The sequence below is a fragment of the Scyliorhinus canicula genome, chromosome 7, assembly GCF_902713615.1.
Source record: "Scyliorhinus canicula chromosome 7, sScyCan1.1, whole genome shotgun sequence".
In the NCBI taxonomy this organism is placed as follows: domain Eukaryota; kingdom Metazoa; phylum Chordata; class Chondrichthyes; order Carcharhiniformes; family Scyliorhinidae; genus Scyliorhinus; species Scyliorhinus canicula.
In genome coordinates, this window is record NC_052152.1 from 186775846 (window position 1) to 186904582 (window position 128737).

At 45.2% G+C, this 128737-nt stretch overlaps 1 protein-coding gene across 2 annotated transcripts; it reads left to right on the plus strand.

The window, feature by feature from the left end:
• Positions 1 to 25661: 25661 nt before the first annotated feature.
• Positions 25662 to 96706, plus strand: rpn2 (ribophorin II). 2 transcript variants are annotated; one of them, XM_038803488.1, is made up of 18 exons: positions 25662 to 25754; positions 30047 to 30234; positions 31940 to 32035; positions 32775 to 32950; positions 38641 to 38716; positions 42333 to 42467; positions 47761 to 47937; positions 50614 to 50732; positions 57322 to 57427; positions 64027 to 64118; positions 64212 to 64326; positions 67489 to 67683; positions 69433 to 69519; positions 71680 to 71775; positions 77793 to 77868; positions 83717 to 83846; positions 92463 to 92540; positions 96391 to 96706. In XM_038803488.1, exons 1-17 carry the CDS (start codon positions 25742 to 25744, stop codon positions 92512 to 92514), a joined length of 1929 nt encoding a protein of 642 aa, XP_038659416.1. In that variant the 5' UTR covers positions 25662 to 25741; the 3' UTR covers positions 92515 to 92540; positions 96391 to 96706. The 2 variants fall into 2 exon arrangements, with proteins under 2 accessions (XP_038659416.1, XP_038659417.1); XM_038803489.1 differs by lacking the exon at positions 92463 to 92540.
• Positions 96707 to 128737: the final 32031 nt, after the last annotated feature.

Here is a 128737-nt window from a genome sequence, read left to right on the forward strand (position 1 = left end):
ACCTGTCCTTGCTCACTCAGGTCAGTTCTTAGCAGCTTTTGATTGCATCACTGGAGCTACTTGCCAATGTGATTTAAGAATTAACTCTGTAAAAGGAGACAGGGTAGCACGATAGGTTTTAGCAGCATTCCTTCACTGGGATCTTGGCTTGAATTCAGCCCAGACTGGTGCCATCAATGTCTTTCCCATCTGTCAACCATAAAAGGCTCAAGAGTGGATGGATGAATATTGTGGATTTTGGCTCGTTAGATTTAGGATCTAATTTGGGAGAATTATGTGAAACTTTGCCTGAGGTAATTACATGAGTGAAGTGGACTTTGATAGAGTATCTTGAACATGATTTGTTGATGGGTTAATTGGCCTTCGTCTTAGTGGTGTTTCCTTGTTCTGTACTTTCTGCTGTTCCTTAATGAAATGGGATTGGACAACCTCAGTCCAGTTCCTTGGGCATAAATCCACAAAGCCAAATTGACCATAATTCCACATTAATTGGCCAGTTTCATTCAGAGGAGCCACAATGATTGCAAGTGTAGCAGGAATGGATATTTTATGCTAATCCTCTCCTGAGTTTGAGATCAAAGAATGGCTGCAGATGTGAAAATAGCCTTTACCCCATTGCTTTATCTCGTCTGGCAGTGCTCGATATTTAATGCCATGTTTAAATGTAGAGGAGGCGACCATTCTTCTTCATGCTCACGCATACAAACATTCCAAGCTGTGGTAGTGTGGACACTCTAAGGGGAAATCCTTTTTGAGCCGCGTGACAGACCCTGAGCTTATGTAGATAGAGCGCGTGAATATTAGCCTATCAGATATACGGGTGCGGACCTGGCGGTTGGGGTTTGGTCAGAGCTAGCTTGAGGGAACAAGACCTGTGTAGTAGTTGTACTGTTCTACATGTAAAATGTTTCTTAGTTAAATAAATCGCTGTTGTGATTTAACACTGTCCCATCACTTGCCTCGCAATGCAACACAAATTCTCAATTTTTTAGTCTAGGGGCAGCACGGTGGCACAGTGGTTAGCATTGCTGCCTACGGCGCTGAGGACCCGTGTTCGAATCCCGGCCCTGGGTCACTGTCTGTGTGGAGTTTGCACATTCTCCCCGTGTCTGCGTGGGTTTCGCCCCCACAACCCAAAGATGTGCAGGTTAGGTGAATTGGCCACGCTAAATTGCCCCTTAATTGGAAAAAATAATTGGGTACTCTAAATTTATAAAAAAGAAGAAAAAATAAGAAAAAAGATCACTGCCTGTCTGCATCTCGGAGAATTCCGGCCATCGATCATTAAATGTGGTATGTTTAGAATTCAATTCCAATAGCATAGCCTAGTCTTGGTAAATATTCAAAACATAATATAAAAGAAGCAGAAGAGCCCAACCAAAGCTATCGACGTATCCCAGCAAAGTTCTGTGACAATAAGCTCAACCACTAACCCTGCTGGATGGTGGTGGTAAAACACATAAAGAGGCACAGAATTAAGTGAATTGCAAATTGCCTTTTAAATTTTGCACAATATTATGAAATTTAGAAAGAAACTAGATGTTTTTGTTTAACTGTCTGCCCCACAATAGTTCAGGGAAAAGTGAAGGTTAATTAGCATCTCTTGAACTTAACATAACTTAAAATGAGCAGATGGGAGTACTCAAGTTTCGCAAGCAAGTTTTGTGTGCATTAATCTTTGAAGGAGGGCTCCACCCTGGTATTCAAAATTAGTACACCTGGCTTCTTTATGTTTCCATATGATAAATTCCCCAATGCTGGGTTATCTTTCCTCTTCTGCAGAAAGTTCTCAAAGAGGTGCATGAGGAAAGTGAATGCTCCACCTGAGTTGGCAGTCAGTTGTGTAGACCAGGAAAATTCCATTCCTGAGCAGTGCCAAGCTAAATGCTCGCAGCTGAGATTATAGATGCGACAATTGGCCACAGTGTTGTAAGCTAAGGGAAGAATCGTCAGAATACCCATCCTTCATTGGTGACGTTCAGAGATTTCTGGTTTGAATTGTACGCATGATTGCAGAATGATGAGAGAATTAAGTTTGATTTGATGCCCCCACAAAAAGTAGCCGTTTAATAATCGTTGCAATAGAAGTGCTGGATTCCCAAAGATTGGCAGACATGAACTTGTAGCAAACAATACTGTATTCCCTAGCTGATCAGCTTGGATCCATGCTTGTACTCTGCCTGCACTCCAGGTAGAACCCCCGTGACCCTTTATGTAGCCGTGTCATCATGTGACCACTCGGCCTGCAGTTATCAAAGCTCAGGGGCACAATTCTCCCCCCCCCACGCCGGGTGGGAGAATCGCGGGGGCGCCAGGTGAGTCCCGCCACGCGATTCTCCCACCCCCCCCATGCAAAACGGCGCCCCTAGATTTACGGCAGGCCGCTCGGAGAATCGCTGCTCGGCGTTTGGAACGGGCTAGCAGCGATTCTCCGGGCCGAGCGGCCTGCCCAATACGACGTGTTCACGCCGGCGCCAACCACACCTGGTCGGTGCTGGCGTGAACAGCGCGCGAACGCTGCAGGGGCGGCCTGTGGGGGGGGGGGGGTGGGGAGGGAGGATCGAGCACCTGGGGGCGCTCAAAAGGGGTCTGGCCCGCGATCGGTTCCCACCAATCGGCAGGCCGGCGTCTCTGAAGGACGCACTCCTTTCCTCCGCTGCCTCGCAAGATCACTCCTCCATTACTTGCGGGTTGGCGCCGGCCAACCTGCGCATGCGCGGGTGACGTCATTTACGCGGCACTGGCCATGTAATTTATGCGGCGCCGCTTTTACGCGCTGCCAAGGCCCTGCGCGCGTAAATGAATCAGCACAGCTCCTAGCCCCCCCCCCCCCCGGGGGTGGGAGAATAGGGGGCGAGGAGCGGCTTCCGACGCCGGAGTGAAACACTCCGGTTTTCACTCCAGCGTCGGCACTTAGTCTCCCGTTGGGAGAATCCCGCCCCAGATATGAATAATTGTCATGTAGATGGGGCATTAAAGAACGAACAGCATTTGTAAATACATTTGCAATAATATCAAATGTTATTTGATGGAATAATGCCGGCAGCAGGGTAGCATGGTGGTTAGCATAAATGCTTCACAGCTCCAGGGTCCCAGGTTCGATTCCCGGCTGGGTCACTGTCTGTGTGGAGTCTGCATGTCCTCCCCCTGTGTGCGTGGGTTTCCTCCGGGTGCTCCGGTTTCCTCCCACAGTCCAAAGATGTGCGGGTTAGGTGGATTGGCCACGCTAAATTGCCCGAAGTGTCCTAATAAAAGTAAGGTTAAGGGGGGGGGTTGTTGGGTTACGGGTATAGGGTGGATACGTGGGTTTGAGTAGGGTGATCATGGCTCGGCACAACATTGAGGGCCGAAGGGCCTGTTCTGTGCTGTACTGTTCTATGTTCTATGTTATCCAAATACTGAGTGTTGTACCAAATGAATTTTCAGATTAATAAATCTAAAATTTAAGCCAAATGGTTAGTATATTTCTATAAATTAGATAATGCTGTAATTGCTGATATACTCTCTCAGCATATATTTCTTTCCTCTGATGTTTTTTAAAAATTCAGCATTTAAGTTAAGACAATGTCACCATGTGATATTGGTTGCTACCTAACTTTTTCAAACCTATTGGGCGCGATTCTCCCGAGTCACGAAAACTCGGGAAGCTGGGTGTCAAAAATGGGCGCGTTTGACGCCAGCCTCCGCCCCCCCGACCGGGAACCGATTCAGCTCCCCGGTCGGGGCTAGTATCGCGAGGCCGTGAACTCCGGCATCACGGGCTTAACAAATTTCGTTAAGCCCGCTAGCCAGAGTTAGCGACGGCTGACGCGTCAGATGACGTCAGCCGCGCATGTGCGTGAAACCCGCACATGCGCGGGCCGTTATGCCCCGCAGAAGCCATCGGGGATCCATCGGGGCGGCGGAGGGAGAAAGAGTGCGCGGGGTAAGTACCCGCTGCCCACGATCAGTGGACACCGATCGCGGGCCCATGGCACCCTTGGCACGGCCGTGGTACTGCCGTGCCAATCGGAGCCATGGTTCCCCAGATCGGGACTTTACGGCCGTTTTTACGAACGGTCAGACCAGGTGTGTTTTACGTTCATAAAAACGGCCGTAAAGGCCTTGGAAATTGGCGCATCGGCCAGGGGTGAATAGCTGCTCGCCGTAAAAAAATGGCGGGCAGCGATTCGTGTCGGGAGGTGGGGGGGGGGGGGGGGGTAGAACAGCGGGAGGGCGTTGGACCAATGTGTCCGTAAAAATTTACGCCGCCCGCTATTCTCCGAATTTTCGTGAGCGCGGAGAATTGCGCCCATTAGATTTCTCAATCACATGAAAAGATTCATTATGAGAAGTTTTAACTCTTAAAAATGGGCATTTTTTCAAGTAGGTTGGTTTCAATAGCGTTTGCATGTCTGATGCAGCGACCATGGGACAAGAACAGGCAAACCACTTGGCGCATTGCTGATTAATTTGCATGATACATTAAGTAATTATTTCCCCTCTCATAAACCATCCTCCAGTCTGTTTTCCAGCATAGAGTTTTGATTTTACAAAATCTGTGAGGGGAATCGACATAGGAGCATGTAGGAATGAAGGACTTAGGAGCAGGAGTAGGCTATTCGGCTCTCCTAGTATAGCTCCTGCATCTAACCTACTTTGGATGAGCTGGACAGATAAAATAGCAAAGGACTGAAGTAAAGAAAGACCAAATTAGCCACCAGCAAGCCAACATGTCGAGCAAAAGCATCTCATGTGGTGGACGTTTGGCTAAGAGGAGATTTGATCGAGATGTTCAAAATCATGAGGTGGCTGGACAGAGTAGATCGGGAGAAGCTGTTCCCGCTGGTGAAATGATCAAGAATGAGAGGGCACAGATTTAAAGTGATTTGCAAAAGAAGTAAATGTGATGGGAGAAAAAACTTTTTCACACAGCGAGTGTTTCGGTTCTGGAATGCATTGTCTGGAAGGGTGGTGAAGGCAGGTTCAATAGGAGCATTCACGTGGACATTTGATGTTAATTGAATAAAAACAATGTACAGGGACATGGGGAAATTGGCAGGCTAATGGCACTAAGTCCTGATGCTTGTTTGGAGAGCTGGTGCAGACACAATGACCCAAATGGCCTCCTTCTGCACTGTAACAATTCTGTTATTCTGACTTGACTGGAGACTGAAGTGCCAGCTGAAAGTGTATAAGACAAATAACAACTTGGCATTGTGAAGAAGGTCCTCCCAGAAGCTGACACTGTAAGCTCCATAGAGCCTGGAGTGGAAGAAGCTGCTACTGACCCCATGTGGCAGGATTATGATAGGATTTCCCCAGTTCAATGATGATTTTTCTCAACCTCCATGGACGAAGGATTATTATACTGGGGAATGGGCTAAAAGAAAAAGGTCTTCACGACCACGAGATTAGAAATCCAGGAAGTTTACTTCAGAACCACACATGATAAATGTTTAGAGAGAGTTCCTGCATGAGCAGTCTATCTAAATCAGATCTCTCCACCACACAAGAAAGTACAGCAAAGTACAAAAACTGACAACTACTGGACATTTTGTTAAAAGGAGAAGAGGACTACAGTACTTGACAGTCACTGTTTTGAGTAGGACTCTTCTTTTTAAGGATAGAGCAATGTTCAGAATATGAGAGTCAGTGTCCATCTCAAGGGAGTTGGAAGACAGAAGTGAGGAAACAATTTGTACAGGGACTTGGCCAGATCTCGTCTGGTGTACCGCATTCATTCTGGATACTGAACCTCACGAAAGATAAACTGGCCCTCGAGAAAGTAGAGCATCAGAATGATACCAGGGTTTAAAAAGTAAAATTGTGGATTGAATGCATGATCTTGGCCTGTTACTTCATTGAATTGAGACAGCTGAAGGATCATCCAATCGTAGAATTGATTCAGGAATTTGATTAGGCAGACACAGCAAAACTGTTTTCTCTCGTGGGGGAATTCAAAGAAGGGGTAAAATCTTAAAATTAGAGCTGATCCATCTAGGAACGGAATCGAGAAGCACTTTTTCAAACAAAGGGTAGTGGAAATCTGTAGTATTGCAGGCTGGGTTTGTTGAAATTGTCAAGACTAAGATAAATAGGTTTTAATTAAATAAGGGGTATCAAAGATTTCTGGAACAAAGGTGGGGGAATAGAGTTATTGTGCAGATCAGATAAAAGCTAATTGATTGATGGACAGGTTCAAGGATCTGGATGGTCTCCTGTTGTTTCTATGTACATGTGCATAATTTTGGTGAAAGATACTCAATAAGTACAGTAGATGGCTCCATCTGCAGGGGAATTATTGTAGGTACAAATTTATGCAAGGTCTGTACAGTTATTTCAGAAAGGGTATTTAGGGATGATTAAGAAGTCACGTCACTCAGAAACCATATGATTATTCACTGAACACTCCAGGTCATTGCAATATTTTAATGATTAGTTTTGAGATGGTGGGAATTTTACAGTGGTTAGCACTGTTGCATCACAGCCCCAGGGTCCCAGGTTCGATTCCCAGCTTGGATCACAGTCTGTGTGGAGTCTGCACGTTCTGCCCGTGTCTGCGTAGGTTTCCTCTGAGTGCTCCGGTTTCCTCCGGGCGCTCCGATTTCCTCCCACAAGTCCCGAAAGACGTGCTGTTAGGTAATTTGGACATTCTGAATCCTCCCTCAGTGTACCCGAACAGGCACCTGAGCGTGGCGACTAGGGGATTTTCACAATAACTTCATTGCAGCATTAATATAAGCCTACTTATGACAATAATAGAGATTATGCACTCATTATCTCAGCTGCTGCATCTGCAACATTTGTGCCCACGTGCACTTGGACCATATTTCTTCAATTCATTGACCCAGTTGTTCATAGTTTACTTTTCTGTGATTGATATCTTTTTTTTTTTATAAATGTTTTTATTCAGTTTTCATATTTTATATTGAACAAATTACAAATTGTTAGGAGAGAAAAAGAACAAAAAAAAAAAAAAACAAACAAACACGCAAAAATTAACATACATATTTACAGGTAAGCATCTTCGTAGTGGTAACTGCGCCCCCCCCCCCCCCCCCCCCCCCCCCTCAACATGTTTATTTAGTTTGGTTTTGGGCCTTAGCTAGCCATCGAACCCCCGTACCGAACCTGTAGCCCCCCCCCCTTCCCGCCACCTTCCCCCGACTATTCTTCCTCTTGTACATTGGCCACAAATAGGTCCCGGAACAGTTGCATGAATGGCTCCCACGTTCTGTGGAAGCCGTCGTCCGACCCTCGGATGGCAAATTTGATTTTCTCCATTTGGAGAGATTCCGAGAGGTCGGACAGCCAGTCCGCAGCTCTGGGCGGTGCTGCTGACCGCCAGCCAAACAGGATTCTACGGCGGGCGATCAGGGAGGCAAAGGCAAGGGCGTCCGCCCTCCTCCCCAGGAATAGATCTGGCTGTTCTGAAACCCCGAAGACCGCCACTATCGGGCATGGCTCCACCCTCACTCCCACCACTTTGGACATAACCTCGAAGAAGGCTGTCCAGTACTCCACGAGTCTGGGGCAAGACCAGAACATGTGGGCGTGGTTGGCCGGGCCTCTTTGGCACCGTTCACATCTGTCTTCCACCTCCGGGAAGAACCTACTCATACGGGTTCTTGTTAAGTGGGCTCTATGTACCACTTTTAGTTGCGTCAGGCTGAGCCTTGCGCACGTGGAGGTGGAGTTGACCCTATGCAGTGCTTCGCTCCAGAGTCCCCACCCTATCTCCATCCCCAGGTCGTCCTCCCATTTCCTCCTTGTTGCGTCCAGTACGGTGTCGTCCCTATCTACCAGTCGGTCATACATGTCACTACAGTTCCCTTTCTCTAGGATACTTGCGTCCAGTAGGTCTTCCAGTAGTGTCTGTCGTGGCGGTTGTGGGTACGTCCTTGTCTCCTTTCGTAGGAAGTTTTTGAGCTGCAGGTACCGTAGCTCGTTCCCCCCAGCTAGCTGAAATTTCTCTGTCAGTTCGTCCAGTGTTGCGATCCTGTCGTCCGTGTATAGGTCCCTGACTGTCAGTGTCCCCCCGTCCTGCCTCCACCTTTTGAAGGTGGCGTCAGTCAGTGCTGGTGTGAACCTATGGTTGTTGCAGATGGGAGCCCTGTTCGACATTTTGGTCAGGCCAAGTTGCTGCCGCAGTTGGTTCCAGGATTGGAGGGTGGCTGTCACCACTGGGCTGCTGGAGTGTTTTTTGGGTGGGGATGGGAGTGCTGCCGTGGCGAGGGCCCGGAGGGAGGTTCCCATGCAGGAGGCCTCCTCCGCACGCACCCACTCAGCCTCTGGCTCCTGGATCCATCCCCTTACTCGCTCGGCTGTTGCTGCCCAGTGGTAGAATTGTAGATTCGGGAGGGCTAGCCCTCCCCTGGTTTTTGTTTTTTGTAAGACCTTCTTTGGGATCCTAGCATTTTTACCCCCCCCATACGAACGCCATGATGAGTTTGTCCAGCGCTTTGAAAAAGGCCTTGGGGATGTAGATCGGAATGGATCTAAACAGGAAGAGGAACCTGGGCAGTACGTTCATTTTGATCGTCTGAACTCTCCCCGCGAGGGAGAGCGGGAGTGTGTTCCATCTTTGCAGGTCCTTTTTAACTTCCTCCGTCAGGCTGGTGAGGTTCCATTTGTGGATCCCTTTCCAGTCATGGGCTATTTGGATCCCCAGGTAGCGGAATTTATGTCGGGCTTGATTGAACGGCAGCCCCTTTAGTGCTGCCCCCCCCCCCCCCCCCCCCCCCCCCCCCCCCCCTTGCGGGTGTACTGGGAAGATCTCACTTTTGCTCATGTTGAGTTTGTAGCTCGAGAAGGCTCCAAACTCTTTCAGGAGCGCGATGATTCCGTCCATGCTGCTTTGTGGGTCCGAGATATAGAGGAGCAGATCATCCGCATAGAGTGAGACTCTGTGCTCTCTACCTCCCCTTCGGATCCCCCTCCAATTTTTTGCTGCCCTGAGTGTGATTGATATCTTAAAGAGGTAAAAATATGGAGGATAAAATTCAACTCATGGTTCGACTCTTATGTCCCTGATAAATGGATGGACAAGAATTGAAAATCAGGGGGTTGGGCAGTTGGGCTGGCCCATGGTGCCCAAGGCCTACCCGTTACCAGGTAGGGCCTGAAACAGGCACAAGGCTGCCTTGCTTCACAAATTGGAGTCCGATGCTGATTGAAAAGCGACAGAATTCAGGTAAAAAGGTCCAATGTTTGCACCATAGGTTTTACCAGTTCTTCAGCTATACTGGAGTGGTCACTCGCAATATGGCCACAAAACCTGTTCGAAGTGACAATATTCTGGAGCTAGACAAAGCAGGGGTGGTCCTCCAGACTCCATAAAAATACAACAACATTCTGCTAACCCGGGCAAGCCCCTCGCCTCAACACAAACCACCCCCTCCCCACCTTCCATGCCCACCTCCCCTCACATCTCCCACTTTCCCCTGCCATCTTGCCCTCAGTAGCCAGTTGGAATTTATGAGGTCTCAACCAGGGAACTGCACTGGGTTACCCGTTTGGCAGGCACAGATTTTCGCTTCCATTCCAATAAGACCCAATGCCAAATTTAGTGTGGGTCTCGGGCCGACATGGGACAATGTCCACAGCAACCACTCCCTCGACTAGCCATTCATTTTGGACAGATGGTCGACTTCTGTCCTATGGTGTTCAACTCACAGCTGCATTTTAAATACAACTTTGTGTAGTAAACAGCATCTGTTTATTTTAATAGGGCACTGCAACTGGGATTTTGGACTACTTGCACAAAAACATGGAATGAGAACTGAAAAATATATTTTTGCTTGGTTCTTTCACACAGGACGTTTAAATAAGCTGATGTTGAAACCTGACGTAAGTTTTGCACATTCTTCAGATGATTCATATGTAAAATGTAAATTGGCACCATTTTGAGATGAAAACTTTGCTTGGAATGGTTTCCCTCATTCTGCACAGTGGTTTGAAACCTACATGCAAAATATAAATGAATGTTGGAGCTCAGGCCCCTTAAGGTGAACATAGCCTTTTTTGGATCTGACAATTGACAGTTCCAGTGAAACGCATTTGCATTTTTAATATAAATCTAATATCTGCTACATCTGAAACACTCTTAAAATGGTTCTCTTTTAGTTTGGATTTTGCCCTTTGCCCGTGCCCGATTTTAAGTTTTCCAGGGCGTCCAACATCTCTTGCCCATCTCTAAATGGCAAGGCCATTTTCAGAGGTCATTTGATTGTTCTTCCCCGATTCTTTATTGTTTCATGTTCATCATTAGACTTTTAATTCCAAATATTCACCATCTGCCATGGTGAGATTCGGACCCAGGTCCCCAGGAGTATTACCCTTGGTCTCTGGATTACTAGTGCAGTGACAATATCACGAGGCAAATGCCTCCCCATTGGTAACCATGCCTTTAGCTACATAGTAAGAAGTCTTACAACACCAGGTTAAAGTCCAACAGGTTTGTTTCAAACACGAGCTTTCGGAGCACGGCTCCTTCTTCAGGTGAATGGAAAGCCTTTCCATTCACCTGAAGAAGGAGCCGTGCTCCGAAAGCTCGTGTTTGAAACAAACCTGTTGGACTTTAACCTGGTGTTGTAAGACTTCTTACTGTGCTCACCCCAGTCCAACACCGGCATCTCCACATTTTAGCTACATAGGCACTAAACTCTGGAGTTCCCTCCCTGTGGGCAGCAAGGTAGCACAGTGGGTAGCACAGTTGCTTCACAGCTCCAGGGTCCCAGGTTCGATTCCTGGCTTGGGTCACTGTCTGTGCGGAGCCTGCACGTTCTCCCCGTGTCTGCGTGGGTTTCATGAAGTTGGGCCAGCTTTTCGAGGACATGTGTTTTATGGTATCTCTTAGGAGTCACAAACCATAATCTGGATTCAGGATTCAGAACCCTTTTGAAAGGTATGTTTTAAAGGTCTTACACATGCCCTCTCTGTGGCTCCCATGTAACCTCCATTCCCACTCACCCATTATGCATTAAATAATTAATGAACAATTTAATAACAGTGAAAGTCTTGAACTGCACGAAAATAAACATTCAAAAATCTGCTTTGAAAAAAAATCTGCTGCTCTTACCACCCTATAGTGTCGATCAGACAGAGCCATTATAGCATCATTTTTTTATATAGAGTACCCAATTATTTGTTTTTCTAATTATAGGGCAATTTATGGTGGCCAATCCACCTAACCTGCACGTCTTTGGATTGTGGGGGTGAAACCCATGCAGACACGGGGAAAATGGACAAACTCCACACAGACAGTGACCCAGGGCCAGGATCGAACCCGGGTCCTCAGCGCCATAGGCAGCAGGGATAACCACTGCGCCACCGTACCACCCGCCATTATAGTATCAATAACAAATGTTTTACCTCACCTCACAGCTCTTAATCTTGTCCAAATAAACATACATACATTTTATAAAAAAGGGTTCAAAGAAAGATTAATTGATTATAACGTCAAGATGCCAATCAATCAAAGCATAAACTCCATTTTCACCTATGAAATCTGACCACTGTGTGATAATCCATTGGTGAGCCTTAGAGCTCAGTCAAGCATTCATAATAAAGCCATCTAAAAGCCTGGCCCTCTGGTATTGATACTTTCACAGACAGCTCTGTCTAATTGATACATTTTTAGGGTGATAAGAGCAGTAGTTTGTTCACAGCAGATTTTTAATATTTTTTCTTAGTGCATTTCAAGACTTGCCATTGATAATTGTCCCATTAGTTTTGCAGTGCATGGTGAATGGACATGTAGGATGCAGAAGGTGACATGTAAGCATAGAGGATGTAGAGCATGCCATGGAAGAATTATGGGGGCATGGAAGTAGCATGTGGAGCATGAATATGGAATGGAGAGTGGGTAGGGTGGGCAGGGGGTGTAAGGATGTGTGAGGGGTACAGGGGTTAACAGTCTTTAAAACAACTGAGCCAAAGTAGAGGAGAACCAAGGCAGGCCTTCTAACCATCTCGCCTTGGTACTTGCCTGCATCCGTGTCCACATCTGAACTGCTTTCAAGGCCGGCAGGCTTGATTCAATCAATCACCGTCTCCCCAGAGGGTTCTCCTGAGTCAGGAGATTTCCTGATTGGCACTTCCCGCCTCGATGGTGAAAACCCGGCCTCTTGTTGTTGTTGCTGCTGCAGGCCATTTAATGCATTAATTCCCTCTTCATAGTTCCATCTGGATTTTGTCCCCTCCATTTCCTCTCTACTTATTCTTATTAATCTTACTAAGTGTATTTGTCTCTCAGCCTTCCATCTATTTGAAGGATGCACACTGGGGGTGTTTTGACCTGTGGTTTTTCCTTTACAGGTGCTGACTGGCCCGTTAGGGGCAGCAGGGTAGCATGGTGGTTAGCATCAATGCTTCACAGCTCCAGGGTCCCAGGTTCGATTCCCGGCTGGGTCACTGTCTGTGTGGAGTCTGCACGTCCTCCCCATGTGTGCGTGGGTTTCCTCCGGGTGCTCCGGTTTCCTCCCACAGTCCAAAGATGTGCGGGTTAGGTGGATTGGCCATGCTAAATTGCCCGTAGTGTCCTAAAAAGTAAGGTTAAGGGGGGGTTGTTGGGTTACGGGTATAGGGTGGATACGTGGGTTTGAGTAGGGTGATCATGGCTCGGCACAACATCGAGGGCCGAAGGGCCTGTTCTGTGCTGTACTGTTCTATGTTCTATGTTCTATGTTGTGTCTTGAAGGAACTATTTTTAATTCAGATTTCCTGCCGTTTCAGGTGTGCTTTTCATTTCACAAGTGAATGGAATGGACTGTTTCGTACTAACATACACCAAATGTGCACTTATTTGCTAATGAGTCACAGATTGTTCCTCAACAAAACTGCAAAAATGGCATCTCGCACTTTAATCCTTCATGGTGACCATGTCGACAACACTAGTGTTAAAACAGGCTTTTAAACTGACTAAAAACTGAAAAAAGCAATAATGAAAAATGATAACAGGACATCTGGTAAACAACTGGAGATAATATGGAAATAACTTTAAAGCCAGTAATTTAACCTTCTGATCAGACAACCTTATAAATCATTCGCATTTATTCTGCCGTTTGGATCTGGTAATTACATTACTGCTTGGAAATCACTCCCAGATATCCATTATTTTCCATTCAACCCTAAAGGATTGGTATGCTTGAAATGATAATACAATCTTTCAACAGCCAAAAGTGTTAAGTCATGCTTCCTAAGAATGGTTACCATTTTTATTACATATGACTTTGAAAGGGGTATAGCATTCCTTTTTCAATCCCGTCACCTTGCCCTTATCCCAAATGGGTTCAGGCTGCAAGCAATGGAATCATTCGAGTGCAGTTACCTTAGTTCACTCGCAATGGATTAATTCTGTGTCAGTAATGACAGCAAAACTGATAGCATTCCTCGTCGCGACCCTTCTGAATCTGACAGCTCCTTCTGGACTCAACATATGTGAAATTCCTGTGATTCTAAAACATCCTTATGCAGGGGGGGTGCCATTTTAAATGAGGGCAGCGTGCAGCCAGATTGGGATCCGAGAATGGCCAATTGTTGATCATCAGGCCTGGTTCCTGCAACGACTGGGATTTTCAATCATCAATGTGCATGAGCCATGTCAGCCTGGGCCATGTTCAGCTTACATGCTGGGATCAGGATAGGAACTGATTGATGGGCATGTGGGAGGGGGGGGAGTAATGGATCATGTGAGGGACCCTGCACCTGGGCAGTGTGGTAGTCACCACTGTTGTATTATATACTGCATACAAGGGTATTACGGTAAGGCCCCTGTACTACAGGTACGGGGGTAGATCCCTGCCTGCTGGCTCCGCCCAGTAGGCAGAGTATAAATGTATGGGCTCTCCGAGCTGCAGCCATTTCAGCAGCAGCTGCGGGAGGCTCCACATCTCTGCGTAATAAAGCCTCGATTACTCTCTACTCTTGTCTCGTCGTAATTGATAGTGCATCAATTTATTCCCAGCTGGGTCACTGTCTGTGCGGAGTCTGCACGTCCTCCCCGTGTGTGCGTGGGTTTCCTCCGGGTGCTCCGGTTTCCTCCCACAGTCCAAAGATGTGCGGGTTAGGTGGATTGGCTATGCTAAATTGCCCTTAGTGTCCTAAAAAATAAGGTTAATATGGAGGGGGGTTACTGGTATGGGGTGGATACGTTGGCTTGAGTGGGGTGATCATTGCTCGGCACAACATCGAGGGCCGAAGGGCCTGTTCTGTGCTGTACTGTTCTATGTTCTATGTTCTATTACGCAGAGATTTTTAAACGATGGATCTCCGCATCAAGCCTGATCGTCTGCAGCTGCACCCTCAAGCAAACAATGCCAAGTCAGCCTTCGCACATTGGCTAGCCTGCTTCAAGGCATACATCGGATCTGTGACTGACCCACCCTCAGAGGCACAGAAGCTCCAGATCCTCTACACGCGCCTGAGCTCGGACATCTTCCCCGTCATCCGGCATTAAGAATCCACATTATTGTTTCACTAATCCTTATGTGTGGTTGATACATTTACACTGAGGAAAACCATTACGTTACACAGTGGCTGAGTGGCAGCACAGGTTTTTGAAGATTTGATTGAAAAATATATAAGTTTCATTGCTGAACCAGAAGAAAACAGTTGGTGTGAAAGTGAAACAACTATCACGGCTCCCTGTACATAAGGGTTCTGCAGCTTTGTGGGCATTTTACACTCACTGTACTTTTGCTCTTGGGTCATACCTTGCTCCAGGCAGCAGGCACCGAGTCCTGGGAAGATTGTTGAAATCTGAGAAAACTTGCATAGTTTAGGTTTACCTGCTGTGAAGCTTAAGCAGGAATACAAATTCAACAGCGAACTGCAGGTTGTCTCATTTTAAAGTAGAACTCCACAGACAGAAGAATTTAGTACTGCTGAAGCTAAATGTTTGCCACTGGATTGGGAAGTAGAATTTATTCAATAATGGCTCATAACAACTCAAAGAAGCCTGCGGGAAAAAAAGCTATTTTCACTGTTTGCTTTCATTTTTGAAGTCTGCAGCCACTTTCTCACCAAAAGCACTGTTGGAATTTAGAGCTGAAACGAGGAAAAATCAGAAAGAGCTCAATGGTGCCACAATTGCGGTCAAGCAGTAATTTTGACAAAGGAAGACAGCAGCCCCACTAATCCTCAGAGCTAAATTAACTCTAAAAGAGCTGGAGGAATATTGCTTCGCTGTTAAACGGTGCAGATAGCATTAAAAATCCTGATAAAAGGTGAAAAATGACCACAAGATTTCCAAATTTCAATCTGAAGGAAATGGATCTTCTACCTGAATTCTCTTTGTTCCAACAATATGTCGAACTATATTTTCTGGACCTCAATATTTCCGAACCAGGGGCGGCACGGTGGCGCAGTAGGTTAGCACTGCAGCCTCACGGCGCCGAGGTCCCAGGTTCGATCGTGGCTCTGGGTCACTGTTTGTGTGGAGTTTGCACATTCTCCCCGTGTTTGCATGGGTTTCGCCCCCCCACAACCCAAAGATCTGTAGGCTAGGTGGATTGGCCATGTTAAATTGCCCCTTAAATGGAATAAATGAACTGGGTGCTCTAAATTTAAAAATATATATATTTCCGAACCAGATAAACAAATTATTAACGTTGAAATTGTTATTGGTAATGAAGACCTTCACCGTCTGAATACATTGGGCGGAATTCTCTGACCTCGCGGCCAGGTCGGAGAATCGCCGGGCCGGGCGCGATTCACGCGACAATGCCCCGATGCCGGTCCGCCGATTCTCCGCTGATCGGAGAATTGGCATCATTGGCACCGGCACGGTTGGTGCGGTGCCGGTTGGGGGCCACTCTATGCGCCCCCCCCCGGCGATTCTCTGCCGGGATGGGCCGATTGGCCGCCACGAAAGCCCGAGTCCCGCCAGCGCCTTTCACATGTGGTCTTACCCGGCAGGATCTCGGCATCCATCCTGCAGGGGGCGGCCTGGTTGTGGGGAGGGGGGGAGGTGGGATCTGACCCCGGGGATGGCCTCCACCGTGGCCTGGCCCGCGATCGGGGCCTACCAATCGGCGGGCCGGCCTCTCCTGGTGGGGACCTCTTTTACTCCGCGCCAGCCCCTGTAGCTCTCCGCCATGTTGCGTTGGGGCCGGCGCAAAGAAGGAAGCTCGTGCACAAGCGCGAGTTCACGCCGTCTGCAGCACGCATGCGCGGCACCCGTTTGTCACCGGTCTCGGCAGCTGGAGCTGCGTGAGTCACTCCAGTGCCGTGCTGGCCCACATGTAGGGCTCAGGATCCCTGCTCCTGGGGGCCTGTTGATGCCGTCGTAAAACGCGACGCCATTTACGACGGCGTCAACACTTAGCCTCAGGATCAGAGAATCCCGCCCAAGATGTCTGCCCAATGACCATCTTAAAAATTCAGAAAAATTATGATCAACACTCAAAGATCAATTACGAGTGAAACTCAATTTCAGAATACACCGTTTGGAATTCATGTCCTTCTGGCAACAACTGCCATTGATCAATTAATAAGTAGATGTTGAGACAAAGGGTGTGATTGTGACTTCAAAGGTGCAGAGTTGCAACATAATAATCAAGTTCATGAGAGCATCTATCCCAATGGAAGCATTCCAAAAAGACATCTTGGAATAGCCTAAATGTACACTGTGGAAGAGCTGCCACAAAGCAAATGCAAGTACAAAACTATGCTAATAAAGAGAAGCAGAGCGTAACATGCTGGCACTGTGGCTACACAGGTTTTATTGTAGATTTGGCCGGAAAATATACATTCTTAAATGCTTTGCATCAAGCAGAAGAAAAAAGCTGAAGTGAAAGTGAAGTAACCATCAGGACTCACTGTGGGTAAGGATTCTGCTACTTTGTAGGGATTCTACACACACTGTACCTTCATCCTGGGCAGCACGGTGGCCTTGTGGATAGCACAATGGCTTCACAGCTCCAGGGTCCCAGGTTCGATTCCGGCTTGGGTCAGTATCTGTGCGGAGTCTGCACATCCTCCCCGTGTGTGCGTGGGTTTCCTCTGGGTGCTCCGGTTTCCTCCCACAGTCCAAAGATGTGCAGGTTAGGTGGATTGGCTATGATAAATTGCCCTTAGTGTCCAAAATTGCCCTTAGTGTTGGGTGGGGTTACTGGGTTATTGGGATAGGGGGAGGTGTGGACCTTGGGTAGGGTGCTCTTTCCAAGAGCCGGTGCAGACACGATGGGCCGAATGGCCTCCTTCTGCACTGTAAATTCTATGAATTCTGGGATCGCACCTTTCTGCAGGCATCGGGTCCAGGTAAGATTGTTCAAATCTGGGAGGACTTAAAAAAACTGCTCAGAGGGGACCTGATGGGTGGGATTCTCCGGCCTACCAGCCACATGTTCCTTGGCGGCAGGAGGAGGCGCAGATTGTTGGCAGCAGGATTCTCTGTTCCCTCTGAAGCCTCCCCACGCTGCCAGAAAATCCACTGGCGAAGGTCCACTGTCGGCGGGACCAGAGATTCCTACCACCAACGAACGGCCAGAGAATTCTGGCTGATGTATCAACCCCGTGATATATAGGCAATCTGTAATCTGCAGTGTTCGAGGTCAGACATGTCTCCCATTGAACTGTGTCTATATTATCTGTATATGGTCTGATCTTCAAATGAAGAACACATATTTTATTGTTTCACCAATGAGAAGAATGTAACCTTCCACAATCCTTAACTGGTCTGGCAAATTTAAAAATCCTGAACATGCCATGCAGCATCGAAAGCTGAAAATGAATCAGCGCCCAGGTTCCAGACCCACAATTGAAAATCCCAACCAGGCTATTGGAATCCACTCAGACTGCAATCAAGCGGAAACTGAAGTGATGAAAACTTGTCTTTTCACGCTGTTAGTCTCACAGTGCGAATCCTTGAAAAAGTTACACCTTGATGAGTTATGGGTATCTGTGTTTTTCAATCATGTACTCTGCCCATATTTAATGCAAAAAAGCCTCAAAGTGCCTGAAAAATTAATTCTATACTGGTCAAATTTCTTCTTGTTGATAATAAAATTGGCAATTTTCATTGAAAGTGAAATATTCAGTGCTTGATGTTTTCCGTTTTGCTGTCTATGAGAATGCTTAAATTTGATTGGCTTCACCCGGGTTAATGACATCATTGATACTGCACTTGACATCAGGTTCAAACAGACATGAGGAAAGGGGAAATCCACATTACACTAAATCTTTGTGGGTAGCTTTCTTCAAGGTCAGTGAGCTCTGTCACTTGGTCACTGATTGTGTGATCTGGGCTATTGAAACCAATGGCGCCAGTGCAGTAATAGAAGTCAGGCCTTGTACTGAATTCAGTTTAAACACAGATTTTTATTTGCCAGATTTTTAACAATGGGCCTGACCCGGTATTGTCCGTGGCCTCCGCATTGCTCCGCCTCCACCGGGAGGATTTACCGACAGCGTGTTTCACTTGTGGTATTAAAATCAGGAAACAGGCACCATTGCCGATGAGGGAAAGGCGTGGCCACTGGCTGGGTTGGCTAGAGGGCTGCGTTAGCCAGGCCTGGGGGAAGCAGCAGGGCTTGACAGGGGGTGGCCAGTGGATGGGTCGTGAAGTCGGGGTGACCCTCGATGGCACCGGTGCGACCAGACATGGACTGCCATTGCCGCAGTCTGCAAGGCAGATGTTTTGCTGCGCACCCTACTGACCACTCTCTGTGGCCAGTGGTTGTGCAGAGTGACACCGGCGTATGGGTGCACCCACCAACTCTCTCTCCCCCCCCTCCCCCAACCGGCTGCCACCCAACAGCAGGGCAGCACGGTGCCCACCCAAGGGCAACAGTAGCTCCTACAGTAGAGGGCCGGACGTCAACCATAGAACGGTCCGCTGGCATGGGTAGTGCCAACCAATGGTACTAGGGATGGGTGCCAGGGCCAGAGGCCCCCATGGTGCCGGCCACCGATGGGAGAATGGGTGTGGAGGGCAGAATGCCAGGGGGAACGGCAGGGTGTGGGGAATGGGGACATGCAGCGCAGACCGGAAACACAACGTAGCTCGTTGGACCTGGTTGGCATTGGGATATGTACCATTCTAACATGTCTGCCTTTTACCGCCTACAGACAATGGACTTCAGAATTCAACCAGCAATGGTGGCCTTCCTCCTAGTCGCCACAGCCCTGGGGGATGCACTGAGGCTGTACGAGGTGGAACTGCATGGGGAGAACCCTGCAGCAGCAGAGCTTTCCCCAGATGAACAGGAGGCAGCCGGTTTCTGATGGAGAGCCAGCTACTCAACAGGCCGAGGAGGAGGTGGGAAGGAAGCGCTGCATCAGGTCTTGTGAGTACTGACACCGCCTGTCATTCGAGGAGCTGCCGGACTGGGCATGCTGTCCAAGATTCCGGCTGAGCTGGGGGACAGTGCAACCTATCTGCCAGATCATGACGCACTTGGAACCGTGGGGGTATGGGGGGAGGTAACATCTCCTGGTGGCCGTCAAGGTGACAGTTTCCCTGAACCTCTACACCAAGGGGTCCTTCCAGGTGCTGAGTGGGGTCCTGTCTGGAATCTCACAGACCTCGGTGCACAGCTGCATCCACGCCGTCATGGAGGCTCTGAATGCCCAGTCGGCACAATGCATCAGATTCATTGTGGATCAAGCCCACTAGGATGCCCGGGCAGCAGGGTTCGCCACCATCGCTGAAATGCCCTGAGTTCAGGGGGTGATAGATGGGGTGCATGTCGCCCTCCGAGCACCGGCCCATGTAGGGCTGGTCTTCACAAATCGAAAGGGGTTCCGCTTGATGAACATGCAGTTGGTGTGTGACCACGAGATGCACATCATGCATGCCTGCGCGCAATACCCTGGAAGCGTCATGACGCCTTCACCCTCGTACACTTGACAGTCCCTGACTGCTACGAGGCACACCCCCGGCTGAGGGTTTGGCTCTTGGGCGACACGGGTTATCCGCTGTGGTCATTGCTGATGACGCCTATCCTGGGGCCACAGACTGACGCGGCGACCCGCTACAATAATGCCATTCAGCTACCAGGGGCAAGATCGATCAGTGCTTCAGCATCCTGAAGGTGCTGCCATCTTGTTGGCTGTGTAGGGAATGGAGTGCTAATATGTGGCTGCAGCTTGTCAGCCTCTTGAATGTCAATCCCGACTCCGGCGTATCCGACACCATTTTTCATTGGGTCGTCGCCATGCGCAGGCGCAGCCACGGACCTGGCCATTCCCCAGGCGTTTATATCGTGGGAGCTGGGTGTTTTACCCGGCGCTGCTGCCAGCCCCTCACTGATCACAGGATCGGTGAGGGTTCGGCGCCAATTTTGCCATCGTAAAACACCACAGTTCCCATGCCGGCGTTGGCACGTAACCTCCAAAATGGTGACTCCAGCCCTTGGTCTCTGCAATGGAGAATCTCCCCCATAGAGCTTGGTGGGAATACACCTGTGTGTAGTGTACAATTTTGGCCTCTTTATCTGGGGAAATACATACTTACTTTAGAGGTGGCAAAAAATGCTTTACTGAGACTGTTTCCTTTACTACGAGTAGAGTTTGAATAGAATGGCGTATGTCTCTGTCATCCAGAAGAACGATAGGTGATTTAATTGAGATAAATGCTGGGAGGGAGGTTTCCTTGATTGGAATGTCTAGAACTGGGGGTAGTGTCTGGAAAGGGGTTGGCCATGTGTCAGGACATGTATCTTTAAATCAAACCACAGAGAGCATGAGGAATTCAAAACATAGTACGCTGTGCTATCTCTGAGCAACTACACTCAGACTCTGTGGTACCTGAGAGATGGAGTGGGACTCGATTCGATTGGTTGGCTGGTGGCCAATGAATTGGCTAAAAGGCCGTATTCTGCCTGGTAACAGGTGGTGATTGGGTTCTCAAGTGGGATGATTTTCAGAGACCCAAGAAGCTCAGTTTGAACACTGAACACTCAGGGGAAGGATCTCCTCTCTCCCTATCGTGTTTTCTTCAGAGAAACTGCTCTATTTCTGAGACTGCAGAAACCTGAATGAATCTACAGTGGAAGCCATTGCAGATTGGAAAGCAGTATTCTCAACCTGAAGGCTTGGTTTGAAGATCAGTCTGCTAGAAACAACCATCTGAAATAAAGAGTCTTTTTTTCCTTTTACTTGTTATTCACGCCTCTCTTCCCCCCTTTTATTCTGGAGTGTGTGTAGACGGTGGGGGGGGGGGGAGGCAAGTTAAAGTGGGGGATTAGGAATTAGTTGATAGCTAACCAGTTGTATTTGCTGCATATTTCATTATAGTTCTTGTTACAAATAAACAGTAATTGTGTTTAAATTTACGAACCTGGTGGCTGTAATTATTGGGCACCAACGGCCGAAGACTTCAGGTATTTTTCTAAGAATTATCGTTTATGTCATAACCCATCCGGGACTTACGAAGTGGCAATGATTAAAGTCCCCGTGAGCCTCGCTGAATACGAGCTCCCCCCCGTTAAATGGGGTGGGAACCGTAAACCATGTATAGCTACACTTCTGTATGAAGTCGGCCAGTAAATACGGCTTTGCGTTTGGACCGCTACCTGATGCCCTGCTTTGAGGACCTTTGCACTAGATTAGCAGCTGCACTTTCATTTACTAAACTTGATATGAGTCACGTATATTTGCAACTTGAATTGGACTAGGCCTCATGCCGTTATGTCATGATCAACAAAGTACGAGCAGGTTGTTTCGGTGTGTCATCGGCCTGTGCTATATTCCAGCGGGTTATGGAGAACGTTCCGTGAAGGTTACTGTGTGTAGCGGTAATGTAAAAGATGTGGTCACCGGAGCAACTGAACAGGAGCTGTAAATTGACACCGGCGTAAAACTAATTTTTGGCCCTCTTGTCTGCCATTGGACCCCACGGTGGGTTCGGGAGAATTCCGCCCAGTGCCTTTATGAAAATACTTAGGAAATGCATGTTATTTTTTGACAAAAAGATACAATGATGCATATTTCAAAATATGTCGTGGGTAATGAGAAAAAGAAAGCTCTTCCAATCAGCAGCCCACCCCAAAACAAAAATCTGCCAAACGCTTTTTTTGTGAAGACAAAGCTCCTTTAAACTCAGCCTACTCTATAACTTGGCACAGGAGGATAAACTGTAACAGATGCTGCAGTTATACAAAGTGCACCAGATTCCTACTTTTCACCGCTACCAGAGTTCTGAGTTACTAAGTCACTGGAGAATTACTTCGCTGGTGACTACATTTTCAGTGTGAGATGCAGGGTGAAAATAAGCTGTTTTTTCATCCTACATTGTTTAAAAACGATACTCCAAAATAACAGCAGCAAGTTTCTGCTGTGACGTCCAAACATCAATGTGCATGGCGGTCACCATTTTGTTGTTGCTGTGAATTTAAAGCATGAGGTAGTCATGGAAACTGTGACATTGCATTTTTTTTTGTATTCCTTTACGGGATGTGGGTGTCGCTGGCTAGGCCAGCATTTATTGTCCATCCCTAATGTAATAGCCTAAAGGGAAGGGGCTTTGTGGAATGGTGCCAATGTTATTAAAATGATGCAAGAGCGTTCTCATTTGAGAGTAATATTCCCCAGAGAAAAGCTGGTGGAAATTCATAATTCTGTAATACTTTCCATGAAGCTAATGTCTGCTTATGAAACCAAACTAAAATCATCTAGATTTAAACTTGCTGCGAAAAACGTATTTGTGGCTTCAGCTTCAAGCAAGAGGTCTGAGAAATATGGAACTAAATAGATTGGTTTCCCAAATGGTTTTTGAACCCGACTAATCTTGAAATAAAAATGTACCATTCCTTTGTAGCATTCTTTGCAAAATGTAACAGAACTCCACATAGTCTGATCGGTGAGATGATGGACTAAACCAAATTAATATTTGAGCAGCTGAGCTGTACAACCTACAAAGATTCCAGGTTCAGTCCCTGTTTGGGGTGAGATGGCCTTTAAGATTCTATGTATCTTGGCCAAGCTGTAGGCCTGTCCATCCCCATCTCCTCCCATTCCTGTATGCATATATGAGGATTTCTGTGCCATTTTTCTTTCTATATGCACATCTGGTATTGTGTATGTCTCTCACACATTGCAGTTCTCACTCTCATTTTCGACTTTTCTTTCAATCATTTGAATTTGCTTTGCTCCCATTTTTCGCTCTGATCTTACCTTGGTTGACAGTGGTTTCTTTCTTTTGGGGGTGCTTGATAACGGGTGTAGGGCTGCACTGTTGAATCAGCCAACACAAAGGGACAGAGCATGTGCAAAGCCCCACACATCACAAAACGACAACTTGTGCTTTTCTATTTTTAAGTTGGCAACAATTTTATTTTGAATGACAATGGAATGAACTTTTATGAACTTTAAGCAAAAAGCACTGGGCAGCTCGGTAGCATTGCATGGGCAGCACGGTAGCATTATTAGGGCATCACGGTAGCATTGTACGGGCAGCACGGTAGCATTGTATGGGCAGCACAGTAGCATTGTTATGGGCAGCACGGTCACATTGTATGGGCAGCACGGTAGCATTGTATGGGCAGCACAGTAGCATTGTTATGGGCAGCACGGTGGCATTGTGGTTAGCACAATTGCTTCACAGCTCCAGGATCCCAGGTTCGATTCCGGCTTGGGTCACTGTCTGTGCGGAGTCTGCACATTTTCCCCGTGTGTGCGTGGGTTTCCTCCAAGTGCTCTGGTTTCCTCCCACAGTCCAAAGATGTGCAGGTTAGGGGGATTGGTCATGCTAAATTGCCCTTCGTATCCAAAATTGCCCTTAGTGTTGGGTGGGGTTACTGGGTTATGGGTATAGGGTGGAGGTGTGGACCTTGGGTAGGGTGCTCTTTCCAAGAGCCAGTGCAGACTCGATGGGCTGAATGGCCTCCTTTGGCACTGTAAATTCTATGATTCTATGAACACATCGTGCCTTTAACATAACCAATCATCCCAAGGCACTTGTTTTGTGCCTTCAGATATTTTACGTTAAAGGCACTATATGTATATATAAGTTGTTTTGTTATAAGACTATAAGACATAGAAGCAGAGTGAGGCCACTTGACCCATCGAGTCTGCTCCGCCATTCAATCATGGCAGATATTTTCTCATCCCGATTCTCCTGCCTTCTCCCCATAACCCCTGATCCCTTTATTAATCAAGAACCTATATATCTCTGTCTTAAAGACACTCAGTGATTTGGCCTCCACAGCCTACTGCGGCAAAGCGTTCCACAGATTCACCACATTCTGGCTGAAGAAATTCCTCCTCATCTCTGTTTTAAAGGACCGTCCCTTTAGTCTGAGATGGTGTCCTCTGGTTCCAATTGTTGTTGATCTTTTGCACTGATTCAGAATTCAGTTTGGTCAAACTAGAACCTGTCTGAAAAAATGGCCACATTCCCAAGTTGAAATTGCAAGTTTCCACTGCCGATTGTACTGAAAGCTTTTGCATGTCCAGGTGTCTCCCTCTCACTTTTTTCCCAGAGCTTAGATCATTGGAACTAAGCTTTGGCTGCTGATGCCTTCCATGCCTCTATGGATGTACATCCACATTCTAACTGTACACCTGCCTAAGAACTTAGTACAGCTTTCCTTTGCTCCTTACTCAAATGTTCACCATGATTTCAGCGTGCACGTGAAACTATCACAGTGCCATCGGATTGCCAAGGGGTCAGCATGTCAGCTAAGAAATAAGAGGAAATCAAGGATCACAGGATAGACGATTGCAACTGCTTGGGAGCAGACGTCGTCAAAATGTTACACCCACCGTTGTGGCCAATTTTGGCTGGAAGCTGGGCGCGAAACAAGCGGAAACTTTACCCTTGAAACATTCTGCATGAAGTGTAAGTTGTGGGTTGCACTTGGCACAGTGGTTAGCACTGCTACCTTATGGCGCCACAGGCCCGGGTTCGATCCCAGACCCGGGTCACTCTCTGTGTGGAGTTTGCATCTGCCTGGGTTTCACCCCCACATCCCAAAGATGTGCAGGGTAGGTGGATCACTAAATTATTTATTTATTTAATCGCCGATTGTCACAAGTAGGCTTCAATGAAGTTACTGTGAAAAGCCCCTAAGCGCCCCATAATTGTAAGAAGAAATTAAAAATCAAAGTTCAAGTTGTTGCAATTGCAATATAAAAATGTTGCAGCTGTTAGAAAGTAAACTCTGGAGAGTTGTTTCAAAGGTTCCCAAACTGAACTATAAAGAGATGGAAGTACATAAATAATTGGGTTGAATTGTACAAATGCTTGAGGGAACCAGCCAAGTAACCATGTGCGGTAGGTACCACGTGGCTGCGCTGGGTTGGGGGCGGGCTACTGCCTGTCATGTGCTCCCCTCTCCCGCGCTAAATGATTGACAGCTGGCGGCAGCCAATGGGATTCAAACACATCTACCTCGCCTCCCGCCCACCATCGCAACCCCCCTCGAATATATTTTAAAAGTTGTCTCCGACCACCACCAGCCGCCGGACATAGGGACCCGATTGGAATTCCACACATTTAGAAATATGAATTAATTTCATCTGGCATCTACCAACGGTGCGGAGCCGAGAGGGGGGGAATGATTCAGACCCGTCTGCTCATCATTAATATATTTTTGTGACACAGGTTTGAGTGGATTGATAAAAATATATAATATAAAAAGTGATAATCAGCTCAGACTGTTAGTGCTGAAAGGATTGGGATGTTTAATTTCATGTCCTCTCCTGTTACCCCCCTCCCCCGCGCAGTGAGTGACATGGATGGGTCCTCCAACCCGGAAGCGGATGTTGACCTCCCAACGGCTGGGTGACCTCTGCCCCCCGAGAGCCGGTGACAATGGGAGCTGCAGGTAAACGGGGGGCGAGTGTGAGAGGGGCTTGGGGGGGGAAGAGGGGGAGAGCGGAGCGGCTGCCCGGGGCACCGGCACCTTCCCGCCCAGCTGCTGGAGAGGGGCTGAGCGCTCGCTGCGGACGTGGCTGTAATTCCCCTTCCCCACCCCCTTCCAGTCACTACTATGCCTTTCCTGGGCTGGGCTGCCTATGGTGTGTGGGTTGTCTGCCTATGGTGTGTGGGTTGCCAGCCTATGGCGTGTGGGTTGCCAGCCTATGGCGTGTGGGTTGCCAGCCTATGGCGTGTGGGTTGCCAGCCTATGGCGTGTGGGTTGCCTGCCTATGGTGTGTGGGTTGCCTGCCTATGGTGTGTGGGTTGCCTGCCTATGGTGTGTGGGTTGCCTGCCTATGGTGTGTGGGTTGCCTGCCAATGGTGTGTGGGTTGGTTGCCTGCCTATGGTGTGTGGGTTGCATATGGTGTGTTGCTCTTTACTGCTTACATTGCTCCAGGTAAAGTCTAACTGAACTATCTCTTCTGCTCCTGACCAATCTATTCCTCCATATAAAAAGGGTCAGCATTTTGCACCTATTCATGACATTTTAATTTCCTGTCTACTTCTATTCCTGAGCCATAGGCAGGATATATTGGCCATTGAGGGAGTACAGTGCAGCTTTACTAGAATGGTTTCTGGACGCTGAGGCTTAAGCTACAAGGAGAGGCCAAATAAAGGAGGATAGTACTCCACAGAATTTAGAAAGCTAAGGGATGATTTGATTGAAGTTTTCAAGATAAGGAGGAAAGATCTGATGTAGATAGAGAGAAAAAGAGCATAGTCCATAAAATCGGAGCAAGCTCTTTTTAACATTTAGAGGGTGCTCTACTCTATCCACTTTAGTTCAAAATTGGATGACCTCACATTTGCATTTAATTTCCATTTGCAACGATTCTGCCCATTCAGTATACATCATAGAATCTTTGCAGGGCAATATCTTTGTAATGTTATGCCACTATTGAAACTACCTACAATACCACCTGCTGTCATGTTCATGGCAAATTTGGACATATGGTGTTCAATCGTACATTGTGTTCTGCAGCTTAGACAATTTGATCGGTGTCTCAGCTCTGAAATCGAAGGTTGGAAGTGTCACATACCACTTCTGTCATGCATTGCAGCATTGGACTGCTGCACCTCTTGGATGAGATATTCATGTGATCACTTAAGACCACTGACTTCTGCCTCCACCCCTGCCTCAGTTATCTGCTGTCTTTATAATTTCTGCAGTTCACTATTCGAGTGCCTCCCTAGCCAGTCTCCATTGTCCACTTTGCTTAAGCCTGGGTTTACCCAGGGCAGCAAGGTGGTGCAGTGGATTAGCCCTGATGCTTCACGGCGCCGAGGTCCCAGGTTTGATTCTGGGTTGCTGTCCGTGTGGAGTTTGCACATTCTCGCCCTGTTTGCATGGGTTTCGCCCCCACAACCCAAAGATGTGTCGGCTAGGTGGATTGGCCACGCTAAATTGCCCCTTAATTGGAAAAAAAATGAATTGGGTACTCTAAATTTATTTTTTTTAAAAGCCTGGGTTTACCCAAGACTCCGCTGTCCATTTCCTAACTCATGCCCGATATCATTCACCCATTCTGAGTATGCTCACTGACTTACATTGGTTCCCATTAAGCATTCTTTCTTCACCCAGAACGGATTGAATACAAATAATTGACTGAGGAAGTGTCTTTGAACATTCCCATTTCACAATCCTCTGCTGATAAAACTAACATTTTTGTTCTAAGTGCTAGTAGCTACTAGTTTGTCACTTTTGTATTGCCGTTGAAACAACTTCCCAGACTTACTGGCCGCGATCTATCAGTCAAGTTGCGCCCGAACGGGTTGCAATCTGGATCCTGCCCGTTGTTGGTAGGGTCATATTTGGCAAATCTGCATAATTAGAGTGAGTAGCTAGTCTCGTTTGATCTACCTGAGGCATTGGGATCTTACCCCTTCGCCACGGAGACCATAGACGAGCTGTTCAGTACTGGCCCCCAAATCGGAACCAGGCAGAACGGCAGGTGTGGTTGGTTGGGTGGGGGAGGGTGTTATTGCCCAGGGGATCAGAGGCCCCTGGGTGACTGGCTTCCAGGTAGGCTGGCACCTTGGCAGTGCTGTCTGGTCACCGTGGCAATGTCACCAAGCTGCAGGCTAGGCATTTTGCCCGTGCCGGGGATCGGACCCGGGGGTGCGCTGCCCCAGTGAGGTGGGAGTATGGGAGGGCCCCCTTATAGGTGAGCTGGGGCTTTGGGAGGTCTGGGGTTGCGTCAGGGGGGCCAAGAGATTAAGGCGCCATTTAACAATGGTGTCCCAATCGCCTCTTTGTAATGAGGAGTTCTGGCGAGCGGATTCCTCAGTTCAAGAAACGGGACTAAGTTCGGCCTCAGCGGGGAGTTCCCACTGAAGCCCTGGAGTGCAACAAAGTCCCATTCGATAACTTAGTTAGCGCCGGGAAACACCTGGCTAAATGCGCTCGACACAGGACTCTGTTGCAAATCGGTCAGATCACACCCACTGAAACTAATTTCAATTTGTCTTTTTTTTTTTAAAATGCATGCAACATAAGAATTAGGAGTAGGTCATTTGGCCCTTGAGCCTGCTCTGCCATTCAGTACAATCGTGGCTGATTTGCCGACAGCCTCAACGCCACAATCCTGCCTCCACACTACACTTTGAGTCCCTTGTTAGACGAAAATCTATCTACCTCTGCCGTAAACATTTCCAATGACCCTGCCACTCCCTGGGAAGCAAGTTCCACAGACTGATGACCCTCTTGAGAGAAATAAATGTCTCATCTCTGTGTTAAATGGGAGACCACTTATTATTTTAAACCGTCCCCTTCTGCTCTCTCCACAGGGGGAGCATCCTTTCAGAATTACTCTGTCAGACCCTCTCAGGCCCTTGTATGTTTCAATAAGATTGCCAATCATTCTTCTTAATTCCACTGGATACAGGCCCAACCCGTCCAAACCCTCCTCATAAGAGAACCCCCTTATCCCAGGAATCAGTCAAGTGAACTTCTCTGCACTGATTCCAATTAAATTATACCTTTCTTAAATAAGGTGACCAAAACTGTGCACAGTATTCCAGATGTGGTCTCACCAATGCCCTGTGCAGCTGTGGTAAAACTTACTACTTTTATATTCCATTGCCATTGCAATAAACAACAACATTTCATTTGCCTTCCTAATTACGTGTTGCACCTGTACAGTAATGTTTTGTGATTCATGTACCAGGACACCCAGATTCCTCTGTATTTCAGAATCTTGCAATCTTCTGTCCATTTCAATACTGATTCTGTATACTTCCTGCCAGAGTGGACAAGTTCACATTTTTCTACATTATACTCCATCTAAAAGTTTTTCCCACTCACTGAATCTAACTTAGTCCCTTTGCAGAACCATTATGTCTGCTTCACAACTTACTTTCCTCCCATCTTGTGTCATGGGCAAATTGAGCAAGTAAAGATTCAGCCGGGGCAGCACGGCGGCGCAGTGGTTAGCACTGCAGCCTCACGGCGCCGAGGTCCCAGGTCCGATCCCGGCTCTGGGTCACTGTCTGTGTGGAGTTTGCACATTCTCCCCGTGTTTGCGTGGGTCTCGCCCCCACAACCCAAAGATGTGCAGGCTAGGTGAATTGGCCACTCTAAATTGCCCCTTAATTGAAAAAAAATGAATTGGGTTCCAAATTTTTTTTTTTAAGTATTTATTCAGCCCCTTCACCCAGATCATTGACACAGATTGTAAATGGTTGAGGCCCCAGCACTGGTCCCCATGACTCCACCTGTTACATCTCGCCAACCTGGAAATTCCCCATTCATGCATCATGCCTACTTAGTTAGCCAATCCTCTAACCCTGCCAACATGTTTGTGCTACAGGAAATCTCGAATTTAACTTCTGAGGAATTGGCACTTCCATTTCCAAATCTCTTTCTGATCAGTTTCACTATCTTTTATTTTGTTCCTGTTGTCTATTGGGAAGTGATCAGAAGTGTAAGGTCTTCAGTGTCATTGTGGGGAGTGATGGAGTGATACATGTTTGTCTTCAATTTATGATACCTTTGAGGTGTTCACATTAGTCAATTCTGCAGACGCTTGTGATTCAAGCAAGCCCTTGCAATGTGCTGTCCTTATTGAACTCATAAACCCCAGAGTTAATATGTCTCAATTTAATGAACATTATACAAAAAAGACTTTATGAACTTAATACATGCATGTGCAATTTCTCTTTACCTTTTACTTAATCTGTATTTCTCTCTTGTGTTTCAGGTACAGGGACTCTGTTCACCTTGGCCTTGCTGGCCGTTACTCAGGCCATCACCATTAAGCACTATTTGTCAAATTCTGATATTGAAAGATTAACACAAACTTTAAAGCAGCCGTATTCTAATTTGGAGAATGCCTATTACACCATAGTAGGCTTGCAAAAGCTTGGGAGTCAAGTACCAGATGAGCAGGTGAGCAGTTGCAAAAAGAGAATGTATAACAACTAGATTTCACTAATATAACAGGTAATATTTATATAAAACCTTTAACATAATGAAATAAAACACACTGGGCCACACTCGTGTCTAGTGACCAAAGGCTTGATCAAAAAGGTATATTTTGAAAGAAAGAAAGTGAGGTAGAGAGGTATACGGTGGGGATTCCAGAGCCTATGTCATAAAGCAAATGGAAACGCGGTCACCAATGGTGAAATAATTAAAATCAAGAGGAAAGAATTGGATGTAAAAATATTTCCGAGAGTTGTGGGGCCGGAGGAGATTACTGCGGTATGGCGGGGGCAAGGCCATGGACTGACCGCAATGAAAATTTTGAAATCAAGACTTTGCTTGACGGAAGGAGCCAATGTAGGTCCGCAAGCGCAGGAGCAAGTCACGTCTAGAGATAGCAAAGACATGAATGAGGTTTTCAGCAACAGTTGAGCTGTGACGACAAAGTCGGGCAATGTTGCAGAGATAGAAATAGGTGGTCTTAATGATGGTGTGAATGGGAGGTCAGAAGCTCCTCAGATTGTCTTCCTTATCGACTTAGTTTCATCAGGAGACACTGGGTCAGATGTGCGGTTGGATAGGTATTCTGGAGTTAGTCAGAACTCCGCCATTGCCCACTAATTTTAGGTGTTCCTATTCTGCACCATTGCTGCTCCTGAAGTCAAAGGCCAGGAAATAGATTGTCTACCATCTTGTATTGAAAGACATTGAAAAGAAAAAAAAGTCTTTATTTTGGAGCCATGTGTGTCACTAGCAAGGTCAGCATTTATTGACTACTCCAAAGTGACCTTGAGATGTTGGTGGTAAGCCAACCTTTTGGACCATTATAGTCCATGTGGTGAAGATACTCCACAGCGATGCTCAGTGGAGAGCTTTCATGTTTTTACCAAGTGACCCTGAAGGAACAACAATATATGTTCAAGTCGGGGTGGAATGTGTCTTGGAGGTAATGTTTTTTTCCACTTACCTGTTGACATACCTCTTCTAGGCAGTGGCAGTCGCAGGTTTGTCGTCAAGGTGCATAACCAACATGAATTACACAATAGTGTATTTAGTACATTATTTAGTAGTTTACCTGAAATTGTATCGGCATTTTCCTGTGCAATAGGCAGTAGTTATTTCAGAATTTTCAGTAATGTGATGGGCAATTTGTCCAACAGTTGGAAAATGAAATATCTCAAGATTCTTTTGAAATAACCTTCGCGCCAAAGACCTTGCTTGCTTACATATTTCCCCCCACCCCCTAAAACAGAAATGATGGCAGCTTGCTGGGAAAAATAAGAGAGACTCCAAAGGTAAAGAGAGCTTTGAAAGTTTGCATGTTCAATGTTTAAGGGAAAACTGATCCGCTTGAAGAAAATGACACTTTTGGGCTGAGTTCTGTAGCTCTAGCCTCTTTTACATGTGTTGACAATTCTGTTTTAACTGGTTGGTCTATTTTAATTTAATTTGTTTTCTTAGCAATGCAAGGATTAGTGTTGAGAGAATGATATCTGATTCACAGAATCACGCCGCAACAATTTTAGAATCATGTTGCCTGGATTTAGTTTTCGTTGTTTTCTCTAAAAACATATAAGCAATTAATACTATTCTTTGTTGATTCTTAAGTAGAAAGAACTATACCGGTAGTTTAAAAATTGCTTCTGAATCTGTTTTTATTTCCAATCAGGCCGCGTGTAGTTTTTTGAAATCGCAAGTGGACTCCAGAAATGTCGATTCCCTTTTTTACGCTGCTGAAGCAAGTCAAGCCCTCTCTAATTGTGAGGTAAGTTATGCAGAAAATAACTTTTTAAGAATAAATGGTTGACTTTGCTGTGTAAAGCATATGGAAAATAATTTCTGTGTGATATAGTCAGCTTTCCACAGACCAATTCACCCTATAAGTTGCAGGCCCTCAGTAGTAATTCCTGTATTGAAATGAGTCTAAGATTTTGCTAATGGACCCACATGAAAGCACAGAAGTAGTAATACCGGAAAGCTGATGCTCTAAACTGTATTTCTTCCATTGTATCGTTATTCAGGGGCATGTTGTAAGCACTAATACTGATTTGACCAGATGCATGATCGTACCAGCAAGGGACAATAGTTTAGAGTTGGAGATTTCATGGCGCTTACGCTGCCAGCTTAAATTGAGAAGCCTCCATATTGTTTACGTAGCTTTGGAAAGTTAGAACAACAGGGTTCACAGTCCAGAGAGGGCTATTTTCATATTTGTGAGGTTGGAAAAACAAAATGACTATTAGTAGTAGTCTGCATGAGTGGGACAGCACTCCAGTTGAACAATATTATTTTTATGTCTGAGTACAGTCTGTGGACTAATATTGCAGTCCCTTTATTCCATAGATGTATACCTCTATCCCCCAATACTGAGACATGCAGAAATGTTGGCGTCCTCAGCGTCACAACAAGGAAGAGAATGTGACATTGAATGAATGACTGACTGCATGACAAGTAGCAAGGTCAATGAGCAGGCACTTATTTTTTTCTTCAAAATGCATTCGCAGATTACAGTCAGCAATGAAACTCGAGATCTTTTGTTGGCAGCAGTGAGCGATGATACTTCAATCACCCAGATTTATCATGCAGTCGGAGCGTTGACCAATTTTGGCCTTCCTCTGGTATCTCGGGATGTTCTTGGAGCCCTTGCTGCTCACATCTCTAAAGATGATGCCTCCTTGGGGTATGTCATTCCTTGTATTTCTGTTCTTAGTGAACGCTAGAAATTTAAGATGATCTGTTTGTATAGAACCAATATATAAATCAGGATCTTTACAAGTCATTGGTAGATATACGTGCAAATCCTCATTTAACCAGAGTGTAAGTTTTCAACTACGTTGCAAAGAAACAATGAAGTTTTTTTTTGAACAAAAGTACTTTCAGCAATTACATAACCATCCTTTGTAGAATCAGGCCTTGTTCAGCGTGACAATAAAGAATGTGAAATGTAGGAAATAAAGTGTAGACGGGCGGAAGTAACTAACATCTGGCCCTGATCACTGGCAATCTAATTCCTGAAACACTGGTATTTCAGCTGTATTTGTACTTTTATTTCTTATCACTGGTTTGTCCTGCTTGAATTTTGTGTGCCTGGAAGTTTCACAGCTGTTCACAGACTGACCCCCCAATACTGGTCTCAATGGCAGATGGAATTTCACTCTGAAAAGTGTGAGGTGATGCACTTTGGAAGGAGTAACATGACAAGGGGAGTACTCGATGAATGTCAGGACACTAGGAAGCTTAGAGGAACAGAGGGACCTTGGGATGCTTGTCCACAGATCCCTGAAGGCGGCAGGACTGGTTAATTGTATAGTTAAGGCATACGGGACACTTGCCTTTATCAGTCGTGATGTAATGTTCGCATTACATTCACCCCCACCATCTGGCCTGGGCTTGCAAAATCCTACCAACTGTCCTGGCTTGAGACAATTCACACCTCTTTAACCTGTGATTATCCCTCTCTCCAGTTGGTAATTAAAGACTTAATTACCTGCAAAGACTCACATTCAAAGTGCCGTCTTGTATCTTTGACTTTGTCTATATATGTTTCTGGAACCTACCTCTTCATTCACCTGAGGAAGGAACAGTGCTCTGAAAGCTAGTGATTCGAAACACCAGTGGGACTGTTACCTGGTGTTGTAAGATTTCTTACTGTTTATCACTCGTGGCATAGACTATAAGAGCAGGGAGGTTATGTTGGAGCTGTACAAGACTTTAGTTAGGCCACAGCTGGAGTACATTGTCGCACTATAGGAAGGATGAGATTGCACTGGATAGGGTGCAGAGGAGATTCACCAGGATGTTTCCTGGGATGGAGCATTTAGCTATGAAGAGAGGCTGGGTAAGCTCGGGTTGTTTTCTTTGAAGCAGAGAAGGCTGAGAAGGGACCTGATTGAGGTGTATAAGATTGAGGGGCATGGACGTGGTGGATAGAAAGCACCTGTTCCCCTTAGTTGAAGGTCAATAAGAGGGGGCATAATTGTAAGGTGAAAGGCAGGAGGTTTAGAGGGGATTTGAAGAAACAATTTTTCACCCAGAAGAGGGTGGTTGGAATCTGGAGTTCACTGCCTGGGAGAGGAGATGAGGCAGGAAACCCCAATCTTTTAAATGTACTTGGATGAGCACTTGAAATGTCATAACATTCAAGGCTATTGGCCAAGTGTTGAGAAGTGGGATTACATAGTACAGTACAGGCCCTTCAGCCCACGATGTTGTGCCGACCATTTATCCTAATCTAAAATCAACCTAACCTACACCCCTTCAATTTGCTGCTGTCCATGTGCCAGTCTAAGAGTCGCTTAAATGTCCCTAATGACTCTGACTCCACCACCTCTGCTGGCAGTGCATTCCACGCACCCACCACTCTCTGTGTAAAGAACCTACCTCTGACATCTCCCCTATACCTTCCTCCAATCACCTTAAAATTGTGTCCCCTCGTGACAGCCATTTCCACCCTGGGGAAAAGTCTCTGGCTATCCACTCTATCCATGCCTCTCTTCACCTTGTGCACCTCTATCAAGTCACCTCTCTGCCTTCTTCGCTCCAGTGAGAAAAGCCCTAGCTCCCTCAACCTTTCTTCATAAGACATGCCCTCCAGTTCAGGCAGCATCCAGGTAAATCTCCTCTGTACCCTCTCCAAAGCATCCACATCCTTCCTATAATGAGGTGACCAGAACTGGACACAATATTCCAAGTGTGGTCTAACTAGAGTTTTATAAAGCTGCAGCAAAATCTTGCGGATCTTAAACTCAATCCCCCTGTTAATAAAAGCTAACACACCATACGCCTTCTTAACAACCCTATCAACCTGGGTGGCAACTTTGAGGGATCTATGTACGTGGACCCCAAGAACCCTCTGTTCCTCCACACTTCCAAGAATCCTACCTTTAACCCTGTATTCAGCATTCAAATTCGACCTTCCAAAATGAATCACTTCACATTTATCAAGGTTGATCTCCATCTGCCACTTCTCAGCCCAGCTCTGCATCCTGTCAATGTCCTGCTGTAATCTGCAACAACCCTCAACACTATCTACAACACCCCCAACCTTCGTGTCATTGGCAAACTTTCTAACCCACCCTTCCACTTCCTCATCCAAGTCATTTATAAAAACCACGAAGAGTAGAGGTCCCAGAACAGATCCTTGCGAGACACTACTGGTCACCGACCTCCAGGCGGAGTACTTTCCATCCACTACCACTTGCTGTATCCAGGCAGCAAAATTTCCCTGTATCCCATACCCCCTAACTTTCTGAATGAGCCTACCATAGGGAACCTTATCAAATGCCTTACTGAAATCCGTATACACCACATCCACTGCCCGACCTTCATCAATGTGTTTCGTCACATCGTCAAAGAATTCAGAGGCATGACCTGCCTCGCTCAAAGCCATGCTGACTATCTTTAATCATCTATGTTTTTCAAAATAATCATAAATCCTATCTCTCAGAATTCCTTTCAATATTTTGCTCACCACAGACGTAAGACTGATGGGTCTATCATTCCCAGGGATTTCCCTATTCCCTTTCTTGAATAGGGGAACAACATTTGCCTCCCTCCAATCATCCGGTACGACTCCAGTGGAGAGTGAGGATGCAAAGGTCATCGCCAGCGGCTGAGCAATCTCTCCCCTCGCTTCCCGTAGTGACCTTGGGTATATCCCGTCAGGCTCAGGGGACTTATCTATCTTGATGCTTTTCAAAATTTCCAGCACATCCTCCTTAATATCAACCTGTTCGAGTCTATTAACCTGGTTTACAATGTTCTCATGAGCAACAAGGTCCCTCCGGAGTCTGCTGTAATGCCCCAGTGATGGCCAACGCAAACTGGAAGAACAATACCTCATCTGTCGACTAGGCATGTTACAGCCTTCTGGAGTTGTTGAGTTCAACTTTCGGCACTAAACTTCCCCCTGCATCGTAGTTTGCTGTTAGTTGTTTTTCAGCTCCCTGGCCTACCTCAACACAGCCCCACCCCTCCCCAACATGGCCACGTGTCCCTTGATGTTCACTCTCTCTGCGGAACCTGCACGTTCTCCCCATGTCTGCACGGGTTTCCGCCGGGTGCTTCGGTTTCCTCCCAAAAGCCCCGAAAAGACATGTATTTAGCAGAATTGGGCATTCTGAATTCTCCCTCAGTGTACCCAAACAGGTACCGGAGTGTGGCAACTAGGGGATTTTCACGGTAACTTAATTGCAGTGTCAATGTAAGCCTACCTGTGACAATAATAAAGATTAAAGTTTCTCCCATTAACACATTCTGCAATCTCTCCTTTTGCCACTATTAGCATTCTTCACCCTTTAATGGCACCAAGAACATTCCCCTTTGTCTTGTCCATGACAAATTTGTCAATATCTCCTCTGCCCCGACCTATCTCTGTTCTTCTAACCTGTCCCACCTCCCCAACCCCCTTTCCAACTATATAATTCCTTGCATAATATAAATTATATTTTATATATTTTACATTTCTACCTTTCTTTGGTTCTGTCGATGGGTCACTTAGACCCAAAACATTAACTCTGTTTCTCTCCACCGATGCCACAGATCCTGAGGTTCATGGTCCAAAATTAGAACATCTGTCAATAACACTTGATATAAATGAAAACAAATGCATGGATCTACTTTATATATAGTGTACAGGTCCTTCCTGCTGATTTCTATATTTCCCCTTTATCTTTGCCGTGAACATTTTTGATTCATGGATGCTGAATGATCATCTTTAAGTCAAGCAGCAGGGAGAAGGAGGAATTCAATAAGTTGCGACATAGTTCATGGTGCTGCTAGCTTTAGAGTGCAAGAGCCAGACTTCGGCACCCGAGAGATGGGGTGGGACCCACAAAAGGCTGTATTCCGCCCGGTAACAGGTGGTGATTGGGCCCTACTTGAGGGGAATGATTTTCAGAGACCCATGGTCCTCAGTTTGAAGCCTGGACACTCAGGGAAAGGATCTGCTCTCTCTCTCTCTTTCTCTTTCTCTCTCTCTCTCTTTCTCTCTCTTTCTCTCTCTTTCTCTCTTTTTCTTTCTTTCTCTTTCTTTCTCTCTTTCTTTCTTTCTTTCTCTCTTTCTCTCTCTCTCTTTCTCTCTTTCTCTCTTTCTCTCTCTCTCTCTCTCTCTCTCTCTCTCTTTCTCTCTTTCTCTCTTTCTCTCTTTCTCTCTTTCTCTCTTTCTCTCTTTCCAGACAAACTGTGGGTTACTGTATTTCTGAAATCGCAGAGACCTGAATGAGTCTACACGGAAAACCATTACAGGCTGCAAACAGCCTGGATTTGAAAGCTTACTTTCAAGGAAAGCCTGCTTAAAGGCAACCATTTCTTTTTCCTTTGACTTAGATTTTCATCCCTCTTCTCCCTTCTGTGTTTATCTGTCGTGTGTGTAGAGTCTGGCGGCAAGTTAAAGTTGATGATTAGGAATTAGATAGTTTATATTTGCTGCATATTTCATATTTTATTACAGTTCTTAGAAATAAAATAATTGTTTAAATGATCGAACCTGGTGATTTTAATTATTGGGGAGCCAAGGGCCAAAGACTTTGGGTATTTTTCTAACAAATTATTGGTTAATTCAGCTGTGTTGAGATTCCGGGTCAAGTGGGGTTAGAATTGGCCACACACTAGCCCAGGGTGTTGTGACATTAGCTCCTAAGGTTTTATACCAAGTAATCCATGAAGAGAAATTTTAGGACACTGCTGTCCTTGGGAATGCTGTCTCTAAACTGCAGATGTCATTGGGGCAGAAGCAAGGGAGTTGTGCTTTACTCTGCTTTGAAACGAAGAGTACGCACAGAGACTAAATTCAGAAAATAAGAAAGTATTCGAGTCTTAAGTGTTTGGAGGAAGTTATCTAAGAATGATAGGAAAAGTAATTTTGACCAAATAGATAATACAAAAAGTGCAAGAGGTAATTATTTTGAAATCTCAAACTGAGTGTATCAATAAAATGATCCCAGATGTGACAAAATAGTGTAAGATTACAGATACATTACATTAATGTTTTCTTTTATCAGGACATTGCGGTGTGCGATTGCAAGATCTAAGATTACAGGGTCATTAAGTAGAGCTTCTTCTGACCACCTCCACAATGTACAATAAGGGAACGAGATTGCAAATTCGTAAAGGGAAAGTTGCCATGGCAAAAATTGAATAAAAATGATTAAATCTGTACTGTAACTTAAGTTAGCACATCATGTACAGGAGAACGGACCTCTTAAAATTAGATGTCACTAAATGAGGTCATGATGTGGAGATGCCGGCGTTGGACTGGGGTGAGCACATAAGAAGGAGCCGTGCTCCGAAAGCTCGTGTTTGAAACAAACCTGTTGGACTTTAACCTGGTGTTGTAAGACTTCTTACTAAATGAGGTGTTCTTGTTTACAGAATTATCCATGCATTGTTTGCAACTTCCTACCTATCTCAGCAGGCTGATCTAAGAAGTATCGTGGAGGAGATTGAGGTAAAAAACTTTGTTTCTGGGTCGGGGGGAAAAAACTATTGAAGTGAATAAGATAGAAAAGTTAATTACTAAATTGTTAATGTATAGGTAAAACTGTGACACTTGACGTCAGTGTTGAGGTTGCATTTCGGCTTTTGAAAAATTCTTCAGTTTTTTTTAGCACAAAGTAGTCACTCCTGAAGTATAGATGGGATAGGCAATTAAACTACATATGGAAACAATTATGACAAATATTGTTTGTATGTATGTGTGAATTTCAGACCAGCTGGATGAAGGTAATCCAGAACTTTGCATTTTTACAACTTGTGGGTGCTAAGCTTTGCATTTGTTTCAAAAATAATTTTAAGTATTTAACAACTCGTTTTTGTTAACTGCCTTATGCTTAATATTGCAATTATTCCTGCTTTTCCCTTTTTAATACAATTAAATTTGATCAGTGCTATCGGTGTACATATCACCTAAGGCCGACTTTACAGCGTACTGTCAATTATTATACCTTTGAGGCATCCATTGAGTCATTTTCCCTGTCCAGTAATCATCTCCCAGGTGTTTCCAAGTCGGTTTACAATTGCAATTTGCTTGTTAGCTTAGTTTTCTTAAATATGTGTATTAACTCTATTGAGGGTACAACCGGACTAGATGAACTCCCCTAGCACTAGGGAATCAAGCCTCTTATTTCAAGACACAAAACTAATTTGGATGATTCATAGATTGTTTTGTGCTCCTGGAGGCTTTGCTATTCATATCGTACTGAAACTTTGATATTTTTAAAGATAAGGTAATATATAAATGTACTATGAGAGGGAAGAGACAGGGAACAAGAGAGGAGAACCAGGGAGGTGGGAGGGAGGCAGGGAAATGAGCCGGAAGGAAGGCACGGGATACAGTAACGAACATGGCGTCTCCAAGAGCAGGGAACGAGGAGAAGAAAGACTGGAGGAACGGCAGAAGCGGAAGTGAGCGCGAGATCCGTCGGGGAGAAGCAAGCGACAACACCAACACCAAACCCATTCGAGTATTGCCCACTGTAATTGTTCCTCCGGCACCCAAATGTACTTTTACCTCCCCAGTCTCCTCCACCACCACAAACAGTCGCCTACTTATGTGTTGTATATCATTTTGCCATGTGTACAGAGTTGCTGCTGTTGAGCTGGTGCACAATACCCTACCAGTTATTCTATTTTATTTTTTATTGTATTTTTAAAAAAATTATTACTTTCTTTTCTTTGGTATCTTTGGGTTTGCCCTTCTCTTCTATAAATGTATATATTTATGTTTCTTATCCTGTGTACATAACTGTAAATATACTTTGTTCAAAAACCCAATAAAAAACATTTATTTAAGAAAAAACATCCTGAGGGTCACCATTGACCAGAAGCTGAATTGGACCAGCCGTATAAATACTGTGACTTCAAGGGAGCTCAAGAGGCTGGGAATTCTGCAGTGAGTAACCTACCTCCTGATTCCCTAAAGCATGCCCACCATACACAAGGCACAAGTCAGGACTCTGGTGGAATAGTCCGCACTTGCCTGAGTACAGCTTCAACAACATTCAAGATGCTCCACTCCATCCAGGGCAAAGCAGCTCGCTTGATTGACACCTCATCCATCACATTCAACATCCAGTCCCCCCTCCACCGATGCGCAGTAGCAGCAGTGTGCATAATCTTCAAGATGCACTGCAGCAACTAACCAAGACCCCTTCAACAGCACCTTCCAAGAATGCGACCTCTACCATCTAGAAGAGCGAGGCAGCACGTGCATGGGAACACCACCACCTGCAAGTAGACCTCCAAACTACACATCATCCTGACTTGAAACTCAAGTCACTTTTCCTTCATTGTCCTGGGTCAAAATCCTGAAGTTCCCTCCCTAACAACACTGGGAGTACATACACCACATGGACGGCAGCAGTTCAAGAAGGCAGCTCACCTTGGATATAAAATATGAAAACTCAACAAACAAATTTCCAAAAAAAAAGGGAAGGCAGCTTACCACCACCTTATCAAGTAGAATTGAGGATAGACAATAAATGCTGGCCTAGTCAGTGAAGCAAATATCCTGGGAAAAAATAAAAACAAACCTATCCCGATAATTACCTAAAATGAATAGTTGTCTGCGAAACTAGCTGTTAACTAGTTATATACAGTGTCTCCATTGGATCACCATTGTTTTCCAAAGATGGCAAAACAATGCTGCACTAGACTTTGGTAAGTATATTTGGTAAACAGTTACAAAACTAGCGACTAGTACATTTCGCAGCAGTTATTCAAACTAGCTGGTTGGTTACCGTTAAAAGTTAACAAAACAATTCTGAAATTAATTTTCTTGTTGCTCATCAGTCTATGGAAGTTATCTGATCTAACTAGCTTGCTGTGCATGAGTTCCAGGCAGACTGATTTGGGTTGGAAAAGCAGGCAAATTAAACAGCTTTGAAAAGAGTATCAGAATCTTGAGAATTTAAATGACATAGAAGCAACTGCTAATGAAATACAAATTGCATAGCGTGTTTATAAGTTTTTAGAAAATGAAAAAGTAATTGAAATAAAATATAGCAAGAACATTCTTTCATTACGCGCGACAACGCAGAATCGCCGAGCAGAAACTTATAGCAAACATGAGTATGGCCTCAACTGGGACCTTGGATTCATGTTGCATTCCTCCCCCCCCCCCCCCCCCCCCCCCCCCCCAATCTGACTTGGGCTCGCCAAATCCTACCAACTGTCTTGGCTTGAGACAATTCATACCTCTTTAACCTGTGATTATCTGTCACCCCAGTTGCTCTGACTGGACCTGTAGACTTAATTACCTGCGAAGACTCTCATTCAAAGTATCGTATTGCATCTTTGACTTTGTCTATATAACTGTTTCTGGAAACCACCTCTTCATTCACCTCCGGAAAGAACAGTGCTCTGAAAGCTAGTGATTTGAAACAAACCTGTTGAACTTTAACCTGGTGTTGTAAGACTTCTTACTGTGCTCATCCCAGTTCAACGCCAGCATCTCCACATCATTTTTTCATGAGTCAGACTTATTTTTGATCATGAAATACCGGGATAGAACTAAAGCCAATACAATGCTAATTTTTAACAAATTGATACTTTTTTTGTGTCAGTTAACCTTCGTAATTTTTAATAGGGTGTCTCAATGATGGAGAGATATTGAATATGTTGCATTGTTTCCCATTATTTTCTCTGTTCTCTATACTTCTGCATATCTCCTCCTGTGAAATCAATACATGCTTGGTTAGGACAATCAATGCTGTTCTTTGACTAAAAGCTGAAAGTCTTCCCAATTTTGGAGGAACTAGAGTGTTAAATCTGGTACTAATAGCAACCTCACCATCGCTAGTGAGGGCTTTTTCAAAGGCAGATCTCGTGAAAACAGGATGAGACTGTGAGGCTCCATAACCTTTTCTGAAGCAATACAGCTTTTCTTCAAGTTTTATGGTCTGTTTTGTCACTACAATAGTTGACCTCCAACTGAAACTTTAAGTTAACTTTCTTAAATTTAGACTTCAAACAGATATATATCAGACGAAAGCTGCTATTGGGTGTAGACAGTAACATAAAACAGGAATCCTTATCGGTAACTTAATACATGCATTTTGTTTTAGGATCTGGTTGCACGTCTTGATGACCTGGGAGGTATTTATCTTCAGTTTGAAGAAGGATTAGAAACAACAGCTTTATTTGTGAGTGCTGCTTATAAGCTGTCTGACCATGCTGGAATGGAGCCAGCAATCAAAGAGGTAAGCACAGGGAAGTTAAAGAAACCAGGCATATTGTAGAACTGATTCCCTTGAAAAATACCCTGCTTAGATTTTTTTTCTTCTTACGATTATATTTTCAAACGTCCTCGGGTACATTTTGTGACGGTGCTGTATGTTTTGTGCGTGCTAGCAGGAGGAATGCATTTACACATCAAAGCTTTTGGACCATTTTATTTTGTGTACTCGCCACACGGGATCTATATGTGTTGGGGGGAAAAATGAATCCTTGCTTTTTAATATATTCTCACAGCTATGCTGTTTCTTACCACTTCAGCAAATCAACGTCCATGTCCCTATAGGGCAGCACGGTAGTATAGTGGTTAGCTCTGTGGCTTCACTGCGCCAGGGTCCCAGGTTCGATTCCCGGGTTGGGTCACTGTATAGGGCAGCACTATAGCATAGTGGTTAGCACTACGGCTTCACAGTACCAGGGTCCCAGATTCGATTCTCTGCTTGGGTTACTGTCTGCACGGAGTCTGCATGTTCTCCGTGGGTTTCCTCCGGATGCTCCGGTTTCCTCCCACGAGTCCCGAAAGACGTCCTGTTAAGTAATTTGGACATTATGAATTCTCCCTCTGTGTACCCTAGCACCGGAATGTGGCGACTAGAGGCTTTTCACAGTATTGCATTAACATTGCAGTGTTAATGTAAGCCTACTTGTGACAATAAGTATAATATTTTATTGTGAATGTATCATGTGAACAGTTGGGGTCCTAGCGCCTGCAGTTCCCCACTCATCACTGCCTGCCTATTGGAAAAAGCCCCATTTATTCCAACTTTTTGCTACCCAGCTTTCTATCCATCTCAAGACACTACCCATAATCCCATGCACTTTAACTTGACATAGTAATCTATGTGAGATTTTGTCAAAAGCCTTCTCAAAGTCTAAATAAACCACATCCACTAGTTCTCCCTGGGAAACTCTACTAGTTACATCTTCAAAGAATTCCAGTAGAATTGGCAAGCAAGATTTCCTTTTTGTAAATCCATGCTGACTTTGTCTGATTATACCACTGCTTTCCAAATGCTGTGCTATGAAATCCTTGATAATGGACTCTGGCAACTTCCCTAATGTGATGTAGGTATAAAAAATCAGGGAGGGGGACTGTGATGTACTTGAACAAATTGCCATTTAGAAGGAGGAGGTTTTAGTGGGCTTAAAAGTGGATAAATCACCAGGCGCAGATGAGATGCATCCCAGGCTGTTTTGGGAGGTAGGAGAGGAGAGGCTCTGACAGTTTTCAAATCTTCCCTGGCCACAGGAGAGGTGCTAGAGGACTTGAGGACATCTTAATGTGGTACCATTATTCAAGAAGGGTGGTAGGGATCAATTGGGAAATTACAGGTCAGAGAGTCCAACATCAGTGATAGGGAAACTATTGGAAAATGTCTGAGAGACAGAATTTATCTCCACTTGGGGAGGCAACGATTAATCAATGAGTGTCAGCATGACTTTGTCAAAGTGAGATTATATCTTACAAATTTGATTGAATTTTTCGGAGAGGTGACTTGGTGTGTAGATGAGGGTATCGTTGATGTATTCTACAGGGACTTTAGTACGACTTTTGACAAGGTCTCGCACAGGAGACTGGTCAAGAAGGTACGAGCCCATGGGATCCAGGGCAATTTGGTAAATTTGATTCAAAATATGCTTAGCGGCAGGAAATAGAGGGTGATGGTCCAAAGTTGTTTTTGTGAATGGAAACTGACCAGTGATGTCCTGCAGGGATCGATGCTGGGTCCCTTGTAAGCACAGAATATAAGGACAGGGCGGTTATGCTGGAGCTGTAAGAAACGCTGTTTAGGCCCCAGCTTGAGTACTGTGTGCAGTTCTGGTCACAACATTATACGAAGGAAGTGATTACACAAGAGAGGGTGCAGAGGAGATTCACCAGAATGTTGCCTGGGCTGGAGCATTTCAGCTATCAAAGTCTGGATAGGCGGAGGTTGATTTCCTTGGAGCAGAGAAGGCTGTGGGGGGGATCTGTTTGACGTGTATAAAATGATGAGCGGCATTGATCGGTGGATAGGAAATAACCTTTCCCCTTAGAGGGGTTAATAACAAGGGGGCATAGATTTAAGATAAGGGACAGGAGGTCTAGAGGAGATGTGAGGAAAAACATTTTACCCAGAGGGTGGTTGGAATCTGGAACTTACTGGTTGAAAGGGTAGTAGAGGCAGGAACCCCCACAACATTTAAGAAGCATTTAGATGAGCATTTGAAATATTATCGCTGGATAATGGGATTAGAATAGATAGGTGCTTGATGGCGGACACAAACGATGGGCCGAAGGGCCTCTTTCCATGCTGTAAAACCTCTGACTATAGTGAAAATATGCAGGCTGCAGGAAACGTGTGATTCATGACCTTGTGAATGTTAATGGTCATTTTTGTGATATTCTCATCCCTGTTCAATTTGCTTACACACCATGTTATGCTGCCTCCTGGATTATGATGCATTGGTCAAAATTGTAGTAAATTTGTCCTTCCTGCATAATATGATCTTGACACTTTGGTGGTATTCTGGCCTTCGAATCATAAGGCCATAAGTTCGCTAGGATCCCAAAGAAGGTCCTACAAAAAACAATCCAGGGTTGGGCTAGCCCTCCCAAACCTACAATTCTACCACTGGGTGGCAACAGCCGAGCGAGTAAGGGGATGGATCCAGGAGCCAGAGGCCGAGTGGGTGCGCGCGGAGGAGGCCTCCTGCATGGGGACCTCCCTCCAGGCCCTCGCCACGGCAGCACTCCCATCCCCACCCAAAAAACACTCCAGCAGCCCAGTGGTGACAGCCACCCTCCAATCCTGGAACCAACTGCGGCAGCAATTTGGCCTGACCAAAATGTCGGACAAGGCTCCCATCTGCAACAGCCATAGGTTCACACCAGCACTGACTGATGCCACCTTCAAAAGGTGGAGGCAGGACGGAGGGACACTGACAGTCGGGGACCTATACACGGACGGCAGGATCGCAATACTGGATGAACTGACAGAGAAATTTCGGCTAGCCAGGGGGAACGAGCTATGGTATCTGCAGCTCAAAAACTTCTTACGAAAGGAGACAAGGGTGTACCCACAACCGCCACGACAGACACTACTGGAAGACCTACTGGACGCAAGTATCCTAGATAAAGGGAACTGTAGTGATGTGTATGACCGACTGGTAGAAAGGGCCGACACCGTACTGGACGCAACAAGAAAGAAATGGGAGGATAACCTAGGGATTGAGATAGGGCGGGGACTCTGGAGCGAAGCACTGCATAGGGTCAATTCCACCCCCACGCGCGCAAGGCTCAGCCTGACGCAACTAAAAGTGGTACATAGAGCCCACTTAACAAGAAACCATATGAGTAGGTTCTTCCCGGAGGTGGAGGACAGATGTGAACGGCGCCAAAGAGGCCCGGCCAACCACGCCCACATGTTCTGGTCTTGCCCCAGACTTGTGGAGTACTGGACAGCCTTCTTCGAGGTTATGTACCAAGTGGCGGGGGTGAGGGTGGAGCCATGCCCGATAGTGGCGGTCTTCGGGGTTTCAGACCAGCCAGATCTATTCCTGGAGAGGAGGGCGGACGCCCTTGCCTTTGCCTCCCTGATCGTCCGCCGTAGAATCCTGTTTGGCTGGCGGTCAGCAGCACCACCCAGAGCTGCAGACTGGCTGTCCGATCTCTCCAAATGGAGAAAATCAAATTCGCCATCCGAGGGTCAGACGACGGCTTCCACAGAATGTGGGAGCCATTCATGCAACTGTTCCGGGACCTGTTTGTGGCCAATGAACAAGAGGAAGAATAGCCGGGTGGCCAAGAATCAGGGGGAAATGGACGGGAATCGGGGGAAGGTAGCCCAGGGGTGGAGGGCTACGGGTTCGTTATGGGGGTTTGTTCTCATGGTTTTATGCTTATTTCTTTTTCTTGTTAAATTATTGTTTTTGTATTGGAGGGGAGGGGTTACTGTTTTTCTCTGTTGTGATAAAGTTTATTGTTGAAAACTTGAATAAAAATTATTTGAAAAAAATATTTTTTTTAAAAAGTGTTGGGGGGGGGAAGGGAGGGTGAGGGGTGTAGGGGGTGAGTGCTTCATTGGGATGGTGTGGGAAGACTGGGTCGTGTGGGGTAATGTCTATTTAATTGTTATTCTATATTCTCTTTTTACACTACGTTAATATTCACTCTAGTTAGTTTTGTTATTATCCTTATTACTATTTTATGAAAAATTCTGCAAAACCTGAATAAAATTACTTTTAAAAAAAATAAGTACATAAGTTCAAGACCCAGTCTGTACCCCACAACTGTGGAATTTGGTCAGGTTTATGTAGATTCACCATTTCAGCCACACATATATTCAAAGTTCTGCCCATTTAGTGCCTATTTCCCCTTTGTACAGGGGGACGAGAATATACATCAGTACTTGAGCTATAGTACTGAGATTGTTTTACATTTGTTTGGATGAACTCAGATTCTTGATAAACAATGGAGTTCCTAACAAACGACGGGTTGAAAGGTTATCCGGAGTAGGCAGGAGGTTACAGTCAGAAATGCCATGACCTTATTGAGTGGCAGAGCAGGCTGAATGGCCTCCTGCTCCTCCTATACCTGTATCATATACCAGACAAGTATTCACTGAGCCACAAGAATTTCAATAGACTTGTCACTTCATTAATTTTGTGGTTGAACATTATATAAAATGTAACCTTTCCCTTCAAGCTCGAATCACTGTTTAACTATTGATTGTATTAAATATTGCTTTGGGTGATGTACATACTGTATAAGGTATTCAGAAAAGTTAATTGAGTCTGATCTTCAGACTTGCAAAGTAAATAGATTGCTGGGTTCTCTCTTTCGGAGAGATGACGGGTAAGAGGGGATTTGCTAAAGAGTTGCTCAAAATCACAATGGGCTGGACAGTAGATAGGGAGAAACTGTTCCCACTCGAAAAAGGATCAAGAATGAGAAGGGGTAGTTTTAAATTGATTTGCAAAAGCTACAAATGGGAATTGAGAAAATGCCTTTTCATACAATGAGTGGTTCTGGTGGGATGCATTGCCTGGAATTGTGGAGGAGGCAGGTTCAATCGAGGCATTCAAAGGGGCATTAGATGAACGTGTAGAGGTATGGTGCAAGAGAATGGCACCAAGTCATGGTGCCTGTTTGGACCCGACGGGCCAAATGGCCTCCTTTTACGGCGTAACAATTCTGTGATATTGTATTGATCAATCAATTTGTTGCTTTTATGCATGTCAGAAAGTCTGCAAGTCTCTTGTTCTTTTTAATTTCAGGACCAAGTCATTCAGCTTGTTAATGCTGTATTCAGCAAGAAGCATTTTACCACACTGTCCGAGGCTTTCAGCATTGCCTGTGCTGCCGCGGCTTTGTCCCATAATCAGTATCACATTCCAATTATTGTGGTAGCTGAAGGAATTGCCTCTGTTTCCCACAAGAAGCCCAGCCTAAAGGTAACTTCTCTTAGATCTACAAATTTGATTTAGCTTAGTTCAACCTTTTTGTTAAGGTAACTTCATTGTTCAAACTGAGGAGCTTTTTCTCTTACTGAGGTAATAGGAATTTGCAGCTACCTTCGATGCTTTCTCAGGATCAGTGGCTTCACTTGCAGCCTTAAATGATCTGAGCATCTTAAGATTTGAATCTCATTGCCCTATACTGACTTTTACATTCATGTACCTGAAGTGTAAGAATGCCTCAACAGTATCCCCTTGTGACTTTGTGAAATCAGATATTTGTACCTGTTGCAGATACATTTCTTTGAAACTAACATGGCAGGGGATGAGATATAATACATGCTTCATTATAGGAATGTCAGGTGGATAAGTATGTTATTTTATATGAACAGGAATATTATGCAGCGTAATATCAAATGTAGTAGTGTCACTTTAAGATTCTGAATTATTGAAACCGATGTTGGGATCAGTTACCAATTCAAATCCTCTATTTCAGAGCTTGGGGAGCTGTTAAATCAGGAGGAATGGTGGATCTGGGGTGGAGTGCCTGGCACCTCTACTCGCTGTGATTGTCATTCTGCTACCGGTTAGGAGGGGAGCGCAATTCATCATGTGGCCCAGTTAAAGCTGGTGGCCTCCTGGAGGGTTCAAGGTAGTGGGGATTTCTGATCAGGCACCTTGTGGGCCATGGAAGGCCCCGTCAGCAGCAAGATCCAGCTGGCTGAAACACATTTCCCCACCTACGTTCCCAGCAATAAACCCCCACCTCTGGTCTATCTCTCTGGCCTGGGTGAACCCACCCTCGCTTATCTGGGTTCCAGGGCTGCTTCCATATTGCCAGTTCTTGCCAGCTGCAGTACCAATAGTAGCCACTACTCCCAGTGGCTCAGCTGGGACTACAGAGCTGCTGACTCGCAGACCGGCCAGCAGCTCTTAGAAGTGAGATGGCAGACAATTAAGTATCTTGTGGGCATTAGAATCATGTCAAGGCCTCCTGAAACCAAGGCCTCCTGAAACTGTCATGGTTGGGTTGCCTCTGGCTTTCTGGCCTGGCGTCTGAGCCACCACCATAGCAATTGAGTTCAGGCACATGCATGCTAATTGCACAATCACCAATCTGAGCATGAAATATGTCAATCCCAGGCTTTTGGATGAGTTCAAGGCCTTTGGGTGAACACTGTCACAAAGCCATTAAAAGGCCCAAAAGCTACCTCAGTGGATTAGTTTAAAGTAATCTTTAGGAATTTTGTTTTAAAATATATTTTGATCATCAGATTGTGTACAGTCATTAGCAAGTGAAAATTAGCAGCCATTTGTCTGAAAGGATTTGAAGTGACTTGTCGTCTTGTGATACTTGATACTTGGGTTTTTTCATCTGAATGTTGAAATATCACATTGAAAGTATCACCTTAAGCCATGGTAGGGAATCATGCCAGCTAACCTGACATTTTAATATTGGGAACCCTGTAAAAGTGTTTCTGAGGGTTGCATTGTTCCATGTGTAATTTTGACATAATGGGTAGATTCTAGATAACTACATAGAGATAAAATGTTCTATATTCTCAAAGGATTGTTGCTATCAATATTTGATAAATCAAAATAAAACCATAGTGGAAATTATAATTTTAACTTGACAGATGTGCTGAAGAAAATGTGCCTAATCTTGTTGCTCTGTGGAATGGGAGCAATTTTGTGGAATCAATTCTGGCTCATTAAGAAATGTAATTTTGGAGCCACAATGATGATTAGGTGGGAACTGGTATCCAGTTTTGAACAATGAGGCTGGCTTAGCACAGTGGGCTAAACAGCTGGCTTGTAATGCAGAACAATGACAGCAGCGCGTGTTCATTTCCTGTACCAGCCTCCCCGAACAGGCGCCGGAATGTGGCGACTAGAAGCTTTCACAGTAACTTAATTGAAGCCTACTTGTGACAATAAGCGATTGTTATCATATTAATGTTATTACATTCCGGGCAAAGAAGAACATGTGGGATTTGTGGGTACTTGAAGGACAGGAATCACCTTTTACACTTTTAAATAAAAAAAGGACTGAAAATAAATTATCTGAAACAAAAATGACATTTTGTCAAAGTGTTATTATTTCGATCAATTTTAAATAGGATGTGGATCCATCTGACGACTTGACTCAATTTAAATGCGTGGTAATTTCAACACAATAGGTACATTATTTTGTGGCTGTAGGAGAGCACTGCATGTTACTCCTGTTCAGGTCACTGAACAAAATTGATCGCGCTTTTATGGATTGAGTATTATAGAAAACAAAATTGCATGATGTACATCTGGTTTTGGTATTTAAAAATAAAAGATGGGAAATGTAATTGGAACCAAACAAAAAGTGCAGTGGGGTGTCAGGCTGAAAGTGGTGATCATTAAGCTTTCGTTTGGGTTGCAACTTAAAACAATTCTTTTTACACGATTCTGTATACTTTAGTGACAAAGGTTTAACCATAACATCGAACGGTTTGGATTGAGGACAATTCCGAGTTCACTGCACACAATGTACCACAGAGATGCATCCTCTGTCCGTAACAAGTGGCAATTTGTTCACGTGTCGAAGTTATATTTCAAAATCACCTAACGACTTGTCTTCTTTGAAATGGCCTATTTCAAAGTCTTTTACATTTAACTTTTCCGTGTCCAACTTGTTTCCAGTTGCGTGTGACCAATGTTTTGTCCCAGAGTCTGACTTCAGCTGATGTTCAGCTTGAATATGCCAAGTCTGCTTTGACAAAAAGCACAGTTCTTCAGCAATCATCTTTTGCTTTGAAAGGGTAAGAATGACATTTTTGTGGCTAATACCAGTAATATTTTTCTTTGTCGCTGTAGACAGCATGAAATAGTTAATACCAAATTTCATGATGTCGGATGTAAAAACATGTAATGATTTTGTCGATAGCATGCTTCAATCCTGCTTTTGGGGCTGGCACGGTGGCACAGTGGTTAACACTGCTGTAAAGGTGGTAAGCTTTCTTGGCCTGGAGAAAGTCAAGTTCGCCTTGAGAGGTTCGCTATTAGGGTTCGCCCGAAGGTGGCAGCCATTTTTTAACTTCGCAGAGGAGTAAGCGTCAGCAGTGTGGGAGGAGGGGGCGCTAGAGTAGAGTAGGGGGATATTGCGGCAGGTCTGTGCGTGAACAGAGCCGTGGTTTGCACTATGTTTAAGTTGTGTCTTGACTTTTTTTTAAAATAATTTTTATTGGAATTGTTTACAGAAAATATAACAACAAACAATGAAATGCAACAAAATAACCCCACAATAACTGTAACACCCCCCCCCCCCAGACTGTATCAACGCATGTATCACATCCCCCCCACCCCCCAACCCCAACGAACAACAAAAAAAAACTTTAAAAATAAATTTAAATTAAATAATCAAACATAGTCATCGTCTTCCCCCCCCCCCCCCGTTTCCGCTTCTCTCCCCCCCCCCCCCCCCCCCCCCCCCCCCGGGTTGCTGCTGCTGCTGCTGCCCCCGTACCCTATCGTTGAGCCAGAAAGTCGAGGAAAGGTTGCCACCGCCTAAAGAACCCTTGTACCGACCCTCTCATGGCGAATCTGACCCTCTCAGGGCGAATTTGACCCTCTCTAGCTTGATAAAACCCGCCATGTCGTTGATCCAGGTCTCCACGCTTGGGGGCCTCGCATCCTTTCATTGTAGCAAGATCCTTCGCCTGGCTACTAGGGACGCAAAGGCCAGCACACCGGCCTCTTTCGCCTCCTGCACTCACGGCTCCACCCCACCCCCAAAAATCGCGAGTCCCCATCCTGGTTTGATCCTGGATCCCACCACCCTCGACACCGTCCTCGCCACCCACTTCCAGAACTCCTCCAGTGCCGGGCATGCCCAGAACATACGGGCATGGTTCGCTGGACTCCCCGAACACCTGACACACCTGTCTTCTCCCCCAAAGAACCTACTCATCCTAGAACCGGACATGTGGGCCCGGTGCAGCACCTTGAATTGGATGAGGCTAAGCCGAGCACACGAGGAGGAAGAATTAACCCTCTCCAGGGCATCAGTCCATGTCCCGTCTTCGATCTGTTCTCCCAGTTCCTCCTCCCACTTAGCTTTCAGCTCCTCTACTGACGCCTTCTCCACCTCCTGCATAACCTTGTAGATATCCGATATCTTCCCCTCTCCGACCCAGACCCCCGAAAGCACCCTGTCACTCACCCCCCTCGTGGGAAGTGAAGGGAATCCCTCCACCTGCCGTCTAGCAAACGCCTTTACCTGCAGATACCTGAACATGTTCCCCGGGGGAGCCCAAATTTCTCCTCCAACTCCCCCAGGCTCACAAACCTCCCCATCAATAAACAGGTCCCTCAGCTGTCTGATGCCCGCTCTGTGCCATCCCTGGAACCCCCCATCAATGTTCCCCGGGACGAACCGATGGTTCCCCCTTAACGGAGCCTCCATCGAGCCCCCCACTTCTCCCCTATGTCGCCTCCACTGCCCCCAAATCTTGAGGGTAGCCGCCACCACCGGGCTCGTGGTATACCTCGTGGGAGGGAGCGGCCACGGCGCCGTTACCAGGGCCCCCAGGCTTGTATCTCCACAGGACACCCTCTCCATCCGTTTCCATGCTGCCCCCTCCCCCTCCATCACCCACTTGCGCACCATCGACACATTGGCTGTCCAATAATATCCCGAGAGATTGGGTAACGCCAGCCCCCCCCATCTCTACCCCGCTCCAAGAAGACCCTCTTCACCCTCGGGGTCCCATGCGCCCAAACAAAGCTCATGATGCTGCAAGTCACCCTTCTAAAAAAGGCCCTAGGGATAAAGATGGGCAGACACTGGAAGAGGAACAGGAACCTCGGGAGAACCGTCATTTTGACGGACTGCACTCTACCCGCCAACGATAGCGGCACCATGTCCCACTTTTTAAATTCCTCCTCCATCTGCTCCACCAGCCTGGTAAAATTGAGCTTATGGAGAGTCCCCCAACTCCTGGCCACCTGCACCCCCAGGTATCTGAAACTCTTCACTGCCCTCTTAAACGGGAGCCTCCCAATTCCCTCTCCTTGATCACCCGGGTGTACTACAAATACCTCGCTCTTGCCTAAATTTAACTTATAGCCTGAGAAGCCCCCAATTCCGCTAACTACTCCATCACCCCCGGCATTCACCCTTCTGGGTCCGCCACACACAACAGCAGGTCGTCCGCATACAGCGATACCCGATGTTCCTCCCCACCCCGCACCAGACCCCTCCACCTCCCTGACTCCCTCAACGCCATGGCCAGAGGTTCAATCGGCAATGCAAAGAGCAAGGGGGACAGGGGGCACCCCTGCCTGGTCCCACGGTAGAGCCTAAAGTACTCCGATCTCCTTCCATTGGTAACTACACTCGCCATCGGAGCCGCGTAGAGCAGCCTCACCCATTTGATGAATCCCTCCCCGAATCTGAACCGCTCCAGCACCTCCCACAGGTACCCCCACTCAACTCAATCAAACGCTTTCTCTGCATCCAGCGCCACCACTATCTCAGCTTCCCCCTCCACTGCCGGCATCATGATACCATTTAGCAATCTCCGCACATTCGCGTTGAGCTGCCGTCCCTAGACAAATCCTGTCTGATCCTCGTGTAGCACCCCTGGCACACAATCCTCTATCCTGGTGGCCAGGATCTTCACCAGCAACTTAGCGTCAACATTGAGGAGCGAGATAGGCCTGTATGATCCACACTGCAAGGGGTCCTTATCCCGCTTCAGGATCAGAGAGATCAGTGCCCGCGACCGGCAAGCCCCCCCCCCCCCCCCCCCCCCCCCCCCCCCCCCATGCCTCATTGAAGGCTCGCACCAACAGGGGGCCCACCAGATCCGCATAATTTTTATAAAATTCCACCGGGAACCCATCCGGCCCCGGCGCCTTACCTGACTGCATTTGTCCAATCCCCCTAACTAGCTCCTCCAACTCTACCAGCTCCTCTTCAACCTTTGGGAAACATAGCCTGTTCATGAAGCTCTCCATCCCCCCTCTCCCCACCGGAGGTTCCGACCGGTACAGTTCCTCGTAGAAGTCCCTAAAGACCCCATTTACTTCTGCCCCCTTCTGCACTACATTCCCACCCTTATCCGTCACTCCACCAATTTCCCTAGCTGCATCCCGCCTACGGAGCTGATGTGCCAACATCCTGCTCGCCTTCTCCCCATACTCATATACCGCGCCCTGCGCCCTCCTCCACTGTGACTCCGCCTTTTTGGTGGTCAACAAGTCAAATTTGGCCTGCAAACTACACCGTTCCCCCAGCAATCCCTCCTCCGGTGCCTCCGCATATCTCCTGTCCACATCCAGGAGCTCCCCCACCAGTCTCTTCCTCTCCTTTCCCTATGGGCCCGGATGGAGATCAGCTCCCCCCGGATCACTGCTTTCAGAGCCTCCCAGACCATCCCCCCCCCGGACCTCCCCCGTGTCGTTGGTATCAAGATGCCCCTCAATACTTCCCCGGACCCTCCTACACACCTCATCAGCCAGCATCCCCACATCCAGGCGCCAGAGCGGGCGCTGGTCCCGCACCTCCCCCATCTCCAGATCAACCCAGTTGCGGAGCATGGTCTGAAATTGCTATGGCCGAATACTCGGCATCCTGCACCTTCGGGATCAATCCCCTGCTCAGGACGAAAAAATCTATTCAGGAATAAACCCTATGGACATGAGAGAAAAAGGAATACTCCCGCGCTCTCGGCCTCCCAAACCTCCAGGGATCCACCCCTCCCATCTGGTCCAGAAACCCCCTCAGCACTTTGGCCACCGCCGGTCTCCTACCCGTCCTTGAACTGGACCGGTCCAGTGGGGGATCTAGTACTGTGTTAAAGTCTCCCCCCATGATCAGGCGCCCTGCCTCCAGGTCCGGAATATGGCCCAACAAGCGCCTCATGAAGCCAGCATCATCCCAATTCGGGGCATATACATTAACCAGCACCACCGTCTCTCCCTGCAGCCTACCCTTCACCATAATATATCTACCCTCCTTGTCCGACAGCACCTCAGCCGCCTCGAACGCCACCCTCTTCCCCACCAGAATCGCCACCCCCCCCCCCCCCCCCCCGGTTCTTCGCGTCTAATCCTGAGTGAAAAACCTGCCCCACCCACCCCTTCCTCAGACGAACCTGGTCCGCCACCTTCAAGTGGGTCTCCTGGAGCATAGCCGCGTCCGCCTTCAGCCCCTTCAGATGAGAAAATACCCTAGTTCTCTTAACCGGCCCATTCCCCATTCAGCCCCCTCACATTCCAGGTAATCAGCCGGATCAGAGGGCAACCCCCCCCCCCCGCCGGCTAGCCATAGCTTATCGACTGTTCGCCCCAGGCCAGCTCGCCCCGCCCGATCCGTTCCCCATGGCGATAACGCTTCTCCTCTGCCAGGCCCAGGATCCTCAAATTCTTTCGCCTCGTGCGAACGTCCAGCTCCTCCAAGCGGTCTTGCCGCTTTTTGTGGAGTGCCTCGTGCGCTTTCCCCACGAGGACCAGGCCTCCTCCTCCCGCTCAGCGGCCTGCTGCTGCAACTCCCGAATGGACACCTCCTGGGCCGCCTGGGTCTCAAGCAGCCTGTTGGTAGTCGCATTCAGGGAGTCCAGCAACGCAGCCTTCAGCTCCGCAAAACAGCGCAGGAGAGAAGCCTGCTGCTCCTGCGCCCACTTCCACCAGTCCTCGGGTGTTCCGCCGGCCGCCATTTTGTCCTCCTTCCCCCGCTTTTCTTGGGGAGCAGCTGCAGCTTTTTCCTTTGCCCCACTCCGGGTGAGCACTAGACCGGTGCTCCTCTAGACACCTTCCTCCACTGGGATTCGTCGAGACAGCGCCGTTTGGGGCCCTCAAATCGGCCCAAAAGTCCTTAAGTAGCGGGAGCTGCCGAACGTGCGGCTTAGCTCCGCATAGCCGCAACTGGAAGTTCCGTGTCTTGACATTTTTTTGTACTGTTCAATGTCATTTTTTCTCTATGCCTCAATAAATTGTTTGTTTTAAAAAAAAAAAGTTAGATTTGATCAGAAGCTTTATTTAACCTCGTAAATGCATAAATTCTTGAGGGGCATAAAAGGGGTTGTATTAAATTAGTCCATCTCCAAAAAACATATTTAGACAGAGGAATTCAAAATTTGCACGTTTAGCACATTGGTGTCATTAAGTATTGGGGTGCAAGTTTCATATCTATAAATTCCTACCTGAACTGAAACCATGGCACTGTGGACAGCTCCGTGTAGGATTATGCCTCGATGTTTAACTTGACTATGAATTAATATCAGCTGAGAGATTTTTGGTTTTTTTCACTCATGTCATGGGATGCGGGTGTCACTGGCTGGGCCAGCATGTATTGTCCATCCCTAATGGCCTTTGAACAGAATGGCCTGCTAAATCTATTCAGGGAGCATTTAAAAGTCAACCACATTGCTAGAGCAACATGTAAGGATGGCAGATTTCCTTCCCGAAAGGACATTGGTGAACCAGATGATTTTTACAGTAATTGGCAATGGTTTCATGGTCATCGTTAGACTTTTAATTCCAGATGTTTATTGGATTCAAATTTCACCATCTGCTGTGGTGGGAATGGAGCCCAGGCCCCCAGAGCATTACCCTGGATTGTGAGCAGTTTTGGGCCCCGTATCTAAGGACGGTTACGCACGCCTTGGAAAGGGTCCGCAGGAGGTTCACAAGAATGATCCCTTGGTTATTGTATACACCTGGTGTATACAATATACACCCCTGTTTATTGTTTGCACAATGACATTGGTCCCCAAGCAACAACGGACCTGCAGCATCTGACATTTGAACTAATGTTTTTTGTTGTCATATGAGGAACGGTTGAGGACTCTGGGTCTGAATTCATTGGAGTTTAGAAGGATATGGGGAGATCTTATTGAAACTTGCAAGATACTGCAGGGCCTGGATAGAGTGGGCATGGGGAGGATGTTTCGACTAGTAGGAAAAACTAGGACCAGAGAGCACAATTTCAGACTAAAGGAGCAATCCTTTAAAACCGAGATGAGGAGGAATGTCTTCAGCCAGAGGGTGGTGAATCTGTGGAACTCTTTGCCGATTACTAGTCCAGTGACAATGTCGCTATGCAGGAACAGGCTGCCGGAATGGTTCATGCTGTGGTGAAGCTATCTGATTGAATAGGAAGAAAAAATTGTACTTTTTTTAATAGAAGCACGTGCGCATATGTTTCTGTTGATCTATTGGAACTAATTCTTCATTCAGATCATTGCCTGTTACACATAGTGCAAAAAAACATTGAACTTGGCTCACACATCAGTGCTTCTTGAATTAATGCAAGTAATTATTGACATTTTAACCTACAATAAATGGCTTTTAAATATTTGCTGATCACTGACCAGTAAAAGCTATAATTTTCATTTTTTTTATTAGTGATACTTTTGAATTAAATTTTATGGAGGTAAAGCCACCAAGTGGATATTACGACTTCTCTATCAATGTGGAGGGTGATAACCGATTTATAGGAAACCATGTGGAGGTATGTGCATCATTTTAAGTGACATTGAACATTTTTTGAAAGTGAATTCATAAATATGAAAGGACAGTTCTACTAACATTTGGTTGAATAAATCTAGCGTAATTTGTTCCTCTTTTATGATCCTGGGCCCAAACTTTGTTTCCATGGGTGTGAATCTCCGGCCGCGTTCTGCTCTCACTTGAGTGCAACACAGCCGGAGATAGCCAGGAGAGGCTTGCAGCGAGCCTCCCGACAGGCTCCGCACAACCTCCGTAAACCTACTTACAACCTATCTGCACGGGATCCAGCGGCCTCCTCTGATCCACTGGCCTCCCCAGGGAGGCTACAGCCGGGTGCTGATCAGTGCTGGTCCACTCCACACAAACGTGGGCCAGGCGGAATGGCACCCGGCGGATCTCCCAGCCACTGGAGACCCCATGTGGTCAGGCTAAGCGCAGGGTGGTTCCTTGGCTCTCCCTCTGAAACATGGGCACCTTGGCACTGCACAGCTGCCACTCTAGCACTGCCAAGGTAAGATGGCATGCCAAGCCAGCCAGAGCACTGTCAGGGTGGCAGTGCATGAGTGTCAGGATGGCACTGCCAGGGGGCAATGGGGGGAACCATGCCCATAAAATGAGGGTAGGGTGCAGGGGAGGTAAGTAGGGGCCTCCGGGAGGTTAGTTGGGGGTCCTAGAAGTAAGCAGGTGCTGTAAGGGTGTTGGGGTCCTGAAGAGGGGGGATCCCCATGGAGGGGTATCCTCATTTGGGAGGTGTGCAGTAGTGTCTATATGGGGGGGGGGGGGATGTGACATTGCCCGTGGGTGGGATGTGTGGGGGACCCACAAGCTCACTTAAAGATAGGGGCACCCTTTCAAAATGGCGGCCCGATCGGAGTTCAGCTCCCCAGTGCTAAAACAAACTCGTAAGTATGGGCTAAACCGATGGGAAACTCCACAAGGCCTAAAATAGTGACTAAGTGTCATTGAATAGCGGTGGGTAACTCGCCAGCAGAGCCGACTAGAAATTCCTTGAAAAACCCACCACAAATTAACTTAGAAATTTCTTGGGCGAATCGGGCCCCATGTTTCTTGTTCTGGGCTGAGTACCGTCCACAGCTCACAGTCCACTTCCTTCAACAATCCTTTGTGTCTCAGCTTTGCTTCCAGAAATTGTTTCAAGAGAACTCCTGGATATTTAACCTTTTTACCTTGGCTTTGGCTCGTTATGCCTTCTGCCTCCCAGACATTAATCTCATCTCCCCTTGTTTATGCTTTAGTTTTCTTTACTTTACCTGGTTTTCACTTTCTGCTTAGTGTGTTCCAGCAGTTCCTAGACCAGTACTGTACCTACTACAGGACCTCGAGGCATAAATAAGAAAATGTAGCAATTGAGAACATCAATAAATTAGCATTTGGAAGCCATGAGAGTGTTTTGAAAACATTCAGAAGAGTGAAGAGACTTGCACAGCAAATAAGAGACTTTGAAAAAGCTTCAGGCACAGTGGTTAGCACTGATGCCTCACAGCACCAGGGACCCGGATTCAATTCTGACCTTGGGGATTGTCTGTGAAGTCTGTACTTCCAGTGTTCGCGTGAGTTTCCTTGGGTGCTCTGGTTTCCTCCACAGTCCAAAGATGTGCAGGTTTGGTGGATTGCCTCTTCATGTCCAACGATTAGGTGGGGTTACGAGGATAGGGAGGTGGTGTGGGCTTGGGTAGGGCTCTCTTTCACAGGGTCAGTGCAGACACGATGGGCCAAATGGCCTCCTCCTGCACTCTGTATTCTGTGATTCTATGAAATGGGAGAAGGCAAAGTACGTTCCTTGTGGGGGCATGGAGGAGAGAGGTCAGTGAGAAGTTGAAATAGTAAGTTTTGTTTTTAAGATGCTATTAAAAAGACAGCATTTCAGCTCCAGAAAGCTCAGATGTTTCAATTATATGCACAGGCATTTGTGCAAGGACAGCATAATCATTGCCTAGTAGATGTCAGGCTTAAATGGTCTGATCTAAATGTACTGCTCCAGATTGTTTGAGGGCTGTGTGTTTTTGATGTACACCAGCAATTTGGAGCAGATTCTTTCACATCTGTGGACTTGTGTGAATATAAGAAAATGGTTGCTATTGCAACTTAATTTTCAGGAAACAAGCAGGATTTGTCAGGAAAGTAGTTTGAATCCAAATGTTTCAGCATTAATTCCCACTATGGCAATTCCAGGCCGTTAGCATACTAGCTGAAGATAATCTTAGAACAAATTACAAATTTGTTATTCACTATATTTAGGAATAGAAAATATAGTAAATTGAGGCTATAATTTTGATAATGGGTGTTAATTGACGTTGCCACAACAGATATTTTATCAGAAGATTTAATGTATGTTCTGACTGTGCAGCAGTCCAATGCTTCTAAATTCAATACAAATGGCACTGGGTAGAATCAAGTTTGTTAACTTGGGGAGATGGTGAGACTGAGAAGATTGTACTTGATCTTTTTGTAACTGCTGTAGGGATGCAAGAACGTCATTTGTGGGTTTAACTTGGGAATTTTTCAGAGAGCTCGCAATTCAAAGTTCACTGGCATACCTGTCAAATATTTGGAGCCAGGGATATATCTGGAAAGCCAAAGCCAAAGTGTCATACTGCACTTAAATGACAAATTTACCACTATCTCCCATTCCTTTTAAAAATATATATTTTTATTGAAAACCTTTTTATTATAAACAGAATAATATAAAACAGTTGCTTACGGTTACAATGCAAAAAAGAGCACCATCAACAATCAAGAACACCCCCAAAATGACCCCCCCCCCCCACATTAACAACGGGCGGTGACTAATTCTTTGAAAAAGGAAATGAATAGGCAGCACAGTGGTGCAGTGGTTCGCACTGCTGCCTCAGTGCCGAGGACCCGGGTTTGATCCCAGCCCCAGGTCCGTGTGGAGTTTGCACATTCTCCTCGTGTTGACGTGGGTTTCACCCCCACAACCCAAAGATGTGCAGTGTAGGTGGATTGGCCATGCTAAATTGACCCTTAATTGGGGAAAAAAATTGGGTGCTCTAAATTTATTTATTAAAAAAAGAGAAAAGAAATGAATGGCTACCGTCTTAGGTTAAACCCTTCTACAACCCCCCTAATGGTGTACTTGACCATCTCCAAATGTTGGAACAGTGTGAGGTTGGCCAACCAGGCCAAGGCACTGGACGGAGTAGGAGACCTCCACCGAAGCAGTACACGTCTATGGGCTATTAACTGAGGAAAAGGCGAGGACATCGGCCTTCAGCTCCATCTGCAGCACCGGCGAGTCCGACACCTTAAAATTATCCACCAGCGGGCTTGCTCCAGGTCGACATTAAGTATCTTGGACATGGTGTTGAAGAAAGAGATCCAAAAGCTTACTAACTTGGGACAAGACCAGAACATAGGAGTATGATTAGCTTGCCCGCTAGAACAATACTCGCAACTGTCCTCCACCCCAGAAATAAATCCACTCATCCTCCCCAATGGTAGTGGACATGCATTCGCAAAATCTTTTGTCCGCTAACAATACCGTACCAATCTCTATGGTGGATGTTGAGAGGGTCCCGACTCTAGTACAAAATCCAGAAAATTTTGGGGCACGGTCTGAAATTACAATCGCCGAATACCCTGCCCTCTCCACCAAAGGGAGGAGAGACTACCCGCCACAAGAAAGTCAATACCTGAGTATACCTAGTGGACATGGGAGAAAAACAAATCTTTATCCCTCGGGTGGAAAAGACACCATGAATCTCCCCCCATCTGCTCCATGAAAGCCAACAACTTTGCCATCCCTGATGGAGTCAGAGATCTGGGCATGGATCGATTCATCCCGAGATCCATAACAGTTCAGGTTACCCCCAACCATCCCCCCCAAGATTAGCTGATGAGAGTCCAAATCAGTAATGGAGGCTAGCAACTTGTTAATAAATCAATTTGGAGCATAAACATTAACCAGGACCACCGAGGTGTCCGCCAAGGACCCACTAACAATCACATGTCGACCATTAGGATCTGCCAAGATTTTAGCGGCAGAAAGATTGCCACACCCCAGGCTCTACCAATAAAACCAGAATGAAAAGCTTGTCCCATTCACTCCTTCCACAATCCTGTCTGGTACCTGACCTGCAACTGAGCCTCCTTCAGGAACACCACATCAGCATTCAAACGTTTACGGTGAGCAAATACCCTCAACATTTTCACTGGGCCATTCAACATCTGGAGTCAGCCATTTCCACCAAGTGGGATTATCCAACAGTTACCTCGAGTCCAGGCACCATGCCCACCCAAGGTGGCTGCCAAGGCTTGACTTGCAACGGCAAAACAGAAACAAATCTGTAGCACCATCAGCAAACTATCCCTGACCCCCTCCCCCGCCCTCAAACAATTCCACACCCAAAATAGTACGGTGAACAAAAAACACAAAGCTACTTCTTACCCAGGCCCCAAACAGAATGCACAAAGCTCATTATCGTAAACAAAACTAATATAATGAGCTGGAGTCGCCCTCATCATTCTGCTCCTGCTAGCTGACTCTTCGGCTGGCAGGGCGGCTCCCACCAAGAATGAAGAAATATGCAAACAGAAAAAACACAAGTGTAAAAAGCCCCCTTAAAACATTGTACTCCAACAATGAGCTATATGTTTCTCAAAACAGTTATAGCAAGTAGAATTAAACCCCCCACCCAAGTCCAACTTTCAAAACACTCAACCCACACATAAACAAAGAAATGCAACCATGAACAAGGAACCCCAACAACAACTCCTATCCACATTCCCACTCCCAACACCTAAAAACCTCAATCAACCAGCCCATGCTTTTTTACAAAAGAATCCACCTCCTCTGGCACATTGGAAAAACTAGCCTTTCCCTCAAAAGCCACTCTTGAGTTGCACTGGATACACCACCCCAAATCAGACTCAACTTTTACACAGCTTTGGCCTTGTTAAACTCCGCCTGCTTCTCTACCAGCTCCACACCAACATCTTGATGAAACCTGATGGCGTGGCCTTCCCATTTATAGTCGCGATGCTCCTTTGGCCATCTCGCGACCCATGTTTTTCTTGGAAGCTGTGAAACCTCTCAATTACTGCTCATCTTCCCAAACATCTTTGCGAAGTATTCTGTGGGAATGGGCCTTCCATCTCTTCTGGCAGCCTACAACTTGCATATTTTGCCTCTTGGAAAGATTCTCCAAATTATATACATTGGCCTTCAGTGCTTCATTCATGTCAGTCATCAAAGATATCTCTGCTTCCAGAGAGACAATCTGTTCACAAAGGAGAGAGAGTCACCTCCAAGCCTTGTATCGCAGAGCCATGCACTTTTACAGTCTCGTTGGTCTTCTCCAATGCCAACTGAATAGGAGCCAGGGCCTCTTCCATCGACTTGCGGAGGTCGCCCAACACAACACAACATTGCTTCTCCAATTCCGCTGCCACGGTGCTGGTAAGCATCTCAGCCGTGAGCAGAGTGGCCGGGGTCACAGAAGCTGCCTCTGCCATTTTCTCCACCGGTGATCCCCGAGAAGCCTCTGATTCAGTCGATGAACTTCTGCTTTCAAACTTCTTCTCCTGGTACTTCTGGGCATTTTGTTTATGTGGACACCTTATTCCATTATTCAAGTGGGTTTTTAAACAAAAATACCCCCAAAAACTGGGTGAAAGGACTAATAGTACAGTACCCTAGTGGGAGTCATCTCGTGTACAATCCTCCCCCTTGATACTGCCACCGGAAGTCCCACTATCTCCAATTCCTGCCCATTGACTTGGAGGTCACAAAATGGTGGTGTGGCCAAGGGGGAAAATGGGCTACCTGGTAGATCTATGGAATTTATTCATTCTCGGTACCATTAATTTTGCCAACAGAGTATTAGGCCAGTTTGCAGTTATCTACTCCCTAATTTATGGTTCCTTGGCTTCCCTAATTTTGCCTTTACTGATTAGTTTAAACATAATTGTTTGCTGATATGAAATTATGAACTGGGGTGACTTGATAATATACGGAGAAATGATTGGATTCCATTCTGTACAACTATTGGAAGCTTGCCATGCAAGGAAGTAAATAATTAAAATGGTGCCAAACAGGTGTCTTTATGCTGTGTTACCAAGTATGGTAACGTCAGCATCTCTATTTCTGGCAAGATGCACTGTGGCGATCTGGCTGCTCAACAATATTATTTCCGTTTCTATATAACCTTGCTCCTCAGGAGCATTTCTGTCCAATGTTTTATCAATTCAATAAGAGCACGTGCCATATTTTGACCTATTGTAATCTTATGCTTGATAACATACACAATTTTAAAATGCATAAGATTGTCACATGCCATAAAAGTGAGATGGCCTCTAACTTTTTAAGGATTAGTCTTGTTACAAAACTTAAGTCATTCATTTGATGGGTCAAAACCTGAATAGATGGGGAGGGTTTATGACCTCAGTTCATTATCTTAAATAATTGATTTTAATATAACTCCATTTTTAAAAAGTGCTTCTATTGATGTGTCATTTAAACTATATATTTGTGCTGCTTTTTCAATCTATTGAAACCTTTGCTCATCCGACACCAATAGTGTTTTATAAGTATCTAACTCATCTAACTTTCCGATCTAGCTGAAAGTCAAGGTTGCCACTGAAGTCGATATCACTAATGTTGACCTTTCAGTCGTTGACAGGGATCAGAGCATCGCACCAAAGATCACTAGGTAAAGCAAACTATTATATTTTTTTGAAATACTTGTAATGTTATGGCTGTTGTTTCTAGATTTAATATAATTTTTTAATATTAATTCCATTAGGGTGGTTTATCCATCAAAGTCCAAAGTGGTTATTGCTGCTGACAGTCACCAGAGCTTCGCTTTATCTTTCCAGTTGGCTGATGTGAACACTGGAGCCGAGCTTACTCCACACCAAGTATGTACTGTACAGCTTAATGCTAACTGACTTTTTGTGCCTGTTCAAAAAATAATGTATTGTTAGGGAGTAATTTGATTTTGAATGGCAGATTTTTATTCGAGAACAATAGCAAGCAAACGGTCTAGACAAATTTATTTCAAGAAATTACAGTTTTAATATCAAAATGGAAACTTAAAACGTGGGGGGGCCATTCATTAGCCTGTTCCAAGACCTGTTCGAGGCCAATAGCGACGAGGGAGATGGGGATGCGGCAGGGGTGGGGGAGAGAGAGATAAGGGGGAGGGAGGTAAACAAATGAAGGGACACACAATGGAAAGAAGCAGAAGGAGAAGGAGAGAGAGGGGGGAACTTGTGGAAGTCACAGAACGAAGCGAGGGGAAAAGGGAAGAGGGGAAGGGCTAGCAGCAAAAAAAATGACAGGCAAGAGCAGAACACAGTATAAGTCGCCCAGGGAATGGAGCCAGCACCAAGAGGGAAAATTAAACTACCAACGGTGGGATGGGGGGGATGGCAGACGGGGGAGGGGGGCGGACCACGTGTAAAAAATATCTAAATAAGAAATAGCTTTCTATGTAAACACCAGGTACACTAAAGATTGAACTCTTACTCTGTAAAAACTGGGAAATACCAATAAAACTATTTCAAAAAAAGAAAAAAATGACAACCTAAAAAAGGCTAGATTTTTTAGGGGACCTTGAAACCCCACTATAGGCGCTGAAAGCAGGAGCTGACCTTGCATCGCAGGGTAATATATTGCTGGTAGCAGCCAATTAGAGGTCACTGACAGTTGACGATGACTCCCTGCCGTCAAGCAGCCAGCACATTGAGAGGGCCAGCGTCTCAGCAGTGCTGCGAGCAGTGCCCAGTGCTGAGGTTGCAGCTCCAGGTAGGGGGCAACTCATTGGTCGGGCACCCTTGGAGAGAGGGAAGTTTGGTTAGAGGAATAATAATCTTTGTTATTGTCACAAGTAGGCTTACATTAACACTGCAAAGAAGTTACTGTAAACATCCCCTCGTCGCCACACTCCGTCGTCTGTTCGGATACACAGAGGGAGAATTCAGAATGTCCAATTCACCTAACAAGCACATCTTTCGGGACTTGTGGGATTCAGATGGGCCATTGCATTCAGGGGTGGAGGGATCTGCCCACGAGGGCAGAAAGTAACCCTTAATTGACCAAAATTCCACCACTGACCATATGCTGTGGCAGCAGGAAGATGACAGGATCCCCTCCTTTATCTTCCTCACCCTATTACCAATCCTCCCACCTCCCAGCCTGTAGGTAATGGCCCTGAAAAACTCAGCCCAGTATTTCCAAAGGAAAATAACAGTTTTACCAAACAAACTTGCATGTTTAGGGAGCATTGTTGTTTTTTTATAAATTCCGAGTACCCAATTTCTTTTTCCTATTAAGGGGCAATTTTGCGTGGCCAATTCACCTACCCTGCACATCTTTGGGTTGTGGGGGTGAGACCCACACAGAAATGGGGAGAATGTGCAAACTCCACATGGATAGTGACCCGGGGCCGGGATCGAACCCAGGTCCTCGGCACCATGAGGCAGTAGTGCTAACCATTGCTCGGAAGCACTAATTTTGATGGTCTGGTGGAAAGTTTTTTAAAAAATATTATTATTCTCTCTCCCCCCCCCCCCCCCCATGTTTGATGTTATCCAATTCTCAAAAGTGCATAATGAATAACGCCCATGAACTGTAGAACCCCTCCATCCTTCCCCTCAGTTAAAATTTGACCTTTTCAAGCGTCAAGAATTCCAGCAGGTCCCCCCACCATGCCAGGACACAGGGTGGAGAGATTGATCTCCACCTTAACAGGATCTGCCTTTGGGCGATCAGCAAGGCGAAGGCTACAACATCTACCTCCGCCCCCCGGCTGGTCCGACGCCCCGAATATGGCCTCCCAAGGGCCCAAGTCCAGTTTCACGTGCACCACTTTAGAGATTACTGTAAAAACCTCCTTCCAGTAATCCTCCAGCTTTGGACAGGACCAAAACATGTGGTTTGCGCCCCCCCTCACACACATCTTCTACCCCCTCAAAGAGCCCGCTCATGCTCTATACACCACCTTCAGCTGTATCAGCCCCAACCCCGCACACGAGGTGGAGGCGTTCACCCTCCGGAGCACCTCACACCATACCCTCTCCCAACTCTTCCTCCCACTTTGATCTGGTGGGAAGTTATCAACCTGAACCAATAAATCTGTTTTTCTCTCTACAAATGCTGCTGCCCGATCATCTGAATATTTCTACCATTTCCTGTTTTTTGTTTCTGATTTCCATCCAGAGAATGTTGCTGTGGTTATGCTGTTAAACTAGATTCCATGGCTTCCTTTCCTTTCAATTTAAGTGAGTGCAGCTACATATCTTTCCAACTTTATTGAGAATCTTATCATTTCTGAAGCTGTCCATTCGTGAATAACGAATTCAAGATCTTTGCAGACCTGAATTTCTGAACTATCGTTTTTATTTAAAGAAGTACTGAGGCGTGAATTATTGTTTCAGCCGTGACTTATTGCCAGGTTCAAGGTTGAAGCTAGAATTTCACATAAGCTCATGGGGGATGTTCATTCACCTTCTCCCTGCACCAGTGTTTGTGCATCTTGGCTATAAAGATATAAAAGGGAGCAGAAGTAGGTCATATTGCCCCCTCAGCTCTGTCATTTGAGAAGATCATAGTCAAGCATCTACATCAACTGCACTTTCCAGCTCTACCCCACCCACTACCTGAACACCCCAGATATTGTTAGAATGGTCCTCACAATTGTCACTCGACAAATTGTATTTGAACTGTAATTTAAAGGAATAGTCTTGATGAGCAACAAATGCCTCTTTTTTTTGGCATTGAAGAGAAGCTGAATGATGGGAGGGATCAGAGTGAAACAAAGAAAATTTCATATGTTAGAGCGAGCAACACACTGGCGGTACTTAAAAGTTGGCAACCCAAAACTTAGCAGCAACGCCTGAAAGCTGCAGGGCTTTTTAATTCTTAATTTGTGCAATTGGAAGTGCAGTCTGTAATAGTCAGTTGTGCGAAATGCCACATTTTCTATGCTGTGATCGATTACTGTATCTCAAGTAAAACGTTGACCGTCTCAATATCTTACTCGTGCGTGTTAAATGCCAAGGTACATTGTATTTTTTTAGACTTTTGTCCGTCTCTACAATCAGAAGACTGATCAGGAAGTGGTATTTGTGGCTGAACCAGACAGCAAAAAAGTGTACAAATTTGACCTGGATGTGACGGAAAGAAAATCTGAGTTCAATTCAGTCTCTGGAACCTATTTCCTCTTCTTGATAATTGGAGATGCAACACTTGAAAACCCAATTTTGTGGCACCTGGTAAGGCTGCGTTTTCTGATTGAAAATGATTTACTATTTTACCATGCATGTGCAAAGAACAATATAGCACAGGAACAGGCCCTTCGGCCCTCCAAGACTGTACCGGTCATGATACCACCCTTGACCAAAACCCTCAGCACTTCCTAAAAGATCAGAAAAATAGCAATACTAATGGAAATTACTTCTATGCTGTCTTTCTAATGATGAAACTAATTTTCTTGACTTGCTGGACTGATTTGACATGTTTGCAAAGCCTGTGGGAAAGGTCCAGCAATTCCTGTATTTTTTTTATTCCGATACTGCGAAGTTTACACTGAAGTCATTCCAAGTAATGGTTTCATTGTAATGCGGTAAATGTATGTCCTTGAGTCATCTGCTTGATTTACCATGTACTGACTGACATTACCAAACTGTAATGCTACATTATTACAGAAAGCTACCATTATTTTGTCAACCAATACTTATTAATTCATGTGAACGAATTTTAATTTTATTCTCCAATGCAGGTGAAATGAAAGCTAAAATGTGGGAGTTAACATTTTTGTGCATGCCTCTGATCTTGTGCTCCATACCTATTGTACTCAGCAAATCTGATCCAATAGAGCTCACGTAATACTACACTGTCTTTATTACAGTGCCATTTTCTGTATCAATTTGGCACTAAATGACATTCCTATTTTTAACCTTTTTTTTTTGCTGCATGACTCTCTCGAGTTTGCATGTTCTCTACTCTATGCTAATTGGTTATCAGTGAGAGGACTAAAGATCACAGTGCAAGAGAAGAAAATGTTTCATGATTCAGGACAGTCAGAACTCCACCTGATTGAGCTGAAAGTTGTGTTGGAAGAGTAACTGAATATCAATTCCACGTAAAGTTTATGCACCTGTTTTTTTTTAAAAGTAGAAATTCAGATTCAATTTTTCGAATTGGCCCCATATTAAATGGACTATGTTACTGAGTTGGTAGGAATCGTAAGGGTTTGTCCTTGGATGAAATGAACCAAAATGATATATTTTCTTATGTTCTAATCCAAATTAGAAATCTCCATCAGAATGTGTAACACCTTCTATTTTGGCATTAAATGCTATTCTTATGACGGAGATGACAAGTTCAAGGGAATCCCATTGTAATGCATTGGATTATTATTGCTTTTAATTCAATATGTCTTATGGTTTGTTGAACTCTGCACTCCAACATTAAGAAGAAACTAAAAATAAAAGAACAGCGATGGTGTAAAAGCCAATCGATTTTCCAGTACATCTGCTATGCTGCTTGGCTATTGAAATAATGGTTCCATAGAGTTCTGTGAAGAAATGTTTGTAATCATTAAATCCAAGTTGTAGGAGCAATGTATTTATCACGCCTAATGACATCCTGTGGAAAAAAATAATGGATTGGAGACCAGAGTTAAAATAACTAGCTACGGTTGGGAAATCTGTCACCCAAATATTATTGGAGATGCGCAGTTTCTCTCCAAAACTTTGGAAATATTAACCTGCAACAATTGTTACTGTGAAAGTTGTTGTCAGACATCTTTTAGATAGTTCTTCTTTTATTATCAAGCCTTTAAGTGCTGGGTGGTTCTTGTTGTTTTCGCTGCACAAATTCGATTTCTGGCTTGCATCTCTCTGACCCCCGCTTTGGCTACCGAGTCTTTTGGTGTGTGATTTGTGTTTTTTTTGCAGTACAAACAGTGAATCTAGACTTTAAGAAGAATCTGTTTATTTTTTTAAAAATTCTTTTCATAGGCTGATGTTGTAATTAAGTTTCTTGATGAAGAGACTCCAACCCCAGTACAGTCTCAGAATCTCTTTGCCCCCAAGCCTGAAATTCAGGTAAGTGCTTGAATAAAATAGCTAAGAACCAATGTTATTCTAATAAAATGTTGCCTAGCTATTCATAATATTATACTTGCCATTAGAATAGTGAGAAGTTTTATAATTCACACGACTGTTCATGTTCACTGTGTTGCATATCATGCTGTTAAAATTCTTAATGAATGGCATTGATTACATGACTCATACCACACGTAATGTTATCCTAGATTACTTTACACTTTACAGAGATTGTATCATATTTGAGAAGGAGGACAAATTTAGTGATGTCACCAAAACCCATTGCATCAATTTCACAAGCGTTTTAAAATTAATTTGTGTATACCTTTTGATGCATTTAATTACCCAAAGACTGTCACAAGTCAAATACATAAAGAAAACTCCATGTCCCATTTGTTGTGGCCATCCCATTTATCAAATGTAAACTCTATTCTGCATGTTGTTAGCATCTGTGCTTCAGTTTGTGTACCAGTGGATTCTCGGGCTCCAAAATAATTGCACATTAACTCAATATGACTTGCTAACCTAGGTTTAAGAAGAGAGAAAATTCAATTTAAAGTACCTTGTGGAATGTCAGTGTGTGTAAATGTCTGTCTTATTCAAATATGTTGAGGCACATTGAATTGTAGTTCCAATGTATCCAACTCTTTCTTAAAAATTGCAGTGTTCCCTTGCCTTAGCTACTCTCTTTAACAACACATTTTGTACTCTAACATCCATGCGCTTAATGGAGGTTTTAATAACCTCTCTTCACTCTCATTGAGGCAACCTTAAATTAATGATCCCTCAACAGTGACTGTCCAACCTGAAGAAATAGCCTTGCTATAATTATTTTACCAAAACTAATTTTAAAAATCTCCAAATCTCTCCTCATGACTATATTTTCACATTACTGGCATCATTCTCTATTGTTTGCTCTCTGTGGTTTTACTATCTTTTCAACAATTGGTGTACCCAAAACTGCAAGTTTGCCATAACTTTTTATTCTTTGTCCCTATTTACAAAACCCAAAATGCTATTGTCCCCATTAACCACTTTACGTACATACTAAGTGGAAGGGTATGTAGATTAAAATTTCTTGATTGCTCTGTCCATCGAAATCCATCAGTAACTTTCGAGTTTATTTCCGCATTTCTTGTTTTTCCTTCCAAAATGTATTACTTCACATTTCTGCATATTAAATTGAATCTGTCGCTCCAGATAACCCACTATTTTTCTCCGAGGCAATTTGTAGTTCTCTGGCCATACCATTTGAAATTAACAACTTCAGACCTTAGCTACATTGCCATGATTTCTTAGCTAGTGAATGGCAGTAATGTGGGTTGGGTGTGCAGGCACCTTTGGCAGGAGGGGGGAATATTTTTTTGGGGGGAGGGGTGTATCTCGTGTTGGAACTCCACCAGCACATTGACCATCCTTTCTTCTAGCAGACTCTTGCGTGCCTTGGCGGTCTGCTTATGTCTTCTCATTTTCCCTCATTCTTCTTTGTTTTCTGCTGCTAATATTATTATCTTTTAACATCCCTGTTCTCCACAGAAGCGCACTTCACAGGTCTTCTTTTTCTGTGCTCTTTCCTCTGCCATTGCCTCCTCCACCCATTTCTCCCCCGCCTTTTTTCCCAATAGTCCAGAGGACAGTCTTTAAAACTAAACCCTTGACTTCTGTTTTTCAACAGACACTACTTGACTTCTGGAGTATTTCTAATTGTGTTCATTTTTAGTTTTTTTTTATTATGACTCGACAAATTTCCACCATTCCAATTTCCCAACCACCCTTTCATAATGTGTCCCATCCACTGACTGGCTCGTCTCGCAGGACATTACGCATTTTGCAAGATGCTTCAGCCCATCTTTTATATTTGTTAGACAGCTGAAACGTGTACTTTCATGTCCTGTGATTCACCTTAGAAATATGTTTTCAGCCCATTCTTTATTAATCGGATCCGTTCGTACTGGAAATTATCAACCCCCTAACTGTTGATGTAGGCATTTTTTTGAATAGCAGTGCTTTTAACACACATAGGCACACATCATAAGATGTAATACATTGATTCTTTGACTTCAGCCCATCATCTTTTGTAACATTATTTGCAATTAATTATAATTGATTTTTTAACACCGATTCCTTTTTTTAATGCAATAAACATGATTCTCTTTATAGCACCTCTTTCGGGAACCTGAAAAGAAGCCGCCCATTGCAGTCTCCAATACTTTTACCGCCCTTGTTCTAGCACCCCTCTTGCTGCTTGTCATTCTGGTGAGTATTTATCAAAGTTTTTACGATTGTGGTGCTATGAATGACTGGAAGTTGATTACAGTTCTCTGGCTTCAGCCTGACTGAGGGGGAAAAAACATTTCCAAAGTTATTGCTAAAGGTTGCTTACCACACAAGTTAAAGTTGTAGTATGAAGAGATTCCTTTTGATGTGCCATTTGAAATCTCCCAAATCATACAGTAAAAAGCATGCATTGTTTTTAGGAGAATTGGCTTTTAATTTGTTCCAGGTAACCATTGTCATCTTTTTCCAAGTTTTCATCCATTGGCCCAAGAAACCGGTGACATAGTAGGCTGTTATTTTCATTGTTGGCAGCCAGGAGGCCATTGATGAGGTTTGAGCTTGTGTAGTGAAAGGGGTCTTTGATTTTGTGATCATCGAGAGCCGCGCAACTGAACCTGATCCTATTCTCAATAAACATTTAAACATGGATTGAGCAGCGCCCGTCACCTCAGATGATGAACAAATGTGACTGATGTGTATTTTTCCTGGTTATCCACCCCACCCCCAGTAACTGAGATCTGCTAATGTAGTATAAATCAGAATTCAAAACTAACCCTCCGAGCTGACGTTGCTCCATTCACTGAACCACATGGGAGCTCTCCTTTATGTTGAAGCCATTTAATAATTTTTTCTGTGATGGTACATTTTAAAATGCATCCAAAACTCCCTGTATTTGAATGCTTCTTGCTGGTGCATGTACGAGGGATGATATTTCCCATAGATTGTTGTGCTTTTACTGTTGGTTTCTGGATTCAAAGACAGCCAACACTTTGTTTTTACCTGATTGTTTAGCAACATCAGTTTATGTCACTTTTGGTGAATATAAATAGGCCATTGCCAGAAAATTGGTCTCAACCTTAATGCTATGTTAATAACGCATTATTCAAGCCATAAGAATTAACCATGAGTGCTTTTTGCTGGCGTGCTGTAGAATTAGGGATAGGGTTGCATACTTCAACCTTAAAGCGAATGATTCCTAATGTTGTCACTAATTGTAATGCAAAAAATAAATCTGCCTAAAAAAATGCTCCTGTCTTTAAGAGCATGGATAGGTTTTTGATTACTGCAGTTGTGGAGCCCTTTGGGAAGTGCCTTGAAAGAGTGCAAGACCAGCAGGCACTTGATCCTAACCATTTGAGTACCTGGTACTGGATGTTTTAGACTCGGATGTTATTGACTCAATTTCTGCGATCAGAAGAATATTGATCTCTCCACTTCTTGTGGTACTGATATTAATGGGTCTATGAGTCAGATAATGTTGTTGAACTAACTATTTACAAGATAGACACGCACAAGGCTCCACATGTTACTATCTCTCTCTCCATGCTCTGCTATTGTGCGTTCTTGCATGTTGTTTTTCAAGATCCGGTTTTGGGTGTTTCACGACAGCCGCGTTGGCAAGATTGCAGCCCCTATTCAATGGCACCTGGTGCGAAAATTGAGCCCCACGAGATTCTTGATATTACTGGCTCCCTTGCCGTCTGGTTGCCCGACTCGCGCCTCAGAAGCTCTCCGCTAACAATGCTCTCACACCGCTCACTCCAAGTCAACACTAAAGTATGACAGCGCAGGGCAGCACGGTGGCGCAGTGAGTAGCACTGCTGCCTCACGGCGCCGAGGTCCCAGGTTCGATCCCGGCTCTGGGTCACTGTCTGTGTGGAGTTTGCACATTCTCCCCGTGTTTGCGTGGGTTTCGCCCCCACAACCCAAAGATGTGCAGGCTAGGTGGATTGACCACGCTAAATTGCCCCTTAATTGGAAAAAATGAATTGGGTACTCTAAATTTAAAAAAAAAAAAGAAGAAAAAAAAGTATGACAGCGCAGACTAGCTCCTCGCTTTGTGGGTGCCAACCTCACTTGACCTCTTGACACTGTGGATGAGAGGTGGGCACCCTGTTCCCCTGAAGGGATCGGAGCACCAGCAGCAGGGTCAGCAATGCCGCCCGGGAGGCAGTGGCAACAGCTGTTAGTGCAGGCAGCATGACCAGGACGACTGCCGTCCAGTGCAGGAAGACGACAAACTACCTCCGTCAAAATCCTTGGGTAAGTTACCACCTCTCTCCTGGCATCAGTTCTGCCTGCCACTCCTCAAATTCCCAAATCTTCCCCCACAAATCACTGGCTGACTCCTTACACCCCCTCATATCCGATCTTCGTGCCTGTTCCTCAACCCCTTCATGTCCAGGTCTGGTGCTCTCACGTGCCACCTGTTATAGCCCCACACCCCTCCCCTGCGACCCATCAAGCACGCTCTCTCTGGGTTCCAGAGGAGAAGATAGCCCATACTGGACAGGGAAGAGTCGGGGGGGGGGGAAACAGAATCACGGAGGTTGGCCAACATCAGAGAGGTGAGGATCCACTGGCCGTTCACCCAGTTGACCTGTCTCAAGTGAGTTCATATCTCTCATTGACCACATGTCCATTGTCTTGAAGATCACCATCTGATGAAGCTGGGCCATACAGAGTCGTACCACTCTCCCTCTCCCTCTCCCTCTCCCTCGCTCTCTCCCCCCACCCACCTTCTCCCACCTGAGATACCATCTCGGAAGAGGGAAGAGATCTCCAAGGAGACCAGCGGTGAAGCGTCACAACTATCACCCACACTTTCCATCACCGCAGAGTCACACACCTCGGTGGGCAACTTAGGGTGGACAGGCGTCTGGGGCACAATCTGGTGAGCGCCACAATTACTGGTGCACATCAGGTGGAGGTAGGAACATCCAAGGGAGTCAGCAGTCAGAGGTCTGCTGGATCCCAGGACTCCACTGGTCTGAGCCTCTGGACACGGAGCTGATGCAACTGCGAGGTCACAGCCGTGAGATTCAGGAGGGAGTATCAGTGACATTCCAGTGACTGCAAGGTTGCTTGGAGGAATCCCAAAGGCTGCAGGTGCAGGAGATGGTGCCAACAATGCATGGCATCGAGGCTTCTAGGGTGGCATCCGGAGTGGAAAACCTGGAGCACGACATCCGTGCCTTGTGTGGTGTCTGAGGCCTGGCTCAGTCAGTGACAGCCATGGCTGAGGGCCTTGACATCACGTCCCAGTCGCTGACCGGCGTGTTCCAGATGCAGATGGACATTGCCGAGACACGGCAGAGTGTGGCCCAGTCATTGAGGAGCATCGCTGAGGGCGACGCCATATGGTGCAGAGAATAGAGAGCCTCGTGAACTGTCAGCGTCAGATAACTCAGCAGCCTCTGGAGCTCACTCCAGCTGCCCCTCTTTCCCATTGAGTCCCCCAGGGCCCTACGGGCACTGTCAAGGGCAGCGGGCAGAATAGGGTAACACAGCGATGCCAGTAACACCGGTAAGTCGGCTGGGGTCTCCAGGCCCTCTAGAGGACGTCCGCCAAGGACATCAAAGCCCACAGGGCGTGGAAGATCTTCACCTCTGATGTGCATTCTGGGAACATATCTAGTCATAGCAGTAGATCACGAAAGACCAAGAAGAGTGAGGAACACAGAGTGGACACTGATGGGATCACTGTCTGTAGCTGAGTGGAATGTAAATATTTCACAGTGAAATGTTACAACATGTTACATCTCGTACACCTGAAGCCTCTGTCACATCTTCACAGCGTGCAACCCCGGCCCCCAGTTCCCCGGGCACAGTGGTCCAAGATCAAAAGCTTCTGATGCAGACCCCGTTCACAGGATGGGTGTGAATAGCTGTCAGTAGAAAGATTAAAGTCATACTTTAGCAGAAACTGAAGAACACCTGAGCTAACCTCACCATGAGTTATCCTCACTCCTGCCTTCCGTGGTGATCTGCTGGCAGTGCCGAAGCAGTATCCATCGCCCTGGAGTGATGTTGCATAGACTCTTGGAATGGGGAACAGGGTGGTCGGGGAGAGACGTTGTGATTGAGGTGGGGTGAGGGGGAGGCTGGGGAGAATAGGTGGGAGGGGCAATGGGGCGTAGAGGAATTGGGGTGTGGAAGGGGAAAAGGGGGAGGGAGAGCGGTCAAGGCATCGGAACCACATTTTCAGCAGCCCAGTGCACCGCTCAACATGGGCCTCATTGTATCGCTCCTCCGTCTCGGTGTCAGGCCTCCTGTCAGTGGAGTTTTGTCTGCTGAGGGCTGGTTTAGCTCAGTGGGCTAGACAGCTGGTTTGTGATGCAGAACAAGGCCAGCAGCACGGGTTCGATTCCTGTACCGGCTTACCCAAACAGGCGCCGGAACGTGGCAACTAGGGGCTTTTCACAGTAACTTCATACTTGTGACAATAAAAGAAAAAAAACTGTGGCTGGTTGTTTATTATTCGCTTTTAACTCCGTGTCTGTAAAGTAACAGTACAAAGTCTTACAGCACCAGATTAATGTCCAACAGGTTTATTTCGAATCGCTAGATTTCGGAAGCTTACTCCGCCCAGCCCAGTCTAACGCTGGCATCTCCACATCATGGCTACTGTAGAGTAACATACATGCAGTTTTTAATATCTTGATGTATACTAAATTCCACAGTGATAAAGTAATGACTTCATTTGGATTATCCACATCTTTATGAATTAAGAGATTCAGCAGGTTGAATAGAATACTAAAATAATTATTTTAGATTTTGGTTTTAATCTTGTGACTGATGGTATGAATGAGCCTTTGACTTATTGTCTCCAAGTTGTCCATGAGATGACATGCTACTAATACAGCACTAGAAAAATTATATGCATTGAGTTGCACAACAATAGCACTAACGGAATCAAAATTTGTGATGATACCTAAAGGCGACAATATTTATGATAGTGTCTTCAGGGTTTTACTTTAGATTCATTGGTCTTCTAGTTCTTAGTCCTGTTGCCTTCTAAAGTGGATTGGGACACATGAATAGGAAGGTCAGTTTAGATTTATCCAGTGACATGCTGGTAGCCAACCATAGTCTGCCTATTCCTGATGGAGTCGGGAAGAAATCTCCCACAGGATTTTCCCTTTGTCAAAGGTGGTCCTCAAAGTTGCATCATCTAAAGAATGACTCTGATGGACTTTCTTGACCTTTCATTTCATTTGTTCATATTGAAAGCTTAACACGCTAGACACATGTGATAACATCTTTTAAAGAAGGCATAATGGAGTTTCTTTTGAAAATATTTTTATTAGGTTTTTAACTTTATACAAAATATAAATCAAACCAACAAACCAAATATCAATACCCTCAACAAACCCCAACTGACCAAAAGCAGAAACCGCCCCCGCCACTAACTGCTAACAGTGACCAGATCCTTAAAATGCAATATTACGGATGCCATCTCCGATGGAACTCGTCAATTGCTTCCCTCACCGTGAAATTGGACTGGACCTGTCTCCAACTCGGCTGGATTCGCTGCCGAGCCAGCATTAAAGTAAAATCAAGGCGCTTGCCATCACCCCCATCCTCAGTTCCAACTGGTCACCCCAAATATCACCACCAGTGAGCAGGGCTACAAATCCACAATTAAAATTGCCAATATGGTGTTTAAAAAAAAAAAAAAGGCCCCCACTTCGGGCAGGACCAGATCGTGTGCATATGGTTCGCAAGGTCCCCTCGAGCTCCGCTCATACATTCTGGCCTTGATGAGATGCGCTCTGAACACCATCTATAGTTGTATCAACCTAAACTCACGCAGGATGATGTACCATTCACCCAACAGAGAGCCTCACGCCGCACCCCCTCCTCCAAAATTAGGCCCAAATCCTCCTCCCACCGAACCTTCACCTACCTCCTCCACCATTTCCTCCATGATCCGTCCATTTATCCCGGATGTGCTGCCCTCCTCTGACCCCGCACGTGAAACGATTCTCTCCAGCAAAGTAGACAACGGCGCCACCGGGAATGTCAGGAACCAATCACGTACCTGAACATATCTATCCCACCAAGGCCTACCTGCTCCCTTGGCTCATCCCAACCAGAGAAGGCATAATGGTCAATTCTAAACTGAGATATATTTTGAGATATACATGTGTTTTTGAAAGTTGTGCATTACCGTTGAATTTTACTTAAAGAAAATGTTTTGGGTTTTTTTGCAGTGGATCAAACTTGGTGTCAACATTTCCAATTTCACTTTCTCTCCGAGCACCATCATCTTCCATTTGGGCCATGCTGGTGAGTTTGTTTTCCTCTTAGGAAAGTAAAAGATTGCTCAAATTAACAATCAAATTCATTACATGGGCACATATTTAATTGAAAATTCTACCCTACCTGTTACTCTTTGCACTACCTGTTCGGATGCATGATCCCATCATCAGTGTTTTCAATGTTGAAGGTGTCACGCATGCCTGTCAAAGAGCCACGGGTGTCAGTAGGACCCAAAGGCGGCCATTCAACCCATCAGGCCCATTCCAGCTCTCTATAGAGCAATCCAGTCATTCCCATTTTCTTGCTCGATCCCTGTGTATCTGCAGTTTTATTTTCCTCCAGTGCCTCAATGAAATTTCTTGTTGAAATCATTGATTGTCTCTGCTTCCACCACCCCTGTAAACAGCAATTTCTAAATCCTTACCACTTGGTACGTAATATAAAATTCTTCCGCAGATCCCCTACTGCATCCTTTTCCCAAAATCGTAACTATTTTCTATTCATTCATGGGAAGTGGGCATCGCTGGCTGGGCCAGCTTTATTATCCATCTCTAATTGCCTGTGAACTGAGTGGCTTTTCAGAGGGTATTTAAGAGTCAACCACATTGCTGTAGGTCTGCAGTCGCATGTAGGCCAGACTAAGTAAGGATGGAAGATTTCCTTCTATTAATGTGCCAGATATGTTTTTACGACAATGGTTTCATGGTCATCATTGGGCATTTAATTTATTGAATTCACATTTCATTATCTAGTGTAGTGGGATTCGAATCCAGGTTCCAAGAGCATACTGTAGTCCAGTGACCATACCGCTATGCCACTGCATCCTCTTATGTTTACGAGTCATTGTATGACGGGTTTTTCCCCATCTAAACCTGACAATCTTGTACACCTCTATCAAATCTCTCCTCAATACCCTTTTGCTCCAAGGAGAACTAATCCATCTTCTCTAAACTAACCTTGTTGTGAAAATCACACATGCTTGGTAGAATTCTAGTAGATCTCCTCTACAACCTCTCTAGGACCCTCACACTCTAAATCTGGTGATCATAAATGGTTGCATTACTCTGGTTGTCACATAACCAGAGCTTAATAACGATTGAGCTTAATTTCCCACATTTGGACTCAGTTCCTCTATTTATGATCCCATATGCTTTGCTAACTCGTCTCTCAATATGTTCTGCACCTTCAAAGAACAATGCACGTGAACCCCATATCCCCTAAGTGTCTGTTAATGCACATGCTTTAGAACTTGCCAGTAAATGTGTAAAGTCGTTCCACATCCCTTCCGCCAGAATGCATCACCTCGCACTTCTCTATATTAAATTCTATCTGCCTCGTGTTTGACCATTCTGCTAAGTTACCCATCCTGTTGTAGTTAATTGGTATCATTCTTGCTGTTTGTCACTGTTCCAAATTTGAGATGCTCGGCAAATTTTGAAATTTTGCGCTGAATCCCAACATCCAGCTCATTGATCTATATACACTTGTGTAAAAGTCATTCTCCTGTAACGTCATTTATCATGTAGTCATGTATGTCAACTGCTCAAAAACATTACCTGTGTCAAAGTGACTTTTGGCCTCAAATATTGGTCTCAAACATTCAACTTTTACTCGAGTGTACATGGTATATACAGAGAAACGGTAGCTGTCCTAGCACTTATCCCTTGGGGAACATCACTATCCGCCATCGACCAACCTGAAAAATAACTTTTTACCACAACTCACTTATATATTCCATCCTCAAACCATTTTTTCACCCAAGCTGACATTGACTCTCCTATTCAATTTTGCGAACCAACCTATTCTGTGGTACTGTTAAAATAAAGATAACATCCGTTAATTTTCCTTAATCAAACATCTGTTATTTTGTCAAAACAGTCAATAAAATTATTCTTAGCATGATTTACCTTTCACAAATCCTTTCCGACTGCCCTTAATGAAGTTATAATCTCTCTCGGGTGCCTGTTGATTTTCTCTTTTTCTCTCTCTCTCTCTTCCCCCCCCCCCCCCCCCCCCTTAATTATACTTCTAAAAATTTATTCACGACTGACATTGAAATGGCCAGCAATAGTTACTGGGAGTGACCTTACACTATTTCTTGAAAAAAGTGTCACGTTTGCCACACTACAATCTTCTTTTTTTTTTTAAATAATTTTTATTGAATTTTTCAAAATACAAACATTTTAACCCCCCCTACATTTACATTTAAATTATAACAAAACAAAGTCAAACCCCCCTACTTAACAAGAAAAAGAAAAAAAAATCCCCCCCCCCCCCCCTACCCGCGCGTTCCCCCCCCCCCCCCCCCCCCCCCCCCGCCGGCGAACCGACAGTCAGACCAACTTATCATTTCTAGCAGCGTCCTCGGGCAGGCCTTGCCCGTGCCACCGCCGCTACCGTACTTCCTTCGTCGTTGTCCCCCCCTCCCCCCCCCCCCCCCCCCCCCTCCCCCCCTCCTCCCCTCCCCTCCCGGGTTGCTGCTGTCATGGCCTCAGTTTCTATCTCTGACACACTACAATCTTCTGACACTTCTCATGTACCTCAAGGAAGATTGGAAGGTTATGGCAAGATGTTTCACTCAGTGCCTGTTTTCCTTTCTTGCCTGTGATTTTTTTTTACCTGGTGGTTGGATTCTTGTAAGCTACTCCAAATGCTTTCTGAAAACTTCCAGCTGCCATTTTATTTTCTCAAACTGAAACTTCCAGGATTCAGACAAAAGGGATAAAAATAAATGTTGCATGTGTCGCAATAGTGCAATTAAATTCATGTACCAAATTGTCTTTTGCATCTCGCAATTCTTTCATGAAAGTTTTTTTTCTTGAACTGGTCTTGTGCCAGAACTTAAAACCTGATATTATGCCTGAAGCTGTGAATCTGAACTGAAACTCTGTGGCATGTGCAGTGTGTCCAATTTCCTATCAGTAATTGTACTGATGGAATATGCTATAAATTTCTGCTCAATGGGTTTTTGAAAATCATTTGAAGAAAAGCTGGCGAAAAATTTCAAGGTCTTTTATTCAGATAAAATATGTATAGTGTTTTATTCCCTAATGGGAAGTGAATTGTGTAGTCCAAAAGATGTGACGGTTAGGTGGATTGGCCTTACTAAATTGCCCCTTAGTATCCAATAGGTGGGGTTACTGGGCTACGGGAATAGGGTCGGGGCTTGGACCTAGATGGGGTGTCTTTCCAAGGATCGATGCAGGCTCCTTCTGCACTGTCGAGAGTTTATCTGTGTGTACAAGGGAAAACATTATGGATTATTTTGTAGGTTTAGTTTAGTGCTCTACAAACCCACAAAAGAGCTTTAAGCTCGAAGAAAGCGTTTTCCTATTGTAATTGGGTTCAATTTTCAAAGAATGGTGAATTTTGAGTTTCTAACTATCTCATCTGATTATCGCACGTTACATTGGCAAATCCATTTGCAACATTCAGGTGCCCCTTGACCCCCCCTTCCCCATCCAAACAGTTAGTTATAAGACACAGAACGAATGCCACAGGGTGTCGTTCCCCATTGAATTCATGGGTATATGGTTACTGGACTCGCAAATCAGAACCCTGGAATGAGTTCACATTTCACCGTGGCCATTTAAAATTTTCAATTCAGTTTAAAAACGATCAAAAAATAAAATGCTGGTAACAGTATAAAAATAGTGACCATGAAAATAAAAGAGAACCTGATGTACCTGACTGCATATATGGTTGATATCTGACTCCAGCCTGAGGTGGTTTATCAAGCTACTTTGTTGTATTAAACCACTGCTTCAGGGTTCAATAAGGTAGCCCAACACTCCACTTAGGGGCCATTAGGAATGGGTTTCAAATGTCAGCGTTACCATCTTGAGACTTTTTAAAGCAATTTTCAAAAAAGGCAGCAATCCTGTGTTCAGTTTTAAAAGTGTTACTTGGAGGTTAAAATACTTGAACTTAATGTACATAGTAAAGCATCTCCAAGAACCAATCACAAATGACAAATTCAGTGTTACAAAGATTCTTTAGAAGGTCTCCCAAGTGGATGTGGCCTTAACCACCTAGAATCCGAACTTCACATTTAACCCTCAATTGTGCTATTCCACGAGTTCACTTCGCACAGTAACACCAGATCAAAGGACGCCGGATCCCCACACTGCTCGATTCCAGTAGCCCCACTGCGATGATAGTAAACCTCAGGAACCCATTTGATTTCTCACTATAAGTCCCCAATGCGCAGTGTGCCTGCTTCCTCAAAATGTCAAAATTTTCCCAAACAATTGCTTATCACACTTGGCTTATAGGATGTGTAATGTGGCCTTTGCATTGCAGTATGCAATGTGATGGGGAGACTGCTAGTTAACACTCTTTTAAAAATCCTAAATTTGGACCTTAGCCATTTGGCTATCACCATATGGAAATGAAAATCGCTTATTGTCGCGAGCAGGCTTCAATGAAGTTACTGTGAAAAGCCCCTAGTCGCCACATTCCAGCGCCTGTTTGGGGAGACTGGTACGGGAATCGAACCGTGCTGCTGGCCTGCTTCGTCTGCTTCGTCTGCTTTAAAAGCCAGCGATAAACCAGCCCCTAGTGAGCTAAACCAGCCCCTAATATGGAATAACCTTAACATCAATTGACTAATTTAATAACTTGCCATTCTGCAATTGTGCAAGCTTGTATTTGTTGCAACAATACTGGTTCATCTTTTGTGATTTAATCATTTGGATTTTTATACTTTTATTGAATCATCCTGTTTCTATTGCCTTATTCCTTTATTTCATATGTCTTGTGCATCAAGGACTTGATAGTTTCAAGCCAATATAGTGAATCTAGCACGACAACTTGATGCAAAGGTGACAATGAAAAGAATTAACAAATTGCAAGAAAACATATGCAGCGTGCCCAGTAGAATTAGATTGTTTATTAGCCAGTTTTGTGTTTTCTAGTAAACGTCAGCAGCGGCCCCATAATTGGCTTTTTTGTGGTTGGCGTATAGACATAGAACATACAGTGCAGAAGGAGGCATTCGGCCCATCGAGTCTGCACCGACCCACTTAAGCACTCGCTTCCACCCTATCCCCCGTAACCCAATAACCCTTCCTAATTTTTTTGGACACGAGCAATTTAGCATGGCCAATCCACCTAACCTACACGTCTTTGGACTGTGGGAGGAAACCCACGCAGACATGGGGAGAGCGTGCAGACTCCACACAGACAGTGACCCAGCGTGGAATCAAACTTGGGACCCTGGCTCTGTGAAGCCACAGTTCTATCCACTGTGCTTACATGCTGCCTCAATGAGGCAATTGGATCTACATGGCCTAGACATTAATATTGAATGCTGCTGAACTGGCATCCAATCGATTTTCAGAACCATTGTTTTATTTTTAATTATTGGATGGAACCTATTGATTGGGTAACCCAAGTCAAATTATATTTGGTTTCCTCATTTCAAGCAATCAAACAGTAGTTACTTGAGATCATGCCAGTCTATCTTTGGTGTGCTATAGGCAGGTTGTAAACAAATATTCGGTGGTCATTATGTAAAATTTGCAGTCTGGATCAGCCGGTATGCCACAGTGAAATAGTTTACAGATATAAAGCATTTGTGGAGAAAATGCTTTAATTGTCTTGTAACTTCAGGGAACTAGGTGCTGCATACAGATAACTGAAGCCTAAATATTGACATTGGTTAAAATAAGAGTCACATACAACTAGCAGTATTTGATAAATTAAAGAAACGTGATGACCACAAACTGCATGCCCATGTTGACCGGGTCAGCCAGTGAAGTACTTAATTATGACTGGACTAAATCTAATACTTGTTCAGCACAAGTGACCCCTGCATTGACAACCCTGTTATACAATTCCAACCTAAAGTTTCCCTTTACCTTGCTTTCTTCAGGTATGTTGGGAATCATGTATGTATACTGGACTCAGCTGAACATGTTTCAGACTCTGCAGTATCTTGCTATACTTGGCAGCATCACATTCTTTGCTGGGAACAGAATGTTAGCTCAGAAGGCAGTAAAGAGGTAAGGAATTCTCATCCAACCAGATATTCTGTTTGTTAGTTCTTTTGAGCCATACATTTGGTCTCAATCCATTTCCAGGATTGATTTTTTTAAAAAATCAATGTTGACCTTAAATAGTTTGCCGACACTTAAGAAGAAATGAAATGTTCGACATTCACCGTACTAAATGGCAGAAGCTGCATTTGGCGCCAGCGAGTCCAGGTAGAGTGATTATTTTGAAAGTTCCCAATTGGTCACTTTATTGAACAGTAACAATTCCCCAGGGTCTGTCTGTGCTGTGGAGTTTTCCACCTTCTGATTATGATTTCAGCATGACTGGAAAGATAGATTGTGGGGTGCAATACAATCTTGATCAACAAATATGCTGAACACAAAAATTGTGCCTCAAGGAAATGATAGGTTCAAGCTATTATAAGAACTTCATGATCACTAAAAGTAAATACCATTTTAAGCAACAAAAAAAATGCATTTATTGTTTACAGTTTCTGACTATCTGTAATGGTTTTATCAACATGTATTTACTTTGTAAAAAAAAAACCACGGTGCTTCACAGGAGCACTATGAAACAAACTTTGACACTGACCCACATACTGCATTGGGACAGATAGCTAAAAGCTTTGTCAAAGGTAGGTTGTAAGAAGTATCTTGAAGGAATGGAGAGGGGTGGTGAAGCAGTCCGTCACTAAGTTAATGTGGACACATTCGTACTGGGCAGGATATCTGCTATTCGACCATCACATGCACGTACCTGCAGAGCATTCCTATCTGTGGCGTAATCATTAAAAAGTGATACCTCAGTGCAATGGACTGTATCTTTCTGCCTGAAGTATGTGCTCTAAAGCAGTGCTTGTCGCTAAACTAGAAATTGTGTCAGCTGCATCTGTCAGAGACTGTTCCGGCTAAGCAGGGTGATTTAATATGAGTGGCAGGCCGATGGTACCCGGCTCCCTGTCAGGGATGACTTGAGTTTGCCATGAGGCAATTCAACTTGGGCAACTTTTGTTGGGGTGACTGGAAGGGAGATTTAGTTTTGGCTGTTTGTACCAGCCGATGTTGATAGAGAGAGACAGTGATTACCCAAAGTGGGGAAATAAGTGTCCTAATGTAATGCAGGAAGCAACAGAACAACTCTTTATTTAGAAAACAATGCAAAAAGTGGAATCTAAAGTTCGTTGGGGAGTGGAAAGGTCACCGCGGGGTCAACAAGGAAAATGGAGGCTGGAGCATCAGGGGAGGCCGCATTGCTTACGGCTGAAGAAATAACTGGTGATGGCTGCGGAATTTGAAAGGCAGTTTACAAAATACATGGAGACAATGAGAAAGGAGATGAGGGAGGTTTTGAGTGTGCTGGTGGAGGAGGCGATTTCCCCGGTGGCGATGGAGGTGCGGGAGCAAGGGGAGGCGCTGAAGGAAGTGGAGGAGCCATTATTGCAGCAGTGGTGATCAACTTACGCCGATGGGGAAGGAGATGCGAACGGTTATGGAGATTAACAAGGATCTGCGAGGAAAAATGGAAAACCTGGAAAACAGGTCCAGGCGACAGAATTTGAGGATTGTGGGGCTGCCTGGAGAAGTTGAAGGGCCGAGACCGACTCAGTATTTTGCTGCGATGCTGGCGGAACTATTGGGGGAAGGGAGGATCCTTCCCGATATGAACTGGATCGGGCTCATCGGTCGTGGAGGCCTGTACCAAAGGCGAGTGAGCCGCTAAGGGTAGTGACTCTGTGCTTCCGTAGATACAGTGTGAAGGAGAAGGTCCTGTGCTGGGCCAAACAGAAGCAGGTGGTACAGTGGGCTGGAGCTGGTATACATGTATACCAGGACTTTACGGTGGAGCTGGCGAGGAGGCGGGCTGCTTTCAACCGGTTGAAGAGGGCACTGTACATTAGCACGGTGCAGTGCGGCATTGTATATCCAGCGAAGCTGAGGGGGACTTACAAGCTCAGGGACTTTTATTTTGGAACGGCGGAGGCAGCGGAGGAGTTTGCGAAGGCAGAAGGACTGTGGCAGAACTGAGAAATTGAGAAATGACCATGTGCTGATGTAATCTCAGGACTGCATATTCTTTTTTTTTTTGTTTGTTTCTTTGTTTCACCGTGCGGGTGTATGGGCTACAGGACCCAATGTTGTATATATTTGGACAAGGAAAGTGATGGGACTTTCACTCGAAGTGAGGGCTCTTTGGGGTGTAGGTGGATATGCGGGGTTTGTGTGCTAAAAGGGGATTTTTGGGCTTTCCTAGGGCCGGGCAAGAGGGAAAGGGACCCGGGTGGGGGCCTCCATGCTGGCCGATCTACGCCGGCCAGTGAACGGGAGTGAGGTGGGGGGAGGGGCTGCGACCATCGGAGCCTGGCAGAACAGGGTCCGAGTGGTCTAACCGGGGTGGAAAGTTGGAGGGGAAGGAACCGAGGTTGGGGGAAGGAGTTTTACATGAGGCAGTGGACGGGAGGAGTTGGGAAGAAGTGGGGGGGGGGGGGTTTACAACTCTTGAGTATCATATACGGCACTCTTTCAGAGGTTGGACGGCGTTGAGTTGGGGGGGGGGGGGGGGGGGGGGGAAGAGTAGTGGACTCTATGGTGACCATAGGCGGTCCCGGACTCCTTTTTTCTTTTTCTCCTTTGCTTTTTGTTTCCACTGTTGGAGGGTTTGTTTTATTGGATGCATATATTGACAGGTGGGCAGTTGTTTGGGGTGGTGGGAGGATGGGATCGTTGTTATTGTTAAGGGGATTGATTGTGTATTTGTTGCCGTTTGTGGGTGGGGTGTGAATTTTGGAGGAAAATGCGAAAATGGAGAATAAAAACATTGTAGCACTGCATTCCTATTATTGGCAATTTGCATCTCATCCAGGGTCTGCTGACTGAAACCTATCATTATAACATGGCATTAAATCATATCAAGGAGATCAATAGGCTTGAAAATCTATATTTTGTTGGCTTAGTGTTGGTGACAGTCAGTTCTAAAATTGACTGTAGAAATTTGTATCCTATCGCACCTACCTTTTTTATCAGAAGGATGATTGTTTGCAAGCAGGAAGAAAAGTTTTTTTTGACTGAGATTTTTTATCAGATTAGTAGATAATTGGAATTAGTTTATTTTCAAATATTGATATTTTTACATTTCTAACTGCCTTTATGTAGCACTGAGCGCAGAATGGCAATACAGCTTTTAAAACCGTTGTGTCACGTCTTTCACCATTCCAACACTACTCGACCCTGACCCTCTTCCCCATCCGAAGTGATGGATATGCTGTGCTGAGCACAACTGCTCAGTTGTGTTTATGTACCCAACTGTGCTAAGCAAATTAAATATGGAGGTGCTTTCCGTGTGTCGATTTTATGTACTTGACATGCAATTTTGATTGAGTTGGCTTCAGGAGTCTAAAACTATATCTCACCGTATTGAATAATTTAAGTAACTTGTATTTTCGAGCTGTCAACTACTTTTATGGTTTGTTGGTCACTCACTCAATCTATTTCATTTTGTACCCAAATAGAAGTGATACTGATACCCTTTGCGGACTGTAGCATTTCAGTTTTAAAATGCTATCTGTAAGTGGTCCTTTTTATTCAGCGAAGGCCAAAAGTCATAGAGCTTTGTGGTATTGTAAATAATCTGAGGTAAAGCTTCACACTATGACAAACCCATGTGGAACTTTACAGCATTGAGAGTTGACGCTGCAGTTTAATATACATTTAGGGAAATCCATAGCATTTGACCGCAAGAACAACTTGGGAGCAATTCTAACCGCACACCCCCACCCCCAGCCAGGCGCACTTCCTGCTCTTCCTGGAGAATAGCGGGAGAGCCCCTAAACATGGTTCCCGTCGGGTGCTGCAGGTCGGAAGCATCATGCTCCATTCGCACCCGGCGCAATCTGGTTCGCACCCTCACTGAGTGGGCAGTGCCAGGGGGCACTACCAAGCAACAGGGCCTGGAAGGGGACGTGATCATGAAAGGGGAGGTGGACCTGAAAGTGGGGTACTTTCGGTGACCCTAAAGTCGGGGGGGGGGGGGAAGAGAGGGGGACGTTTGATGACCCCATAGCAAGGTGTTGCTCACTTGGGGGAGTAGGGTCTCTGCCAATAGGTGTGTGGGGGGGGTTACTAAATGTGGGTGGATTGCGATAAGAATAGCGCCGGAACAGCTGACTGAATCCTCGCCACTTTTCCCACCCAATGCGGTGGCATAGTGGTATTGTCGCTGGACTAGCAATACCGAGACCCGGGATAATGATCTGAGGACAAGGGTTCGAATCCCACCACATCAGGTGATGGAATTTGAAAATCAATAAAATATCTGGAATTAAAAGTCTAACGATGCCCATGAAACCATTGGCGATTGTCGTGAAAACCCATCTGGTTCATTAATGTCCTTTAGGGAAGGAAATCTGCCATCCTTACCTGGTCTGGCCTACATGTGACTCCAGACCCACGGCAATGTGGTTGATTTTTTTAAAAATAAATTTAGATTACCCAATTATTTTTTCCAATTAAGGGGCAATTTAGCGTGGCCAATCCACCTACTCTGCACTTTTTTTTTTGGGTTGTGGGGGCAAAACCCATGCAGACACGAGGAGAATGTGCAAACTCCACACGGACAGTGACCCAGAGCCGGGATCGAACCTGGGACCTCAGCGCCGTGTGGTGGTTGTGCTAACCACTAGGCCACCGTGCTGCCCTCTGTGGTTGATTCTTAACTGCCCCCTGAAGGGCAATTAGGGATGGACAATAAATGCTGGCACAGCCTACGACAGCCATGTCCCATGAACGACTACAAAAAATCACTTGGGCCGAAATTCTCTAGCCATTTGCTGGAGTGGGGTTCTTGGTTTCCCGGCGGCCTGGGTGGCTTCAGTCGGAATTCCCATTAACAACGACAGGAACAGAGCATTCCGCCGCCAAGAAACACGTGGCAGGGAGGCCGGAGAATCCTGCTCCAGGTCATTTTTTGGGAGAATTCTGCCCCTTATGTTTATTTAACACGTTTTACATTGAAAAACTTTACGAGCTGTTCTCGCGGGCATAATCAGACCACAATAGGCAGTGGGCTAACGGCAGCGTGATTTGGAAGGATAACCAAAAGCACAGTCAAAGAGAGAAACATAACAGAAAATGGAATGCAATGGCAAACCACAACTGACAAAAACCGGCAGGAAAAGTGGCTCACGGTGAAGCTGAGCTTTGACAAAGAATCATCCAGACTCAAAACATTAGCTCCCTTCTCTCTACAGATGCAGTCGGACCTGCTGAGATTGTCCAGTATTTTCTGTTTTTGCTTCAGATTCCAGCATCTGCAGTAATTTGCTTTTAGCATGGTCAAAGAGATTGATTTTGCTTGGGGGTGGCCTTTGGGTTTGCAACATAGAAAAATACTGCAGGTGCTGGAACTCCAAAATCAAATCAGAAAATGCTGGGAAACTCGGCAGGTCTGTGGTAACTCTGTAGAGAGAAGAACAGTTAACATTTTGGGTCAAGGCAGCATGGTGGCATAGTGGTTAGCATTGCTGCCTCACTGCTCTGAGGTCAAGGTTCGATCCCGGTTCTTGGTCACTGTCCGTGTGGAGTTTGCACATTCTCCCCGTGTTTGTGTGGGTTTCGCCCCCACAACCCAAAGATGTGCAGGGTAGCTGGAGTGGCCACGCTAAATTGCCCCTTAATTGGAAAAAATGAATTGGGTATTCTAAATTTAAAGAAAAAAAAACATTTTGAGACCACTGTGACTCTTCAGAATTCTCATATGCTTGAAAATTTTAATTTTGAGGCTATGGGGACCCAAGAGTTAATGCAGTTCAGGTACGATAGTTATATAGAATAGGATACAAAAGACTAGGTTTTGGGTGAGCTGTCATTGATAAGAGGCTTGGATCAGGACCCAATAGTCTGGTTCAGCCTGAGACTGCAGTCACTCGGGAGAGCTTTCTTTCTTTGCTTCATTCCTCCTTTCTTTGCCTGAAGACCATCGTTGGCTTATGCCTGCTGATGCTTCACATTGAACAGCTTTTCTTGGCAGTTTTTGTCAGTTGTGGTTTGCTATTGCTTTCCATTTGATGAGGAGGCTATATCAACCAAAACACACAACAAACCTGAGCTGTTGACATAATTCTGGACCACGCACAGACCATCTAACTAAGCTTACTAACCAAACCCCAGAAAGTATTAGAGAATGTTCCATACAGTGATTTGACCATCTATTCTTCATCCTATATAGTAACTCATGTTTTTGCTCACGTGTATCAATACATTTTATCTACAGTATGCTAGCTCATAAGCTGTTAATGTATTTGATGTTGTATTTCATTGATACAAATTTTCAGCTATGAAAGTATCATGGAATAATGAGATTAAAATGTAAAAGCATTTTTAAGATAAATTTCGAGGTGTCAATGAGTTTTGTATTTCCACTCCTTCCGAATGACAGGACAAAAGACAATTTGTATAGATTTTTCTCATTTTGAAATCTTGACCATGGGAGTCATTGATATTTTCTGTATTTATAAATGCAAGTTTTTGATTTGAATGATAATTTTTACCTCTAGTGTTTCTAGTCTCTTTTTCTCCCTCTTGAAGGCAATGTAAGTCGTTCTACACACATCCAACTGCAAGCTACCATTTTTCATACAATACAGTTAGTGTTGCCAGCCTGTTCAACCATAGTGACCCTCACAGCTGAGCCAAGACCTGTTAACTAGCTGTCAGATCACGCTGAGCAGCGTCAGTTTTTTCCTACTTTGGACGAGGGACACTAATGCAAACTATAGTGGTGTTATCATCCTGAAATTGATTGCACAAAACAAACCTTCTCCCTGGTTCAATTGAATCATTGCGAGTTCATAGAAACATACAGCACAAGAGGGAGTAATGTGGCTCTTTGAAAGAATCTGTCAAGTTAGTCCCGTTTTTCTGCTTTTCCCCGGAACCCTGAAAATCTATTTCTTTCAGTTCCCTTTGTTAAAGTTACTGCTGAATCTGTTTGCACCGCCCTTTGGGCAGTGCATTCCCAATTGTAACACGCCGTGTACAAAGTAATCGCCATTTCCTTTCCGGCTACTGAACTTGCTGCCAATGGAAAAGGTTTCTCTGCATTCAACAAACTCCTCTTAATTTTGAGCACCATTTATTCAACGTCTCAATTACCTACTCTGCTCTAAGGAGAACAATCCCAGCTTCCATAATATCTCAGTTACTGCAGTCCCAGGTACCTTTCTGCTAAGTCTCCAATGTCTTGACATCTTTCTAAAAGTGTGGTGCCTAGAATCAGACCTGATACTCCAGCTGAGACTGATTTCCAAAGGTTCAGCGTAACTTCCTTACTTTTGTACTCTTTCATAAAGCCACAGCTCCTCTATGCTTTTTCAACAGCCTTCTCAACTTTTCCTCCACTTCCGTGTTCTCTGTTAATCTTTATAACCTAGCAGGGTAACTATTAGAAGTAAATGTTTGTTTATGCTGCAGGCTGCTTTGTCTGCAGGTGACTGATCATATATTTATCTGAATTCCTGTTGGATGTATAATTTTAAGAAATGCAGCTAAAGCCATTTAAAAATAGATTACCTGTATTTTCTCATAGGAACGTGAGAGTCCTGGGGGAAATTTGTTTTAAAGTCACCCATGGCGCAGTGTTTCTCGATGAAAGGCTACAAATCATATGTCTGTCATGATATTTGACAGTTCTTTAGAATCTTGTAAAACAAATATATCTAACAGACTTCAGTGGTTAGTTTATTCGTAGAGAATTTTGTTCCATACATCTTACTGGGGGGACAAGCTTGGACTCAGTGTGATGTTCCCGAAGGTCAAATGGTTTACTGAGGGTCAGTTGAGGTAGCATGAGAACAGTAAAATTGCTGTAATTCACTACAGTGCCTTTGGCTTAGGAAAACAAATTGGAGGGATGGGACCCTGCTTGTAATTCCTATCCGGCCCTTCTGGAAGTAGGTGTGTGTAATGACAAAATGGGGCCCTGCTGTTCTGTCCACTATAATTGAAAATCTTGCCAATAGCAGGATACCTTTGGCAAAGTAACTGAGAATGGCCATTGGAATCATGTTCCAGTAAATACCTTAAGAACAGCAAATGAAAAATGTTGAGACGCGAAATAAGTAGGGACTTGGTGGAAGCACCAGAAGGCTACTGTCACCCAAGCATAGGCCCTTGACATTAGGAGAGGAGATGATTGGGAGTGGAGTTTTCTGTTTTCTTTTACATCTATTTGAAACAACAATAGCGCAATGTAACATCTAACCGAAACAGATTTTCTGTTTAAATCTGTTCAAGCAAAGTGTGTGTATGGAGTGAAGAGGAGGGGTGGAAACAATCAAATGTCAGAGGTGGCAGTCTCTCCAGTAACTTGTTTTTAAAGGAATGCGTTGGAAACTTTCCAATGAAAATGCCATGACATATCGCTAGTCATTAATAAACCGGCAGGGGTCAAAAACCTCTATGTAGGCTTCAATGATTTGACCTTTTTAAGTGTGCGCAGTTGTGAAACTTCAACCCATCATCAGTGGCACTTCACTGAAGAATGTCTTATTCTATGAACTTTGCTTTGAATCATATTCCTCTGTCCTTAAGATCTTTGTCTTTCTAAATCTGTATTCCTCTCTCCTTTGCCAGGATTGCGGCAGAACAAAGCAGTAGATTGGCAAAATATAGGACTCTTCGGTAGAAGGGTTTCTAATCAACCGAACCCAAGTAAGGGTTTTAAGCAGATCAGCTGTGTACATAGATGTGTGTGGGGAAAGTAGCTTCTCTGATGTGCATGCGAAACATTGAACATCTCCCATTCCACTGTGCATGGCAAAATATGTTATTGAAATTAGGAATAAAATTGTATTACCTTTACATGCTGGTTTTAAAGTAAATTTTATTGCTGTTGGGATCATCCAGTCCCCTCATCAGATGCAAATTTCTGCCAAGCCGACCTTGTTTGTCAGTTCGCTCATTCAAAACAGAATTTATTTAAGCCTGGTACACGTCAAGATCAGTCTAGGATCTGGAAGCAAAATTATTGCAATGGGCTTGAGGCGTCAGTGTAAATTCTCCTTTGATATTTTCCCATTTACAATTGCTTATTGTTGCCCGCAGAATTATATTTTGGATTTTAGCTTGAAATTAAGGATTGTAGAAAATTAGAGGCCTTCAGTATATTTAAAGAACCACTTAACACAGAAGAAGGTCAATGGGATCAGCAAGCTCATGTCCGCTCTTTGGAAGAGTTTTCTCTACTCCTTCCCCCATCATCCTTTAACTTTATTGTTTTATTAAAGGCTATTAAATCTAGATAGGCAAGTACTTGTCAGCATTGGATAAGGGGTGAACTTGAAAAGGAGTGTCATATATATAGTTACTTGTAATGTTGCAAGACAATGTTGAAAACGCATGCTATGATTTGTACCAACTTTACCAAGAGTTAAGAACTAATAACACCATAAGGGATAGAATTGCACAGTAGCGATCTAACAATGTGAGATCATTTAATGTGAACTTTAATGGAACCAACTATAAGATATATTTGGGCGCTGAAGGTAATGAATTTTCGAACATTTCTTCATGCTGGATGAATTGTATTAGTTTTTAATTCTGTTGAATGGGACATGTTTCTCTGGTGTGTTGATCTGTAATTAGCTGCATGTTGTCTTGCATGCTACATTTTTATGTTTAAATGCCTTGTTTGGTTATTTGTGTGTTTTTCAAATTGCTAATGTGTCACAATTATTCAGGAAAGTATTGTTTTATAAGCATTCTGACATCCGTACAAATACACTTGAATTGCTTTGAATTAATAATTAAGTTCTAATAAATTAACTTTTCTGGATAAACGGAATCGTGTTCCATTTCTGGAAGAAACATTTTACGTAAAGGCAATCTTCAATAAACTCAGTGGCTGCAGTGTGTGGAAACTCAAGATATAGCAGAGAATAGGCCAGGGTGACTAAATTCAATACTTTTAGTTTTTTAGTTGAATTTTAGCTTAACTTGTGCAGTGTCTCACCAAGTTGCACTTTATCTAGTTTGACAGTAATTCCATTAATGTGAAATATATATATGGTTTTGAGTTATGGAACAACAGTATGTTTATACTTTGGAGCCATGATCTAATTTACCGAAGCCAAATTTGTGAATGTTTTTTAATTAATCCCGGCTCCATTATGTGTTTATTTTTACAACAGTGCAACATTCCTATATGTCAGTAAGTGAGTCATGTGCATAAGCACAAGATTAATTTTTCTAATCACTGCCCAGCTGTTCATTAATCTTAAATTATATTTAAAGAATCTCATCGCTTTTCAGAAGCTTTGAGACAAGCAAACAAGGATGACTATTCTTTTCAGAATGGGCACTAATAGTAGAATTGTTCGGGCGGCGCAGTGGTTAGCACAGCTACCTCAAGGCACCAAGGACCCGGGTTCGATCCCAGCTCCGGGTCACTGTCCGTGTAGCGTTTGCACATTCTCTCTGTGTCTGCGTAGGTCTCACCCCCACAACCCAAAGATGTGCAGATTAGGTGGATTGGCCGCACTAAATTGCCCCTTAATTGGGAAAAAGAATTAAAGTAAAATTGTTGAAGATTAATAACAGTTGGCTTAAAAAGGCACGATGAGTTTGCTATTGTTCTCAGATAATGTTTCTTCAGCAATAATATTGCAGCGAGTGACTTGCATGTTTCAGAGCTCTTGGTACTTCTCAGTGTTGCGATCTCTTTCCGTTTGCAAACAATTATTTTGCAAAATAGCACTTAAAAATATTCTTAATTTTCGAAAAAGGTGCTGCCATCCTTTTCAAATTTTGCTGCACACATTGCATGTGAGGATGAGAATGCATGGATCCTAATTTACCTAGTTACTATAAATCTTCAGGTTTTTCTTTGAACCAGGCAAAGACCATCTGAAACTATAAGAGCATCTAACCATTTCCCTTTGATACTCTATGGTTTCATCATTGCTGAATCCCCCACTATCAACATCCTGGATTACCATTGACCAGAAACTAACTGGACTAGCCATATTAATACTGTGGCCACAAGAGCAGATTGGAGACTTGAATTTCTGCAACCAGCATCTCACCTCCTGACTCCCCAAGGTCTGTCCACATCTACAAAGCATAAATGAGAAATGTGATTATCTCCACTTGCTTGGACGAATGCAGCTCCAACAACGCTTTAGAAGCTCGATACCATTCAGATCAAAGCATCACGGTTGATTGGCACCCCACCCACCAATTTATAAGCACAGTGGCATCAATGTGTACCATGTACAAGATGCATTGCAGCAACTTGTATAAAGTCTCCTTAGAGCACCTTCCAAATCTGTGATCTCTACCACTTGGAAGGAAAAGGGCAGTCGATGGAAGCACCACCACCTGCGAGTTCCCCTCCAAGCCGCACACCATCCTGACCTGGAACTAGATTGCCATTCCTTCACTGTCATTGGGTCAGAATGCTGGAAATCCCTTTTACAGCACTGTAGGTGTACGTAAACCACACGGACCCGCAGTAGTCCATGAGGGTGGTTCAAAAACTTTCACAAGTGTAATTAGGGATGGGCAACAAATTCTGGCCAAGCCAGTGACACCCAAACCTCATGATATTTTTTTAAATAAGCGCATTGCCTTTGTGTAAATGAAAGTCCAATGAATCTATTTTGTGAAGCATTGTTATGGTGGATGTACTGTTCTTCAATTGTTCTAATCCCAAATGTTCAGTACATCCCATGTATTTAACTGAATTGCTTTTTTTTTTCATTTATGGGATGGGGGTGTCACTGGCTGGACCAGCATTTGTTGCCCATCCCTAACTGCCCTCCAATTCAGAGGACTTTCACTTCTGAATCAATTTTCCGTGCACGCAGAAAAAGTCCGATTCGGTATACATGTCATACTAAAGTTAGGCCTTTGTTAAATAAAGGGTGAGTTGAATATTTTAAGCTAATCTTAATGGTTCCTCTCTAAGACCTCTGAAGCGAAACCACATTTTGACTTTGTCACTTACCCACACTGCCAGTCTGAAAGTGAACTCGATAGGGGCCTAGAGTATTTTTTTTAAAGTTGTGCTCTCTGGTTTGATTAGTGGAAGATGTTTTTTTTTTGATGAAAAGTGGCTGTTTCCAAGCTCTGACCATGGCATCCTTAAATTCCTAAGATTGTGACGATTCGAGGTGCGTTTTGACTGGAACGATCAGCTGTTCAAAGAAAAGCAATTCAATGAGAAAATGTAGCAATGTGGATGTGATATTTTCCACACATAGGTTGCGTATGAAAGAATGCGATCAACTATACCTCTGGAAGATAGTTAAAGGTTTGCTTGGAAGTTGCGGAAACTCAAGTGTCTGGGCTAGAAAAATAAATGAATTATTGATTGGCATTTCTTTGTAAAGATTTGCTACATTTATGGGTTAGGAGACTGTGACCAGCAGATGAAGGAATTTAACATGGTAGCTGTTGACATTATGTTCATTATTTTATGCAACTACATTTAAGAGTCCTGGTACTCTGACGCCGGTGGTGTGTTTTTTTTCTCTAAATATATCTGGTTTTCTTCTTTCAGAGCAGGGAATTGATAGAGGTCAATGAAAAGGAAAATCCTGAAGGTGAAAAATATTTCCAAAGCCTGAAGATGTGCCACTGAATTTCGAAACCGGATTGTAATTTCTTTTTTGAATTGGTGAAGGTATTTTGGGGTTCTTTTTAAGTGCACTGATATTTGGTCCACATGAGGCTTGATTTTTGCAAGTGTATCTTTTGGGTACATCTCAAATGTGTGCTAACTTCCCTTTTGGTTCTCTCTGATACATGTTTTGTAACATCAGTTATGTTTTCTGCAATAAATCTGAGCAGGAAATAAAATATCGTCATCACCTTCATTGAAATGACCACCTTTCTTTTAAAGTTGCCCTGGAGCACATACTATGTAAATGTTTATGGTCGCTTGACTACCTAACTGTTAGCTGATGTATTGCACTAATGGTGTATTGCATAAATATATTATTTTAAAGTAACATAATTGATGTGAGCATACATACAGAGCAGGAGCAGGCCACTCAGCCCCTCGAGCCTGTTCCACCAGTCAATAAGGTAATGGCTGATCTAATTGTAAGTTTGGCCCATCATTCCTGGGTACACTCAATAACCTTTCACCCGCTTGTTAGTGAAGAATTTATCTAGCTCTGCTTTAAAAATATTCAAGGATTCTACTTCCACTGCCTTTTGAGGAAGAGTTCCAGAGACCCACCACCCTCTTGAGAGAAAACATTTCTCCTCATCTTTGTCTTGAGCGACCCCTTATTTTTAAACAGTCACCCCCCCCCCCCCCCCCCCGTGCAGGATTCTAAAAGAAAACATCTGTTGCATATTAACCCTGTCAATGCCTCCCTTAGAACCTTAAAGCTTTGATCAAGTCGCCTCTTATTCTTCTAACCTCTGATCAATACAAACCAAACCTTTCCAAGCCAACCTGCAAATTCCTGGTATTAGCCTAGTAAAGCTTCTCTAAACTGTTTTTAACACATTTACATATTTCTTTAAATAAGGAGACCAATATTGTACATAGTACTCCAAATGTGGTCTCACCAATGCCCTGTATAACTGAAGCATAACCTCACACCTTCTGTAATCAATTCCCTTCACAATAACTGATAACATTCTATTAGCTTTCCTAATTACTTGCTGACACCCAGATCCGTCTGCACCTCGGGGCTCTGCATTCTCTCACCATTTAAATAATGAGCTTGTTTTTTTTTTTCTTCCTGCCAAAATACCATTTCATGTTCACCCACACGGTCCTCCATTTGCCAGATTTTTGTCCACTCATTTTAGCCTCCTTCCACCCACTTCGTAATTTACTTTCCTACCTATCGTTGTGTCGATAATTGGACAATATGCAACGTGCGCATTAACTTGGCATCATGCAAACAAAACTTGCATTTAGGTAGTTCATTTATATTCTCAAATATTTAAAGTTGTGTGCCGATTTTGATGTATAATGAAAGCTGCAACGGGATTCTAAACGTTGACTGGCGGTTGAAGGCAAAATGCTGGTCAAGGGACAACGGGAGAACTCCTTTCTCTTGGAATATTCCCGGGATGTTTTGTGTGCAACTCCAAGAACAGTACAATGGAGCCTTAGTTTAAGGTTTCATCTGAAGATCACGCTTCCAACAATGTAGCTTTTCCTCAGTACCTGAGTTTGGGACTAAATGCAAGACCTAAAAATGGGTTTGAATCTATGGTCTTCTGAGAAGCCAAGCTGATGCTGCAAGCTCCACACTGCTGCCAACACGTGTCATTGAAATAAATCAAAGGATACTTTGTATAAAGCCATTGTTTTGGCCTCGTGCAAAATTTGCACAGACTGTTTGTCAGTAGCTACTGCAATGGCGTGTTATAGTTGAGTGCACTTGAATGCATGGCAGCTTTTGAAAGAATACAGTGAGTGATTATTAAATATTAAGAACAGTACAAAAAAACTTTAAAGTTCCTTTTTTAAATTTACCATTGAAGTGTTCTGAAATGTAATTATGGTAGGAATGATTTTGGAATCCTGTAGCAATATAAGTCGTCAACCTATTCAGCCACTGAAATTGAGGCCAACGGATCTTGTTACCATTGCGCAAGTCTATCAAATGTTGACCCATAGTTCAAAACAACATTGATTTTGGTGTGCGTTTTTTGCTTCAGAACAGAAATATATTTTTTTTAAATCAATTTCTCATATGATCCATGTAAAGTCATTTTACAAATGGATTGATTTATGTCGGTTCAATCACAGTTTGGTATTGTGTGCCGTTATGGATTGATGTGTCAACAAATGCAATTCAGAGCATTACACAGGGTGCACACACCAAGTTAACTGCACTTTAGGGTGTCATACTTCAGGGTGAATAGAGCAAAAAAATGTTAACACTAATGATTAAACCACAATATCAACTGACTCCATGCATGACAATCAAATTCCTCTTCCATAGTCTAGTCCCAACATGTCTCTAACCTCCAGCCCTACAAGCCATGAAAATCGCTGCTCCCCTCAAATTATGGCCTCATGCTCATCCCAGTTTTAGTTGTACCACCAGTGGTGTCCTGCTTTTGGCTGCTTAGGCACCGAGCTTTTGAATTCCCTCCATAAACCTATACCCTTCTGCCTCTCCTGTAAAATGCTCCTTAAAACATACCTCTTTGACATATCTTAATATCTACTTATGTGACTCGGTGTCAAATTTTGTTTCCATTGTTCTTGTGAAGTGGCTTGGCATGTTTTGCCACATTAAAGATACATATTACTGTTGTACAATATCAAACACATGCCTTCGGCGCACATCTTCATTAAGTCAATTAAAAATTATTCTTACTGCAATAAAAGTAATGGAATATTGTGCCATATCCAAATTTTAAGTTTGGATGAGCCTGTGGTCCTACTACATTTTCAGTCTAACTCCATTTTTAAATGTTGTAAATCCCATATTTTGGGGGTCTCTTTCAGTCACTATTTTGAAGTCAATAGAAAGGAAAATTGGACGAAGTGCATAATTGGCATCCAATCTGACATCACTTGTTTTACGCTTGTTGAATTAAAAATATTCCTACTGACTTGATGGTTGCCTCAATTGCGTGCAAGTCACAAAGCCCCGAGTCCCAAATCCTTTGTGTGCGTAGTTACATAAATGATCAATTTCCCTTTGAGGTTCTCGTGTATCTTAATTACAGCTGGTGGTATGTAAAATCTCTTCCTAATCATACTGATTCTATTACATCCATTATTGCCTGGCAGTGAAGCACTATCGTGATTTGACAAAAGACTATAAAGACTGACCATCAAATTCAGCTACCTACTGGATAGACTTGCTGAGCCTTTGGAGGAGCCAGGCTCATTAGCTTCATGATAAATGACTAATTTATAGACGTTGAGGAGGGCAAATACAATTCACAGAGGACACAAAAACCACAGCTGAAGGGAAGGCTTTTTCGCAGGCTTCTGAGGCCGGTAGCTAGTTGTAGAGGAGGAAATTTGATGCACATAAATGCTGAGCTGCGTACGGTGGACTAACAGGAACAGAATAAGTCCAAGGAACAGTGTGTGTGTGTGTGTGTGTGCAGGTAGGAACATAAGTCTGGAGAAGATTAAACAGATTGATGATTGTTTTGGGCTCTCCTCTTTCCAAATTCAGATGAGCTGAGTCAGCAGTTGAGGAATGCTGCATGACCATCACATGCAACATTTTCCACACTGCGCATTGTGGCAGGATCACGACACAGCAGCATGCCACTCGCCCCAAATCTATGGAGTTGTTCATGTCCCATGTGGACTCCACTCACCTTATGAACATTAACTGTCTGTTACTTCCCCTTTATGTTGTTGGCTAGAATTTCTGCTATGTGTGCATAAAATCACATAGAATATACAGCACAAAAGCAGACCATTTGGCTCCACAAGTCATGCTGGCTCTCACGCTCCATTTGAGCCTCCTGTCCTTTTTCATCTAATTATTTTGGCACAATCCTTTCTTAATTTCTCCCCTATCTGCACATTGGCCCTCTCTTAATTGAATCACCTCCACAGTGGCCGACCAATATCTGTTTCATTTTCCACTCCTGTCTGACTTTTTCCCCACCCAGCGTTCTGCTAATGAAACTCGATAGAAGGTCAAGAAGCAGCATTTTATCTTCCACTTCAGCATTTCCTAGCCTCCTGGACTCTATGGTAAATTCAACGATTTTGGATCGTAATCACGGCTGCCATGTTTCCAGGCAGCAGCTATCGGTAACGTTTCTGCTGTTGCCACTCACACGCCTTCAACCTGTTTATTTTTGTTTCCTTGTCCCATTATCATTCCAGTTTGCGTTGTGTCATCAGCATCCCTTTTTGGCATTTAGTTCACCTATCCACCTCCTACCCAAATCAAAGACCTTCTTTCTCCCCCTTGGCAATCTTGAAATAAAAGACCATTCCAGAAAAATATACACTGAATGCAGTGCATGTTTAAAGGTATGAATAGGACATGCCATCACTGGGCATTACATTACCATCACATTTTCATCGAAGTGTATCTCTGGTTGCACACAATTTGAAAGCCAATTCCTACTTAAGCTATATTTTATATAATATTTTATCCAGAGCTGATCTCTGCATACTCATTGTAATGACAAACATTCTGTTTCAATCTTCCAGTTCTAACCTGCTCACTGTGCTTACTTATTATTCCTTAAGTAAATTTCATGAGGGTTATTTTAAACCATTCGTACTGATGATCTACATTACGCAGCACTGGGTTCTAGTCTTCAAACTGAACAAGGCAAAAAAGCGAAGTTATTACACAATAGCTGCAAACAGTAACCCTATGGCTAATATTGATTTTGACTGCTCAGTGGGATTTAATGGCCTCCAGGATAATTGTCGTTTCTTGACATGAGCTATATATTAAGATAACAAGTCGGTAGGCAAAACAAGATAACCCATTCTGCACATAAGAGCAGAGAAAGACTTTGTCACGTGAAACAACGGGCGCAATATTTCCAAAGGGGAACAACAAAACAACAACCCCTAGCGAACGCGTTTAGCTGCGTGTTTCCTGGCACTTGCAGTGCCAAGAAGCACATGGCTATTCAACGTGACTAGTTTTGAATAAGGGGCCTGAACAGGGAATGCGCAGCCAAGGCCACACACAGCCCCATTTTCAGCAGTGGGGAACTCTGCTCGCCGAAAGTCACCACTGTAGCGAGAGATCGGGGCGCCATTTTTAAATGGCGTCCCAATCTCCGAGGCCCCCAAAACAATCCCCCAGCCTGAAAAATATATCGGAGGGTCCCCGCACCCCCACACTGGACACCCAGTCTGATCATGCATGTGCAAAAAATGCCAGCTTGGTGCTTTGGCTGTGACAGGCTGACACCCAGGTGGCACCGCCTTGCCCAAAGGGCATGCATCTGGGGGGCCTCCGATTCCCTTGGAGACCCCCATGAGTGCCATTCCATCGGGTTCCTGTTTATGGGGGCAAGTACCAAACAGTGCTTGCCGGAGGTCTCTGAGGGAAATTACAATGCCTCAGGTACCTCTGGAATCTGCAGATTAGAGTGACGCTAGCTGTCTCGCTCTAATATGCAGATTTGGCAAAATGTGATCCCGCCCATTGTGGGTGGGATTCCCCTTCCAACGTCTCGTGAGATTGTGTTGAATCTCATGAGGCATTGCGAGCCAGGTCGATCCCGGGAACAGGGTCTCCCGCTTCCAACGGCCACGCTGCATGGTGACAACCTGCTTTTCCGGTGCACCGTGCCCATTGGATTGCACCCAATGTTTCTCTGGCATTCATGTCATACTGGAAGAGGTCTGAGGGCCTGATTCTCTGGAAAAATTTCTGACTCATTTGTTTTCTTGTTAAATACATTTAGAGTACCCAATTCTTTGGTGGCAGTGCCATGGTGCCATCTGGGCAGTGTCAAGATGTGCACTTTCCAAGGGGGAGGACCAGGAGACCACCCTGCACTATCCCTAACCATCCAGAGTTCTCTGATGGCCCGAGAGACACACCTGGGTGCCATCTCTCCTGATCCATGGTCTTGTAGACCAGCACTGATCGGCGCCCGGATGCAGCCTCTCTGCGGAAGCTGGAGAATTGAGGGAAATTAGTATGTTCCGGGTAGGTAGGCCCTAAGTAGGCTTACGGCCTACTTCCACAAGCACGTTTGGTCCTGCCCCTTTTGGGCAGAGTTCGGATTCTGACGCCTCACAGAATTTGGGTGAATCCCACGATGCACGAAGGCTGCCAGGGGCTCGCTGGAGGCTTCACCCGGGATTATCCGGCTGCATTGTACTCTCGCTCGAGCGCAACACAGCAAGAGAATCGCGCCCTGAGTTAACATTTGCAGGGCACTGGTTATTCAGTGGACACTGACACAGGCGAGGTGCAATGAGAGAACAGTGCTATAATTGCACTAAACCTCTGGTAAAACAGAAATACTACACTGGGCAATTCAAAAATGCATTAATTTGATAGACAGAAATCTAATTCACTTGCAAAACTCTTGGGGACCTTCACAAAGGAAATCCGAGTTGTCATATTTCAAATTGTTAAGCAAGTCTTTTATCAATGCCTATTAATGATATGTAACGGGCAGCTTTAAATTTGTGTTGCTGTCGTGTAGGCTCTGCATGAGATTAAATCTACATCTCAGAAGCCACTGATTCTGAAGGATCTTTGCCGGTCCATTGGTATTTTAAAATATGTTGAAACAGAGATAGATATCCCAAAGTGCTTTACAACCAAAGGAAAGTATTTTTTTGTGAAAAGTTTGTTACTCGATTTTCTTTTAGCCAGGTTAGCTTGAATTCTGCGGGTTTCCTTAACTAAAGGAAAAAATGTTTCCTATCTATGAATTCCCTACATCAGGAAGTAGTTGAGGCCAAAACAGACAAAACAAAAAATTGTCTGTTTTCAAGAAGCAGTTAGGTAGAGCACTTTGGGTGAAGGGGATCAAAAGATATGGGGGGGGGGGGGGGGGGGGGGAGTGGAGTGTGATTATGTTATTGAGTTGGATGATCAACCATGAACATAATGAATGGTGGAGCAGTATTGAAGGGCCGAATGGCCACCCCCTGCTCCCATTTTCACGTTATAAAGTGGCACACAAATTAATGGTCAATTTATGCATGTTCTCACACAGTAGATCAAGCAAAACTGTCTGTATTTTGTAATTGCCAATGATTGCAAAAATAAAAAATAGAATCTTATGTGGCTCTTGTCAAATCCTGGAACTCTCTAACAAGATCATGTGTGTGCCCACACCAAATATAGCCATTAAAGAAGGCACCTCACCACCACCCTCAAGGAAAATGAAGGATCCCATGAAAGAAGAAGAAAACTGCACTTGATTGCCAATTTCTACATGGAGCCATTCTGGTTAATGATAATCTTTTGCCTATAAGAACGAACAAATTGCCTGTCCATCAATCATCCTGCCTTCCAATCTCACAGGACTTTAATCCATTGAATTAGACTTCATAAGAACATAAGATTAGGGCAGCACGGTAGCATTGTGGATAGCACAATCGCTTCACAGCTCCAGGGTCCCAGGTTCGATTCCCGGCTGGGTCACTGTCTGTGCGGAGTCTGGACATCCTCCTCGTGTGTGCGTGAGTTTCCTCTGTGTGCTCCGGTTTCCTCCCACAGTCCAAAGATGGGCAGGTTAGGTGGATTGGCCATGATAAATTGCCCTTAGTGTCCAAAATTGCCCTTAGTGTTGAGTGGGGTTACTGGGTTATGGGGATAGGGTGGAGGTGTTGACCTTGGGTAGGGTGCTCTTTCCAAGAGCCGGTGCAGACTCGATGGGCCGAATGGCCTCCTTCTGCACTGTAAATTCTATGAAAAACTAGGAGCAGGAGTAGGCCATCTGGCCCCTCGAGCCTGCTCCGCCATTCAATGAGATCATGGCTGATCTTTTGTGGACTCAGCTCCACTTTCCGGCCCGAACACCATAACCCTTAATCCCTTTATTCTTCAAAAAACTATCTATCTTTACCTTAAAAACATTTAATGAAGGAGCCTCAACTGCTTCACTGGGCAAGGAATTCCATAGATTCACAACCCTTCACAGTCCTAAATTCACTTCCCCTTATTTTGAGGCTATGTCCCCTAGTTCTGCTTTTACCCGCCAGTGGAAACAACCTGCCCGCATCTATCCTATTCCCTTCATAATTTTAAATGTTTCTATAAGATCCCCCCTCATCCTTCTAAATTCCAACGAATACAGTCCCAGTCTACTCAACCTCTCCTCATAATCCAACCCCTTCAGCACTGGGATTAACCTAATGAATCTCCTCTGCACACCGTCCAGTGCCAGTACGTCCTTTCTCAAGTAAGGAGACCAAAACTGAACACAATACTCCAGGTGTGGCCTCACTAACACCTTACACAATTGCAACATAACCTCCCTAGTCTTAAACTCCATCCCTCTAGCAATGAAGGACAAAATTCCGTTTTGTTACAGTATTCTTTGTTACACTATTTTTGTACTTGAAAACAGCAGGTTAGAAGCACTTAGGCCCATTTGAACACCTTATGTGACATTATGAAGGGAAACAGCAGCTGGGTGGAGTATTTTTCCCATTGTAGTATCATTGGACCAATTCAATAGCATTCCCATCTGAGGCTTTCCAGCTCAGCATTCAACAACTTGAGCGAAGAGTTGCTCTTATCTGGACATTAACTAACTAGCAATTATTATTGACTTTGCTCTGTCAGCAGTGCCGTAACGGTTCAGAAACACGCTGAGGGATTTCAATGAGCTCAATACCATTATACATTGCAGCAAACAAAATGTGCTGTTTTAATATCATTTCTTCTTGCAAAATGAAGTATCTTTTCAGATGTTTGTGTGGAATCATTTGATTGTAAGTGTTTTAAGTTGCCATTTTGTTCAAGCTGCTTGATGGAATTACTGTAAAATATCAGATTTAGATGTATGTTATATCCTGTTGCGGAACTATCCACCTGCCTGATTTGGAAATGTGAAGGGCACAATGATTATTGATTCACATGAGCTGCGTTGGGTTGAGTCAATAATGATTTTATTAGATGCATATCTAAAGTAGAAAACACTACTGTTTTTGAGTAGGAAACTTTATTTAATTAGGTGACTGAAGTAAGTCCCAAGCGAATTCTTTCTATTGGTTCTCTATGTTATCCAAAACCGAGCATAAGGGAATTTCACATCAGTGACTTGAGTTTTATTCTGCCACCTACAAAATGTTGTCATACTGGAAGAAATCCACACTTTGGGAGCTAATCGATAATTGAGAATTCATCAATCTCCTTCCAACCAGTGTTATAAATTAACCTCTCAGCTTCATTTCAAGCTAGTACTTTTAAGTATCTGTTGGGCAGGACAAACAAGGCAAGGCTGTACACGATGAACGGCAGGACCTGGGAAGCACCAAGGGTCAGAGGGACCTTGGTGTGCATGTTTATGGGCAGCACAGTAGCATTGTGGATAGCACAATTGCTTCACAGCTCCAGGGTCCCAGGTTCGATTCCGGCTTGGGTCACTGTCTGTGCTGAGTCTGCACATCCTCCCCGTGTGTGCGTGGGTTTCCTCTGGGTGCTCCGGTTTCCTCCCACAGTCCAAAGGTGTGCAGGTTAGGTGGATTGGCCATGATAAAATTGCCCTTAGTGTCCAGAATTACCCTTAGTGTTGGGTGGGGTTACTGGGTTATGGGGATGGGGTGGAGGTGTTGACCTTGGGTAGGGTGCTGTTTCCAGGGGCTGGTGCGGACTCGATGGGCCGAATGGCCTCCTTCTGCACTGTAAACTCTATGATATGTATTCTGATTCCTTCAGGTAGCAGGGTAGGTGGGTACAGTGGTTAAGAAAGCATATTGTATACTTGATTTTTTTTGAGCCAAGGCAAAGAATTTAAGAGCAGGGAGGTTATGCTGGAACTGTATAAAACATTGGTTTAAAAAAACTGGAGATGAATAGGGAAGGAAGAGGAGGAGGGCCATCTACTGGAGGGAGCACAGGCCTCCCCTATATGGGGAGAAACAGGGGTAACAAGCAGACCCACTCTCTCTCGAAGGTCTAAAGACCAAGGGGTCCCCTCTCACCCCACCGCCCAACACCACCACCAATGGAATTAAGACTACAGAAAAACAATGGGGGGAGGGGGAACACCAAACACACCAGGATGCAGAAGGGGGAAGCGAGAAACAACTCCAAACACTAAGCAACAGGGACCCTAGAGAGCCCCGACAGACTGTTCTGAAAATCGCACATTATTGTACAAATGTAAATAATATCCAGCATTACAGCCCCAGTCACAGCTATGGCGACAAGGAGGGGCCCCGAGGCTGGCCATTCAAACCAATGTGATTTTATGATACTTTATGTGTGAAACCCAGTTTTCTTTCTCCTCTCTTCTTGTTTACTCAGTAAGAAGTCTTACAACACCAGGTTACAGTCCAACAGGTTTGTTTCAAACACGAGCTTTCGGAGCACGGCTCCTTCTTCAGGTGAATGTCATTCACCTGAAGAAGGAGCCGTGCTCCGAAAGCTCGTGTTTGAAACAAACCTGTTGGACTGTAACCTGGTGTTGTAAGACTTCTTACTGTGCTCACCCCAGTCCAACGCCGGCATCTCCACATCATGGCTTGTTTACTCTGTCACTGTTATTTGAAATACCAATAAAAATATTTTTAAAAACATATTGGTTAGGTCACAGCGCGAGTATTGGGTGCAGTTTTGGAATCCACATTATAGGAGGGATATGATCGCACTGAAAAGGGTGCAAAAGAGATTTACCAGGATGTTGTCTGGGTTGGAGAGTTTTAGCTTTGAAGAGAGATTGTGGAGCATGGGGTTGCTTTCCTCAAAGCAGACGCGACTGGGGCGGTTGGGGGGGGGGGGGGGGGGGGGGACCACATGATTGAGATGTTTAAAATTATGAGAGGTATCCCCCCCCCCCCATCCCCCACCCCCCCCCACCCACCCCCAACCCCGCCGTAGTCCCGACCGAATCGCTGGCCGCCGTTTTTTTTACGGCCTGCAGCCGATTCTCCAGCTGTTAGATGGGCCGAAGAGTCCCAGCACCTTTCCGCCGTGTTACGAACGGCAAACACACTGGTCTTGCCGTTCGTAAACCGGCCCGTCACAAACCGCTATTAATAACCATGGCACCGATCGGCACGGCCGTACCACGGCCGTTGCCAAGGGTGCCATGGGGCCCGCGATCGGTGGGCACCGAATCGCGGGCGCAGGGACCCGATGCCCGCGCACTACTTGTCCTTTCCGTGCCGCCCAGCAGTTATCCATATCGCCTGGGCTGGCTGCGAGGGCAACCCGGCCCGCGGCATGCGGCGGGTTCGCGCAAAAAACGCAATTGACTGTCACCCGCGCATGCGGCGGGTTGGATGTCTTCCAAACTGCGCATGCCATCGCGGCTGACGTCCATATGGAGAGTGTGGACAGGAAGAAACTTTTCAAAAACAAAAGTGCCATCTGCGACAAGAAGTTGTGAATTACAAGAATAGAAAAGCATTATTAACCCAGCCAGGCTCCTTATAGATTGCATCATCATTACTGACTCGAAAATAAAGCAGTGTTAAACCACTGTGCTGGTTTGCTTCAGGAAAATCCCAGTCAACCTCCTTTCCATTCCCTTAACATGGCTTTTAATGAGCCTAATTGGCTGCCCGCCCCGTGAGCAAAATCTGCCTTGGCATAAATAGCTGGCAGCAGGAGGAGTATTGGTAAAGCAATTCACCAGTCAGCAACATTACTTTGTGGCTGATTCACTTACATTCCCAACCTTAAAGCTGCCCAAAGAGCCTTCCCAATGTCTTTTGAAAATATAAAACCATTCATGGATTGTGGGGGCTGCTGGCATGGCCAGCATTGATTGCTCATTCCTAATTGCCCCTCAGAAGATGGTGGTGAGCTTGAATGCATGTCATTCTCATGGTAATAAGTATTGGATTTTGACCCAGTGACAATGGATGAATGGTTGTCGGCACCCAACCCACCACCTTAAGGATCAGTCCCTCCACCACCTGCCCACTGTGCCAAGAGTGCGTACATAGAACATAGAACGATACAGCGCAGTACAGACCCTTCGGCCCACGATGTTGCACCGACATGGGAAGTCAAAAACTAAAGGGCATCTAACCTACACTATGCCATTATCATCCATATGCTTATCCAATAAACTTTTAAATGCCCTCAATGTTGGCGAGTTCACTACTGTTGCAGGTAGGGCATTCCACGGCCTCACCACTCTTTGCGTAAAAAACCCACCTCTGACCTCTGTCCTATATCTATTACCCCTCAATTTATGGCTATGTCCCCTCGTGCTAGCCACCTCCATCCGCGGGAGAAGGCTCTCGCTGTCCACTGTCCACCCTATCTAACCCTCTGATCTTTGGCAATGTGCCAAGCTTCCTCAGCAGTACCTTCCAAATCCCACCCAAGCAGCAGTTGCAAGGGAACAGCATCACCTGCAAGTTCTCCTCCAGGCCACAGCACATTCTGACTTGGAAGTAGATCGCCACTCCTTCACTGTCGCTGGGTCAAAATTCTCCCTGACGGTTCTCGGGGTATACCCTACACAACCTGGATTGCAAAGATTCACGAAGGTGGCTTATCACCAGTTTCTCTAGGGTGATTAGTGATGGGCAGTAAGTGTTGGCAGTGCCAGCAGTGCTCACATCCCGTGAACAAAAAATAGCAGCAGCTGCCCAGACCCATTGAGTATTTCCAGATTTTCCTGTTTTTGATTCGGAGGTCCTACCCTAAATTGCTGGAAGCTTGAGCCATGGGGCTCGATTCTCCGATCCTCGACGCTGAAATCGTGTTCGGCAAGGGGATGGAGAATCCCTGATGATGCCCAAATCGGGGGGGTGGCGCCGCTTTCGCGATGCTCCACCCCGTGAAAAGGGTACACCGCTCGCCTTATCCATGGCCTCAGGCCATTGCTTGAGGCCCACCCCGCGATGCTCTATCACCGACCAACCGAGTTCCCGATGGTGTGGGTCATCGTGAACTCAGCGTGGCGGCTGTGGACTCAGGGCCGATCCGCGGGCGGGGTGGGGCTTCATTCGGGGCTGGCGGCACTGTTGGGAGGCAGTCCGGGGCGCGCGAGAGGCCGAAGGAGGGTACTATTTGTGGTGAATGTATTATGGCAGCCATTGACCACTGTATTGCATTGTACTATGTTGTTGTCCTTGTGGGCTCTACCTATGGACCATTGTATTGTATTACACCGCATTGTATCAAGTTGGTGGCCTTGTGGGCTCCGTCCCTGGCTCCGCCCCTTTGGGGGTGTATATAGAGCTGCTGCCCTGCAGGCGGCTCTCAGTGTAGAGCAGTCGCAGGTAGGCACAGTTCTAGTTGTTTAAAGCCACTGTTCACTTCAACTCTTCGTCTCGAGTGACTTGATGGTCGCATCACTATTTTTGTGGTCTGGTCCGAGGGCTGAGTCCGTCATGAAGCACGGCGCGGCTGCTGCAGGCCACCGCCGTGCGCATGTGCGGCCATAGACCCGGCAATGCTCCGAGCCGTATCGGCAGCTAGAGCTGGGAGCTCTACACTGCCTGGCTGCTAGCCCCCTCTGCCCGGAGCAGGGAATCGGTGGTTGTTTTGTGCCAGTTTTCCTGGCGTAAAACACCACCGTTTGCACGCCAGCGTGGGGGCTTAGCCAGAACATCACTAATCACACCCCGCCAACTCGGGTACCTGCCCATTATCCATGCTTTTTGTCATCTTTTATTCAGCTCATTTTTAAACCTGTCAATTTTTAAAAATTCATTTCTATAGGATGCAGGCTTCACTGGATATCCAACAATAGTTGTCAATTCCTAATCGCCCTTGAAAAGGTGGTCGTGAACTGCCTTCTTGAACAGCTGCAGTCCATGTGGTGCAGGTACTCCCACAGTGCTGTTCGGGATGAAGTTCCAGGATTTTGACCCAGTGACAGTGAAGGAATGGCGATATATTTCCAAACCTTGGAAGAGAACTTCCAAGTGGTGGTGTTCCCATGTATCTGCTGCCATTGTCCTTCTAGATGGTAGTGGTCGTGGGTTTGGAAGGTGCTGCCGACGGAGCCTTGGTGGTTCCTGCAGTGCAGCTTGTAGATGGTACGAACTGCTGCTACTGTGCGTCGGTGGTGGAGGGAGTGAGTGAAGGGATGCAAATCAAGTGGGCTTCTGTCCTGGATGGTGTTGAGCTTCTTGAGTGTTGTTGGAGCTGCACTCATCCAGGCAAATGGGGAGTATTCCATCATATTCCTGGCTTGTACCTTGTAGATGGCGGACAGGCTTTGAGGAGTCAGGCGGTGAGTTACTTACCACAGGATTTCTAGCCCCTGACCTATTCTTGTCGCCGCAGTATTTATATGGCTAGTCCAGTTCAGTTCATGATCAATGGTAACCCCCAGGATGTTGATGCGGTGGATTCAGTGATGGTAATGCTATTAAATGGCAAGCGGTGATGCTTTGATTCTCTCTTATTGGAGATAGCCATTGTCTGGCATTTGTGTGGCACAAATGTAACTTGCCATTTGGCAGCCCACGCCTGGATATTGCCCAGGCTTTGCTGCATTTGCATGTGGACTGCTTTAGTGACTGGGGAGCTTTGAGTGGCGCTAAGCATTGTGCAATCATCAATGAACATTCCCACATCTGACCTTATAGAATCATAGAATCACTACAGTGCAGAAGGAGGCCATTCAGCCCATTGAGTCTGCCCCGACCCTGTTAAAGAACACCCTACTTAAGCCCACGACCCACCCAACCCCGTAACCCAATCTAACCTTTTGGACACAAAGGGGAAACTTTAGCATGGCCAATCCACCTCACCTGCGCATCTTTGGACTGTGGGAGGAAACCAGAGCACCCGTAGGAAATCGACGCAGACGACATGGGGTGAACGTGCAAACTCCCCGTAGACAGTGACCCAAGATTGGAATCAAACCCAGGTCCCTGAGGCTGTGAGGCAGCCACTGTTGGTCAGAAGGTCATTGATGCAACAGCTGAAGGTTGTTGGGCCTAGGACACTACCCTGAGGAACTCCTGAAGTGATGTCTTGGGACTGAGAATACTGGCCTCCAACAACCACAACCATCTTCCTTTGTGCCAGGTAAGATTCCAACCAGTGGAGAGTTTTCTCCCTGATTCCCATTGATTTCAGTTTTGCTAGGGCACCTTGATGCCATACTGGGTCAAATGCTGCCTTGACATCAAAGGCAGTCACTCTCACCTCAGCTCTGGAGTTCAGCACTTTTGCCCATGTTTGAGCCAAGGCTGAAATGAGGTCAGGAGCTGAGTGACCCTGGTGGAACCCAAACTGAGCGTCAGTGAGCAGGTTATTGCTGAGTAAGTGCCGCTTGATAGCACTGTTGATGACCCCTTCCATCACTTTGCTGATGATGGAGAGTAGACTGATAGGATGGTAATTGGCTGGGTTGGATTTGTCCTGTTTCTTGTGTACAGGACATACTTGGGCAATTTTCCACATTGCCTGGTAGATGCCAGTGTTATAGCTGTAAAGGAACGGCTTGGTTAGGGGCGTGGCAAGATCTGGAGCACAAGTCTTCAGTAGTATTGCTGGAATATTGTCAGGGCCCATAGCCTTTGCAGTATCCAGTGCCTTCAGCTGTTTCTTGATATCACATGGAGTGAATCAAATTGGCTGAAGACCAGGCATCCATGATGTTGGGGACCTCCGGAGGAGACTGAGATGGATAATCCACTTGGCACTTCTGGCTGAAGATTATTGCAAATTATAGAATCACCACAGTGCAGAATGAGGCCATTCGGCCCATCGAGTCTGCACCAACCCTCTCAAAGAACACCCTCCCTAGGCCCACAACCCATCCTATCCCCGTAACCCAATAACTCCACCTAATCGTTTGGACACTAAGGGGCAATTTAGCATGGTCAATCCACCTACCCTGCACAACTTTGGACTGTGGGAGGAAACCGGAGCACCGGAGGAAACTCACGCAGACAAGGTGAGAACATGCAAACTCCACACAGACAGTGACCCAAGGCAGGAATCGAACCCGGGTCCCTGGCGCTGTGAAGCAGCAGTGCGAACCATTGTGCCACCGTGTCACCCCAATGCTTCAGCCGTGTCATTTGCACAGATGTACTGGGCTCCTGCATCACTGAGGATCGGGATACTTGTGGAAACTTCTCCTCCAGAGAGTTGTTTAATTGTCCACTGCCATTCACGGCTGGATGTGGCAGGACTGCAGAGCTTACATCTGATCCGTTGATTGTGGGATCGCTTAGCTCTATCAGTCGCTGCTAATGTTGTTTGGCATGGAAGTAAATTCCTAATTTCTATTCAAAACATTAGCCAAATGTCTTTTTGAAGGGATTTATTACATGTTTTCTGGCAGTCCATACAAACAATATCCATTGACATTCACTGGTCCACTAATGCAGTCATCCTCTTCAAAAAGATTCTATCAGTTTCATCAGGCATGATCTACCTCTTATAAATCCACACAATGTTCTGTCTGTGAGCAGCTGAAAACATTCAACAACTATCCTTAATTCTAGATTCCAGCAATTTTCCCTCTGCCTCCTTTCTTGGTATTACAGAATAAAGTTTAGAACACAGAAATCGGTACACATAATAATAGCCAATGAATGGGAGTGTGTGTGCCACTTGTCTCACTGAATAATCCTAAATACTATTTGAATATCACAGGAATATGACTGGAACTATAAAGGCATTATTATTTTTCTCTCAGTTAAATGGTGTGCGCTGTCGAAAGGAGTTGTGAAAGCAGATTGAGGATTAACTTTCAAAGGGGAATTGGACATATGCCTGAACAGGAGTAGTTTGCAGGACACTGGGCAAGGAGTGGGGCTGTTAGAACTAATCAGATAGTTCTTTGAAATAGCTGGTACAGGCACAATGATTTGAAGGATCTTATTTGGTATTGCAAATATTCATTATTTATTCAATTGTTCACTGCCATTCATGACTGTATGTGGCAGGTCTGGGAGCTCTGATCTGATCCATGGTGTTCTACACAGATGGAGGTCAAGGGATGCAGAGAGCATGCAGTAAAGTGTGGTTGAGGCAGAAGAACAGTCAGGATCACACTGAATCATAGAGTAGACCTGAGGAGTCCAATGGCCTCCTCTTACTCCCTTTTCTTTATGCCTTTATTTCACGTCTTTGAATGAGGGCTGGCTGCCTGGCTTAGGCGTACAGGCTGAGTATCCTTTACCCATAAATCCAAAAATCGAACACATCCAAAAACTGCACTTGTTTTGAACCTCACCAACATAGCGCAGGAAGTTTCATTGTTTGCCTGCACTGTTCACCTTGCTAATTGTGTGGTGAACATTGGTAGGATCCTCCGTCCATTCACAGCAGCGAGATTCTCTGTCTGTCCACGGCAGCGGGATTCTCCATCCTTTCACGGGAGCGGGATTCTCCGCCCGTTCACGGCAGCGGGATTCTCCGTCCGTTCACGGGAGCGGGATTCTCTGCCCGTTCACGGCAGCGGGATTCTCCGTCCGTTCGTGGCAGAGGGATTCTCCAGTCCCCCGGCAGCGAATGGGAGATTTGGAGTGAGCAGCGATAGCGGGGTGGAGTCGCAATGGGGAATTCCGGAGCATGTCAAAAAGAAACTCAATACAGCAATTCTGTATTTATTATTTAGGTATACATCTTACTTTTCCAGCCATTTTATTTACTTTAGGTTAGAGCTAACCTAGGCTATTGTAATTAAAGTTCTTATGCAGTAATAATCATAATGACCTGAACTCCGAAATGCAATAGGCCAGAAGGGTCAGATAAAGGATACTTGAGCTGTAATTGTAGAGTCAGAGATATACTGGATCCAAAGGTTACAATTGTGGTGGAGTGCAATTCTGCTGCTGCTGATGGACCACATGGATACCCAACTTTGATCTTTTATGTCTGTTCTGAATGTATTACATTTAGCATGGTGGTATTGCCACACCACACAAGGAGTGTGCCCTCAGTGTAAAAATGGGATTTCATCTGAACAGTGATGTCTCCTAGCATCACTGCCATGGGGAGGGCAGCACGGTGGCACAGTGGTTAGCACTGCTGCCTACGGCGCTGAGGACCCGGGTTTGAATCACGGCCCTGGATCACTCTCTGTGTGGAGTTTGCACATTCTTCCCGTGTCTGCGTGGGTTTCACCTACACAACCCAGAGATCTGCAGGGTAGGTGGATTGGCCATGCTAAATTGCCCCCTAATTGGAAAAAATAATTGGGTACTCTAAATTTTTTTTAAAAATCACTGTCATGGAGAGATGCAGTAAGAAGTCTTACAACACCAGGTTATCGTCCAACATGTTTGTTTCACATGTTGGACTTTAACCTGGTGTTGTAAGACTTCTTACTGTGTTCACTCTAGTCCAACGCTGGTATCTCCACATCATGGAGAGATGCATCTGTGATAGGTAGATTGGTGAGGATGAAGTCAAGGGGGGTAATATGGCCTCCTCCTGCTCCTATTTTTTCTATGTTTCTACGGGAAAGGGGGACTAGGTTATTGAGCTGGATGATCAGCCATAATCATAATGAATGGTGGAGCAGGCTTGAAGGGCCAAATGGCCTCCTCCTGCTATTTTTTCGAAGTTTTCTATGTTTCTATCTCGTGTAGGGTCTCTCACCTATTGTTGTAAGCCCAGTTTGATAGCCTAGTTTCTGAATGACTCAGCCGGCTCAGCCAGTAGTCATTCTACTGAGTCACGCTTTGTGATGTACACTGACGTTACCCACCCAAAGTATATTTTGTACCCTTGTTACCCTCAGTATTTCTTCCAAGTGGTGTTCAATGTTGATCGATCAGATGAGTCAAGGCAGCAAGTGATAATCCACAAGAAGTTGCTTACCCCAAATTCGACATGATGCCATGAGACTTCATTGAGGCTCAGGGACACGCCCTCCCGACTGTATCCCAGTGTGTGCCATGGTGATGGAGATTGCTGGAATGTTAGCTCATGGATATTATTATGAGTATGACTAAAACCGGCCCTTGTCGTCTCTAGGTCCTGAAATTGAATCAATGCAGGATCACCCACATTTGTTTGTAACATCCGTTTTGTGGTGATTTAATGCACTTGAGTGGTTCACGAGGTCATTTTAGAGGGTAGTCTTTCCTATGGGTCTGAGGTCACATATCAGCCAGCTCTGATACAGATGCCAAACCTCTGACCCAAAAGGACATCAGTCAGCCAGCTGGGTGTTATAGGACATGCTCATTATTACAAACACTAACTTTTGTTTGCCAGAGATATTTAATGAACTGGATTCCTAGTCTAGTAGCAGCAGGACTACTATGGAACATATCATATATTATCACACATGCTGGTACATTTGCTATTCCATTGTCTTCATCCCTGCTCTTCCAACTCACTCATTCCTGCCAGATCTTTGATCACCTTTCAACTGTCATGAGAGTGTCACTTTAAGAAACGGTAGCCTGCTAAAGTTACTGCAGTGATGTCAGAGTGTGGGTGGAGCTGAGCTCTGGCTCTGCTTTCTGGTTTCACTTTGAGAAAAGCTTGGGTGTGTCTGTTTTTTTTTGGTTTCGTTTCAGTGTTGGAGCTGCAGTCAGCCAGAGAAGGTGTAATGTTGTTCTCTCTGCCATGTAAAGACTATCTCTTGATCATTTGGTGAATTCAGAGTGATAACTGTTCTCAGTAGTGAATTTAAACCTGATGTGCTTCTGTTAAAAGTTTTTTTTAAAGTCTTATGGATGTTAAATGGATGTTAAAAGGAAAGTAAGGATTACTTAGTGTTTTATTCTTTGGGGGTTGTATTTGAATTAATGGTTGCTAAGATGTTCACTATGTTTTAAAAAGGTTAACTTGAGTTCATAGAATAAATATTGTTTTGCTTTAAAAAATACTTTTCGATATCTGCTGTACCACACCTGTAGAGTGGGCCGTGTGCTCCCATACCACAATCTAGTAAAAGTTGTGGGTCAGGTGAACTCCATGAGACACTTTGGGGTTCTCTAAACCATGGCCCATAACATAACTCACTATTCAGCAGAGACATTAAATCTGTGGCTTATATGCTTCAGCAAACGTGATACCCAATTGTTTATTGATTGACCACCTCAAGCAAAATCACCTTTCTCTTTTCCTTCTGAAATGAAAATCGCTTATTGTCACGAGTAGGCTTCAATGAAGTTACTGTGAAAAGCCCCTAGTCGCCACATTCCGGCGCCTGTCTGGGGAGGCTGGTACGGGAATTGAACCGTGCTGCTGGCCTGCTTGGTCTACTGTAAAAGCCAGCAATTTAGCCGAGTGAGCTAAACCAGCCCCTAGCTAAACCAGCCCTATGCAGCTTCTGCTGCTCCAGGAAGATCCGGACTTCTCCAAAGTCTCTGCTACAAATCTCCTCTGCATACCTGGTCACTATATTTTCCATCCTCAGTTCCATCAGATACAAAGAGATTATGGGCCATTCACTTCCAAACCCAAAGCCCTGCAAATGCTAGAAATCTGAAATAAAACTAAAACAGCTGGAAATGCTCAGCAGGTCCGTTGTAGAATCTTTAGAGAGAGAAATGCTCCAATAGGCAATTCATCTGTCTGCCATAGCCTCCTCCTCAAACAGACCGTTACCACCATACGCTTTGCCCACTTCTCTCACTTGTTCTTGTTTATCTTCTATCCGGCTGCGATGGTCATCGCACCATTAAATCACCTTGGTTAACTCATCAATGAAGTTTGGCAATGTGATTCCTCCTCATCTTCTCTGCAGCCTTCGATACAGTCAGTGATTCCTGCTCTTTCTCATTTAAGACTTCCATGTCCTGGTGCTTTAACTATTTTACTCTATTATATTCTAATAGCTAGCATGTGGCATGCAATGGCCTCTCCTCCCCCTGTGCTCAACCAGCTCTTGTACGTCCAAATGTTCCGTTCTGAGCCTACATTACATATACACCCAGCTGCTTGGTAGCATTATGTGTAATCTTTGGTTGAGCTTCCAAAATGTATTCCGAGGACTTTTAACTCTCCACCAACTATTTGCTCTGTGGCGATTGCTATTCTGTCCGACCACCTAGTAAGCCAACGTTTTCATCCATTAAGTATTGGAAATACTGTTCGATTTTCATCAGTGAATCAATGCCGATTCATTGATCCCACCTCATTGCCCATTGGGTCATTCAGGCTGAACCCAGCAATGTGCATCCTGCCACTCAGCTGGACACTCCATCGCAAAGACTGCTCTCCCCACCACAAAATCTGAATTTCTTCCTACCCTTCCATGAAGAAATTTGGCACATTTCATGATGTTGTAGGAGCGTTAAGTCAACTTATTGTTGCCTCTTCTTTCCACAATACAAATGCTTCTAAAACCAAAACTTTGTACGAACTGTTAATGTGTGTTTTTCTTACCTTATTGACTATCCATTTTTTCCAAAAAGCAAAACACCAGAGTTCTTGCTTAATAGAACATAGAACAGTACAGCACAGAACAGGCCCTTCGGCCCTCAATGTTGTGCCGAGCAATGATCACCCCACGTAACCCATATCCCTACAATCCCCCCATTAACCTTACACTACGGGCAATTTAGAATGGCCAATCCACCTAACCCGCACATCTTTGGACTGTGGGAGGAAACCGGAGCACCCGGAGGAAACCCACGCACACACAGGGAGGACGTGCAGACTCCACACAGACAGTGACCCAGCCGGGAATCGAACCTGGGACCCTGGAGCTGTGAAGCATTGATGCTAACCACCATGCTACCGTGAGGCCCCTAATGGAAAATATAAAAACACCTCACATGTTTGCTAAGTTTTTGCACCTCAGGGAATTGATTTCTATTATTGTCCTACAAGTTTTTTTAAAACCCTTGTGAGTCTCAAGTAGAACAGAGTTGAGGATACATTGATGCTATTATTTTCATTCTGCTGTTTTTGAGGTCAGTGTTAACTCATTGATATTGAAAAACAAAGCTGATTACAGTGCTCTGTAATTTTTCTAATTTTCTCTGATTGAACTATTATAGGGGATACAAATCTTTAATATAGAGAATAAGTAAACCAACCTTTATGTCATCTACACTTTTCTAAATTAAACAAAGAACAAAGAAAAGTACAGCACAGGAACAGGCCCTTCAGCCCTCCAAGCCTGTACCGAAGGTAAGGAATGACAGTTGTCAGGAAAACAAAGGAAGTTTTAAGGAAATTAGATTCGTACTGGTAAACATTTGAAATACGGTATAGTTTTGAGTGTGTTTAATTTAATGTTTTTGTGCTGGAAGGGTAAAACCTCTAGTTAGATTAATGCTAGACAAAGGTGTATGTATGCGTGGGGGTTGGTTAAGTTCCAACTGTATTTCTATAGCTGGGTGTTACATAGAATCATAGAATTTGCAGTGCAGAAGGAGGCCATTCGGCCCAGCGAGTCTCCACCGGCCCTTGGAAAGAGCACCCCACTTAAGCCCATGCCTCCACCTTATCCCGTAGCCCTGTAATCCAACCTAACCTTTTTGGACACTAAGGGCAATTTATCATGGCCAATCCACCTAACCTCTTTGGATTGTAGGAGGAAATCAGAGCACCCGGAGGAAACCTACGCAGACACGGGGAGAACGTGCAGACTCCGAACAGACATTGACCCAAGCCAGGAATTGAATCTGGGACCCTGGAGCTGTGAAGCAACTGTACTAACCACTGTGCTACCATGCTGCCCTGGCGTGATGAATAAAATAAAAAGCATAAAAATGTGGGTGTTGCTTTGCAACCGGGGTCCTGTAAGGCAGAAGAGCTTTAATGTGTTAGTTTAGCTAATTTGATAGCAGTTGGAGATGGGTAGTGAGAGAATAGGCAGCTCTCACAGCTCTGCTCGAAGCAATTGGTGTTAGAATGCTAAAGAGGGAACATCATAGTAGTAGACTCGCCAACTTTAAGGGCATTTAAGTGGACACTGGATAGACATATGGATGAAAATGGAATAGTGTAGGTCAGATAGGCTTCAGATGGTTTCACAGGTCGGCGCAACATCGAGGGCCGAAGGGCCCGTACTGCGCTGTAGTGTTCTATGTTCTATGTTCTATCTCAGCCTTGCTGGAAGAAACCAGATGCTGGAAATCTAGAGTTCACCGAGTTAAAGACATTAGGGAAAATTAAGGAGCAAGTCTAGAGTGAATGGAACAGAGGAAATTGAGAACCAGAACAGATTATTGCTCAGTAAAGTCACAGAGTGCCGAAAAGACATTGGATTATGAGAGGCCAGAAAGATATCTGCAGTCATGTTCCGGTTTGTGAGAAATTACTCCAGTTCGGGAGACGTTATTTGAAATAAATGTGGAAATTGGTGACTGGACCTCAAAGTCTGTGTAGAAGCCTTTGAAACAAAGGGACCCTGAAGGGAGAGGTGTAAAACCTGAAAGCGAAACCTTGATGGAAGCAGTGGAGGGAAAGGATAATTTTTTTAAATAAATAAATTTAGAGTACCCAATTCATTTTTTCCAATTAAGGGGCAATTTAGCGTGGCCAATTCACCTAGTCTGCACATCTTTGGGTTGTGGGAGTGAGACCCACACAAGTACAGGGAGAGAATGTGCAAACTCCACACAGACAGTGACCCAGGGCCGGGATTGAACCTGGGACCTCGGTGCCATGAGGCAGGAGTGCTAACCACTGCACCACCGTGCTGCCCAGGGAAAGGATAATTTAACAGAAGATTTGAAAGTGTGACTCACTGGTGTGGAAGCCGGAGTTCAGTGAGACAAGTGGCTCACGGTATAAGATTCATCTGGGGGAATTTTGTGGTGCTTAAAAGGAACTTTGCTAATGAGACTATTGTAGATTAAGATGTACTTTGTGATTCATGTTAATCGTTAGGCTGAAGGGGTGTAAAGGAGTATTATATAATAATCTAACTTTTCATGTTTAATAAATGCTTTTCCCTTGTTGTCAAAACTAATTGGCAGAGATACTCATGGAGTCCGGTAGTAATGGCTTCGTTGAGAATTTGGAGGTAGTTTTGACAGCACCGGGTTGGGGGCAGGGTCAAGGGAAATGCCGATTCGGGGGAACCATAGATTTGAGCCAGGGAAGTGGGATGGAAATTTTCGGAGATGGGAGGAGGTAGGAATTTGGACACTAAAAGATTTGTTTCTTGTGGGTCGTTTTGCAGGATTGAAGGAGCTGGGAGCGAAGTATGGGCTGGAGCAGGGGGGAATATTTAGATACATGCAGGTTCGAGACTTTGCCAGAAAGGAAATCAGAGCTTCCCAGTAGAGCCGGCTTCCACTTTGCTCGAGGAGATGCTGACGACAAGTGGGGGTAGTATCGGTAGTTTACGGGGCTATTTTGGAGGCTATTTTGGAGGATGAGAAGGCACCCCAGAAGGGATCAAGGCAAAGTGGGAGGAAGAGTTGGGAGAGGGTATGGAGGAGGGGTTCTAGTGTGAGGTTCTCCGGAGGGTGAACGCCTCCACCTCGTGTGCGAGGTTGGGGCTGATACAGCTGAATGTGGTGTATAGAGCGCATCTTACAAAGGTGAGGATGACTCAGCTCTTTAAGGGGGTCGAAGATGTATGTGAACGTTGCTGGGGGGGGGGCGGCGCTAACCACGTTCATATGTTCTGGTCCTGTCCAAAGCTGGAGGATTACTGGAAGGAGGTGTTTAGGGTAATCTCTAAAGTGGTGCATGTGAAATTGGATCCGGGCCCTCAGGAGGCCATATTCAGGGTGTCGGACCAGCCGGGGTTGGAAACGAGCGCGGAGGCAGATGTTGTAGCCTTCACCTCGTTGATTGCCCGAAGGCGGATCCTGTTAGGGTGGAGATCAACCTCTCCACCCTGTGCCTTGGCGTGGCGGGGGGACTTGCTGGAATTCTTGACACTTGGAAAAGGCCAAATTTGAACTGAGGGGAAGGATGGAGGGGTTCTACAATTCATGGGCGTTATTCATTATGCACTTTCAAGAATTGGATCACATCGGACATTAGGGGGGTTGGGGGCTGGGAGTGTTGGGGGGAGAGGGACTGTATGTGTTAATGGTGACGATGGGTGATTCCTGATTCCTTTTTGTCATTTGTTAATGTTAACATGCGGACTAATGTTTGGGGGTTTGGTGGGAGGATGGGATCATTGTTATTGTTATGGGGATTGACATTACATTAGTTACTGATTATTGTTTATTGTTGGGTGTAAATTTGGGAGAAAATGTGAAAAAGGAGGATAATAAAATCTATTTGAAAAAAACCTAATTGGCAGTCCTGTGACTCTGTTCCTCCACGTCATACGTAACAAAAAGTAACGGTTACGGTCTTTTGAGCCAGGGTTGCATTCTGCGATCTTCCTGCCCAGTAATATCAATTGGGATAGTCTTGCGGATGAAACATTTTTCTACTTGGTGTTCAGAGATAGTATCAAGCATGTAAACGTTAAATCCACTACAGGTGAGGTGCTCTCAACTATCTGCAGTTACCTCCGAGTTTAACCTTGTAGGATCAATGTGGCATTTTAATTTTGTCATATCATAACTGTGGCTATTCTGAACAGAGGTGCAATTTAATGTAAGCTATTGGTAGTCTTGTGATTTGCATTATCAGCTTACTTTAGATTCACTTTAGAATCTACAGCTAACAGAGCGAGATTTATATTTCATCAATTACATTAGGTTCCATCTCCCAGAGCTACAGGATACAATGCTTATATATTGTGTGCCAAAATCACTGAGCTAACTCCCTCCTCTTCTTTGAAAGCTGTCACTGAATCTTTTACATCCACCTGAGCAGGCAGACAAGACCTCAGCTTGATGTCTAATCCAAAAAAAGCACCTCAACAATGTACACCTCCCCAAGGATTGTTGAAGTTTTAGCCTAAAGCCCAAATCTATTGTTGATGAATAAGTTTGGTGCTTCTTTATCCTTCCAAAAACAAACTATATCCATGGATTAGGGACCCCTTGTTAGATATTGTGATAATTCCCCATAAATTTACAAGGATCTGTTTTGGGACCACTGCTGTTTGTCATTTTTATAAATGACCTGGAACAGGGTGTAGAAGGATGGGTTAGTAAATTTGCAGATGACACAAAGGTCGGTGGAGTTGTGGATAGTGCTGAAGGATGTTATAGGATACAGAGGGACATAGATAAGCTGCAGAGCTGGGCTGAGAGGTGGCAGATGGAGTTTAATGCGGAAAAGTATGAGGTGGTTCACTTTGGAAGGAGTAACAGGAATGCAGAGTACTGGGCTAATGGCAAGATTCTTGGTAGTGTAGATGAACAGAGAGATCTCAGCATCCAGGTACATAAATCCCTGAAAGTTGCCACCCAGGTTAATAGGGCTGTTAAGAAGGCATATGGTGTGCTTGCCTTTATCAGCAGGGGGATTGAGTTTCGGAGCCATAAGGTCATGCTGCAGCTGTACATAACTCTGGTGCGGCCGCACCTGGAGTACTGCATGCAGTTCTGGTCACCACATTACTGTATAGGAAGGATGTGGAAGCTTTGGAAAGGGTTCAGAGGAGATTTACTAGGATGTTGCCTGGTATGGAGGGAAGGTCTTACGAGGAAAGGCTCAGGGACTTGAGGTTTTTTTCGTTAGAGAGGAGAAGGCTGAGAAGTGACTTAATAGAGACATATAAGATAGTCAGAGGGTTAGATAGGGTGGACAGTGAGAGTCTTTTTCCTCGGATGGTGATGACCAACACGAGGGGACATACCTTTAAATTGAGGGGTGATAGATATAGGACAGATGTCAGAGGCAGTTTCTTTACTCAGAGAGTAGTAGGGGTGTGGAACGCCCTGCCTGCAACAGTAGTAGACTCGCCAACTTTAAGGGCATTTAAGTGGTCACTGGATAGACATATGGATGAAAATGGAATAGTGTAGGTCAGATAAGCTTCAGATGGTTTCACAGGTCGGCGCAACATCAAGGGCCGAAGGGCCTGTACTGCGCTGTAGTGTTCTATAATTTACTTAAAATGATTCTCATACCATTCTTTCTGCAACATGACCCTCAACTGTGTGACAAGCAAAACATTGTGCTATTTAGAGAATGTGCTCCATTTAGAGATAGAAACTATAAGTGCATTAAGTAGACAAGCACAAGTTAAGTAGGAAATGTATGCTCTATATTAATAACTTAAGCCATGTGCTAAATTAGTGATAAAGCACTGACTTTATCGTTTTAGATACATATTTTATTATATAACCATTCAAATTTTTCTTCAGGCAGGATATGATTAATTGCAAATGAAACTATGACAATTTAAACAAGTTACATTTTGAGCATGTATTTCAAATAGTATTTGCAAGGGTCATATTTAAGCTTGTATATATTCACACTATTGTGGCCAAGGGAGGTGGCCAATGCAGGATTGAGGGTGTTGTACCTAAATGCGCGCAGAATACGGAACAAGGTAAATGAACTTGTTGCGCACATTGAAATTTGCCGGTAGGATGTTGTGGGCATAACAAAGACGTGGCTGCAAGGGGATCAGGGCTGGGATCTAAATATCCAAGGATATATGTCCTATTGAAAGGACAGGCAGATGGGAAAAGGGGGAGAGGTTGCGTTGTTAGTAAGGAATGAAGTTAAATCGATAGTAAGGAGAGATATAGGATCAGAAGGCATTGAGGGCGAAATTCTCCGACCCCCACGACGGGTGGGAGAATAGCGGGAGGGCCTTCCCGACATTTTTGCCGCCCTCCCGCTATTCCCCCCCCCCCCCCCCCCCCCCCCCCCGCCGAAGTCCCGACCCGAATCGCTGCCGCCGTTTTTTTACGGCCGGCAGCGATTCTCAGCTGTTAGATGGGCCGAAGTCCCAGCCCTTTCCGCAGTTTTTACGAACGGCAAACACACCTGGTCTTGCCGTTCGTAAAAATGGCGTCACAAACTCGCTTTTTATAACCATGGCACCGATTGGCACGGCAGTACCACGGCCGTGCCAAGGGTGCCATGGGCCCGCGATCGGTGGGCACCGATCGCGGGCAGCGGGCCCGATGCCCGCGCACTACTTGTCCTTCCGCCGCCCCGCAGTATCCATTCGCGGGGCGGCTGAGGGGCAACCCGGCCCGCGCATGCGCAGGTTTCGCGCAAAAACGCGATGACGTCACCCGCGCATGCGCGGGTTGGAGTCGTCCAAACTGCGCATGCGCGGCTGACGTCATATGACGCGTCAGCCGGCGCTAACTCCAGCAAGCGGGCTTAACGATTTTCGTTAAGCCCGTCTTGCCGGAGCCTACGGCGTCGGGCTGCTAGCCCCGACCGGGGACCAGAATCGGTCCCCGGTCGGGAAGGGGCGCGCTGCCGTAAAACCCGCCCGGGTTTTACGGCAGCTTTACGATTTCTCCCGTTTTGGGAGAATCTCGCCCTGAATCTCTGTGGGTAGAGTTGAGGAATCGCAAAGGTAAAAAGACCCTGATGGGAGTTATGTACAGGCCCCCTAGCAGTAGTCAGGATGTGGGGCAGAAAATAAATCAGGAGATAGAAAAGGGATGCAAAAAAGGCAATATTATAATAATCATGGGGACTTCAATGTGCAGGTGGACTGGGAAAATCAGGTTGGTAGTGGATCCCAAGAAATGAAATTTGTGGAATGTCTAAGCGATGTTTTTTTGGAGCAGCTTGTGACAGAGCCTACTAGGTACAGGCAATTCTGGATTTGGTAATGTGTAATGAGGCAGACTTGATTAGGGAACTTAAGGTGAAGGAACCCTTAGGGAGCAGTGACCACAATACCATAGAATTTACCCTGCAGTTTGAGAGGGAAAAGCTGCAATCAGATATAACAGTATTACAATTAAATAAGGGTAACTACAAAGATATGAGGGAGGAGCTAGTCAGAGTTGATTGGAGAAAGAGCCTACCAGGGAAGACAGTGGAACAGCAATGGCAGGAGTTTTTAGGGGTTATGAGGGAGGCACAACAGAAATTCATCCCAAGGAGGAGGAAACATGCTAAGGGGAGGACAAGGCATCCATGGCTGACGAGGGATGTCAAGGACAGCATAAAGGCTAAGGAAAAACCATACAAAGTGGAGAGGATTAGTGGGAAACCAGAGGATTGGGAAGCCTTTAAAAGCGAACAGAGAACAACTAAAAAAGCAATAAGGGGGGGGAGAGAAGGTGAAGTACGCGTGCAAGCTAGCTAGTAATATAAAGGAAGATAGGAAGAGATTTTTTTCAATATATTAAAGGTAAGAGAGAGGCAAAAATAGACATTGGAACACTAGAAAATGTGCCTGGAGAAGTAATAATAGGAAAGAAAGAAATGGCAGACAAACTGAATAGTTACTTTGCATCAGTCTTCACGGTGGAAGACACCAGTGGGATGCCAGACCTTCAGGAGAACCATGGGGCAGAGCTGAGTGCAGTGACCATTACTAAGGAGAAGGTTCTGGGGAAACTGAAAGGTCTGAAGGTGGATAAATCAACTGGATCAGATGGACTATACCCCAGGATCCTAAAAGAGATAGCTGAGGAAATTGTGGAGGCATGAGAGATGATCTTTCAGGAATCACTGGAGGCAGGAAGGGTTTCAGAGGACTGGAAGGTGATTAATGTAACACCGCTGACAAGATGGGAGGGAGGCAGAAGATGGGAACTTTAGGCCAGTTAGCCTGACTTTGGTCATTGGTAAGATTTTAGAGTCTGTTATTAAAGATGAGATCGCGAAGCACTTGGAAGTGTATGGTAAAATAGGACTGAGTCAGCACAGCTTTGTCAAAGGGAGGTCCTGTCGGACAAATCTGTTGTTACATTATGGTCAGTGGGAAACTGGAGGGGGTGCAGGTGGTATAAGTAAATGTGTATGCGCCAAATTGGGATGATGTGGAGTTTATAAAGAGGATGTTGGTGAAGATACCGGACCTGGACTCGCACAGGTTGGTCATGGGAGGGGACTTCAACACAGTTATTGACCCTGGCTTGGACCGGTCAAGCTCGAAAATGGGCAGGGTGCCAGCAATGGCAAAGGAACTGAAAGGGTTCATGGAGCAGATGGGAGGAGTGGATCCATGGAGATTTGGGCAGCCGAGGGTGAAGGAGTTCTCCTTCTACTCACATGTGCATAAAGTGTACTGCCGGATTGATTTCTTTATTTTGAGCAGGGCCATACTGGCAGGGATGGTGGACACGGGGTACTCGGCGATCACAATCTCAGACCATGCTCCGCATTGGGTTGACCTACAGGTTAGTAAACACAGTAACCAGCGCCCGCAATGGAGGTTAGATGTGGGACTTTGAGCTGACGAAGGTGTCTGTGAGCTACCTGGAGGTCAACGACATGGAGGAAATTTCAGCAGCGGTGGTCTGGGAAGCACTGAAGGAGGTGGTCAGAGGGGAGCTGATCTCGATACGGGCCCACAGGGAGAAGGTGGACAGGGCAGAGACGGACCGACTGGTAAAGGAGGTATTACAGATCGATAGGAGGTATGCGGAGACCCCAGAGGCAGGGCTTTTAAGGGAACGGCGGAGGCTACAGGCGGAGTTTGGCTTGTTAACCACAGGGAGGGCGGTGGAGCAGCTGAAAAAGGCGAGGGGAGCGATCTATAAGCATGGAGAGAAGGCCAGTGGAATGCTTGCACAGCAGCTTAGAAAGAGGAAGGCAGCCAGGGAGATAGGGAAAGTAAATGACGGAGATGGGAACCTGGTTGGAGATTCAGCAGGGGTGAATAAGGCGTTTAGGGATGTTTACAGCAGACTGTACAGGTCAGAGACCCCTACGGGGCCAGAGGGGATGAGGCACTTCTTGGAGGGACTGAATTTCCCGAGGCGGACTGGGAGCTGGTAGAAGGGCTGGGGGCCCCGATCGGGTCGGAAGAGATAGTGGAGGTTCTGAAGGCCATGCAGTCGGATAAATCCCTGGGGCTGGACGGGTACTCAGTGGAGTTTTATAAAAAGCTCTCTGGGATATTGGGGCCGGTGTTGATGAGGATGTTCAATGAGGCAAGGGAAAGAGGGGCGTTGCCCCGACGATGTCACAGGCAACAATTTTGCTGATTCTGAAGCGGGACAAGAACCCGGACTGTGTGGGTCCTACAGGCCGATATCCCTGTTGAATGTGGATACTAAACTGCTGGCCAAAATTTTGTCCTCCAGGATTGAGGATTGAGTTTCGGACAGTATTGGGGAGAAGCAGACGGGGTTTATTCAGGGTAGGCAGTTGGTGGCCAATGTAAGAAGGTTGTTAAACGTGATCATGATGCCCCCGGAATGTAGGGAGGTAGAGGTAGTGGATGCAGAAAAGGCTTTTGATCGGGTACAATGGGATTATCTGTGGGAGGTACTGGGACGGACAGTTCAGATTTGGGCGGGGCTTTATTGACTGGGTCAGGTTGCTGTATCAGGTTCCTGTGGCAAGTGTACGGACGAATAGGACAACATCGGACTATTTTAGACTGCATCGGGGACGAGACAGGGATGCCCCCTCTCCCCACTATTGTTCGCGCTAGCTATAGAGCCATTGGCAATTGCTCTGAGAGCCTCAAGGGGCTGGAAGGGGCTGGTCCGTGGAGGGGGGGTGGTGTGGAGCACAAAGTCTCGCTCTCTGCAGATAACCTACTTCTGTATATATCGGACCCAATAGAGGGGATGGAAGAAATCATGAGGATTCTAGAGAAATTTGGCTGGTTTTCGGGGTATAAGCTAAATATGGGGAAAAGTGAGATGTTTGCGGTCCAGGCGAGGGGACAGGAGAGGCGATTGGGGGAGCTGCCGTTTAGATTAGTAGGGGTAAGCGTTAGATACCTAGGCATTCAAGTGGCACGGGAATGAGACGGGTTGCATATATTAAATCTGGCCCGACTAGTGGACCAAATGAAGGATGATTTTCGGAGATAGGACACGCTTCCGTTGTCTCTGGCTGGGAGGGTACAGACGGTGAAGATGACGGTCCTCCCGAGATTCCTGTTTGTATTTCAGTGTCTCCGCATTTTTATTCCGCGGTCCTTTTTTAAACGGGTCAACAAATCACTGGCTTAGTTTGGGCGGGCAAGACCCCGCGAGTAAGGAAGGTAATGTTTGAGCGGAGTCGGGGAGAGGGCGGGCTGGCGCTGCCAAATTTTAATAACTATTACTGAGCAGCAAATATAGCCATGATCAGAAAGTGGGTGGTGGGGAAGGGGTCGGCATGGGAGCGTATGGAGGCGACTTCATGCAAGGGCACCAGTCTGGGAGTGTTGGGAAGTGCACCTCTGCCGTTCCTGCCGGCACGGTACTCCACCAGCCCTGTGTTGGTGGCAGCCCTGAGAGTCTGGGGGCAATGAAGGAGACATGTGGGAGCAGAGGGAGCATCGGTCTAGTCCCCAATCTGTAATAATCACCTGCTTGCCCCGGGAAGTATGGATGGGGGGTTCCATATATGGCGGAGAGCAGGGATTGAGAGGATGGGGATAAGTTTATCGAGGGGAGCTTTCCGAGTATGAGGGTG

Coding starts and splice junctions, on each gene's coding strand:
- rpn2 (XM_038803488.1), top strand. Junction 32,036..32,774: donor AAGCCCTCTCTAATTGTGAG/GTAAGTTATGCA, acceptor ATGCATTCGCAG/ATTACAGTCAGCAATGAAAC. Junction 64,119..64,211: donor ATCGCACCAAAGATCACTAG/GTAAAGCAAACT, acceptor TAATTCCATTAG/GGTGGTTTATCCATCAAAGT.